This window comes from Cuculus canorus, chromosome 8 (assembly GCF_017976375.1).
Source record: "Cuculus canorus isolate bCucCan1 chromosome 8, bCucCan1.pri, whole genome shotgun sequence".
In the NCBI taxonomy this organism is placed as follows: domain Eukaryota; kingdom Metazoa; phylum Chordata; class Aves; order Cuculiformes; family Cuculidae; genus Cuculus; species Cuculus canorus.
Window position 1 is genome coordinate 18,771,470 of NC_071408.1, and position 144,179 is coordinate 18,915,648.

The following is a 144,179-nucleotide window of genomic DNA, read 5'->3' on the forward strand; positions in this document are numbered from 1 at the left end:
CTGAAAATGAAAATGGTTTTTGCTGTACTTGCTAAGAAAAAAAAATATGGAAATCTAAAAGAATCCCCCTAAACCTGCCCATTGGTAAAGTGTGCAAGCCGCACCTGGCCTCCGGCAGAGCTCTCGTTTTGTAACTGACATTTACTTGCCCAGTGTACAATTACAGCAGGGCGACAGCAAGTGCAGGAGTTGCTGGCAGATAAACATAGCTTTTCAAGACTACTTGCTGCCCTTGCAGAAGAGGTCACACATACATTTAACGTCTATTTTAAACTCAGACACTTTTAAGCATCCAGTGGTCAGGGTCATAATTTTTTTCCACACTAAAAGACATTCAGAGCAGCCAGACAAATATAAAAGGCCAAATATTTTTTGTACCTCAAAGCTGGGTTTTGTTCCTATTGCAGCCTTAACTTGATGGACTTCAGTCTTTGTATTTCAGTTCCCTGGAAATAATTACTGGCTGTTAACAGTCAAGAGCCCAAGACAAACCTTCATTTTCCTCAAACAATGTTATTTCCTTATTGCATATTAGAATACAAACTTTATTTGATATAAAAGAATACAAACCCAGTCAGTAATTACTCAGAACAAGTGTAAGATTAACATTGTCATCAAATGACAACAAAAAAAAAATATTAAAAAATGGAAAGAACCAAAGCTTTTATCAGGTGTCAAAATAAAATCATTAACCCCACCCCTTTACACTTCTTACATCAAAATCACAGGAATGTTTAATTAGGAATCCATCAGACCCGTTTAACAAAGCAAGTTTTCCCTCAGTGAAGCAGTTCCAGCATGTGCTGGAACTACATTACATGTTACAGAGAACCAGAGCATATTTTGGGAAACGAGCCTTTATAAAATACAATTATATTACAAGTGTCAGCTGTATTACTGAACACTAATTTTTATCATGTCTCAATGTTCTTATGCCAATGTACTTCATTAGACCATACATGATGAATACTCTACTCTGTCAAAGGATTTTACATACTTGCAGTTATTCCATCCCTAAGCTATCTCTAGACACGTTTCTTAAGAGCCATTGGCAGAAACGTGGTATCAGAAATAAGTAAGTACTTACAGGACTCATTGGCTTTAACACATCAAACTGCAAAGAATGAATGTATGCCAGCTTTCTGAGAAGGACAAGACTATAAATTTTCTAGAAGCTAACATAAAGATTCCTGGTTTAGTCTGAAAGCTGCCAGGGAACAGCTCTCTAATTGGACTGTTTAACGCAAGAGGGAATGCACACATTTATAAAGCCATTCTTCCTGCTCATCCAGTGGCATCACATGCTGAGAAATCTGCGTACAAGAGAGAAAACAGAAGTGAAATAGGTGTTTATTGGAGAACTGCATGTATGTTACCTAAAGTGCTATGTGAGCAAAATAAGCTGTCTCAATACTTATATCACTAACATTAAATGACAAGCATTCATCATCTATAATGAAAGCTAGTATTCAAAACTTACTATTGAACTTTAATTGCATGACAGCAAAATATCCATAAGGAGCGCTGAGCCTACAGTTCATACTGAATGAAGCCAAAATTAAAACTAGTAAAACACCTTACAGGATTAGGCTTTAGATATATAAAGTGTGAGCAGCAATACTAGAACAGGCACCAGTCCTGCCTTTGTCATGGGACTGTATCTGTTTACAAAGGGTTTGAATGCATACACACTGCAAAGCTGTGAAATATAAAATAGTTCAGGTGCCTCTTCTTTTAAAGAAAGAGACCATGCTTCTACAATAATAAAATGTGGATTTTCTTCATAAATTAATGAAGAAAAATATTGTCTGCATTCATAATGCACTTTCAACCTCATTCCATCCTTAGAATCCCTCATTTATAATTTTCACTAAAGCTGCCCAGCTTCGGAGTAGGGATCAGTGAATCAAACTGCCTTGTAGCTAAACATGATCCATAAGTCAATTTTAACAAAAAGTCATCGTCTGCAAATCACACTGTGCATAAGGAGTCGAATACACACATTTTTGTTTCTGACTAGCACATGCTTGGTCTGTTTCTCACAGACGTCCGTATGTCTGATTAAAATTTGCTAAGTGAAAAAAAGAAAAAGATAATACAGCCTTAGAAATAAGAATATTAAAAATATTAGTAAATAGTACGGGCATTGAGTGCACAACTGAAACAGCTGCACATATGAAAACCTGAACAGCTATGGACTACAGCAATCTGCGCAGGAAAATGTGGATACGTCAAGTACATGTTCTGCTCTGAAATATCAAAAACTGTATCTGTACTGGTGATTAAGATGCCGCTATTCACATGCTCCTTATGATAAAAGACTTCCAAAAGGAAACTGTAAAGATGTCACATGATTTTTTCTTTTTGCTTAGATTTTGAAGTGGCTAAACAATAAAAATCTTACCATCATAGATTTTGGTGCCACTTCCACAGCAAAAACAGTAAGTCCCCTGTTGCTTAGACAGTTCTTACTCTGCTCATTGTTGACATGAATAATCACTTTGTTTTCAGACTACAAGTGAAAAAAACATGAACCCATTAGTCCTAATGGTTATGTGGCTGCTCTTTATGTAACAACTACAAATGCTTCTTTTTTCCTCTGACTTTGTTATTTTACAGGATAGAAACCCTTTAAGGATGCTGTTGCGTATTCTCCTGGAAGAGTTAACAGTTTCAAATGTAGCTTAGACTCAGCAGCACCCAGATCCACTGTCAAAAGCCATTTAAGACTCATCAAACACATTTAGTGAGAAAAATATTTGCCACAGAATGTTACAGACTGTAAGAGTTTACATAGTTTTAAAACTGACTGGATAAATCCATACTAGATTTGAAGTACAAAGAAAACGTTATTGTCTCAAGTGGTCCTTGAACTGTAAATCACTAGTAGGTGGGTATAGTGATCTGGAGAAGTGTCAATGGATGCTTGCCCAGATTTGTTCACTATATTCCCTACTGGCCATTTCTGAAGATTTCATTAATAGAGATTTTTAAAAATATTTGACAAAATTAATACAAGTATAATCACTTAAGAAACAGATGCTCTTGCTAATGCTATGCAAGAAAGATCCAATATATAAAACCGAAAGCTTGGGTAACAGAAAATTCTTTTATATTCAGTTTATCCTAGGCAATACTCGGACACAAGACCTAGGGACATGCTACTACACCCCGCTATTCAGTTGCCTCTAGATAAATCTGTTGGCAGACACACTGGGAAATGTTTGATTCCTAGACAATGCTATCCAACAATCTCTCTGTACTGAAAAATGGAATAGAAACACAGCTACTTTGCACAATCAGCCTTACACAGCAGAAAAAGCTATTAGACTGGTAAAGGCAGCTCTAATAAAAAAAGAGCTCTCTCTGGTGCTCGCAGTACAAAAGGTTTGTGGAAAGCAAAGTGTAAATATGGCAATTCTTGAAATGTGGTATCGTTTCAGAAATGTAAACACAATCTGGTGGTAAGCTTCTTATTGCTTTGATCTAACTGCTCTGGCATCACTTTGGTGAAACCCTCATTTCTACAGGGCAGAGAGATAAAGGCAAACAAAAGAATTATCAGTACAGGAAGATAAAACAGGAACAAGGTCACAGATATTCACCTAACACAGAGAGTACCTATTATAGTAAGTTCATGCTTTGGGTGATAGGAAATGCCACATTAACTATTTCTTTTGGCACGCAAATGGACAGACAATAGACTAGGTACTGCTTACTGGGAATTTGAAGCTCGGTATGCAAAGCCTTTTAATCTGCCCAGCTCACACCCTGACTAGGGAGAGTTAGCAGGCAGACAGACACCTTTCTCTACCCACTGATTAAATACATATGAAGACTGAAACGGAATCCCTCAGGAACTAGAATATTTCCTTAATTCACTTACAGAAATAACAAAGAAACAATTATTTCCATTGAAATAATCAGTACAGTAACTGAAGATATCATCAGACTGCTTGCCCTGTGCAAAGCTTAGAAGACAGACACTTAAAATTGCCTTTTTATTACTTCTTTCCAGACATTTACAACACAAAAAAGTATCCAGCCTACAAATTCTAATAAGATTTTCAGGGAAGTGTAACTATTTGCTTCATGCAGAAGAGTGGTATTTACACAAATCAAATGGTATAAATGGCAGTGGTCGGTGATTTTAATCTGGCAGCACCCAGTTGCTTCCATAGAGACCTCATCTGCTTCTCTGACATATCCCCAAACATATAAATAACTCTAGTATATCTACCCTAAAGGGCGAAGTGCAGATCTAAACTCGCAGTTCCAAGGAGCCTGGGCATTCGGTCCTAATATTAGTTCACCAACCCACCCCCCTCTGCATGTCTGTCCATTTAAAAATACACTTCTTGCTGTGATCTCGTAATATTTAAAGCATCTTAAGTTCAGCATCTTACTGCACTGAGTTCATTTACTCACAGTTCCAGATATAAATGAAACTGAGAATGAACAGCACATTCATTACGATCTGCACAAAAAGGTTTAAAATCTGCTTCTCACCAACCACTTTTGCTTACATTCACAATTCTTAGCTTGGATTAGTAATAAAGTAGTCCTGTAAGGCGAGACAATTCACAATTCATCCATAATACACTTCTAAAACCCAATAAAATGCAAATCACTGGTCTTTTACTTTCTTATGCACACTGAAAATATTAAGCAGTGTAAATGCTGTAGTCTTTGCTCTTTCTGTAATTGTATTTCCTGTTCTTGGTATTTGTTTCCTGGTAGTATGAACGTATTATGTCTCCAACAATTATCAAAACATTGAAAAATTGAACATGAACACAAACAAATATTCAGATTTTACATGATATTTAAAACGCTTGTTTCATTATAATAAGCTGTCCCTTCCAAAAACACTGTCCCAGACTCTTTTAAGACTGAGTCATATGTCAAAGAGAGCTCTGCATCAGGCACTTTTAAAATGAACTAGATACAGAAACTTGATATCAGAAATATCAGAAAATGTAATTCTCAAAAATGACTCAAGAAGTACAATAATAAATGACAATAGCACAAAGTACTTCACAGAAGTCTCATGCCATACCTTATTTTCAATAACAGAAGTGATTCTCCTGCCTGCTTTGTAGGTATAGACGATGATGTTTTCACAGCCATCCATTACTTTGGCCTCTCCTTTATTAACAACAGACTTGCAAATAGCCCTGTTGAGCTGCCAGCTCCCTGCCTCTAGATATATAGCTTTAATTCTGGGTTTGCATTTTTCTGCATAGATGTCAATGACAAAGGGGCACGCCTGCAATGGAGAAAATCAGTTTTATCGTCACTTTGTCTGTAGGTTGGTTTTCCTGCCAGATTTCCATCCACAGCTTCCAAGTATTTTCATACATGCTCTGAAGCAGAATTACCCAAATACTAACATTAAATATTCAAAACTTGAAAGCTGTGATGATCTTTTAAACAAAATGAAACCTCAAGACAAAGGAATATTTTTCATGCCAGTCATGGTACACTCAATACGCAGTTTGGTGCATTTGGCTCCAACACAGCAAACCCTTCCCTGGATAGCAAAACATACAGAAATTAAGATGAAGTATGAATGTATTTCAGTGTCTGAAATAAACTTGTATCCTTTAGCTGTCACAGTTCTGCTATTCGTGCCACTTCACACAGATTTAAAATACCTGCAATGTAGCATTAAGAGCACTGTTCGGTATCTCAGCTAAGATTAGTACATGTAACAACCAGCAGTTTGCATTTTCTTGGACTCAGTAACAGCACCTCAGTTTCTTTCAAAGGGCTACTGAAATCCACTAGGGTTTCTAAAGTTCTGTCTTTAATTTGCCAAAGGCTCAATGCTCCTGAAATCTCAATCTCTTAAATCATATGAAATCGAGGAACTAAAGGGTTAAGTTATAGACACAAATTAAGCAGATGTACATCTTTAGATGACTGACTAAAGCGTTCAGAGAGCTACGTTGTCCTTTGAAAAGCAAAGACTATAACTATAAACCACAGCTAGTACAAGGCACGAGATAGCTTTTTCAAATGTCTAATTTGACAAAAAACTCCCCAAAATCCTCTTTCTAGAGGACAGCTCCCTCTTATGTCTGAAGTGCAGAAAGACAGTTCTATAGTTGCTCTTCTAACCACTCTCATAGGAGTGGGAGAAAGTGCTCATCACGAAGAAATCATTCACCACGATCTCAATATTTTCAGAGAGGGACAACTGATGTCTGTCAACCAGACTGGGTATTTTTGCATCTGCATATACTTGTTTCTCACACATATATTTTATATGGTGAGTGCACTGACCTGTTTTAGTTTAACAAAAGTTAAAGAAATAATATAATCAGATTTTTTGAAATCAGCTTTTCTTTGTAATGAAACTTAAACGATTACATTATCTGCATATTTAGTGTTTTCTTTAATTTTTCATAATTTTTTTCCTCTTCATTAAAGAGATCCTCTTTCTTTTGTGAGAGCCATTAACATCAACACTGATACTGTTTCTGTAAAAATAAAATAAATTTTAAAAATTATTTAAGCCCATAGAAACATCAGAGAAATAATCCCTGGCCCTGTAACATAAACAGTGTGCCAACCAAAGCACCTTAATTAAAACTTTATGTTGAACACCTTCAGACACTGCTGTGAAAGGCAACAGCAACAGGAATAGCCGTGTCTGAAAATGATGAATTCTGAATCAAAGTTATAGAAAAAGTGGAAAAGTGGAAAGTGGAAAAAGTTATCCTCATCCAGTTCTGTTCTTCAGCCAGGAAAGTGACTTTTTTAAGCAGAGCAAGTCCTACATTTTGTAGGTTTGCTGACAGGTCAAAGTTCATCATCACTCTCTTCTTATACTTCCCACCAGCATGGTCCATGAATTTTTTCAACAGGCATAACCCAGTTCCTTCCTCTACAACCCTACAAAACACTGACTTTCTCTAAAGCAAAAGACAAATTCCCTCTTTCAACAATGTCAGTGTTATCCTAAGACACATGATATCATAATGACTGACAGTCATAGAGTAAACCCTGTATTAACAGTGTTTGGACTGCATCACTGACACACTGAGATCAGTTTATAGCAGACAGAAATTAGGCAGTACTGCAGTTAGACAATGCAATTAAACAAGTGCAGCAAGTTACATGCGAAGCAGTTATTTCTGTTACATGGCTATCATACCTCTGTCATTTCTAATGCTTTATTGTAGCCTAGAGACAATAAAGTGACCCAAAGGTCACTAGGATCCCCTTCACGGTCATTGGCTTCCATGAGATTCAAATCCAGAAATCCTTGTCTCGTTAGCTCATTCTTCTTCATATCAAAATTCTCTGTTTAAAAGGAAATATAAGGTAGCATTTAAGCATCTGTTATGTCTGCAAATACCCTTTATCCTTCCAAAGCCAAACTCCACTTATGTTAACGAGGTTTAAGAGATGGAGCCATCTTGAAGCCTCAGGATCTCCAACATTATTTGGGGAAGAATGTCCTTGACCAGATATGTGGTCTTTGCAGGGCTTCCCTGTAGATTTTAGATAATGACTAGAAACATCTGGCCTCTTGTATAACCCAAAAGAGGGTGAGATTTCAAAACAGGAAGAGCTCATATTGATGTTTTCTCCTTTTTGCTAGCAGTTTTTGTTGTGGTGGTGATTTGCAGAATGGGGTACGTTAAGAATGGGAAATGAAAGTCTGCTAGGGCCAGCGCCCTTAGTGCTTGAGGTCCTTGATACAGAAATGATTTACTTAGTTCCTAAAAAGCAATAAAATGCCAGTAATCCTAACATCCCTGTCTTGATGGAATACCATAGATCGACCACTCTAATGTCAGCAAACACATAATTGAAATGTCCTTGTGTCAGATATTTTTAAAAATGGTTTTCTCATCTTCATAACAATGCTAAATCTTTACTATATATTATTAAAAAGGCATTACCAATTTAATAAATCTATCTAAGGGTACAGATGCTATAATAAATGGCTTGAACTTTGTTGTCAAGATTTATGACATTCATCTGAACTCTTCAATTGATTAATGACCTGGTAAAACGTTCACCATATTCTCTCCTGTCCTCTCTTATACACTTCACACACACACCCCCCTCCTACTCATGTCAAGACCAGTGCAGAGAGGCAGAACTCTGACCAAGTCATAAAGTGTGGAAAAGCCTGTACAGGGATGAAGCAGATGGGAAACTCATTTATAGAAAAGTATTTTTGTATGAACTTCCCATCATTTAGGGAGAAGTCCAGTATCTTAGAGTTTTGTGGAGGAACGGGTAACAGGACTTGCCAGATTTGAAGTATTTTGGCCCAAATTAAGCAACACGTCATAGCCTGCCAAAGAACTACATTAAACCTGACATGGGCCGATATATAATGACACGCTATATTGGCATTTCAGACATCAATTGGAGAAAATCTACATTTCTTACAGAAACTTCTAATTTTCACACAGTGGCTTCTAAATTTCCAGTTTGTCCACTCACTTCAGCTAAACTGCTAATGCTTTTAAACTAATGCTTTCATGCACTCTATTATTGCAGTAGCCTACAGTCACTGGCGGTTGCATTCTCCTAGTCCTGTTATGAGGTAAATACGTGCATTCTCAAGGCCTTTGCAAGCTTAAAGCAGTGCCACAGAATTACACTGTTCTTCAAAATTGACCTTTGTGGCCTGGCATTGCTCCTGCAAGCTGGCAAGATGTCCAGTAACATTGATGAGATATATCAGCAGACAGAAAACAAAGTACAGCTGGAAAAGTCTTAACTGCCTGTCAGCTTCCTCATCACACTCACGGAAGTCTCAGAATCTCACAGCTGTCATATAACACAATACGTACAAACTGACATGCTATATTTGAACTTGAAAAGACAGATTTTTAGTGAAAAAACTGCTTATATCTGAAGAAAACATGTAGTTGCAATAGGCATTTTCTAACGTCTAATTTTCTAAACAACTTAAGCTCTAGATGCCATTTTTAAAGTATCATATACACACACAAATTAGACGTTCCTCTCAACATTTTGAGACATGAAATCAGTATCGGCTTATCTGCAGAAAGGAGATTGGTTAAACAAATACCTGTTACAACTTAATTCATATGATTCATGATTAGAGAACCTGTAGTTTTTGGCAATAATAAAATCTTTAACCTATGAAACTGCAATTAGCAATTGGAAAAATTTTCTCAGCAGAAGGTCAGTGGCACATAAGCCAGAGTGAAGCAAAACAAAGGATGGAAGACTGGAAAAGGAAAAAAAGAAAAACAAAAAGGGAGGAGACAACAATATCTACATGTGGTTTTGGTGTAGGCTACAAAAATACTCAGGTCTACACTATATACATAGTACGATGCTACAAGCAACAGCTTGCAAGTGCACTGATATCCCTAGTTGTATCAAGCACAGCAACGAACTTACCCCTACATACAGCCCATGCTTCCTCATCACATTTCTCACCACTAGTTCTCAGTTCAAAGAAATTGTATTCCTCCAAACTCAGAAGGCCATTTCCATCCAAGTCAATTGTTTCAAATATATCCAGTAAAGTGTCTCTAAAAGATGAAAAAGGCAGAACTATTTCCAAATTCTTCCGTTTCCTTTACTGTCTCATATTTTTGAAAACTATTCAGTCTATCTGAGAATACTCTATACAAATAGTATTTCAGTAATATACAGCTTTTAAAAAGCAAAATGTTATTTGGAGCACACACCTTTAAATAGTTACCATGCCTGTTTGGGAATGTGACTCACCGGAACTCTCTGGTCAGAGCCAGTTCTCCATCCTCACCTCTATACACCAGCTTTGCTTCTCCAGCAATATGTCGTTTTACCTTCTTCAGCCGACAGCCTGTTGTGAATGGGAGTAGCCAATAAACACCTGATACAAGTTCTCCTTTCCATCCAAACATCTATTCTTAAAGGAAGACAAGTTTGTAAGTTAATTCTCATATGATACTTTTCTTTATTACTAGTGATATTCACATAGAAGTGACTAATTGCTTAAAAAACACTGGCAATGCTAGGTTCTCTCCTCAAAGAAAACGTAACTACAGTGAGATACCACATGATGTCATTTTAAAGACACAAAAACTAGTGAATCTCTAGTTATCATAAAAGTTAGAAAAACGCATATGACCAGAAATGATGGGAGAACAGCTGTTACTAGAAATGTCTAACAACAATCCTATCAATTTTCAGATTTCTAACACTCTTTAATTGTTAAACTTCAAAACAAAAGCAGCCAGAAGCAGCTGACAAAAGCCACCAAGTTTTTAATTTTCTCCCTGATTTACCAGCTTTGTTCAAACTACCAACAAAAACTCCCTAAGTAAAAAGTCACAAGCGATCCTGTGGCCTGGAAGGGGGAAGTAACTTAATGCTGTCACTTCTCCCTTATTTCTCCCATAGGATAAGAATATTCTGTGCACTCTGAAGTTCAAAATCATATATACAGCAAGAAGAAAATTAAATGAAATTTTAGCAAATTTTACCTTTGAACTTCTGCTTTTGAAGGTGCAGGAATAGAAGTGAGTTTCCACAGAGTATCTACACAGATAACCAGAAACTCAGCAATACTTGCCAAGAAACTATGTGATAATATGGTCCTCACAGGAATTGTGTTAAAGTTCCACTCACGTGGCTTGCAATTCCACTCATCCAAAGGGCATAACAGTATTACATCTTACCTTATGTAAGTTCTGCTAGTTTTGAAGGGGAACATGCACAGAACAAAAGTTTCTTCTCTCCTTTAGTTTCAGTTTGAATTCCTTCCAAACACACAGGAAGCCCCACCCACACAGCATTAACACATACACTAAAGGTACAACAATTAAAATAGGAATACAACAAAAATATCTAACCTCTTTGTTTTCTTGTTCAGTAAAGCTCACAACTTGTAGATTTTCTTGGGTTTCATTTTCCTTAAGAATATACAAAGCTGTATCCACTGACAACCAATTATAAGATTTTCCTAAAAGAAAAACATTCCCAACACAAATGCTTAGTAATGGCACAAAATTGTTTTTCTTTGAACCACAAAATAGATATTCCTATGGTATTCATCATATTGATCCTTCACAACAAAACACAACCTCAGTCAGAATCAATTACCAATCTGTAGCACAACAGCCAGTCCAGATCACTCTAAAATATCTTTGGGATTTAATGGCTCCTGTTTCACACGATTAAAGGGGAAATAATCTACTTGGGGGAAAAATAATTCCAATGTAGCAACTAGATAAAGGTCCTTGATAAATCATTGGAGAAAACAAAGCAAAAAGCACTTGGGAAAAGGAGTAGAAAGTCTCAAGTCACCCTAATGCTGGGTTTTACTCTTAAGATGAAAATTAAAATAGGAAAACTAAGGTATAAATTCTTCAGACAAGATTCATAATCAAAGCATCAAGATATCATACTGTCGTAAAAAGCCATAACACTATTTTAAGTATTTACAAAAGTATTTGAGGTAGAGAATACAATATTCATTAAGTTCTCTATTTTTGTTCCCCACAAATCACATCAACACCTTAAAGAGAGATACTGCAAACAGTGCTAATTTTCAATTGTGTAATAAGAAATTTCATAAATCTATGGTCAAAAATTATGTAAGAGGTTTGCTGACTAAAGAGGAAAGGATAATGAACTTGGCTGATTGTCACAGTTCATGCAGTGAGCCTGAAATGACTATGTAGAAAATATGGTGTGACAACTTAAATTGTATTTTTAATAAGACTCTGTCAACAGAGAGAAGTATTGCTATATCAATATATCACAAGGCATCGAAAGTAAGAAGGAAGAGATGTAGCAGCAGGAGAAAATATCTTTTTATGAAGGAAAAATTCTCCACAGAAGTACAGAAATACTTACCTTCTACCTGACGAAGGTTTAAAGGCTTGATGGTAATACATACTGTAGACCTTTGAGGTAAATGCAACTTGTATTTGTGACTAATGATTTCATCATCTTCTAAGTAGAAGCATCCTTTTGATTGCGCGCACAGCCATTCCTGGAAACCATGCAAGTATTAGAAGTTGCCTTGATCTCTGATCAAAATAAAAGCACCTTCTCTGAAATAAATTAATTTGGAAATAAAATAAATCCTGTATAAAATACGCTACAGGATAGAGCACTGATCTTCTATTCCTTTTCTTAAAAAATTAATTTTCTCAAATAGTCCGTTTCATAGTCAATTTTTGCAGAGCAGTTGGTAACACTGCTTCACTTGTGAAAGTACTGGAAAAATATACAGATTATCCCAATGCTCAAATGGTTGAAATTAAATTTCAATTGCCATGAAGAACCAAACTGTATTCATTGAATTCTCTGAACTGTGAGATTTACCAGTGAAACACTGGAATTTTGCTGCATTAGTTTCATCAGGCCAATCAAGCACAAAACATAACTGAATAGCTGAGCAATGCGGAGTTATTTGCTCAGACAAATCACAAACAAAAGCATTGATAAAATTAAGTGATTTTTCTTGACTTCTGTCAAAGCTATTGGAAAGACAAACTGAAAGCTGCTGTGTTTGTTAATAACATGGTTTCTAGAGAAGCAGTGATTTTGCTGAGATGGTAAAACAGCTACGCATTTTATTTTTTAATAAAGCAGATCCCAATTTTGAATTTCAGACATCATTTGAAAGATACTTCTTTAGCAAAAGAAAAATAAAGTCCTTATAGGCATATTGTATTCCTTGAGGAATGGCAGATATTCTCAATTGCTACATTTCATTTCTCCTCTTAAAGAACTAGTTACAATGCATTAACACTCGGTTGATGGTACTTTACAGTAAGCAACCTAAAGGTGTCAGGCAAGAACTGGACTTAACTACTGTACGTGCACTCAAGAATGCCAAATGACACACGTGGTAATACAGGCAGCTCTAGTCCTGAAATTAGATTTCTCTTTTCAGAACTCTACACTTCTTAAGAATATAAATTCCTCAGGGACTCATGGATTTAAGAGCCTTCAGTCCTCTGCTATAGTTTAGCCACCGATTTCTGTGGGAACAGGATCAACTCCTCTATACTAAACATTTCTCATTCAAACATTACCAAATTCATCTCCATTATGCTCCTTTCTGCTTTGAGAACTTTTTATAGATGTACTTTGGGCAAACTCATCACCTGTGTTGGCTCAGAAAGACTGCTGAATTTAATACTATCTCTCACTTTGAATTGCTCTTATATTATCAGTTTTACCCGAATAGAACAAACTCGGCTATGAAAAGAATCTTCACACTAAAGGAATTAAAATATATCAACCTCAGAACATCAATGCGAATAAATTCTGAGAATTCAAAATTTTACATGCCTGGAAACTATCTTAATCTCAAATTACTTATTATTATGGTAAGACTACCCTGTCCTATCCAAGACATTGATCTAAAAGGAAACATCATTTCAGCCTCAGTACCCCAATAGTTGTGGTGGCATAATGCATTGTTCCAACTTTAGATGTCAAATTCTGCTATTTATATTTGCACACAGAAGTATGCAATATGAAGTACTCTGAAGTATAAATACCATGGACTTTGCAACTCACTTTGTGCTCTTCTTTAGAGGTTTGCAATCTTTAAAGAAAATTAAGAGTTTGTTAAGGAACTTCTAAGAGACTTTAAAACCAAACACTCTTCTTCAGAGCAGAGGCTATCAAAAAGACAAAGATCAATTAAGCTATCTACAAGAAACAGGTACATCCAATCCCTGATGGAAACTAATATTTGAGTCCCTCTCCTCCCATAACCTCGCATAATCTTTTCCAGTTAAAATAACATGTCGATTAGGGACCTTCGTGGAAACCTATCTTCTCTGCCATCAGAGATGCAGAGGGAACAGCACACTGTTAGAGGAACAACAATCTCATCTCACCAGCTACACTTACACTGAGAAATAAAAGGCAGCAAGAAGCAAGGTGAAGTATTCAGCACCCTATCATCCATCCTGTTTTAGCTGCTAGCTCCTTCTATGGCTCTGTTTCAGCTGACCACAATTAGCGCTCTTCTAGAAAATGTGTGCACAGTTCAAAGAAATTGTCACTTCAGGTTCCACTTTCAAAAAGAATCTGCTTATAACTGCATTCCATTTGGTGTTATAGAGTCAACATCATCCCATCACGTTTTAGAACCTTGCCCACTCCATGCCATCACCTACACCACAGCTTGTAACAGGTATTCTTGGTTGGGATGCAGACACATAAAATTATGAATGGCACTAAAAATACAATTTCTTATGCCCATACCAGCAAGATGAGTTTCAAGAAAATAAACAAGCTAAACGCCACTTAAAGTGGGCACAATCTGCTTGAGAGGGTGCTAGGCCTAAGCCTTGTGGAAGTGAAGCAGCCTATGCTACTTGGTTCACAGAGTCAGAGATCGGTCCCTGGCTACCTTTCATAGAGCACTATAGACTTCATTAACAAGGCCACTAAAAATTTTATACTGGCCTTTACCTATGAGACTAGATTTCTAGTGACAGGAAAAGCAAAAGAGGTCCAATCACAGAGAATAATTAGCACAGAAATGAACAGACAAAAAGTTACTGGGACTTAATGGTGAGGATTAAACGTTGATAAGGTTCTCTCAAACAAGTGGATAATGGGAGCTAATATTAACATTATAATCAACATAAGTTGGTGCTAGAATGCAAACAGGTAGTCTATTACATCCTTTTTAGTACTGTTCTGTTCGCAGTAAACAGTTTATTCCAATACCTGCATGAATCCAAACTTCATCTGAAGCCCATATGCAGTACACTGAATGTTCTTAAAACTTGACACTACTGAGATAACTGGTTGTTCACTCATTTAGTCTCTAAGCTTAATACCTTGCCAAACTGTTTGAAAAATTAATGACCTTTCAAAAACATCAAAGTCAAAGCGTCTGCTAATGAAGCAACACATCTGCTCTTTGAGACAGAAGAGCATAATGAAAGTTTAAACATCAGTCTAAGTGTGCTACAACTATTAAAAAAGACAGTGACAACTTTCATGTACAAAAATTATTCTAACAACTGTGTCCCATTCCCCCTTTCTCACTATGGTAGTGGTCTTCAAGCCATCATCTCACAGACAGTCCATGGAGAGTAACTTTGTCCTAGTTGTTTACCTTCCAATTTCTCTAGCTGTTATGTCAGATGAAAGACTACATTTTCAGCAGTTTTGCATTCCAATGGACATTACAACTGGGACATCAAACAATCCAAGTAAGCAGAGAAAATATCATAAGGAACAATGTGCAGGTCAAGGCGTAAGCAACAGCAAGCAATAGTCTGACAATGCTTTAGGAATCAAACACTAAATGAAAATACTGTTATTCCTGCAGGGAGCATAAGGTGGCGCTATATTCTGTAAATTATCAATGTCCAATTACAAATAGCTAAGTAAATTTGGGAAGATAAAGGTTTTTTTTCTGTGTAGTATGTCACCTCCAAGTATAACAAAAATTGTCAAATAATAGCTAACACAGTGGGAAATATTTGTATTCAAAATGGTAATCATAAAGAAATGCTACAGATTCCCTGCTGCTGCCAGTGCTGGTCGCTGCCCAAATAATGCATTCCACTGCTACTGCAATTGAAGTTATTAATGAATAGTCCACACGCTCACGCATAATTAAGATAAAAGGCGGTGTTCGTGAGACATATTGTTCCAATGCTTAATGCAAAGAACTTCATTTCAAGGCTTTGTCTTGTAGAAAACCTCTCCCATAAGCACAGGAAAAAGTCTTGCTAGTTCAATTGCATGAGGCTACTTCACAGATATGTGTGGGAGCATACAATCATTTTAGGAGCAAGACTTTTCTCAGGTATTTCTTTTGCTGCCTGCTGTGTTTATAGGTCTTTAACTGACTTCAGTAAAGCAGAATGCAAAGGTACGAATCCTTACCAGGGATAATTTAGCTACCCAATGCAGAAGGATTTGAGAACAGGATACACTGCTTTCTTTCTTGTTAATGTCTTTCAATCTTGACTAAAACTGACACTAAGAACACTTTGCAGAAATTTAGGACCTCTATCTGCCATCTTTTAATGAACTGTGATTCAGCGACAGTTGAAATCCAGCAGGTCAGCATGTTGCTCATACACATCTGTAGCATTTCTTTAACTGTCTTTTTTTTTCCCTCTGATTTTTTTTATATGGCTTTGAATATGTCACAGAACACCACCTACAGAAGGAAAACACTTGGAAGAATGTACTGTGAATACACTCCATGTTTTCTAAGTGTTACTAAATTCAGATGTTCACCACGTTTTGACTTCCACCGTTTCCTTCTGTCAGAAGTGTAACTTTGGCATTGGTCCAATCTCATGATGGCAATATTTTCCTACTGTCCCAAGAAGACAGATGAACTCCAGGAAAAAAATCTCAATGCAAAATAAAAAAGAATTTTTGAGTGCTAGATTCTTATCCACACCACAATTGAATCACTGTGTATTTATTTATTGATTTTTACAGAGTTTGCATTGCACTCTTAACAGTTTAAAAAAATTAGTAGCTTTACTTTCACGTTTTTGTGTTTACTGCTTGATTTCCATTTTTGTAAGATGCTAATCAGCAGTAATTGATATCCGCAGCTACTTTTTTCAGCCAGTTCTTACTAGCTTGTACAAAGAAAGAGGACTCCAATACTGGGAAAAACTGTGCAATGGTTTTATATACTACATACCATGTTTGAACAAGGTGAAATTGCGGCTTAAATTGCATGGAAGTCCAGATACCTAAACAGACTGCAAAGAATTCCCTTGAGATTATGTTTTGAAATTTTAATATAGAACAAATGTCACTGTATAGCAATGTCAAAGATATAAAGGACTTTGGAGTTCAATAACAAACACAGAGTTGTTATTTGAAACAAAAATGTAACTCATGAGAACAATCAGTTCAGTTTTCTAGCAGCAGTTACACTATGTGGTCATAATCATTTTTTCCCTTTTATACAGGAGTCTCAAGGTGCACGTTTTTAATGTTTCCTAGCCGTTTCCAGTTAATGTTTTATATTTCTACAGCTATTATTTTCTGTTGAAAGAAAACTAGTAAAGGTTCAGTCAAGAAAGGGAAAACAAAGGAAAAAGATCAATATTAACACTCTACAAATATTGACTTAGCAAAGTGACTTTGTTGTCTTTCTCCCACAGGAATTTATATTGAATGAGTGATTTATTTAAAAGAAAATACTGATAGAACATATTAGTCTAACTAAAAATCAATATTTCAGGCTACAGCGTGTATTTACAAATTAATGCCCAACAAACTGAATATGCTCAGAGATCTGTTATTTATTTCCAATTACCTTTCATATAAAGGTTTATGATACATAATCTTTCAGACTACTAAAGCATTTAAAGTTCTCACCAACCTAATAAATTATTAAATTTTAAATTTCTCAAAAAGTCATTAAACGTTTTATCCAGTGGTTTCATTTATAAAAAACACACTTTGTACTATTAAACCTTCACACCTGAAAAATTATTTTCAATAACTAGATGTCAGCAAAACCAACAGTATATAAAAATGTTAATAATAATATGTATGAAGAAACCTCTCACTAGTTTATAGCTGCCCTTGACAAACTATTAATAAAACATAAGCTAAAAATCAGAGAAAAATGGTTTCTTATTTAAAATGCAATAACATATGTGCCTAGAGGAAAACAGCATAATTTCAATAGGACTAGCTTACACGATACCTTCATTGTGTCTGGCTCAATTAGTTTTGTGTTTCTGTTGCTACTGGCAGCTGTGCTGATAGTGGTAGAAATAGATGCTTTGCAAGTTTGAGCTGATGAGGGTCTTGAAGGAGTTCTGCTATCACCTACAGATATTTAGATAAAATTACATTATTTCAATCTGCTCCCAGTGCTGTTTATCATAAAGCCTTACATTTATAGGTACACAGAAAAAAACTGGATTACAAGAACTTCAATCAGGTAAATATTATATAATTATAAGGGAAGTCAGGTTAATAATTCATTAGTCAAAAATCTTTACTTCCCTGACTGTACATCCCAGGAGAATGTGCATACGAACTGCAGAACCTTTGGAAACAAATCTGCCTGAAGGACAAGAAATTGTTACCAGATGATTCTATTTATTTTAGAATCAAGGTAAATTTGGCCTTAATAGATAGGTTTAACCTGCTTCCAATTTAAAGTTATTTCTTTTCAGGATGATGTAGTTTCACTGACAGACAGCACATCGCTTATGCACAGCTGCCTAATGCAATTACTTCCAAGCCTTTACTTTCTGGTTCCTTATGTTGGAGCAACTCTGCCGGTGTAATTGTTAATCTAGCTGCACAAACTCAGTCTTCGCTGTTTTGTCGTTTTTGCACCTCTTCAGTATTGCCTAGAATTGAAGCAATTTGAAGTAAACAGCACACGCTACGCGCAATTATTTCATACGTGTCACTACAGTCTGTAAACCTGTGATCTATTCCAGTTTGGGAAGGTTTCTAAGTATCTTTATAACTTTAGGAAGAACAGTAAACTCTTATAGTTTAACAAGCAGCCTTGTGAATTGAAACAAACCAATTGCTTATTGATATATGTTTAAGTTTTCATCTCTGATCTGGGAAAGAAAGAAATAACTTGCTATGTTGCAACACCTGAGCATTCATTTCGTCTCTTCCTCTCTGGACTGTGTCACATGAGAGTCAATGAAATTCACCCTGAAGAATTTGGAAGCGGCAGATCATAGGTGCAGCCAAAGTCCATTTGAACATGGGAGTCAGATATTCTACTGAGACATTTATGCAATCACCACAGCAGAAATGTATATGGGGCAATAACATCCTCACTCATCTGAGAAAAATTAAATAAATACTCAAACGTTTGCTGACCCAGAGCATGAACTCCAACAGAATGAGAACTCCCAATATGAAATACAAATACCTTTTGATGGTGCTAGTTTGTGATCAGTTTTCCTCGAGATCCTTGGTGATGGTTTTGACACCGGCGGTGTGATCCCTTCAGACGAAGTTTCAGCTTGACTTCCAAACTGCTGTTGCCTCAATCGATTATCAAGCTCCAGTTTTTCTCGTGCTGTCTTACAGCACTGTTCACTGGTTGCCATGTATAAGTCACAAAACTTCAAACACAGAAAAGTAATCTGTCAAGTGAAACATTCTTACACACAGTTTTAAGGATTAAAATGTAACATCGGTAGGGAAAGGATAAGTCAACAGATGTAATGCATCTCCTCTTAAAGCACAATATTAATTTGCCATGACTCGGCATAACCACTCAAGTGACACGGTAAAATGGAGCCATGATTAAACAAAGAGGTCAAAATATTGAATGAAATTTAAGTGCGACATTCAATAGGGGGTTGATTTTCCTGCAATGAAACTATATTTATGTAGGGATTTTTAGATTGTTTATTCAGATGTCTGAAAAACATAGATGAGATGGTGCACCTTGAAAATTAGATGTTCAACATATACAACAACGTCCCACACATGTGAAATTATGAAATGTCACACAGATAGCAACTCTCACTGATTAGCTAAGTTTGCTGTCAATCATCTTCTTTGTCCTACCATTCCTTTAGCTTCACACATGCTGTCGGTTTCCATATTTGCAATTAGGTTCTGCCTAATACATTAAGTTCACTTGCAGCAAGTGACCTTTTCAAGGATAATAGCCAGATAAAGAGAGGGAAACAGAAATAGACACCAGGCTACGTCCCAGGGCATAGGCAGCTGGGGGACACTGGGGTAAGGTTATCAATGGACCAACACATGCAGATAGCATGTTTTACATTTGATAATGTTATAATGCTGTCAATAACATCAAGTCAATAACACAGGAACTAATAATATCATTCGGACTGCCATACCTTGTTGTAGTCCAGTTTGCCACTGCAGTTAAAATCAGCTTGTTTAGTAATGGTAATGAATTCATCTCGAGTCATTTTTTCACCCCTCTGCAATAAAAAACACAAAACAATTTGGGTTCCTAATCAAGAATGCTGTTCCCCTACAGCACACATTTAATAAAAACACAAAGAACAATTCTTCTAATATCATCAGGGAATCTTATCTTGCAATAGATTTAAATGGATTTTGATTTGAATCATCAAAGTAGAGGTCAACGTTGTAAAAAAATTATGTCTCTATAATGCTACCGGATACTGGACAGGTGAATTGCATCAGTTTAGGCAACTTTGTGGTGTCTTATGGAAACCTACCATGAATGACACTACTATCAGTTTCAGAAAATCTTCATAAACTGAGGAATCCCAGCTCTAGTCATTCATACTTATACTGTAGCATGCTAACAAGCAAGAGCTATTTTCATGATGATTAGTTTCACCTACTTATTTGAGCTATCGTCTTATACCAGTCTACATCTACAATTTAGTTCACTGGAAGGATTATTCCAGGCATGAATTTGCCTTGCACCCATCTCTGCTTGGAATCATTAGCATGAAGCCAAAGCAATTTCTCTCCTAGAACCAAGTCTGAAGTTGCACGTCAGAATTCCATCTCAAATGCCACGCTTACAATGTGGACACAAGTTACTTCTCTCAGGAAGAAAGCATCTCTTCACAAGGTCCTCCAGCAATTTCATCTACACAGATTCACAGGTCTGTTTGCAACGACAGAGCAATATATGATTGCTGTACAGAAATCTACCTCACATCACTTTTCAGCTACAGATGAATGGTATAAACTTGGGACTGAAAACTAATGTGAATTTCATTGTGGCTAAACAGGTGATGTGATGTGATGCGATGCGATCATATGCTCACAAAGCCACAGTGGCTTGTAACAAAATGAATCCTTATCCTCCCCTCTTCGAACATCACCAGTTGCTACTGCAAGCACATCAAGTAAATTCTTCAGTCTGGGTCTGTTACAAGCGATGCCCTGAGTTTAAGTAACAACACAGAGTTTATAGCTCTTCAAGGCATAACTACAGTAGCACTCAACATCTGTTACTCCTGTCTTTCGCTGTATAAAGAATATTTCCTCGCAGTAGCAACTATATCTTTCTGTTCATGCAGAATAAGGACTGAAGGTTCTGCCAGAAGGTTTGAAGCAAACAATTTTATTTAGTTTTACTGGATCAACCACAACAAATACAGTATGTAAATTGCTTCTTCCTTCTGACCTCATTTGCTCTCCTCTACATTTCCTTACAACAGTTTTATTTTCACTTCTAAGCACTCCACTCAAATTCTACTGGTAGTCTATTTTAATTGTTACTGCTTCCCAGTGCTTGTACTGTGCAAGATGATTGGCTTTTACGACAATGGGGGAGGGGGTTGGCTGTACAGATAAAAGATCTGAGAGAACAGAGAAACAAAATCACTGTAAACATCTGTGAAATACAACTATGTAAAGTCAGAACATCAGCTCTACGCCAGCTTGGAAGACTGTTGTGTTTCAGGGGTTTTGTTTGCTTGCCTTGCAAATCAACATCTTATCAATACTTGTCATTCTAACATATACTTGCTAATGTTTTCTTTAAAGTTCCATCTCCTACAATCTCCTATTTTTAAAAAAAATAACTTCCAGACTATGTGGTGGCAGTTCAGCGGCTAAAGAAGAAATTCCAAATATTTCTAAATACCATTATTTTAAGCCATATTAATGACATGCCTAGACCTTATGACGTTTGCATTCTTTGGCTTGGTAATGCATAGTCTCTAACCAAAGTATTGACTTACCTTAGAGGGACAGGGTTAAGTTCCTAGAGAACAGAGGGATTTGCACTAATTGAACACATGGAGAGACCTGTGCTTCCCCTTCCATTACTCCTCTGCAGTACAGACAGGGTTTCAACAAAATAGTGTTTGGAAGTGTGAAAAATATTTCCTCTGCCAGCTTCCACCTTTGAGGTACAATTGCTGAGCAAGACTGACAGGTTATCAACTGCAAGACTTTAAGAGGAACAAATGGAAGAAAGGCCATAGATTACCACAGAACAGTAGGCATAAAACTGCAAAAAAATTACATGAATCAGTAATTGATTCTTTTGAATAGATATATATTTATACATTCAGAATAGTTTCCAGAATCTCTAATGGCTAAAGATGCATAATTAAGTTTCTACTAGCACTTACCATTGTAAGAATTTTATAAAGTTCATCATGTAAAATATATCCAGTGTTTTTTGTGTCTATTTTTCCAAATGCTGCAAGCAGTTCAGTTTTTGTTGCTGGTTTTTGTTGTTTTAAGATGGCACAAAAATCATCAAAATTCAGTGTAGTAGTTTGCGAAGTCCAAAATTTGTTAACTGTCTTCTGAGATGGATTTCTTCCAGCCTGTTGAAGTACTGAACAATAAAACATAACATTAACTATATTTTCCATGAATAATTAAAACTCCTACAAATAAAATGTCACAGGGCCAATCTCTGAGTATTTTACGGTTTAGAGTATTAGCTGAACATCATGCAGCAAGAGATGCCTAAATACTGGCACCACTTATTCAGTAAATGCCTACATTTATTTGAGATGAAATATAAGTCTATAATAACTCTCAATGCTTATGAATTTTAAAAGAAGTTCTTAAATATCTTTAAAAGACTTAAAGCCTGAGCAACTAACTCCCCTTTCCGAGTTGACCTTGAAACCAAAATGCCCAAACACTTGCTATGTAGTGAAGTGGCATATGGATAGAGATGAAAGCCAAAGCATATGTGAAAGAGATTACATTTGTTCACACCACTCCTATCTTAAAATCCAGATTATCTCAAACTATCATTAGGATGTTATAAAGGCACTTTTGTTACAGCTGAGAAAGCCTGGATAACACAAAGTCACATGCTGATGGAATGGATTTGCTAATGGATAGAATTTAATGAACTGGTATAGAGAAAGACACTAGAAACAATCCATGCAACAGAGAACTGCACCCAGCTTTTACAGTTTCCACTCGGAGATCTCACATATTTCAGGCACGGGCAATGCAGCCTCTATGGAGATCTATTTCCTTATATATGCAAAAAAAAATACACGATCACTAGAATCATGCTATAACTAATTTATTTGACAGCTCAGCATGAGTTTGCCATTAGCTGTTACTTGGATTTTTTATTATAAACAGATGCAATGCCATAATACACATACCTTTTACTGGTGCCATAATCTATGAGGAGGACTTGGGAAAGAAACCTGCTCTACCATCAAACCCAAGTGCTTTCTGAACTGCACCCCGAAACCCACAAAATAAAAATTGTTAGTTTTTTTTAATGGCACATTTCTGTTCTCTTTATCTAACTGAAGGTTTATGTTTTCTTAATTTCTTTGTCCACCATGTGAGCTGGAAACATTTTTTTTTCCAACAAAGTAAACTAAGATTTTCATGTCATGAAATTCCAGGCAGAAAACAAGACCAAAAGACACTTTTCATAAGTTTCCCAGCACAACCCCATGCTACTATACAAACCACGAATAAACTATTTTCATTAAGAAATAGAAACACTCTAAGAAAAAAAAAATCCCAATAGCTTCCAAACACAGTAAAACTTAATACACAGTCCTACAACTCCAAGAGATAGCAAAGCTGATATTCTATTTACTTGAGAGATTTTATCTCAGATAATGAAACCTACTTCATAACTAAAACAGGTTATTACTCAGCCTTATTTTCTTCCTTATCTTATTCAGTCATTAAGATATATTACACAGAAATCAACTTCCAATACACACTCCCTAACTACCATTTTTCAGGTAAACTTTCATAACTCTCCTTAATAATTCCACCCAAGGAACTTTAAAGTTCCATAGGGTTCCTAAACAAACTTTGTTAAGCAACACATCTTTCACTATCTACCAACAAAATTAGTTAGTACTGCTGAAGCACTGAAAGGATTTTTTTTTTTGCTGTTGTACTACTGACAGCAATCCTTACGCACAAACATAATATGGATGAAAAAAACGAACAGTTTTGATTTTAGTCTACGGGAACACTGTAATTCAGTAGAAGTTTAAGGACAATAAGAGTAAGAATTCTTATGATACACCAGTGTCTGAAATAGTCCATTTGATAGTGTAAAGTTAGTAGAGGAAAGGCAGTATTTTCACATATTAGTCAGACAAAGTGGATTAGAACAGATCGTTAGGGGTGAATTACCATATCCACGCCTCCAGTAACAACTTTTCCTATTAATCCTGAAACCTCTGTGCCAATTAATGCCAGTTATCACGAAAATTTGCTGTACCAGGGCAGCTGCTCACTATAATATGAACAGAGATCAACTCTATTTGTAGTAGGAACAAGTTCAATGCAGAAATGTCACAATCTAAAAGCAGTGCCTAAGCCCACCTCAAGTAAGCAACAATGCTGCTATCAAATTTGGTGTTGTTAAACAACTCACTTAGGTCTTGTGTAAGCTGTCAACTGGTATTGACTTTTGCCCATTCATACTAGTGATTTACAGGTGGCAAGCTATATATACTATTCCCACTTCCACAAGTCATTCAACACATAACAACAATGATTAAGGATCTGAGGAAAATGAAAAAAATTGAGGAATGGTAATTTCTACAAACTTTGAAAAATCTCTATGTGACATATTTTACAACAGGTAAACGGTGAAATGTCTTCAAAGACACAGCCACCAACACTTGCTATCTGAACTAAAACTACTATAAATGCCTTTAAAACAGTTACTCAGTTTATGCATTGGGATACTCTCACTTCTGAATTGCCAACTGTATAAACTACCCACTACCCATCACATCCAACAGTTAAGGCAAATAAATATGGAATCATTACCTAAAATGAGTTGTTCTTTTGACTTAATATTTTCTAAACTGCTTTTAAAAACAGTTAGATAAGCTGCTCGGCAGTTCAGGTAAAAGTCTGCTTCTTCTGCATGCTGGGACTTCTTTCCTTGGAAACTTCCTGAGTGTGTGACTTTCTGAACGGAGAAGGATGGGTTATTCTCAGGACTGCTGGCCATTCTGTGAAGAATACAATTACAGTTAGAATTTCTAAATGTCTTGCCTGGTTAATAACGCCTCTGCTTTGCCCTCTGAAACACAGACCAGCACAAATTATCCTAACATCTAGGTCATATGTTTCCATTCTCTAAATCTAGGATGAGAACACTTTTCTGGGCTTGTACGTAAGCACCGTGGGATCCACAAACAGAAAGAGCTTGAACTCTACTTATTATTCACCATTTGTTCTTCATTGGGAGTAAAAAGTTTCATTTAATTGTATTTTATTTTAATTTCAGACATTTGATAACACAACGTAACGCAGTTGTGTTACTTGAAAGCACAGAAACAGATTTTCAAGTTATCTGTGATACAAACCATTGCTATCCATGTTTAGAAATAAACCACAGGGACTTGTCCTTCCTACACATTTCCACTAGAATTTCTACTCTTGCCATGTTAGCTGAACTTTCCTAAGGCCAGAAACAATGGGAGAATTTGCACAGAAATGCACTTGTTGCCTCTGATGACTTTACTCCGTCTATGCCCAGCACATTTGTCACGAAGGTAAATTAATGAACATGCCATACCCACCACTGGTTTGCTGCCAGTGCCGCTCTCATTGTTGCTATAGGTCACCACCACTAGCAAATTTGGAATGTTTTTAAGAAAAAAAAACGGCAATTTAAGCATGGCCAGAGGTGGCTTAGAATTATTTAAAAGACTTTTTCACCAAACAAGAATAACAAAGTTAACATTATGAAGAATGGATGCAGTGCTTGTCTTATTGGAGAGAGCTCTGGGGCTGCATGGTCACAACTGACTGATCACACCATTTGGGACTCCCTATTATATTTCTTGCTGTGTTAACAGCACAGTAAAAGCCTCCTTTGTCCTCCAGTGAAACCTACATGTGAACATGTTTATACTGAACTGCATATTTGCATTTGTGTACTTCCTCCCTCACTCAGAAGTTGACTTTCCTATTTCCAAAACTGATTTACGGGAAAACTGGGTAGCTTTACATAGCTTCAGCAGAGATACTGCGTGTCACAAACACCATATAACGTTCAGTGTTAAAAAAGTGATATAATAACTATCAAATTGATTACATGTTTTTTTTTCTGGTGCCAATTTATACCAGCATAGGCTTTTGGTTTCTCTTTTTATAGTTTTAACTTGATAAAACACATAGCTAATAGCAAAACTGATCAAAATTATAAACCTTACCCTTCAAATATGTGAAGTTAAGCACACACAGTTCTACTTTTAAGAATTATCTAAATATACTTACTAGAAATAAATAAGTCTGAAGCTGAGAATGTGCATAAAACTTCGTGGAACTTAAGCCTTTTAAAGTAGAAGAACATTACCCATATTGTAAATTAATGGAAAAAGATATGAAATGCATTTTTCCTAAATTATAAAAATGATTCCAAGAAGTAACTAACGCTGTTCGCTCACCTACAGCCAGTGAACTTTAACAACAGCTTTCTGCTTTTACTAAGGGTGATTAAGATTTTTAGAAGGCTATCACAGAGGGACACTAAATCGTGCTGTACTGTTGGTCTAACAGCCTCTCTTATTATTTTACCCAATGTTGACTTCAGAAAATATATTCCCATATAATAAATCTAATATCTCCAGTTCAGCAACAAGACAACAACATCATGGGGTCCCCTTCAGGACTCATTGGATTCTTACTCGGGAGGCCTAAATGACTCGCACCTTCTTGAGTTATACATGTCTTTTACACTTGGGAAAGAAAGATAATAATCGCTTATCGTGTCTATTTATAATCCACAGGCTGCCTGCCTGACACTTTAATATTATGGTGGCATTAGAAGGACGCCACAGGGACGCTGTGACACAGGCCGGTTACAGCAAACAGATGTCACTCTAATTAAGCAATGGTGTTACCCACATAGAATGGAAGTGGGTTAAAGTCGAGGAGGAGAAGAAGAATCATAGAATAGTTTAGGTTGGAAGGGACCTTAAAAGATCACCTAGTTCCAAACCCTCTGCCATGGGCCTGGACAGCTACAAATAGATCAGGCTGCCCAAGGCTTCATCCAGCCTGGCCTTGAACACTACGAGGGATGGGTAAGCCACAGCCTCCCCGGTCAACCTGTGCCAGTGTCTCACCACCCTCATGGTGAAGAAATTCCTCCTGCTGTCTAGTCTAAGTCTGCCCCTCTCCAGTTTATACGCATTGCGCCTAGTCCTATCACTACAAGCCTTTGTAAACAACCCCTCATGAGCTTTCCAATAGGCCCCTTCAAGTACTGGAAGGTCACTATAAGATCTCCTCTGAGCCTTCTCTTCTCCAGGCTGAACAACCCCAACTCTCTCAGCCTGTCCTCAAACGGAAGGTGCTCCAGCCCTCTGGAGCCCATTCCAACAGCTCCATATCCTTCTCATGTTGAGGATTCCAGAACTGAACACAATACCCCAGATGAGGTCTCACAAGAGAGGTACAGAGGGGCAGAATCCCCTCCCTCGACCTGCTGGCCACACTTCTTTTGATGCAGCCCAGGATACAGTCGGTCTTCTGGGCTGCGAGTGCACGTTGCTGGCTCATGTCAGCTTCTCACCCAGCAGCACCCCAGCGCCGCTCTCAATCACATCATCCCCCATCCTGAGCTGAAATGGGGAACTGCCCTGACCCAAGCGTAGGACCTTGCACTCGGCCGTCTCGAACCTCACGAGGTTCTCATAGCTGCACCTCTCCCGCCTGTCCAGGTCCCTCTGGATGACACCGAAAAATAAATGTCAGTTTCCCCGTAACGAGTTTATAAAACCCGAACTTCCCTTTATGCTCCTCAGACTCCCCACCCCAGAGGCGTCTCTCCCGTGGGCCGCGGCCCCGCCACAAGCGCTGCGACACTCGGGCACCCACTGAGCACCCATCCTCGGTTCAAAAACGCCGCTTTGGGAGCGCGGCGGCCGAGCGGGAGAGCTGCCATCCCAACAGACCCAAGCACTCTCCCACCCAGGAATGAAGCCATTTCCCCTCTCACTAACACCGACCTTTCCGCCGGCCTCGCTCCCCCGAAGCGAGAAGCTCTTTCCCGCAAGGATCCCGCCGCGCCCCGCCCCGCGGAGCTGTTTCCAGCCGGCGGCGTTTGGGCAGCGCACCGCGCGGCGAGGCGGGAGATCTGCAAAGGCGGTCGGCGGCGGCGAGCGGCGCCATGTCGTAGGTACCGGGTACAGCGGGGGCGCGGCTACAGCCGCCTCCCCGCGCCGGGACCGGGGCGGAGAGAGGGGGAAAGGGGTTGAGAGAGGAGGGATGCGGGGGAGGGGGTTATTGAGGGAGAGGGGGCGCAAGGGAGTGCGGGAAGAGGGACCGGGTGGTGGAGGAGAGGGGTTGAGGGAGGAGAGACCGGGAGGGAGTGCGGGGGAAGAGGGGGCTTTGGGAGGGGTTGAGGGGGAAGGGAGTGCGGGAGGAGGGTGGGGCAGGGGGGTTGACGGAGAGGGACCAAGGAGGGGGTGCGGGAGGAGGACGGACCGGAGGGGATGTGGAGGCCGGGGGGCTGTGGCGTGTGTGAGGAGGTGCTGAGGGAGAGGGACGCGGGGGGTGCGGGACGCAGCGCTTTCCCTGAGGCTAATCGCGTTACCCCGGAGCGGGACGAAGCTCGCGGGAAGAGGCGGGCTCTGTTTCTGTCTCCCAGTCGCTGAGTGGGCCTGGGAGGCTTTAGGAGGGTTGCTTCTCGGGGCAGAGCCTCGTCTGGACGAATTGGAGCGGTGATGCTTTCTGTACGTTCCATGCCTGTTCCAGCTTCCCTGGCCAAGGGAAGTTCATCCAGTTCATCCCAGCCCACCCCTGGATGAAGCCTGCAGGAGGCTGACGGGACCGTGTCTTGGGCAGGTTGTGCCCAGTTTTAACACCTGGGGTCTGCGCTGCAGGACGGCGTCACGCGCCTGCTGTGGCAAGGGGTGATACGTCCTGCCCCCGCCTTCTGTGTCTCTTCCTGTCATCCTCCGGGACAATAAACTGTTCCTATTTCTTCTGTTCTTTGCGGTTTATCAAGCCTTAGCTGGGTAAGCCTGATGCTGTCCACGTGTGTCTTTGCTAATCATAGGCTTCTGTAGAACAATAAAGAAGATGCTGTCTTCAACAGCAGTGCGGTGAGGCTGTGAGACTTGCGCCATCTGTGTACAAGCTTGTCCCCCTTTACAGCTCCTTATGCAGTTTCAAAGATAACTTCTGTTAGAGCTAACATACATTCCAACTTCTGCTAGTCTTTTTCTTGACCACTGGAAGTTGAAGTCATCTTGCCAGGCAGTAGGAATACAAAGGAAACATCAGTACACAGGCTTTGATTTTTTTTTTTTTTTTTGTGTTTTAAGACTTTCACACTTTGCACGCTGAGTTTAACTGCCATGTAAACTGAACAGAGAAGCCGTGTGGCACTATTGACACACTGGAGGGAAGGAATACCATGCAGAGGGACCTGGACAGGCTTGAGAAGTGGGCTGGTGTGAATCTCGTGAAGTTCCAGAAGGCCAAGTTGCAAGATACTGCGCATGAGTCGGGGCAATCTGAAGCATAAATACAGGATGAGTGGATTGAGAGCAGCCCTAAGGAGAAGGACTTGGGGGTACTGATGGATGATAAGCTCCACATGAGCCGTCAGTGTGTGCTTGCAGCCCTGAAAGCCAGACATGTCCTGGGCTGCATCAAAAGAAGCATGGCCAGCAAGGTAAGGGAGGGAATTCTGTCTCCCTACCCTGGTATCATGAGACCTCACTTGAAGCATTCAGTTCTGGAGTCCTCAGCACAAGAAGAACATAGAGCAAATCCAGAGGAGTCCCATAAAGATGATCAGAAGGCTGGAGCACCTTCCATATGAGGACTGGCTGAGAGAGCTGGGCTTGTTCAGAGAGAAGAGAAGCGAAGCGAAGAGAAGCGAAGAGAAGCGAAGCGAAGCGAAGAGAAGCGAAGCGAAGCGAAGAGAAGCGAAGCGAAGCGAAGAGAAGCGAAGCGAAGCGAAGAGAAGCGAAGCGAAGAGAAGCGAAGCGAAGCGGAGCTCAGCTCTGGGGACACCTTATAGCAGCCTTTCAGTACTTAAAGGAGACCTGCAGGAAAGCTGAGGGAGGGGCTCTATCAGGGAGTGCAATGATAGAACAAGAGGTAATGGCCTCAAACTGAAAGAGGGTGGATTTAGATGAGATTTTAGGAAGAATTTTTTTACTGTGAGGGTGGTGAGGCACTGGCACAGGTTGCCCAGAGAATTCTTGAATGCCCCATCCCTGAAGGTGTTCAAGGCCAGGGTGGATGGGGCTTTGAGCAACCTGATGCAGTGGGAGGTGTCCCTACCCATGACAGGGGTGTTGGAGCTGGATGACCTTTAAGGTCTCTTCCAACCCAAACCATTCTATGATTCTGTCTAAAATGATCATGCATTCTTTCTGCTTTTCCAATTAGTAAGACATTTTTATTGACATGTTTTGAAGATGAAGCAATACATAAATAGCACAGAGGTGTTTTCTTTTTTCCCCAGTAAAAGCAGAAACTCAGAAGGATGCTAACTGAAATGGCCTCAAAATACACTACAATACTCTCTAGGGTATTTTTAATTAAATTATATAATCAAGTCCTTGATTCTGTATCATCAGTTTTGTGCATTAAATCTGTACCAGACTGTTACCATTGCATTCATTCATAAATGAATTGTGAAGGAAAGTTAAATGTAAGTGGAATTAAAAACAATATAAAAAATCTATTTATTTATTGAAAGTTAAATTGCATACCTAGACTCTCACTGTTAAGCAGTTCCTGTAAAGCAGATAAGAGGTTTCATCAAAGCACAGTTTAGTGAGTAAAAGTGTCCCAGTATTAGCAAGTAACTGACAATATGACTTAGAATGGCAGGTGAACAACAAGCTATAGAAGTTGGTAGTTCTTTAACCTGATGAAGATTGTGGGCAAAATAATCATTGCAGGTTGTACAGCTAGCCATAAACACGTGCCATCATATTCCCCAAAGTTAAGAAAATAAAATAAGCGCTGTCAGGGAGTTCTGAACCAATTCAAGGGTAGGAAATTCAGGTAAGTAAGTTGTTGTGTACTGCCATCACATATGCCTCATCTTTCTCTCTGCTCTTCTTGTTTACACTCTGACATTTCATTCTACTTTATAGCCACAACAAGGCTTTTCCAGCCATACAGAAAAGATAAAGCAAGCTAGAGTTGGTGTTCTTCCTCCTTGGTGTTTCCTAAAATAATTTAGGAATTTGTTTTGCACCCAAGATGAACGTATTATGTTTTTCCCGTGTTCATCTTTTGAAAGGCCTGGCATAAGACACTTTGACCAACTGGATCTTCATGTTAGATGTCTGGATGTATTTTGTTTCATTGGTCCTAGCCAGGCACTGCTTGTAGACCAAGAGCACAAATTTTAACTGATTTTGAATGAATCACAGTTGTCAGAGATTAGCCTTCTCACGTCATGGCATCAGAAAGACAGTCTCTAAAAATAAGGCCACAAGCAAACCAGGCTGCTGGATAGGGTGGAATGGGAAAAGCAAGGCAAGGTTGACCTGAAGGCAGAATGTGTCTACGCAGCTCCTTCCAACGCTGAAGTGCTTGCCTGGAGTGAGGCTGCTCAGCGGTATTTGCAGGGCTTTTGCAGGCCAGCAGAGAGAAATTTGGGGTGTCTGCAGCTCTGTTGCTGTATATGGTACTTGACAGACTTTAAAGAATGTAGTCTTGTCCAGTCCACAACTTTCTCGCTAAGAAACTTTCTAAATGTCTGTAATTTAGTGGGATTTTCATGTAGTTTCTCATTTATCTTCACCTTGCAGCTATGTTGAGTCCAGATTCTGCTTCGCTTTGGCTTCCAGCTTCTTTTGAAGTCTGTCATAAAAGTTTCCATCATAACATGCCTTAGTATAACATGCAAATGCATTGGCCCCCAGAGCATTCTTTCAGAGTAGATGTATTAATAAATATGTTTCTCTGCTGCCACTGGGGTTGAAGATATAATGGAGTCTGCATTCCTTAAGCAATATGGGATTCTGTTTAAAAGAAATACATTGTAAAGAATTCCATCAAACTGTTACAGCTTTTAACTGCCCTTTGGCAAGAAGTTCAAGGGCTTTCTAAATTTAAATGTTACCTGTTTATCTGGCTTTTTTAAGGTAGAATACTTCTCTTCCCCCTTCTGTGATATAGATAGTTGTAAAACAGTATTCATGTAAGACTGTTGCCCGAGTTATATTTCAAAGATATGTTTTCATTCTATTTTTCTAATATTTTAATTTACGATTTTGGAATAGTAATATAAATTTTAAAAGGATGTGTTTAGGATGAGGTCATCTTAATTCCTTACAAGTCAAACCATCATTTTCCAAGATTAAAAAATGTGAACTAGTAGTTGAAATATGATGTATTTTCTGAATCGTGTTTAATTTGATATTATATATGTGTTCCTTGGGGGCCATTCTTGTAAAGCTTTCTTTTTTTTTGCTCGTTTTATATAATGCTTTAAACTATTGTTAAGATTTAGGAATGTGCTTAAAAAGTTTCAGTTGTCTCTGGGAAAAATACTCTTAATTTATGTTGACCTTTCTTTCCTTTGAGCATTTAGTCTGCATTCAATAAAATTTTGATGACTGCTCTTTAGAAGACAGCTGTACGATATAAAGTATTATAAATATTCAGCTTTCCTCTTCTAGCATTGCCATTAACAGCTGGGCATCCAGTTCAGCAGAGCAGATTTTGCAGAGAGCGTTTGGCATGTTCCTGAATCAGTATAGTGAAGAAGACTAGAAAATAGTTTCTTATGGTTTGGGGACCTGTAAAGACATAGAGCATCTGTTCCCCAGTTAAGTCATAGTCTGGTAGCACTGAATCATGTTAAGAGCTAAAATGACGGCAAGAACTACTTTTTTCACCTTGGCTGTACCTGTGTTTTAAATGCCTAATGCATTATTTCTGCTAATGGCAAAATAATTTCAACCCTTGCTCAGAAGGTATGTAAATGAAAATGCTTTTGCATTTTTTCATTGTTTATAGTCTTTGAGAAAGAGACAAATATACAGTGCGATTTCACACCAGTGTCGTTTTATCTCTAGTATAAAAGGCAGAATTGGATTTTCTTGTGCAAACACTTTATCTGTCTAAACAAGCAACGGATTTGGTTCACAGTATTTTAATCAGTTGATGTGTTTGCTTTGCATGACATTACTTTTCTTGTGTAGAATGAAAAATGTGAAAACCAAGTAAATGTCTTTAGAATTACTGATTATAGACCTTACTACTAGAAATCTCTGTATCTAGATGACCCTAAAACTTGTCCATTTTCTCTCTTGCAGAGTTAAGAGAGCATTAAAGTTGGACACTGTTAAAAAAGATAATGTAAGTATTTTTTGGTGTATGGAATAGTCTGGACTGTATATATATGTTTTTATATATGTCTATATGTACACATATATGTGTATATAAATATGATACTTCATTACAGCTGCACTTATATTGTTACAGAGTGGATGTTGTCTAGAAAAATCTTAACAAGGCACAAAATTACTGCTGAAAATATTAGTATAAAAGTTATTATGTTCTATTTGTCACAGAGCTGCCTGGCTTTAAGTAATGTACATCTGCATGAATCACTTGGAAATAATGGAGAAATATGCACATTTTTATTGCCATTGCTATTTAACCAAGTGCTGAATGAGTTAAGATCCTTGGTGAAATAATTTATTAGAAATTAGCTCCTTTATCGTGGAAGCCAGCACTCTGCCATGTAATTGTACATGTATGGAATTATGATAAGGCTGTAATCTGCGTTATTATAAAGTGCAAAATTGAAATGAAAACATTAAAGGCATTTTCATGTCAAGGATGTAATTACCTCCTTCAGCTAATCTGGCATAATGAAACGATAAAGTACTAACACTGCAATAAATTTCACCACAGTTATCACAATAAAAATAAAATTGTACTGTTGCTATTGTTTTTGTAAATGCAGCTATGGCATCCTCCCAGTACCAGCATGTCATGACATATGTCAGTTTATTATCCGCTTCTTGTGAGCTTGTCAGGGTGGCAGTGTTTAAGGATTGAAAAATTTTGGAAGAGTATAAAAAGAGAAAGATAATAGCTGGTCAGCAAATGTGTTCCCAAAAAGACTCCACATCTGTGTCATTTTGCAGAGTGTTGTTTATATGCAGCACGTGTCTGGAGGTCTCACTGGTATTTAGCAAAACAGCAACTTGCAATTTTAAAAATTTTCTAGGTACTTTTTAAAAAAAATTGAAACAAAGATGGCAAAATACCGCAGTGGCACTAAAAAAAATCATTAGCAATTTAATTAGCAGCTTAGTGTACCATTACCCAACTTGTTCTGCTCAGAATGCAGCTGTGACTGTAATTTTGCATCTGTTTCTTGGGCTGTAGTAATGCTTTTGTAGATGAGTAGTCCATCCAAGATTACACACAGTTGTTTTTCTGTCTTAAAGCTGTTCCTTCCCTGCCCCCTCCCCATAAGATAAAAAGAAAGTTGCTTGATGGTAACCTGCCTTCCTGTTCTTGTGCAGCAAAAAGCTTAACAAAAGCACATCTGAATGATGAAAACTTTTACTGGAATCTCAGTAATGTAGGATTAAGCTATGATTTTTAGTTCATAAGGTGCCTCTAATAGATGCGTGTCAAAGGTTTAAAGTGTTCCATAATTAAATAACGTTTTAGAAGCCAAGAAGCAATGTAGGGTAGTAAACACACATGTTTTGTGCGAAGTGTCTGCTTTAGCCCTGCATCATCCATTGCTATTTCTACAATTTTTTTCCTGTAATTGAGGAGGACCTCATTCCACCTGCTGGTAAGACAACTGAAAGCATGCCTGGACTACTGGTCAGAATTGAGTAATTTTAGATTTGGTAATGTTAGGATGGTATCATTAAGAAGACTCTTCTTCCTGGAAGAGAAATAGAGAAGTTCTTCCTGCCAAAGAAATACCGTTCTTTGAAGTACTGCAGTAACTTTTTTCCTGGTAGCTGCTCAAAGGAGTCTTAGTTCATATCCAGAAATACTGTGGCTGAGGTGGCTGCTGTTCAAGCAGGAAAAATATCCTGGAAATGTAAGCAGATTGGAGATTCTCCCTGTTACAGAAGAGATTTGATGACATTTAAATGCCTAAAATAGGGTCGATATTTTACTGTAATTAATATTTCTTTTAAAGATTATTTGAAATATTTCTTTAACTTGTTTGAATGTGGCAAACAACAGTGACAACAGACTGGAGATTTTCATCAGGTACTGTTTAAATACTAAAAGACTGCAAAAAGCATATTAACAGCTGATGCAAAAATATTTAGGATTTTCAAGCCTAAAACAAGACAGAGTGATTTCCAGGAGCTATAAGAAAGTTAGGTGGGCAGCAAGTAAAATCTTTTGAAATGCAGTAGAACTCATATTACTGATGACCAAGACTAACACTGTTAGGTTCAGAATTAAAGGTAACCACTCAAGGCAGAGTAGGAGAAGAAAACCATCAAGTCTGCAGCTTTGTGTCAAAGTGCAGTAAGATCTGTCACAAATGGAATAGCAAGCTGCACTGGCAGTGTAATGCCATTGCATAAATCAGTTTTTTGTCTTCACCTGAATTAGAATGGAATGTGCTGTCAATTTTTTTTAAAGTATAATTGCAGAAATTGTACTATGAACCTATATCATTCTGTGTAAGAAAATGAGTGTGAATATAGGCTGTGGTACAAGCAGCACAAGAAATACCTTTGAACAAAGGGAATTAAAAGATCAGGAGGTTTTAATAGGAGTTCAGTATCGAAAAGCAGAAAAGCGGTATAAGAATATGTTGTATTATTTTTAGAGGTGTTATTGAATATGCAAGAGGAATTTAATAATATTGCAGTGTGGAAAACTGAGAGCCAGTAATGGAGACTTGTCTTTTATATAACATGTTAACTTCTAGAACTCATTCTGAAATTTTGGTGAAGTCAACAACATCGTAGAAGCTGTAATAAAAACACTCATTCATGCAGCTAATAAGAGTATGTATATCCATATGGGTGTGAAAAATAGGAATATTGTGCTTCAGGACATTTAAATCAACTACTAACTGACTGGAATTGAGAGAAAACCTCCTGAGGGTTATGTAATTGTGCCTTGTGCTTCTAGTTGCTACTTGTGGTCCTAGTTTTATAGGTATTGCTTCTGTAAATGTGTACTTTTTAAAAGCAGTTTCCTTACAACACCTCAACAATTTAAGATTAATTATATAAATGTTAATGTTCTCTATCATTCATTTGCTCGGTAATGAAATGTAGCCTTTTTCCAGGTCCTGGGTTCCTGCTGTATTGTAAGGCCTTTAAGTCCCCTTATAAAAGAGTAACGGTTTTGCCGCCTGTACACCCCTTTTTAAGATCTAAAATTGCTGTAGTTCAGTTTTCCAGGGGATTTTTGTAAGACCTTATATCTATGAGGTTCGGGCCTTCTCAGAGTCGCCTTTCTATTCTGTACCATGCTCTGGACCCAGGTTGCCTTTGCTCTCCGCTATGTCCCCAGTAGATCCATTGCCCAGAGTGTGCAGAAGATTCATGTGCTGAGGAATCCTTACTGGACGTAAAGATTTGTATGCCCTTTGTTTCATCTGGTTTAAAAAAGGAGTAACATGAGCATCTTATTCCAGCAAAATAGGACAACATATGATTAAGTATAGAAAGGGAAAAAGATAGTTATTAATCTGAAATTGCAGGGGAGATGTCAGTTACCAAAATGGAAATATCAGGTTGTCTGGTTATTTCAGTTTATTTTTTTCCCCCAACTTGGCTTAAGTACTGTGTGTGCTTTAATGAGTATAAACTCCAGATCCTCTCATTGTATTTCACTCATGGCATTGAAACAGTGTAATATGGTCGCCTATTACGCTTCTTCTAACATTAAGTTCAATTTATTATTTCATTTATTAAAGATATTACAGAATAATCATGTGTAATAAAGCTTCCAATGAAGAAATACTGTATGACATTGAGTGACTGTGAAGAGTGACATGAAGACAAACGACATATTCTCAGTTTTACAGATGGAATGAGGGTCAAGTTTGTAGAAAAGGCTAGTTGTTTAGGCAGTAAATGAGTCATTCCTTTACTTGCTACAGTTGCAAAACTTGAGATAAGGCAATTTGCTTCTCAAACTTTAAATACCTAGAATTATAACCAATTAAAAAACTAAGAAATCTCTTATTCTGTTTTTCCATAGGATTTGCTTTGATGATAGTTTCCAAGAGGGGAAAAAAAATCCCTGAACTGTAAAAAGAGGTGTCTGCATCACTGCATTTTGACAGCCCCTCTTTAAGCCTTTGAGAAAATTTTGAAAGGGACCAGAAAAAGTGGTTTTGCCCAGAATGGCCCTTTATGCTCTGCATTAATACAATGAAATCACTTGTGCACTGCTTGCATCCTCCTCTTCGAAGGTGGCCAGTCTTGTTTGGAAACAGTTGTTTACATGCCTGCTGACTTTATCTCCTTGAAACAAAAGCTAGGCAAGAATAGGAAAGCTGTCCTTCTGAAACGATGTTTTCCAGCTGGTTACCTGGTGTACATTTCAGTCTCTTGTTTAATTATTGGATCAGCTGGTTATGGAACAGTGAAGGACTGTAGGTCTGTTAATAAGCATATTGCTCAATACTTCAAATTACAGTGCCTGGAAAAATCCTGTAGCCCCTTGATCAGTGGCTTTGAAGCACGTAAGATGACATTCAGATGCAGCTGATGTAAATGGAGCCTCTTTTAAGTGCTACCTGTGTTCTGTTTCTGTGTATATCTTCTTGTCAGCGGTCTTTGATGGTGATGTTTAAAGCTGCTAGGCTTCATATTTGGAATCAAGTTGTTACTAGAGCACAAGCCCTGTATGTGCAAACAAAGTATGATTTTATTTGGTTTTTTTCTTCTGTATGTTAGTAATGCAGTGAAATCCCCGTTTCTCAGAGTTGTAACTCATCACCCAAGCTAGAGAGTAAACTGTGCCCCAGATAATCCCAGTTAATAGTTCAGAATTGCATACTATTTCTTCTGAAAACTCCTCTGCAAAGTTCCTTTAACATCATTAAATAGCTCCTTTTATATCATTAGATAAATGGAAATCCAAAGTCAAAAAGAAAATTTTGTGTTTAAGGGAATCACTTGTGTTTTTTTTAAATTAACACTGTTTAGAAAGTCATTAAAATAACTATTTTTAATAGAATTAAAATCTAAAAATACTTCCTTATAGTTCACATGTTTTAAATTCTCAGTACTGTAAGAAAAGTAAGACCAGGTTTTGTCTGCTTTTAAAACAAATGAGCAAAAAAAGAAAAAAAAACAGGTGGTTATGCCAGAATACCTAAATCTCTGAAAACCACATAATTTTTTTATGTAAAATGTGAGGCTGGTGTTTGAAGGGCTTTTTATTTGAGTAAAACTAATGATAATGAGACTATAGAGAAGCTTGGTGGGCATCCAGGAACCAGCGATGGTCAACACACCACAATGTATAACACAGGCTTTCTATAAATGGGAGTACATAAAGTTAGGAATTACTTAGATAAATCAGTTACCAGATAGTAAATGTTCAGAGAAGCATTGTCCAGTTGATGTGCAGTAGGTGAGTTTGCAGAAAGGAACTTTACAGCTGTTTTTGCTTTAGACAGATGTAGGTGCTTCTTTGTCTTTAGCTAATTTTCATCTAAATTCTTTGTCTTTTGTTACATTTTAGCCATCTGATATGACACCTAGGAAGTCCAGAAAGAAAAATCTAAACTGTTATTCACCAACAACAGGAACATGCCAAATGAGTCCATTTTCATCTCCCACAAGTAATAATCCACAAGATCTCCGAATTCACCCATCACATGGTTAGTTGAACATTCCGTCTTTCTTAATGCGATATCTTTCTGGTTATTGGCCTGATTTAGTAACTTACGTCTTGTGTGGTATGTTTGAGTTCTTTCTGCTCTTAAAGAATTTTCACCTCTTTTGGAAATGCTGGTGTTGATTTTTAAAGTTTGAATCTTTTCATAATAGGTCTGGGGGGTGTTCATGAAACAACCATTGCTTTTTTTTGATCAGGGTGAAAAATGTTTGACTTTGGCTCAGAAAAAAACTTGCACTGGCATTTTCATCAGTAATTCCATTGATTTCACTGATAAGGCATGTTTGTACTAGCAATGTCCTTTGTTTGCTTTCTTTCTCAGTCCCAGCTTCCATTGGCAGAACTGATATGTGCTACGGACAACGACTTTGTTCTCCTTAGAATTACACAGGGGAGATGTTCTGAGGTTACTGTGTGCTACTTCAGATTATTGCAAGGAAGTCCCAGTTTCCTCTCTTGTGAGGCAGTTCAATCCATTGTTTATTTTACACAGCTGAGGTCTGGACCCTGGTGGGTAAATACTTGCTTGTATTTGTGCGTACATACCTATAGCGTTTCTCAGCTCTGAGTCTTTTTCTATGACTATTGAAAATAACATAGATTTTATCAAATCAAAGCTAAAAAGGTAGTTAGCTTAACTGTTCTGCTTTGCATTCTTTTACGTAATATTTTACTCTTGTTTTTTCACAGTAAAGCACTTCAAGGCAATCTTTAATTAATCTAATGTAACACTGAATGTCATTTGCTCTCAGAAAATATGCTTTCTATAATTATATTATTTCCAGTTCACTTTAAGATATATGTCCACTTAGTACATTGTCACAGTTTTTAATGCAGACAAACTATGACTGCTCAGGAAATATGTTTTCAGTATACTAACCTGCTTTTATGGCTATGTAGGTTGTAGTCATTTTAAGTGTTAAGGAACCATTACATCACCTGGTGTGACTTTATGGTATTAAAAAAAATACTTTCTTATCATCTTTCCCTTATAGAGCTCAAAAGCTTTTATTTCCTTGCATTACAATTCCTAGAAAGATGTTTAAGTCTTCATTTGCAGACTTCAAATTATTTGAAAAATAATAATAATAAAAATTCATCACTTCCCTTGTTAGCAAGTTCCTTGTTCAATTACCTTCGCTATTAAAAAAAAAAATCTCTGTCTGATTTTGAATTTGTCTGGCTTTAATTTTCAGCCATCAGTTCTTGTTATGCCTTTTTGTTGGGTTAAAGAGCTTTTTATGCCCCATATATTTTGGAATTTATGTGCAGTAATTGAGGCCTTACTAACATTCATGAATTATGATGAGCAGAAATATTCTGAGCAGGATAGAATAACCACTGTTTGAAATTTATCTAGATGTCTGCAGATTTTTGCACTAGCTATTGCACTGTACGCTGTCATGATGGATCTGCTAAAGTGGATTTTTCCTCTGGGATAAAGGGGAATTTTTTTTTCTTGTTTTAAAGGAATGTGATCATGAAATTTTGGGATTCTGTCAAAACTGGGTGAACTAAAAAATGAAAATTACTGAAATTCTTAGAGCAGAAAATACTACAGTCTGTGTGAGCATTATGTCCTTTTTCCTTATTTAAAAATAGCTGAGTACTTGAGGAAGCATGAAAGCATTGGGTGTTTTGGTGGCAGTTTAGCTATGTGTAGTTACAGGCCTGTGTGCAGGGGCTTGTTTTTGTTTCGTTTTCCTATTTAGTAGTCATGCTAGAAAACTAAATGGAAACACCTATATCCTAATCGTTTATTGTGCTACCAGTCTTCATTACGGCCTGGTTTTGTGTCCTCACTACCTGTTTGTCAAACAGTTTTTTATGACTACTCCCTGCCAGCTGGGATATTCCCAACTTCCTACCAAGTTCTCTGCCAATTCCAGTTCTCCCCAGAGCAGCTGCTCTTCTACACCAGTGCAATGGTTTTGAATTGAGCATTTGTCCCGGGAATTAGTACAAAAATGATTGTTTCAACAACTGACATTCCAAGAAGCTTTTGGAGGAAGAATTAGACTAATTTCTCTGTATTCTTTCAGTGAGTGACAGCATGTCTCAACTAGTTGTGCAAAGCTCTTATCCTGAAAGGGACCTGTACTTTAGAACATCCTTGCCTTCATAAAATTTAAGATATATGGAGCTGATGTGTGTTTAATTTTATGGCCTTCTGAGAACTATGTTGTTATTTGCAATGAAAGGCCTGGTTTATTTATTATACTTCCTAGTTTGGGATGTAGGGAGTAAACCTCTGTCTACCAGACAGTAAGGAACTTTGCCACTGTGCCTGCCCTGCCTTGTGAACATTTCTTTTCTCAAAACTAATGGCTACTTCTTATTCCTAAAAAGATGATTATTTGGCACTATAGGTATCGCCACACCCTCACACTCACATCAACAATTTATCAGCCCTTTAAAGTATTGGCCTCTGCATTCTTAAAAGACTATAAACAGTTTCTCTTTGGGGCTATTTTTTTCTTCAATGAGGTTGCTTAAAGCATTGTTGAAAGTATTCCCACAAATCCTCCTGGCTGTGTTGGACTTTCTCCTTAGAGTTTATACCAAGTCAGACAGCAATCTAACCCCACTGTTTTCCAACTTTCTTAGAGTGAAAAGTAACTCTTTCTGACTTAGTTTGTTAGGGACCGTATGTCTTTGGCATGCGAATTTCTCTACTTCTCTACACAGAGAAAGGTATTTTCAAAGTATTCCCCTGTCAGATTTCTCTGTGAGTCTCTGCTTCCATCAGTAAGAAGGGAATGTTGTGTTTGCATGCATTAACTCCCATACTGGTCTCAGGACTTGATGGTGCTTCCTGGATGAAATTGAGAGCCTGCGTGTCTTTTTTTTTTTTAACCTTCTGCTAAATATGTATCTCTTAATCCTGTACCAAGGAACTTTTCAATGAGAAGAGCTGCCAATCGGTGATCTCCATCAGATCAGAGCTACGGCTGTGGTTAGTGCAATGAATTGGTTTGCCTCTGCTGGCATCTGTCATGTCATGGAAAGGTCAGCTCATCCCAAACCTCAATTAATTGTTTTGTCATGATGTGGCATCCTAAATTCCCACCCAGAGTGGAGAACTAAGTATTCAGGTTCAAGCACAGTGAGGCATGTTGTACCTGGCTGCTGCTGATGGCTGAATTAAAATTGCCTGTATCTTGCGGGGAGAATTGGACAAGAACAGTCTGTGACCCCTTTGACTACAGCCTGAGGCATTTGGGAGCAAGAAGGTTTCTGCTAGTGTTGCCACTTCACAAAAGCAGTTCTGAAAAAAAAACTTGTACTTTTTTATGTGTAAATGCAGATTTCAATTTTGTGGCTGTCTGCAGAATGTGAAACTATACCTCAGCCTGGCTGGATATCCACTGCACTTTAACACTTACCTTTGCAAAAAGCTTTTAAAATTGTGTATCATGGTGGCAGTCAGATACAAAATTAAAAATGTGAAGGCTTTTTACATACGTTCTCCTGAATATCCCTACATGTTTGCAACTCCTTGCTTTAATGACCTCTTTCCTTTAGTAGATGCGTTTTTGGTCATGCAACATGTGACAATACACAAACGTTTAAATTGGCTACCAATTTCAAAATTTATTTCAGGACCTTTACATTTGTATTGCATGCCTTCTCTCTTAGGTGAAACAGAAAGGGGGCCAAAATGTCATATTAAAATGCCTGTCTATTAGGATGTCAATGGGGAAGGTGAACATGTACCATATTTCCATGGTGATATTAAGTATGGACATAGGGGAACATTCTTTTTCCCTATAAAAAGAGTGATCACATGATAATGGCTGACATTTAGATGGATAATTATTCAGTAATGTAGTACAACCCCTCTTTTTTTTTTTTAGCGTGTTCATATAGCTACAAGTTGGTGGTATGTAAGACTTCCTCTTATATCACAGGTTTCAGGTTGTCCTTTTAAACCAGCAAATTCTTTTATTCTTCTGAAAATACTTTTAAGTATTGTAGTGTTTTAATAGATTAAGCATATCACCTCTAAGTAAGGTGTTGGAGTATAATCTACATTCAATTTTTCTGTAACCAATATGGAAGAAAAAAGCAGAATTAAATTCATTACAAAGTTAATGCCACTAGCTATGAAAATTTAGTTTGCATTGTGTCAAGTACACAAAGTTGCACACGTTTATCGCACTGAGAAGACAGATGGAAATTGCTTGTCATATGAACAGTGTGGAGGAGTGCCTCAAAGATGACCAAATACCTGCAGAATGCTAAGATTATTCAAAAGTAACATTTGGTTTAGGAGAAGACATGAACCTACCCAGTTCTAAGATACTGTATCTTTATGATGTTGTCCTATGTATTTCCCATTGTGCTGCCTGATAATTCATATATTGGTTAACAACCCAAAATCTCACAACCTATTCATGACATAAATTTCTAAATCTTCACTGGTTTTTCATCACTGTTGGCTACTGTATTTTTAAGATTTAATTTATTTTTGTTGAAAATAAATTTTCAATTTATTGAAATTTTCAATTTATTTTTGTTCAAATCAGTTCAGGGTTCTACCACTCCATAGGACTGGCCTAAAAGTAGTGACTGTTTGATAATTGATGACTGATTTAAATGCAAGTTCTATTTCTACTTAGATTTAAAATGAAATATTTTGTGGTCTTAACTTTAACATACTTTAGTGAAACAGCCTAAACTTTTACAGCACCTTATCATTCTGAAGTATTTCTAAGTGTTTTACAAAATAGTAAAATTTACTCTATCCTTGAGTACTTATATGTAATAACTTAGATCTAGCAAGAAGAAATCAAAGCGTTAATGCTTAATGTGGCCTCTCTTTTTTGTGTCTTATGTCAGAAAGGAGACATATTACAGCAAAATGTGAAAAGCACCGCATTCCAGAGGGTCTGTTCTAGTATCAAAGCATTTGTTAAGGCCACCTTAAAGACCTGTTGTAGTTTCCTCCAAATCTTTCACTTAAAGGTGTATTTCCCCTTAAAATAGCAACTGTCCTATACAAAGCATTTGTAAGAAGGTCTGTGTATCTATTGGAGGAACAGCAGGTAAGAACTAATTTAAAGCACCTTGTGAACTTCTTTGGCACCAGAAAAAAATCTTGCTCTTGAGTACTGAATAGATGAATATAGTCAGGACGGCTACAAGTACAATGAACTCTAAAACTGAATTACTGATATCCAAGTCTAAGTCACTAATTGTCAAATGCACTAATGATCTCATTGTTTAAGGGAAGACTGTTATCAGAAAAAAAAAAGAATGCATGATGATATCTCCTCCACTTCATGTTTATGCACAGACCTCCACAATTTGGCTTTAATGAGTGTCAGATCCAAGAGGAATCCACTGCACAGAATAGAACTGTGTCCAGAAAGGAAGTTTTCACTGTAGTAGCACATGGGAGACTGAGTGTGTGACTGTTGAGGAGGGAAATTCTTAAGGTGGAAGTTACAAAAAATCCATGTTACATGATGTCTTCAACTTAAGCTACAACTGAACAGAAATTATTTCTGCTCTTCAGATGTGACCTCTCTGTTGCTGGAACCCAGGCAGATATAACACTTGGAAATGTGAAGAGGTGACTATATAGACTGTGTGGAGCACAGTACCCTGAATAGTTATGGCCTCTCAAGTTTCAGTAGATTCACCAAAGTCTTGTACTGTGGGTTCCTATCGAATGTGACAGTATATATTATTTGTTAGATATTAGTTCGGAAGGATGCAGTAGTTTTTCTGCTGGCACATCAGCCTCCCAATAGGTTTGTTGGAAGGCAAGCAGAATTGACAAGCTAATGTACTCACTTTAAAGCAATAGTAGTTGATACACAAGATAACATTTTGATCTATTTTTATTGTAATATGATTTCTGTCTGAATTGTATGGGTTGTGATAAGTTGTGAAAAGAGGTGGAAATTAAGAAAATCTTTTATAATCAGAGTTATGTTGTTATACATAACGATACATATAATGAGGCCTTTGTAAGGGGCTGTTGAACAATCTCAAGTAGAGAGCAACCAGTGAACCAAAGATGTTATTAATGCAGCACTAACTTTCTTCATCTATTCAGCATCACTGCAAACGTCCCCCTGTCCACCTGCTAGAGAAAGCAGTCTGTGTTTGACGCTTATCTTGGAATCCAGTCATTTAAGAATGCCCAATCTACACTGGCAGAAAGGCAGCCCACCAGTTTACCAACACCACCCATGAGCCTCGGTTTTATTAATTAATCCATGGGAATGGACTTCTGTGGTTATATCCTGTTCCTGTTTCCTCACAGAAACATGGATCTGAAAATGCAGCTCACCTTGAGGCACAATGGCAACTGGCATAGGATTTATCATGCCCCATCGCATGATGAGCTAAAATATTTATATTTTCAACATAGCATGTCAGAGTGTTTAGAAGTAATTAGCAGTATCTCTTTGTAGTTGTTTACAAGATGGAGGTGAGGTCAGGCAGTTCCTATGAAAGAAGTACGAAGGTTTCATTGCTCAGCATTTTTATGATGATGCTCTGTGCTAATATGCTGTATTTAGACAGTTAACAGGATAAAAAGTTTCCAAGTAGAATGCAATAACTGTGCGTCAGAATTATACTAACTTCCAGTTATTAATACTGCAATCTCAAGTTTTCCACAAGTTTTCCACAAATAAAAATATAATGTGAAGTTATGAGAGGTCAAATTACAAAGAGTAAATTATAGTGAATTTAAGAGTGTTTCATTACAAGGGCATCTGTCCTGCTTTGTGAGTGTTGAGTTTTATCTCTTCCTAAAAGATCATTCAACAGTTCATACTAACACTTTTTCTGAGGGCTTCAAATAATTTATTTTCATCATTGTTGTTTATTTTCTTTCTTGTGAACCTGCTAGGAGATGGAACTAAGCAGAACAATTCAGGAAGCGGATTATCCAGAAGAGGGCAGCCTCGAACAGAGGAGGATGCGTAAGTGTCATCGTGGGTGCAGTGCCATGATTTTTACTTATGAAAGATTATATTTCATACAGAATTAAATTCATGGCAATTACTTTTTTTGATACTTCTCATTCCACACGATTGGATATTCAGAGGCATTGAGTGGCAGGCTTACAGTTAGAGGTACGGATTCATGCAGGGTTTGCAATACAATGGTCCAGGCAGTTCTGTCTTTCTCAAGGCGTAAGGCACTGCCAGTTACAGGAGTCACACTCATAACACTGCACAGTGAGGTATCATAATCAAAATACTGAAAGGAAGGTACATTTTGCCTTTCCAGACTCTTCTGCAGGTGTACGTTCTTTGCCTTATTTTTTGAAAGATTAACTGGCTAAGACACAGGGCCAGTAATGCAGGACACTTTTTGATTAAAAACTAGCTTTGTGTTTGCTTTGCAAAATCTTTTAAAATTCTTGTCTCTTCTGCCACAATCTTATTTTAAGCTGTAAGCTTCCTGACATTAATGGACTTTGAGTGGTCCTCAGTTAGTAAATGCACTTAAATGTTTCAGATGAAATATGTGATAAACTGCTTTCCTAAATTTGATAGATGTGAGAAAGGAAAAGTGATAAAATATGTTAGAAGTAAGGCTGCTAGTGCCTTATGTTGTTAGTATGGTTGATCTTTTCTATTATGAAAAAAATATTTAATTGTTTATAACATTGCCAGATCTCAGCTGAAAAGTGAATTATATTTTCCATGCCAACAGTGAGGTGTCAGGCTAAATGTGTTACATATTTCAGCCAGAACAAGCACATCCATCCCAAAGAGTTGGACAAAAGAAATATTTGTTTCATCTAGGATAGAAATAGGTGAAAAAGTGGAAAACTGTGAATCATGTATGTTGGATTGTATCAGGAATGCCTTTCATCTTTTAAGGGAAGTTTCCCAATTAGGAAATCATGGAAGTTACAAGTTCTTTTAATATGGAAGCGGTATGTGCTCAGTAAAACTACTTGACTAGACTAGAGCTTAAGCTTTAAAAATCTGAATGTTTCCTTCCTCCAAGAGAATGTTCATACTTCTTGCTACTAATACAGTATTATTCTTGATAGTCCTCCATCTATTTCCATCCTTTTTACTTAACTGAAAGCACATTCACCAGAGACTGGTGATCTATTTATTCTTATTCTTCAGTCTTATTTCTTCAATTCTTTATTCTTATTCTTCAAAACTGTCTACATTTTTTGTTCGTGAAGTCTTACTATCCTATTGTGTTGTTCTGCCTTTTAGACGATACTTCAACTTGTCCTCTTGATGTATATCTAATATCTCTGTGAAAGTCTGATTCAGAGCTCAGCATCAACATGGCTTTGCCACATTTCTTCTCTCCTCTAGAATATTATATATTTTTTATCACTCTGTGTAATACGAGTGTCCTGTATTTTTTTTATCACCCTGTGTAATGCGAGTGTCTTGTATTTCATTCAGGCCCAGTGCCTGTGCATCCAATTCAAACTGTTCTGTCAATTCTCCTGTCTGGCAGACTTTCTCTCCAAAATCTAAGATGCATTTCCTATTACCCCAGTTTGTTACTAAGAGCTCACCTCGCAGTCTAATGCAGGTGAGCTTGCCCACATATTTCTTTGTTGGCCAGCTTCTTTGTACTTTCCTCGTGTTCCTGCTTCTGACAACAGGCCATGCTCTTAAGTCCCGTTGATACTGAAGGCAGCTGCGGTGCTGCAGCTTGTGTTACAGGAAGAAGTATCACCATGTTTGTGCAGTGTTCGTGCAGACTAGTTAGCCGACATTAAATAGTTGGGGGTTTGTACCTAAGTGGGTTTCTTTCATCATATTCTTCAGTATACACTATCCTGTTATTCTGTTTCTGTATTCTGTTGCTTGGATTAAATATTTGTATCACAGTTGTACCTTGTGTCCCAGATGAAAATTCCCTTGAGGCTAGAGATTTTATGCATGCTTTTTGTTTTTACTAACAAATAATATTCGGGATATTTATTCAACTAAATATTATGTTTCTTATGTTTGGAGTGGTAGCTCTTCCTCTTGACTGCACTTGAACTCTCAGTGTGTTGGGTTTTTTTTGCTTGGAAGGGATGTTTTCCCTCACCAGTAGCTTGAAATTTCTTCAGTGTAGGACAGTAAGTATCTTCTGAGCAGAGATGGACAGATAGTAGAATTGTTTGGATGGCACGTTAGGTAGTGAAAAATAAAATCTTACAGTTATACCAGTGGAAAGCTGTAAACTGATTTATTGTGATTCAGTAAATGCCGTGGCCAACACATATGGACTAATTACTTAGGGTTAGTAACTTTGAACTGCAGAATAATTTGAGTAATCATGGTCTCCATTGACATGTAAATGTTTGCATTCGATAATTCAATGTGGTTTTTAAAAATTGCAAGATTTGCAGCAGACTAGCAGTTGGTGACAGGCCAATAGAACACACTTACAAACTGACACCCACATGGTAGTATTTATGTGAACTTGCATACACTTTATTTTTTACAGGTGGAACATACATTGTACAAGACATTGACATTAAGATTTTATTTTCTGTGTAGCCTTCTGTTCCCGTGTTGTAATACAACAGTGATAAGATTTTCTCATACTGTAGTTCTGTATCTAAATTTGAGGTTTCTTATAAGGGTGATTCTCCCTTAAGTGGGAGGAAGCAGTAAATAGATTAATTTCTCTGTTGTCTCCATTTGTTTTGCATTATTAAATGGCTCAAAGAGAAAATACCCTAAACATTCATGGAAGGAATTTTTTCAATACATATTCAGTGCAAATCGTGCATTAAAGTCTGCCATTTAGATCTAATCTGAGTATATATTATTGTAATTTTTATAGCAAAACCCATTAAACTCTGAAGGCTGGACATCTCTACACTGGTAAAACATATTTGTGGCTTAAAAGGGGAGACAGGAACAAAAAACATCCTGCGATGTTATCTCAGTTGGGTTCAGTGTAACTTCTCCTGTTTTCTGTGGCTACAAGTGAACAATCTTAATCGTTTGTGGGGTTGGCGAGCTCATCTGCTTGAATAAATACCTGTTGTTACAGACAAATTAATTAAATTCCTGGTTTTACTATTGTCTTTCTGCACAATAGTAAGAAAATCCTCTAATATTGCTGATGCTGAGTTCCTATTCTTAATTTAGGATATATGTGCTTTTGGCAGTCCGCATACAAACCCTAACCAAAGGCAGGTTATATTTGATGTTATGTGACACAATCAGGTTGCACAGCCCATCTGTTCACAGTTTCTATAGGTCCATCCTGATTACAATGTGAAGAAACTCTGGCAAACATTGTAAATACTGATATTCTGCAAGTCCTGATTTGCCTAATGAAACTTTTATTTTAACTTTTTATGCAGGTTGATGGAATTGCAGTCCAAAGTGAAATGTTCATTGGTTAGAATTCTGAAAATAAGAGAAAACCTGAGAAGCCTAAAGGTCTGGTTTCCACTGTTGTTTTTTTTTTTTTTTAATCTGCTTTAATATAGGATTTGGATTAAAAATTGAAATATTGTATGCAACATTGAAGTTTTAAGGAATAAATAAGGAAATAAAATACTTGAAACCAGGCAGGTTTGACTTGGAAATCCAGAAATGCAAAAAAAACCAAACCCAGAACTAAGTAGATTTTTGTTTTTAAGCTAGAGGAGTTGCATTTCCAAATATACAATTTTTATTTGTTATCACTTCTCATTTTGTACACGAATAAAAGCATGTGAAGTAGTTATCAAATGTTATTTATAACTTGAGGTATGAATTATTACTGCATCGATTTTTATGTCCTTGAAGGTGAAATATCCCTTTGTGTTGAAGTGATTGTACTATTTAATTTACCACTAATGCATCATCATTTAATAGTCTGTTTAATACATCCTAAAATGCAAATCACTTCTCTGCTTTAGTCACATTTTGTTTCCTGGATATATTTAGCACAAGTTTCATTGCTGTATATCAATATCTGACAAATAATTCAGTGTACTCAAAGTATTGTATTGATTTATTTTACTTGTGTACGCAATCCAACAATGTTTTATTTACAAAAAAAGACCGACAGTAATTTAAAATATTTTAATTGAAATGTTTATGTAGACGACCTTATTGAAAAATCCTTTCTATTTCTCCGGAGATTGATAGTGTACGGGTTTAGGTCTACCATGAAATGCCAAGGAGACTGGTCAATGAAATCTTAAACGCTTGCAGATTTCCATTTTACTGACATATTCTGGCAAGCTTGTCCATGTGCCAAGAGTGCTTTCTGGGGATCAAGTGCTAATCTGTTTAAACAGCTGAAGATTTACGAATGAAGCGTAAATAACAGGAGATTTTTAAGTAACACTTTCGAAGGCACCTGGATGCCATTTTCAGAAGTAGCTGTGCTCTTATACTCTTACACTCTTACACTGTTTAATCCCGTTGACTTCCTGTGAGGTGGAGCCTCACGCATCGTTTATAGCTTATGAAAAATTGCTGACAGTTCTTTCCTTCCTATGTTTATAATAATTTGTAGGCGTCTGGGTAGGTCGTTTGGGAATGAGTCTGAACCGCGTCTCCCATTGTCTGTTTTCCAGGCTTTGGAGGGCAGCAGAGAGCTTGGAAATGTTATTGGTATCTCGGACTCGGCTGCCGTCTTGAGTGCTGAGCTGCAGAAAACCCAAGTGCTGAGTACGGAGGATTTTCAATAATCTTTATCCCCTTTATAACAGTTTAACAACGATCACTCCAGACGTTTCCTAGAACCATACCCCACTTGGTGGTATAATGAAGCCTTACACCCCAGGATTCTGACGTGCGAGTTCTTTTGGCCAGCACAAACGCACCTTAAGTGTCCTTGTGCATCCAGCCAGGGACATGAAAGAAAGGCACCCCCAACGGACCGCTCTTCTAACTCAGGCACGGATGCGGGGGGGGAACTTGCAAGAGCAACACCTTTTGTTATGTAAATAGTTAGATACTTAGTGGGTAGTTAGCTAGTGATTAGGCTAAACGCTTCCACTTTGATTGCATTGCCTTTCTTCTCTTTTTGCAAGGAAGTTGTTTTGTTTGTTTGCCTGTTAGGAGGATTAGGTGGAATATAGGTTTCCAGGCTTTAAAAATCGCTATTGTCTTTAAATGATGGACATACCATATGCTTATTGTGTTGGGATAAGGGCACTTTACAGATGGCACATCCGTAATACTTTTTCCAAAGGAACACAGCAAGCCAAAGATTTTCATTTACATATGTCCATTTTTAGGAAACTCTATCCATGCTCCAAGTCAGAGGTTCTTGGGATGCTGAATCCTCAACAGCGAAAAATGCATTTTCATACTTCTCTTCCCAACTGCCTCTGCAACTAGAAGGGGAGTACGTGATGGGGAAATTATCTAATGCAAAAAACTTGCATCATGAGTAATAGCAGAAGAAAAACTCTTTAATTTCAGGGAGAAGAAACAGAGATCTCGCTTTCCAGGTCATTCCTCTCAAAGTTAACGTGGTGAAAGGTAGCTGTAGGCACTCAAGATGCCCCAGTCTTTATGCCTCAGAACAGTTTGTTCATTCATTCTCACAATAGAGTCATAGAATAGCTGGAGTTGGAAGGGACCTTAAAGATCATCTAGTTCCAACCTCCCTGGGCAGGGACATCCCACTAGAGTAGCAACACCTTTTCCTGTGCTCGTGACAGGTTTGTGGTACAGGTGTGTCTAAGATGGCAGTTGCCTATCGCTGCTTCTTCTCAGAGGTTTGCCTGTCTGATGTTGTTCTTTTCATACCAACCTCTGAGAACCTCATTTCCAGCTGACCAGAGAATATGAATAATGTATGCATACACGTAGTCCCTGTGTCCAGTCTCTGGACAAACATGCAAAGATAGTAAAGTAGTTTCTTAACCTGCTGCAAATATGAGTTTGTGGCAGTGTACAATTTTCTACAACCTGTCTGGTCGCTCTATCTTCTGCAGAATGTGAAAACACTGAAATTAGCGACAGGAAAGCAAAACCTAGGGTGACTGGGGCTGCTGCTTTGTTTGCGGGTGGAAACAGGTCAACAGTAAGCCACAGGTGCTAGGGAGTTTTTCTTATCAAGGAGAACTGTGACTCTTCTAATGCATTAGATGCATGCGCTGGCAGTGGAATTTATGCATCACACAATTCCGGCAGCTCCTGTTGTTTAAATTACAATTTCTTTCCTTACTTGTATTCCAATGCTCACTCAGTTTTTATTTTGCATGTGTATACACTGTACTAGTTCCCACTGTAATGCATATAAGCAGATGCTTTGTTACACAATGAAGTTTTCTGAAGACAGTCTGTGTTTACATTACTACCCTACACACTGGATAGGGCAGTAAGAGTGCCCAGAGGAGATGGCAGAACTATTGTTGACATCTTTTATGTCCACTATTTCAGTTAGCTTCTTGTTGCCTTCAAAACGAGAAAGAATCCTTTGCTCCCCATCTTAGAATTAGAAACAAAGCACCATGTCAGCATTAGAAGACAAAAATGGAAACAAAATGTAGTATGAGGCTTGTATGCAAAACTTCTCAGAATTGTTTTAATTTTGAAATTTTTGTTAGTTTTTTGAGCACAATTACATAGGTGAAAATCCTCTGCCTCCTTTTTCACTTCCAAAGCATTTGGTATTATTTTCTTTGAATTCTCTGTGGCAATATTTATTGATTTCTGATCTATTTATTTGACTAGTGAGCCAAGCAGAACAACTGCAGCTGTTGAAAAGAAACCAGGGAAATCTTCCTGCCCGAGGTAAGAAACTTTTTTTAATTCCTGTGTAACAGATATGTGGATGATTCCTTTTAGTTGATTCCTTCTTTCCACTTGAAGTAAGCTGGGTAACCTTTTCTATGTGAAAATGGTGATAATGAAATGTGTTTCTTCTACGCATGCAGACTAGCCTAAACTTTTGCACTGGCTGTGTATGAACTTCCCCTTTTCAACTATTTTCATTGTATTGGCTATTTCTGCATAAAACTGTGTAAGGAGAAGGAATCATTGGTGGTCTTGCACTTGAGGCAGAGTCTGGAAATTAGTGCAGTCAGGTCCTAGCGTGTTTGCATACATTTTATGTACATCAGTTATCCTTGTTCTTCCTCACTTTCCTCCCCCCCCGCATTTTCAGTGTGGAAGCTGAGTAGCATACAGTCTTGGCAGCAAAATGTTTTTCACCTTATATGTATTGCGAGGTATTTAGCACACTCCAGGATTTCACTCCAGGGGACTGTGAAATCTTAACTATTAGGTTTCTTCACAACTAGTGCTGTGAAAATATTTGAAGTTGATGGCATTTAATATAGCATGGCCCACATAGCCACTTTAGTGCCTTGTCTTGCTGGAAAGGTGGTGGGGAGATACGCACAAGTATTATTTATTTTTCTCTCACACCTAGTAAAATCTACAAACTTTCACTCCTGGTATTACCATTATCTTCATGCTTTTAATCTTAAAATAGAGCAAAAGCAGAATCAAAATCAGTGATGGCATCTCTACTGCCCTGTCTGCCCCCTGCCCCAAGTAGCAGGACTGCTTCCTATCACAAGCAGTCCCTTTGATTTTGGTTGTAGATGCTCTTCCACAGGTCTAGGTTCTTTCTACTGTGGGGAATTCTCTTAAAGGAAAGAAAATTGATCAAACTTAAGTCTCCTCGGCTCCAGCAGATTACCACAAAATGAAAAGGAGTGACATCACTTCTTAAGGAATTTGACTCATTTGTGCAATCTGCTATTTCTGATTTACAGCTCCCTGTGTCCTTTTGTTCCAGTGGCCCTGTCTGGCACTGATAATGGTGAATGCTATGGGCCATTGCAGATTTAAACTGTCATTGCTCCCCCTGTGCACTGCGCTTTAATGGTCACCAGGATGTACATTTATAGTTCTGTCTTTGCTCTAGAAACTAGCCCCTAACACTAAACTTATATCCAGTCTTGTTAGATGAGAAATGAGATTTTTTTGTGGAAGTAGGATGGAAAGTAGAATTTTTGGTTTTAAGTTGACCAATTTTGATGAAGTTTCAATGTTGATCTTGCTTTAATGAAGAATAAATTCAATTTTGCAGTCTTGAAAATAACAGTTGTAGGAGAGACTAAGAAGTATGTGATAAAAGAAAATTATTTGGAGATGTTTTCTTTGCCTTTTAGTTTTGGATGTGGTTTTTCCTAATTATTTTTAATTAGTTATGCTCAAGACTTAAAGCTTATGACCGTTCCGTGGCTTGATACCAGTGGAATGTCACATTTTCATCACATGGTGAGGCATGAAATTTATTTACTTTACATAAACAACCTCTACTTAGAACGACCTAATACAAAACATTCCTTTCTCAATGGGCAGCATTATGTGGGATTCAGTATATCGTTTTGTGTGACCAGCACAAAAAATGGCATCATTGTTTGTCCATGACTAGCATTTACAGTAAACAAAATGTTTTTGAATAGAATGTAAGCAAAGTGTAAAAAAGCTGCCAAGAGATGAAATCTAGTCAGTACACTGCAGTCCAAAACATGCTTTGTGTTTATTGGGAATAACTGTGTAGGTTGTGATATGCATATTTTAAAGGAAAATGTAAGAGGTTCACAGTTTTAAGGAGTGCAGATAACATTCTAAATAAGAAAGCTACTTAAGGGGATTGTTACAAATTACTTGGCTTCCCAAAAAGAAAAACATGGACATAAATCATGTCCATCTCTCCATCTGCTGTCCAAGAAAGAAACAAGAGAGTGTTATGTAGAAGATCAAATGTAGCATTAAGAAAACTATTTTCAGACTGTATCTTGTAATGAAACAAAAAATACTTTCTTTTTTGTGTTGTTGTTCATCCCGCCAAGCCCGTGGACAAATATAATTACCTCTATTAAGTTTAGTTCTTACCATTCCGAGCTTTCATATTGTTTTTAATAGAAATGATGAAGTTTGCACTCTTTGCAACAGTAGTGGCGGCTTCCCAAGAGACTAGATCAGGGTTACCTAGATGGATTTTCATTTAGCTCCACTTGACATTACCAGTGAGAGCAAAGCTGGAGAGTTTAGAGACCAAGTAATACTGAGTTCCCACTTACCTATTCAATTTTCTTGAAGACTCCGTTTATAGGGCAAAAGAGAAAATCCCATTTCACTAACACTGCAGAATACAGATACCTCCTTAATAACCAGAGTTCCTTCTCAAAACAGACAAAGTGGTAAGAATACATTATTCCACAGTTTATCCTAATTCATGTCTGTTTGAGTTTGGGCTTTGTATTGGGGCTTTGTGTTCAAGCAACCCAATAGTTTGGGTCTAGGGTCTGAGTGAAGATAAATCAATTTTATAACATATTTCTACCTCTTTCTAAAATAAAGCAGAATAAATTTGTTGACTTTTAGACACACTTGGGTGTCTGTCTCCCATCTGTCCTTCCTCTTATTCGTCCCTTGGGATATTCTAGGGAAAAGGGGAATACATCAGACTTCAGGTGTATATTTTCAGAAACATAGCTGTGGATTTTTCTGCCTATAAATAGACTAATCTAAAAAACATGGGCTTTTTTTCTCATCCTACTTTTGTGTTCACTTGCAGGGAAGAAGCATTATTATTCCTTTTCTGGGAAGAGTCAGTCTCATGACCTGGCTAAGCAGAAATTTATGAAGTGAACTAAAGGAATTCACAAGAAAATATATTCAGAAACTGAGTTTCTTTCTAAAGTTTCCGTTCCTTGAGAGCAAATGGAGCAAGTATTATGCTTGCCCACTGCAAGTACGTACTTTTCAGCAAAGTGATGAGATGGATGCAGGGGTTGGACCTAGGTGTTGGGAAAGGCCTTTCTATCAGATCTAACAGATCCGTAGGCCTCTTCTGTAAGAACCAATTCTTAAGCTGACTGTGAGGATGAACCAGATGCTTGTTTGTGCAAGCTCTGCTTCCAGGCACCTGTGACAGAGGCTTTTCTGAGGTTCAGTTCTTCCATGATTTTAATCTGTTTGGGAAAAGCAGCTAATGCTGACACAAACAGCAGTTCCTTAGTTCTATCATAGCCCTTTTAGTTAAATCCTAGGCTTCCATCTAGCAGCCTTTTTGGGGTGTACATTGTCTTTAAAAGCAGCAATGATGATGCTGAAGGACTTTTTACCAAGTACATTATTACTAGATGGAGACTTAGAGCCTGGTTTTGCAAATTATAAGCTTACTCAAGTTCTTAACGCTAAAGGTAAGGTCCTCAATGCTTACTCAAGTTCTTAACGCTAAAGGTTTCACCACACATCAGAAATGTCTGCTCTGAGTTAATGTCCCTACATGGTGTTCAGGAGAGAGATGACGGTCGTCAGTACTCTTTCACTGACATCTTGTGCGCAGCTAAGATACAAGTTTCCCTCTTGGCCTACTCAGAAGGGCTATGAAACGAAGACGCTGGAGGGAATCTGGCCTTGCCCACCTGCTTTTCTCTGTGAAAAATCTCTCTGCATTCTTGCTAATGAGGACTTTTCTACAAGTGGACATGAGGAAGAGTTAACCTTAGCTGTGGTTTTAAGTTATACCTGTGTGAATGCTTTTAAGTGGAGCTACATTAAGCAAAACTGAATTAAAGCTACTTCAGTGTTGAATGTGTAGGTATGCATATGCACCCACAGACTTGGTGCTGCTCACCTGTTTTGTTTACTCATAAATCATTTTAAACGACCCAGTGCAGAGACACAGAGAAATGGTTCTGACCTCCTGCACTTACAGTCTAAACTAACCGTGAGACTGCTCCAACACGCAACTTTAGAAGAGAGCGTTGTGTTCTAATTTGTATTACGTGGCTTAAAAGCTGTTGTTGCTCGGGCTAAATTTGACCTTTCTCATCCTGCGCAAGCGAGTCTGGTTTAATTTGTAACCATTCAAATCCCTTTCCAGTCTAGAAGAAGGAACAAAACCCACTTGGCCTGGCACAAAAAACCTGTAATGCTGGTGGTTTTCGTAGGACAAGTGAGGAATCTCACCTAGGGAAAGAATGCCACTGAAAGGCAAAGGAGCCGGTGCATGGGTTTCTGGCCCCACGTGCTGTGCAACCTCCCCAGCAGGTTCTGGGTTTGCTGGGTTCCACCTGCACTGTACGAGTGCATGTTTTAAAATACATCCCGAGATCTGAGAAGCCTCTGAGTCTGAGGACACTGACATGATAAGCTTTTTGGATGGGAAGAAGGGGCAAATTACAAACCTCTCCAATGATTTAACATCTTCTGCTATGTAGATGAAATATTAAGCTATTAACTTTTGTGGCAGATACAGAAATGCACATGAGACATACGACTATAGGCCTTGGACCGTATATACATACAGAACTGTCAACCTGCATTTTGTATTTAGGTGTCAGCCACATTTACTCATGAATTTCACACTTGTGTTTATACTCTTATTTTCCTATGTACCTTTTAACAGACACAAGAGACATTAATGTTTAATTGCAGTGGATCTAGACTTCTGAGTATTAAGCTTAATGAAAAATTCAAAAGAATTGTAGTTCTTTCAACAGCTATGCGTAGCAACTCCTGCATGAGAATAAATACTGCTTTCTCCCATGAATATAATTATTTTAAATAAAAAAGAAAAGAAACATTAGTTTGGACTCACTTAGTAGCAATTATATGTTTAAGAGGTGTAAATAACTTGCTATCCAGACGTTACAAATATCCAGGTGCTCTGTATGTGCTGATGACAACAAAATTGAAAAGAAAGACTGTAATAATTCTGACTGGTTTTCTCTGCAGAAGATATTGATTATTTGTGTGTGGTGAGAGATTTGGAAAATTCAATTAAAGGAGTTGTGCAAAGGTTTCATAAATTTTCCTTGTACAGCGTGTACACAGACATTGTTGCGTATTAAATCAATGCAGCACTTCACAATATATTTTCTTTGAAACATAAAAATAAATAACATTTAAACAGTTCTGCTTACTACAGAAACAAATTTTATTTTCTGTGAAGCATTTAGTCATGTGCTATCACTGACTCATACACATTTGCCAGCTGCAACAAATTTTATAGACGTTTTCTCCAGAGACATAGCTCATATACTATGAATTTTTAAATGAGCAAATGGTGAAGAAGGGATGTCAGCAATATAAAAATTGATCAGTTAAAAGATAAAAGCATAAGTAAAGAGATTTGTATGGTAGTCTTAATAGGTTTTATTAAATAAAAATACTGTAAAAAGACAGTAATGAATAGACTGAAGGCTTTAACTGTGGTTGAGGTGGAGAAAAATTATTCTGGCACATTTAGTAGAAGATTGGTTTTATATCACCTGACAGGTGAACATATTTTTTCTCTCTGCTTTTTAGATCTGTAAATGTTTTAGAGCAGTCAAACTTGGCAAAGAATGGCGGGTGAAGTAGGAGGGGAAAAGAAACTTGGGAAGATTCTGCCCTTTTAATGTTTTTGTGGATCAGGGGTGGCGAAGGGCAGCAGGGTTGCTGCCAGCCCCCTGTGGGGTTGAGGTTTCTGACAACTCTCCCATGGCAGCCTTACCCTAAAGCACTGAGCTGAGAAGGAGAGCAAGGGCAGCCTAGTCATGCAGCCCAGCCGTCTTTCTGGTTGCCACACCACATCCCTTCCTTTCCTGGCAGCTGTGCTCACAACAAACTTCTATACAGAAGTTTTGCTGATGCTCTCTTTGTTTTTATGTAGTTCAACTTACTTAGGAGTTCTGCAGATAAAAATATCAAGAGAGAGAAGGATTGTTAGGGCTTTGTTGGGATTTTTGAAGAGCAGCTCGTTATCTTCATTAGTTCACACACAAAAAAACCCACCATAAACCTAAAAACAACCCCAAAAAAGCTTAAAGTACTCCAACAAGCATTCTAAGTTTTTGGAACATACAAGTAGTAAATAATATTTTTTGATTGAATATGTAAATCTTAATGCCATCTGTATAAATATTACTATAAATAGAGTGGTTTTGTCAAAATGGGCTGTCATGGTAAGTATTTAGAAAGAAAGCGGAGTTAGTGATGTTTTATATGAATCTGGGCAGCGTACGTTTTTTAAGACAGCTTCTCAGAGTGAAATGCAGATCTTGGCATGGTTGCTTTGGCTTGTATGGGTTCTCTAAGTACTGTGTAGTCAGAATGCCGCAGTCGGTGACCGAAGGGATCATAAAGAGCAAACTAGGAAGTTGCATTTAGTACAAAGAAACCAGTCTTTTTCTGTTATTGTTGTAGAAGACTGAGGAGCTTCCTTTTTTAAGTAATAGTTGTATTTTTTTGATGATCATTTGTGTAAAGAAAAGGAGTTTAAGAGGTAAAAGGCTGAGAAGTTGTACCTGAGGCAAAGCTGGTTTCCTTTTTTGTGGAGTGATCTTATGAGACCCAGCTTAGGGCAAAATTTCTACTTGGTCTGGGCATCTCCTGTCAGATCCACAGCCAGGTTTTCTCCTCACACCATGGGCAGGAAGCGCGTGACAGGAGAGAGATCGCAGCCTGCCAAAGGGCGAGAACTGAGAAACTGAGAGAACTTCCCCCATCTTGACACTTCTTTCTGTCTAGGTTTATCTGCAGTCCCTTTCCTCGCAGCAGGAGTCCTTCTAGGCATAAACTGCTGTAAATATCACAGAATCACAATGTGTGATTCTCTTTGCTGATAACAGTTTGTTGTTCTCTCTTTAATATCAAGCGTATAATTCTGAATTCTCTCTTCACTGTTTTGTGGTGGTACAATCAAAGCGCAGTGTGAACCGTCAGCCGGCCCTAAGGGTACTGAGGCCAGAGCTGATCGCCTGCTGCAGAAAGCCATTTGGCAATCTCGGCACTCAAATGCACCTGCTTCCAGACCCTTTCCCTGCGTGTTCTCATTCCCGGAGTTCCTTTCTGCCCTTGCACACTTCTCTACTTCTTCCGACCATCTGCTCAGCCCTTTGCCCTGGCCCTGCCCTCCTTGAGCACAGGGCTCAGGTGTGGTTGCCTCTCTCTTTGCCATCCCTTTGGAACACTTGGGATGGTGGCTTCTCTCCTACAGTCCTTGACTGGATTCTGCTGAATCTGCTGATATGGATTTTTATTTATTCTTTTAATAGCAAAAAAAGAAGGACCAGCTTCTAATACTATTAACACATTCTGTTCTGCTTTGTCATCATTGGTAATTATGTATCATCTGTGCATGCACTTTCAAGTAATTAAGACAACCTCCTAAATTAAGAACAGTAGCTCTTTTATCTTGTGTTGTTTTGTTTATCAAAACGGATTCTTCTCCTCCACAGAGCATGTGCAGACTGCCAGTAGCTCCGTGTTCCTGAAGTCACTCCTTGACTGAGGTACGTAGCCCTTGGCCTGCTGTTGGCTCCTCCAGCTGCCGGGTACAGGTGGTACCGTTTGGAGGGCTGAGGTGCGTCCTTTTAAAACATTTCTAGGGCGATCCAGTGGGTGGGCCTGCAGTCAAGGCTGCAGTAGCTCGGTGGGAGGCAGTTGTTACCTCCGTGTGGGCTTTCTTGTTGCTGGTTTGTTAAAAAAATGACATTGAGTTTGTAGATGTTTCTCTGTAAAACACCTGACAGCGTTTCTCCTCCTGGAATTCTCCAAGGGGGCTGCCTGCTGTGGCCCTGCAGTGCTGCTGAGGTCAGGGGTACCGCACTGCCGGGGCTCCGCTCTTGCTTTCCTGCGGAGCTGCTGAGCGCACCCTTCTCCCCTGTGTTATTAACACACAGGTAGACTCCTCAGCTCACTCCTGGTAGGCCATACAGAGCCCGCTGGAGCAGCTCAGCCAGCTGGGGGGCCTCCAAGTGGTGCTTTTTTCCGAGAGGATAGTGGCTGCAGGACATAGTCCAGTTGGAATGGCAGCAGCCTTCTTCCAACTCTCTCTTCCTGAGGAGCACTTGGTGCTCCTGTTGCTTCTCTGCACCTGCCCCTCAGCCTGGCCCTGCCGCTGATCTATCCACCCCATCAACTTTCTTACCATTCCCCCTGCAGAAATCATAAACCAACGCACACAGACACCCCTGCACATGTTTGATGGGGTTTTATTCTTCCTCCTTTGGCCACTCATCTTTGTTCCCGTGTCGTAAGCAAAAGCCCAGTAAGCAACTGACCTTGTCTGTCACCGTGTATTACCCGTGCATGGGAAGAGCAGTTGCTCGTCTCTTTCCTTAAGTCTCCTGAGACAAAGAAGTCCCTAAAGATAAAGAGTGTCTGCAGAGATTGTAATAGTTCCATGGATGGTGTGAGGACATCTCTCCTTTGGGAAGTTAAAAGTAGGGAAAAGTAGATCTACAGGCTGAGCAGGGGGTGAGCTCAGACACTGGCATTTTACTTCTCAATGAAGGTTAACTTTTATTTTGTAATCACAAATAACCTAGTAGCAAAAAAAAAAAAAAAAATGCTTTAAAACCCTGCTTGTCTATGAGCTAATGTTGCCCGAATATTTGTTGGCTGCTTATGCCACAGATTCTTTCTACTCCTTCCAAACCAAAGTCTGGGAACAGAGTAATGAAGGGATGAAATTCACAGCAGGAGAGCAGAGCTCGCTCCTGTTTAGCAGCTCATTCTCCCCATTCAGCATAATGCCAGAGTCCTGCAGGATGCAGTGCACAGGCCAGTGCTTCACCATCCTCTTGTAATGTCTAATCTAAATCTTCCCCTCTCCAATTTAAAGCCATTCCCCCTCATCCTGTCACTACATGCTCTTGTAAAAGGGTCCTCCCAAGCTTTCTTGTAGGCTCCCTTGTAGGTACTGGAAGGTCGCTATAAGGTCTCCCTGGAGCCTTCTCTTCTCCAGCCTGAACAACCCCAACTCTCTCAGCCTGTCCTCATAGCAGAGCTGCTCCAGCCCTCTGATCAGCTTCATGGCTTCCTCTGGACCCGTTCCAATAGCTCCGTATCCTTCTTTTGTTGAGGATTCTAGAACTGGACTCAGTAATCCAGGTAGGGTCTCATGAGAGTGAAGAAAAGGGAGAGAATCCCCTCCCTCACCCTGCTGGCCACGCTTCTTTTGATGCAGCCGAGGATACTGTTGGCCGCCTGGGCTGCAGGCATGCGTTGCCGGCTCGTGTCAAGCTTCTCATCAGTGGGGATTTTTTTAGCAATTACTTTTCAAATTCTTATACAGATGGAAACAACAGCATTTCTCTGAACTGTCTTAAAATGTTACTGCAGTTCAAGGGAAACCATGGCAGGGGGGAGGGGGTGTCTGGTTTTTATCCAGTGAGGCTGGTACTGAGTACAGGACTGGCACAGGGTTCTGCATTGATGACATGAGCAGTGATGCCACTGCCTAATTGCTATTTATTTCAGTCATTCCTTATCTCCATGCAGGCATTATGTGAGAAATGCATTCCACATCAACCCGAAGTTCTACATCTGTTTGACTGTACTTAAAAGGAGAGAAGAAATGAGTGTAAACCTATCTCCCTGGCAAATACCAGTTCGGGATTGCTCGTTGCACTCGGCAGGTGCACATCTAAATAAAATGTCTGGCATGTATTTAAACTGAACAACGTGCACAACCAGATAATCTCAGTGTAAATAATACATCATGGCCAGTTTATGCAAGCGTGTGTACAAAATACTGATGTAGGTTTGCTGCTGCGTGGAAAGTAAACTGCATTCTCTGCGTGACTGTATTTTCTGCATGCTCTTGCTACAAATACATAATAATTATAGTGCCTTATTCTTAAAAAAAAAAAGAAGAAAAAAAAAAGAAAGAAAACCAAAGCAGCCTAACCCTGCCTGCAAGAACTGGGTGAGAAGAAACTCAGTTAAAAGATGAACTTTGGATCTTAGGCCTCCAGTGGAAAAAGGTTGCTTTCGGGGGGGGGGATGTGGGGGGGTGCATGCTCATTTAATGAATCCAACATCCCCCCCAAAAGCCAGTATAACATGAGTTGAATGAATGCATCGCTTTGCGATGCAAATTTATGTTTGCCTACAAATTTATGACTTCTTCTCATGATGATTGGACTCAAAAGCCAGGGGAAGCTCTCCTGCAAGGAGTTATTCCAAGTGCTGAACATGTCTGAGTTGTTTACAAACACCACCCTCCTGGTCTGCGGCTGCCAGAGCCAGAGCATTGCTGCCATCGAGGAAGCAGTTTCCTCTGAAGTCAGCCCAAGCCACGTTATTACAAAGGTATAAGGTTCAAGCCTGGAGTGTTAAAACATGCGGCTCTTAAAATATTTGCCTTTTAGGTCACCACTTCAGTTTAGTGTTGGTGTTTAATGATATCTCAAACAGTCTCTGTTCTTTTTCGCTATCCTCAATCGCACTGCTCCCACCGAGCACACCCGGACCCTCAGAGTGGTGAGTGCAGTGCAGCCCCTCAGGCTGACAGAGCAGCAGTGGGAGTTTTTTCTTTTCCAGAAAGTTCAACCTAAACGCACACGGTGGAGCATCCCTGCTGCCTCTGCAAAGTACTGTTACTCAAACAGCTACATGAATTTTTACAATGAACACTGAGAACTGAAATGATAAATGCTTTCCAATGTGGGGTTAAACATGTGCGCACTACAGCTTTGGGAGTTTTTAATTAATAAAAATGGGTTTTTACTTTAATACTTGTGCGGTCTGATTGGAAAGAGGGTCAGCAATGGTTTGAAGGGACTTGTGAGCTACTCTTCAATTTCCACACCATTCTCACACCTTCTGTGCCGTTGGTTGTTGTATGTGTAAGATTCACCAGCTTCGTACGATAATGGAGGGTGAGCCTGAGCCAGCAATAGTTTCCATAACCTGCCCGTAACCTCTGTTGATGGAAATTAAATAATTATTGATCTGAAGAAAGCCTGTAAACAAACTGCACGCCAGTCTAAATCGAGCTGTTCAGTGTAGTCTTAGAAGACCAGAATAAAACTTTTACAGAAAAGAACAGTAAAGGTGATGATGGACAACAATAAGTTACACCTGTAACTTACACAATGGCAGTTACTAAATACCATGAAATTTGGTATTTGACCTTTTTAGGGAAATACAAAATTATAGACTAAGCTCCCGCAGCAAACACTCCTCATAGATGCCTTGGCTACTTAAGCCTTTAGTGTTTCTTTGACCTCCTGGCATACGAGGCTTTTGCCTTTCAGAAACAGCTGGGGCTGTTAAGAACCATTTCCAGTTCCACATGAGGTGGATCGTGTGACTCGCAGTTTATCGCCGCTGGAGGCCACCTCAAGGACAAAGAAAAGAGATACACGCAAAACTAATGTTTTCATACAGGCAGGAAGGACAGCACCAGAATCTCAGGATGAACACTGGGGAACAGGCTAACTAGAAGCTGAAATTGTTCTGCTTGCTTTATCTTGATTGACGTTTCACACATTATTTCATTGGCAGTCTCACTCAGCCCTGCTGGAAGGGAACGCTGCATTTTTTAGCTTTCGCAGCCTCTGGGAACAAAGATTCCTATGTAGTGCCTTGCCATACATCAGTGCCCCCCGGCCCACACTTCCAAAAAGAAAGGCCATGCTGTGGGCAGAGCTCTCGCATGCCGTGGTTAGTGTCACACCCTCAGAAAAATTCTAAATCCGTGTGAAAATATTTCAGTTTTGTTCTTTGTAGAGAGCCTTTACAGTGCAGGCAAAGCGCTGAACTATAGTCACCATGATCGCGTTACTGTTACTATTCAAGCACAGGTTTTGTATTTTGTGTGAGCTGCCACTGCTGTAAACTTGGCCATGGTTACTTTTTCCACAACACATAAAGCTGGAGAAACTGAATAAATATACTCTGTGTGCAGACACATAACGTGCAGTATTCCTAACTCGCCCAGTTGGAAGTTCCCGGAACAGCTGATTCACACACTCGCAGCCGATGCTGCTGAGACCGCCCAGAACACACTGCTGGCAGTGACGGTTTGGTATGCGGCACAGCGCAGTGAGGTCAGGGGAGAAGCCTTTACAACAGGGATGGGGTTGCTGCTTTATATCTATATATACACATATGTAGCATCAGAGCAGAATTAATGGAAGGGATAGACTGACTCCTAATTAAACCATACTGCCATGACTTGCTTTATGATTTATTTTCTGACTACATGCTTTGTTATGTATGTAATTATTCAATTGATTTGTACTCTCTGAACTATGGGTACTAGAGGCCATACTGCACAGGGGGAGAAACTGCAGTTCAGTTCAGTTCACATCTGCAGATTATGATACAGTATGGGGTACTTCCATTGGGGGGTTCAGCCCTCCTTTTTTTTCTCCTGAAGAGCCAAAGATCTGCTCTCAGACTGCACTGCAGTACCTTGGCTACCATCTCGGTAGAAGCAAGGCTTTTTGGCTTTGCAGTGCTGTTAGAAACAGTTGTTGAGAGTCATAATACTGCAATGGTGTTAAAACCAAATCACAGCTGCCCATCGACCTGCACCTGGGTCGGGGCAATCCCTGTTTTCAGTACAGGATGGGGGATGACATGATTGAGAGCAGCCCTGCAGAGAAGGACTTGGGGATGCTGGTCAATGAGAGGCTCAACATGAGCCGTCAATGTGTGCTCGCAGTCCGGGCGGCCAACCCTATCAAAAGAAGTGTGTCCAGCAGGTCAAGAGAAGTGATTTTGCCCCTCTATTCCCCTCTTGTGAGACCTCATCTGGAATAATGTGTCCAGTTCTGGAATCCTCAACATAAGAAGGATACGGAGCTGTTGGAACGGGTACAGAGGAGGGCACAAATATGATCGGAGGGCTGAAGCACCTTCCCTACGAGGACAGGCTGAGAGAGTTGGGCTCGTTCAGCCTGGAGAAGGGGAGGTTCAGAGGAAATCTTATAGCGACCTTCCAGTACCTGAGGGGGGGATGCTACAGGAAAGCTGGAGAGGTGCTATTCATAAAGGCTTGTGGGGACAGGACCAGGGGGAATGGGTATAAACTGGAGAGGGGCAGATTTAGACTGAACATTAGGAAGAATTTCTTCACTATGAGGGTGGTGAGGCACTGGCACAGGTTGCCCAGGGAAGCTGTGGCTGCCCCATCCCTGGAGGTGTTCAAGGCCAGGTTGGATGGGACCTTGGGCAGCCTGATTTGGTGGGATGTCCCTGCCCATGGCAGGGTGGTTGGAACTGGATGATCCTTTAAGGTCCTTTCCAAACCTTACTATACTATGATACTATGACAGCAAAGGAAAAAACTTATTCTAACCCAACGCATACCCAAGACCCCTCCCCTTTCCCAATGTCACAGCCTCTGCACCCAGCACTGACTGTGGCACATCTCTCTGGCTCGTGCTACTCTTCAGCACTGTGGAAGTATTGCTGTTGTGAAAAACACCACACAACAAGAACACCAAAAGCTTGTGGGTGAACTGAATGAACCTGCTACAGAACTCAGGTCCATCTTGTGGTTGAGCCTATGTATCTCCAGCCAGCAACACTGCTGGGAGGTTGAGTTTTCTTCCCTCTGGTATCAGTTGAAAGAACCAAGTGATCTGTTTAGATGACAGCATCTGGAGAGTTCCTCAGACTTACACACAGCCCCGTGCAGTAGCCTGGATGAACTGCAGTGTGCAAAAAAACAGTGATGGAGGGCAGAGACTGACTAACCAAGACAGTTTGTCATAAAACCATTCACTGAGACAACTGAGGAGCTACCTGTCAAAAGAGTTTCCACTTCACTTACTTACACTTTTTATTCTGGGAATTGTATAAATCTAACGCTAACAAAATGGTTTGCAGGTTTGCTAAGGCAGCTGGGGTATTTTAGCATTAATACAAAATCTGGTCCTTTATTAGGTGTTTTAAGTTTACAAACGGTAACAAAAGTATTACACTTCTGAAGAGAACACACCAAATCACATTTCCAAGTGCCCTTCAACATACTACTTACTTCTTTGAAATAGTCTTTTATTATTTTGTGTTTAAATATGCATACTGCGTTTCCTGGTTTTCCCTAGGTTACAGGAATTGTATTACAACACAAACAGGTTTACCTGCAATGCCAGACAGCGTTCACTGAACATACTCTCCTTTCACAGTTTAGTCCTTATCTTCACAGATTGATTAACTGATTTTCTTCTGACTTCTACTGTTCTTTGAGTCCCAGAGTATAACAACATTGAAATACACCAAAAATAATAAAAAGTGTAAACAAGAAATAACAGAGACAGTTACAGGGAATAAATCCGGTAACCTCTGCGGAGGATGCACTACAGCACTCATTAGAGACAGGATGCCCATCAGAGTTATGGAAAGAAGGAACTGTAAGATAAGGAATGATATATTAGCTAATGGCCATTTAACACCCCAAACGAGTAGTAAGCTGTGACTTCCACTACTTGGGTGCTCTGTTCTTCAATCTATACATAAATGACATTGCAGAAAAACAATGACAGGACACCCCTAGACTGAAATAGTATGGAGTTCCCCGTCTGGGGCTTTACACGCATGCACTTGCGGACATAAAAATGGGTCATGCAAGTACTTCAGTACCATGAAAAGCTGCAACTAAGAGTTACAGGAATTCAAACTGCTTACCAGACTCCTGACAATCTTGGGAAATGATTTAAACCAAGAAACATATCCCTTCAAGGAAAGGGAGAATTGCTTCAGCTGCAGGTCCTCTGCTGAAGTCTTCTCAAATATGGAAAAGGAAGCCACGCAGACAGACAGGAATGCCAGCATTGTCACAGTGTAGGCCAGCAGGAGGCCATCTTTTAGGAGAAGAGGCAACATACTGTTGAAACAGAATTACCCATAGAAGTGAGTGCATATTCTGAGATGTAGTCAAAGAATGCAAAGAGAAGAGAACACTTTTACTACAGCTGGCGAAGAACACTTTTAAAATAATGTTAATATTGTCCAACTCACCTAAAAGTTGATACAAGTAAAAACCATGTAGCCATAAAAGGGATTTCATTTATGATTAAGCAGACTGGTCTAGAACGAAAAGAGAAAAACTAGATATGCAGACATTGAAGTGACACCACTTTGTCTTCTCAACATTTCACACAGATGCTGCATTCCCACTAATCTGGGAGGTAGGGCAGAGCTCTCCCTGTTCCCCAGTGCCATGGGCTCAGAAAATCCAGCTCTGCTGGGGTACTTTGTTCGTCCCTACACCCCACTGAAACCCAACATGAAGGAGAGTAACTCAGCAGAACCCTTAGCAGCACATACCACTGGCAGAGCCACGTTAGTGCCTGCTCTGTGCAAGACTTCTTGTTGACTTCAAGAAGCATATGGCACCTTTTAACAGCTGCCTACAGAGATTTAAGAGGAGTTCTCTGACCACCAGTTGAACCTTCCTGTCAGGCATGAACAAGAAGTGTTAAGAGGATTGCCTCTCCAAAGCTTCCTTTATCAAACATTACTTTTGGGTACATGCCGATCAATAATGCAAAAGAGCAAAGCTGCTAAGCTGCTGACTGCCTCACTTCTTTAGGGACAGGGGATGGGAAAACATACCTTAATGACAAAGGGAGAGGAGGCCCCTTTACAGATGCTGTTAGTCAGGTATCAGTCACCTGGTTCAACTTCCCACCTTGCTCCAGCCTTGCTGGGCAGCTACATACAAGCCTCTGCTCTCTATGGCAGCTCTCCCTGGACACACAGCCATGCTCTAAGCTGTGCCTTCCTCCAGGAAATCTGGTCAGAAAGCTGGCCAAGAGGGATGAGTGAGGCAAGAGAGACCAACATGGCTGCATTTATACTGAGAGTTTGCTTACAAGTTATCCAGGAAAGCGTATGTGTAGAGTTTTTAAAATCAGATATATTCGTAAGTGAGAGAGCAGCATGCAATAACAAGATGAAGAAAAGAAGATCAAAATATATCCACAGAGAAATTATTTACTTACAGTGATGCTAGAAGAATAGATTTTTCATGTACTTGATAGGAGAACAGGAAAAATGACAATGCACAACTAACCTTAGAAAAGGAAATCAGAGCTGTATTAGTCTATGTGACTGCAATACAAAGCAGTTTTGGCTTCTTTGCTGGCAGAGACTTTACACGGATATATAAGCTCAACGATCTGACTTTTCCAATTAACTGCAACCTTCACTCCGGCACAGCTTACAAGCTTAGAGCCACTTCTGTAACCACCTACACATACTAAAACACACACTGTTTGAAAGTTTACCCAGAACTATTCAGAAAACACTTCCTTCAAAAAGTTCTAACTCCTTCTTAGCTCAGCAGAGGAACCACAACATTCACATACATAAGCACCAGCAGAGTTCATCTACTTAGAACCTTTTCGACACCAAATTTTGTTCATCATCATCATGAACAGCCAATACACTTTATATAAAAGCAGTTCTTCGAAGGGATAAATGTTAGTTTTTAGGCAATGTTGGGATAAACTCTCAAACATTACTCACATAAAATTAAAAATAGAAACTGTCTTGTAACACTTGGAGTCTTAGGACCAGCTCCATATAATGTCAATTTCAAGGAAAACTGATTTTTGCATGTAAGTCATGTTAATGTGCTTAAATTCAATGATAGGACTAAGAAAAAGCAAACATTTGGGAAAACAGTATCATTTTCTTTTCAAACCGCTAATGAGCTTACAATGCCCATCTGGGGACTTTTTTATTGAATTTTGCAGCCAATGCAATAAGAAAAACTAGCACTTTGGAAGCGAAACAAAAAGAGGAGAATTTCCAGCTCTAAATGAGGCTTTAATGTGTACAGAATCTTCTAAAAGACTCTTCAGAGGAAGATGATAGAAATATAGCATTAAATAAAGAAAATTGAGCCTAAGACAGAAAGTCTGGATGTAAAAAATAGGCCAGACAACCATGAACATGCAATAGCAGAACGCTTTTTAATCAAGCTCTTCAGCAGCAACAGGTTGGCATTTAATGGTACACACGCCTCTGTACACTGCGGCAACTGGAAATAAAACTGTTGGTCGCACAGCAGTGCTTAGCAGCGGATGTACAAGGAGCAATTAAAAACACACTTACCAATGCAAATTTAAATCCTCGGAGTGAAGGCTGGACAGTTAGCTTTATGCAAGTAGGAAGCAGGCTCAGGAATGTTACAGCAAAGCTAAAGAATTTTATAAGGAAAAGTTTTAATACATGAGTAACTACATCCATGACATCATAGAATCATTTTGGAAATCTATATAAGTTGGGGACTCAATTGTAATATTAAGGAGTACAAAGTCACTCTAGGAGACTCAGTCACAAGAGAATGGCACTGAACAGTCTTCACTGACAGAAGTACTTTTGAAAAAGTTATAAAGCTTTTCCAAGACACTGAAGACCTAGACCTAAATTGCTAACTTACTCAAAAAACAGAACTGTGGACTCTGACTTCTAAGAGAGATAATTCTTTGAAGATGAGAGCATGCAAATTTTTACTCAGTTTTAACCAACCAAATAGCTTAAATCACTATATAAACAAACAGGAAAATTTTCAGTCATAAATATTCCTAACAGTATTTGGGGAAACCCTTATTGCTTGGAAGAAGAGTACAGTACAGGAAAGAAAATATTTTTTCAAGATTTAAACACCACTTCTCATAATCCTTCGACAAAAATTACTCTTCTTGCAAAAACAATGCAGATAAACTACCCGCATTAACCTTCAGTAACCTTCAGTTATGTCTTACCTGAGTTTTAGTTGAGTTTGAGATGATACTATATTTTTTATCTTTATAAGGAGACTTAGACTGCACCAGACATTGGCGACTTTATCCTGGAAGAAAAAAAAAAAAAGGTAATTAGTGATATTATGTGTGTAACAACAATGGGGCTTGGGAGGTGGGGGATTACTGGGTTTCTGCCATGATAACGCAAAGAAATACTTGCGTTACACATCATATTTGTAGATGTACTTTATGTATTATTCTGATCTTCAAAAATGCAAAGTTTTGAGACTCAATTAAAACATGTTCTAAAATAACTGAGAAGGAGTTCTTCCGCACAAGAGACTACTTCTCAACTCAAGACTCCGTTTTCAAAACTTAACATTTTAGGAAAATAAGGTTCTGAAACAATCTGACCCTGATTAAACACTGGCGTACACAAATCTTTTTTCAAATGTGAAAACATTCTGTATACTGTCACATTTCATTACATACATGAATGTATTTAGCTGTGCTTACTGCTCGCTAGCAATGACAGAGTTAACCTTTAATAAATCAACAAGTCTAAAGACATTAGCAGTTGTGCTAGGATCACTTTCAAAATTAAATTTGTAACTACAGCTATCATGCTCCTGAAGCTCATCCCTAAACAGCTGCTTGAATCACAGCTGTGTAGACATAACAGCAAGAAAGCTACAAGCACCAACAACTGAGCCATCTTCCTCATATGCTCACCAGCAATACGGAATATGCACTTCAAATCTGCTGAGGATTACAAGTGAACAGAGGGTTTGGCAACACCAGCAAACAAACAGGACACCCACTCAATAGCCAATACGATTCTACAACCATCAGCATTTGTTACTGCTTCTGTAAATGGGAACTCATTCAAAGAACTTGTTACACGCACCCCAGTATAAATTTACTGCACATTGCTTACGTGGACAATTTCTCATTTTATCTAGATTAGCATCCAGCAAGTCACTCCCCTGATCAACTCAGAAAATATTTGAGCTAATATTAGACTAAAGTCCTTGAGCTCTTTCAGACTCACTGGTTATTGTTGTTTACAGATTTCATTTTTAAACTTTGTACTGGATAAAAAGTGTGGTGACCAAAACTATTTATTTATAAATTCCAGATAATTCCCAAGGAAAAAGGTAATTCTTTGGTTGTTGGCTTTTTTGTTTTGGTTTGGGTGTCTTTCTTGGGGTGCCGAGATTTTTTTAAACAAACTAGCAGAGAGCACACCAAAAACAGTTCCATCGTGCTGCCTAAATAAAATGCTGCCTTTCCTACATGAGCTTTAACTTTTGAAGAAAAGTGCCAGTCATGATATTATTTATATAGGAAGAAAATTAAAAGAAAACTTAAGATGAATCAAACTATGTAAGCATTTGCTTAAATGCCTGTGACATCGAACACTGAAAATTCAAAGCTTTATTTTATTTTTTAAACTTGAAGTTGAAAATCTGCTTTTAAAAAAAGCGTAATATTAAGACTCCTGCCCTAACTAAGCAAAAAACCAAAAATGCACTGTTACTTGGGAAATGAGCACCCTTTCTTTCATCCACCAGACTCCAGTGGCATTAGCATTAGGTAAATGAGTAACTGCTTCACTGGATTAGGGCTGCAGTACTCAGCACCAAGTACCATGCAGCACACAAATGTCAGTAGCCTAAGGAAAAGTAAAACCTGAATTGGCCTAAAACTTGTAGAAAATATTGTGGAATCTTGCACTGAAAAATACAAGGTGGGTCAAAAAGAAAGTTCCATGCTGCACCCAAAACATTATTATTTATTTCTTTTTTTTTTTTTAAATAATGAATCCTGTTGAAAAAAGCTGAGCAGAACGAACAACAGAGACTGAAGCTGTTAACTTTTAAGGTTACATCTTCTGACACTGTCAATTACTATGGAATCTATTTCAGTGGAAAAATGTATGGACTGAAGTATGAGTTTGATGATGGGATAAGTGTTGTCTACTCATAATATCCTGGAAGATGCCAGCTGAGCTGGGGTTAAATACTGGATTAAATAACTGGCAAGAAATGACTGCTGAAGAAGCTGTCTCAAATTACGAGTTCTGTGGTGTGTCTCCCACATGAAATCCCTAAAGGTCACGATGAAGGTTTCTCAAGGGATCTAAGAATACAGAACATTTACAGTGGGGTGGGGGAGAAGAAAACATGCATGCCTCAAACAAGCCTCGGTGAATGGGAAAGAGTCTTCTGAGTACTTGCATGATTTGCTCCATGTCGGTACAGAACGGGAGCCAGCAGACAGCAAAGGAAGCCACCACTGTCCCTGCTATTTTCATTAACAATACTAACCTGTAATCAAAAGAAAAGCTTATATAGAAAAGATAACTAGAGCTACTAGTAACAAAAGTAATTAGTAACAAAAAAAAAAAAATCTTAGTTTATAGCATAAACCCTTTTTTAAAGGAGATACAGAACTGAGGGTGAACAATCTAAACAAAAAGAGCTACCAGTACCACAGAAAAAGTTCATCATCCCCAGATTAGCGAGAACAACTCCATGAGACCCACAAAGCCGCTGCTGCCAACCTAATCTGGTTTCCCACTGCATCCCATATTTAATTTAGCTTACACAACGAAGAGTGCTAAGAAAGGACACTTTAATAGACTTTACAATCTATTCAGTTCAGTGGAAATACCTAATGTAGATCTCGACAAGAAATATTTATTTTTCAGGAGAGGAATACATTGCAACAAACAAGTATCACCTGCTAGAAACTAATTTGGAACTGTCAACATGCAAATAAGGAGAATCACATTTTCAATGCCAGGGTGGCTGGGTGTATTCTTGAGAAAGATAACATGGTTTAAAGTCACTTACCCCTTTCCTTTTAGTCCCTTCTTAAAACATTTTCCAAGTAAATAGCAAAAAAAGGGCAGAGAATGGTAGAGTTCCATCTGCTTATAATTTAAGGCCAAGCAAAACGCCACTGACCCCAAAAGGTCCCAGTCATACGACAAACAAAGTACAGCCCACAAGGCAAAGCCAAGGCTCACTGAGTTGTATATGGTTTCTTACGTCAAGGACAAGATACGCATCTTTGTACTAAAAGTCAGTAATGAACGACCTGAGAGACAAGTGTAAAATAGCATGCAAAATAAGTTTTTCCCAGCTAGTTTTAAAAACCTATTGCCAATTGTGACTATGTTGTTCACATACAGAAATCATTTTACTTCTATTTAAAGTGTAAGTTTTATATTTCCAAGGCTTCATTCAAAGCCTGCACAGGCAAATATGAGGACAAATACTGTATGTGGTGGGTGGGAGTGTTTATTATACATGTAATGTATATTCAGTCAACCAGGCTTTTGGTGACTGATGGTACTCTGGCAAGATGCATCAGGGTAAACACTTTTTTCTTGATATTTACATGATTAAGGACAAAGCTTTAAAGAGCCTCTCCTCCCAGCTCTCAAAAGATACGTCCCAAATATTCAAATGCATCAGTATTCAATTTATATATTATTTAGCTTAAGGACTACTAGATTTTTTGTGATTATACTATACTTGTGATGTACCCTCATCCATGACCAATTGCCTTAGTTGCTAATACTGCAAAAACAATGAATAATAGTTACTAAAAGCAACATTACTTCCTATAGCTTTGAGAACAGGTTCACAAGCTCAGCAGAGTTCAAAAAGACTAAGCTACCTTTACTATTAAATTGCAAAAAAAATTAGCTTTGTCTTTTACTGTTATTTTTACACGAGAGAAAACAAATAAGAGATTCTTGTGCTGTCAAAAATTTCACAATGTTTTGTTTTCTCTCTGTCAATATAACTAGCTGTGACCACACATTCAGATTGTGTGTGTTGTTTTCAGACCACTCAAATTTCTCTACAACTCTCCAACTCCTGTAGAGTTGCTCTGTACAACTACCTAAAAGGAGGTTGTGGAGAGGAGGGAGCTGGCCTCTTCTTCCAAATGACAGGGAACAGCACAAGTAGGAATGGCCTCAAGCTCCGCCAGGGGAGGTTCAGGCTGGCCATCAGGAAAAATTTTTTCACTGAAAGAGTCATTGGGCACTGGAACAGGCTGCCTAGGGAGGGGGTTGAGTAACCTTCTCTGGAGGTGTTTAAAGGATGGGTGGATGAGGTGCTGAGGGGCATGGTGTAGGGAGTGTTAGGAATGGTTGGACTCGATGATCAGTACGTCATTTCCAACCTAGTGATTTTATGATTCTATGAAATTTCCCAGTCAAAATCACCACATTTACTTGAGATCTCATCAATTTCACATCAACAAATTGTTATACCAAAGGCAGAGACCTGTAGCAGCAGCTAAGGTTAAATAAATCTATTGACCTCTTGCAAGCTGCTCACACCTAGTGAAGTTGTTCACCTGAGTCACAGGGCTGGAAGAGACCAAGGAGACTGTGCAGTACACGTGTCTGCTCTAACACAGTGCCTGCTATACCTGCGTCACTCCTGACATGAGGTGTGCTGAACCTTTTCATAAAGGTCTTGACACTGCGGATTCCACAACATCCATAATCTCTTCCACCATTCCATTTTAATTAAGGTTCAAAATACTTTTCTACATATTTAAAAAAACAAATATTCCCTATAGTAACTTAGGGCTGTTATTTCCTGCCTTATGCAACATAAGACACACGGAACAAGTATTTGCCTTCTTCGCTCAGCATTTAGGTATCAGAAAACACTAACTCTGTCACCTTCTGAACACTAGTTTCTCTCACCTAAGATGAATTGCATTCATTCCAATCCCCATTCCTGTAAGTGATGTCTCCAGATGATCTACATCTTTAAAGAGTAGATTTCATGTCTTTAAAGATAGAGCTTCAGAATTCCTGAACTGTAACTCGAATATCCAGTAACATTATTTTTTTCTTTCAATATCCACTTTCTAAGATGTATCATCTTCCAAGTGCACCATGCACTACCTTAGAAGAAAATCACAAATTATCAAACTATTTGATTGTTAAAATTTGATTTAGTAGATACCAAGATTAAATATCTCCTTGGAGTATTTAAATATCCACATTAATCACAACTCCAAGAATGCATCCCTCTGGCTTGACGGCTCTGTGCAGAACAGCCTGTGTAGGTCAATGATCAGGATTTGCTTGTTGATGTGCAAAACAAGTATAAAACTAGAAACCTTATTTTAAAAGGCCCTCCTGTGAAGGTGTCACCACCAATACTGACTAGTTGGCTCTGAGGGCCTAACCTGGCTTTGAAATGGTTAGGCATTAAGTGAAGTAAATCCAGTCTCAAGTAATCACCAAGGGCAAGACAGAATGGCACATTTTATAGAACTGGATGGTTCACACAACTACACTTGACACACTCCTCTGCCATCTCCAGATCTAATAGGATTCTCTCTGCAAACACAAATCGCAGGCACACAAGCCTTCATTCTTTTCATTGTCATAGCACCATTGGCATTTACTGCAATTACGTGACTGACAGAAATACAAGCTTGAGGCATGGAAAGAATGCTATTCATTTTTTAATTGGTTTGTCCCAATACCAATTATTTATCTCCAATATACTTCATATTTACAGTTTTCTTTAATATCCCTGGTTCAGGGTAGGCAGAAGCCTCTCAGATCACTTTGCATACAAAAGCAAACTTCTGCCCTGCTAGACAAGTACTAAAGAACAGTGTAACTTCATAAAAAGAAATTCATTTCACTGCTGAACAAGGATACTGGAAGTGTCCATGGTCAATAAGAATGAGGCCTGGATAAAGCAGTATGCAGAGAGCACTGGAAACCTGGAAAGAAAGGTCAAAAAAAGAGAGGGGGGAAATAATTATTTTTAAGATAAACACTAGACAGAGGAACTTGCACTACTTCTCCAGTAAAACAAATTGCCCCTCCATGGTGCATTCTTTAGGTAGGAATCATCTTCACTAGAAGTAATCTTCTGTGAGGAACAGAAAAGGATTAAGATTTTCCACAAATAAGAAAATATTGAATGGAGGTCAGGCTACCCTTTGCCAACCAGCTCAGAGATCAACCACAGCCATCTTAAACCTTGGAACCACTCCAAAAATCAGACAACTTATTATGACAAAATGTATTGATCCTACCATAAGAAGCATGCAAGACAAAGCAGTTCTGAGATTCCCCCGTGTCACAGCACAAACCTAGGTTTTACTACCCCGGTAATAAATCCAGCAAAAAATATAATACAGGAGTTCATGGCTACTAAACTTCAAAGCACCTTGTTATTGTTATTGAAAGCATTAAAATAATTGCTGTAAGATAAGTTACCGGCTTTTTTTTCTTTTTAATTGGAAAGCCTTTAGTATGAGCTATACTGATTGTCATCACTTTTGCATCCGTTGAAACCATCACGGTCTATATTTTAATTAACTCTCATAATGTTACATTTCCACTCTGTTTTGAAGGGATCTTTTCTGTGTTTTTTAATTTACACACATCAGATACTTGCCTTCTTTTTAGTAGATGTTTCTTTCAAGGAAAAACAATATAAAATAACTGCAGGAATATAAACCAGCAAATCAGCAACAAACACTGAAAAATAAAGATTAACTTTATGTTAGAATCCTCCCACATATCTCATCTTAATGCTATTTGTGTTGTATGCCTTCACTTAGATAGCAAATCTTTGACTCTACTTACAATTTTAACCTCTTAATGCTCCGCTTCTTGGTTGTATTTGGTGTAAAAAAAAAATAAAAAATTCCTCAGATAACAACACCAGTGTTGGAGCAAGACTAGCTGCCTACCTTTTGAATGTGGTGTTTGCATTTGTTTCCTTACTGAAAATTTCATTTTAGTCATTCGATTAAACTGATATTCAAAAGTCATGTGTTGTAGTTTCAGCTGAATATGCTTTTTTTATTGTCTTACATTGTGTTACGCTATATTCCATTGTTTCAAAGATAGCTCAGGTTTGGCAGTTAGACCAGAGCTTTTTTTTTTTCCAATTGTTTTGGGGAAGGCAAGTTAAAAATACAGGCAAATAAGCATTGAAATATCAGAAAGTTCTTCATTAGAATAAACACGGTAGTTCAACTTCAAAGCACAAAAAGAAATAGGTCTACAGAATTTGATCTTGTTAATGTTTCTGATGTTCTCATTTCTAATGACCAAAAGCTGCACCATCCATGTGTTCAGCTGTTTTGGCTCCTGGCACAGCCTCAGTCAATAAGGGAGGACACTCTAGTTCCTCACATGCCAAAATGAGAGAAGGCATTCTTAATTCTCAAAAGAAATCAACTACACTTAGTCAGTCAAGCTGTTTGATGGAACAGATAGTCATCTGAAGACACAAATAATTAAGAAGCTCTATATTATAACAATCTTCAGTGTATCTATGTGAATTCCTAGTGATGTGGATGAACAGATTAAAACCAGTGATTTGGCTTTGATCATATGCCTACAGCAAATATACTTAGGAGGGTCAACAAGAAAATAGAATCAGTGGGTTCACCTGCCTAGAATTATGTCAACTCCTACTTGTGGCTTCAACCACCAGGTGAATTCTTCCTAAGTGTCATCTTAAGAGCCCAAGAAAAAGATCTTGGATTATTTCTACAAACCAGTCTCAGAAAATATGCAGTCACTCCAAGAGGGAAATATGCTTTGCCTCTTTTTAGTCAAAGGCTTTGGAAGAAAATGTTTAAAGACGTCAGTCATTCAGTGATGAATCATTTTGCAGGCTTAAGCCAAATATACCCAAGGAGTTAGCAAAACAAATACAGTGACACTTAAAATAAAGGTGTAATACCAACAGCTGACATTGACCATTCTGAATTATTTTAATGCATTCTTCTAATGGCTATTGTTAAAAAGTGTTTATTAGTCCTCCTAGATCCATCAGTGATTTGTCAAGTGAGTTGATTTCAAAATTAATAAAGACCATTTCAAGGGTAATTAAATTCTAGTGATTTTTTTTTTTCAATCAATTACTAGAAATCAGACTGAGAGGCTTATGGAGTACAGAAAAGCTGTTGATGAACAACAAATCCTGGCACTGCAGCCAGAAAGCATTTTGTGGAACTCTACTGTTATGCAAGGAAAAGACAGATATAAAATGAAAGAAAATAGTAATTGGATAATACAGCATCTGCTACTGCTTAGAAAACAAGCACTCACTGGCCACATTGTTTATTGTCCTACTGATACAGCTACTGAGTTAAGTTACCTGCATTTTTTTCTGCATTTGTTTATTTTTTTTGTAGAGGCAGTTCAAAATAATCCAAGGAAAATGAAATCTAGTATAAAAATGGTAAAATATATTTTTACTTTTTGTTAGCAGAAGTTTCTCTAGAAAGCAGTGACCATTTGGAAGGAAAGTGACACCTTTAAAAGTAGCAGATATCTCCCCCTTTCAGATAAAATATAACAGCTCATAATAAAGATATCTGAAACTCCAAAAGGCTGTTAGTAAAGTCAGTGAATGCCAGTCTCCATGCAAAATAATTTTACAATGAAAACCAAGTTAATCTGAAAATGAAAAGCGAATCTATCAGAATGGAAGGGAAAAACACAATACTGTTTTCAAAATTAAAAAATGGGTATATGGTATAAAAAAAAGTAGCTTTGTTTTAGAGTTTTTACTGAATCCATTTGGTTTAAAACTTGTTTTATATATTTTATATTTATCAGCTTCACAAATGATGGCAGAAGAAAAAAGAACACAGGAGTTTGGTTCATAAATGGACCTGCAAAGCCACCCAAGTCAAAGAACTGAGAATAAGCTGGTGAAGATAGAGAAGCTGTGTATTAAACATGCTAAATTAGCAAGCGAGATAAATCTGTATGATCATCCTAAGGAAATATAATTTTCCTACCTGTTGTACGCATAAATAACTTATGCGGTTGGCTCTCATACCCCCGAGATGTGTGCAGAGCAATCCAATCAGGATTTATTAACTTTGCACTGTAAAACAAAGTACAGACACATCAAAATGTAGACAGTTCTCATTTCCCTTTACATTCCTTTCAGCAATAAAGATGACACATACAGGAGCATATTCCAAGAATTTAGACAAATGAGAAAAAGCATCAAAGAGTAACAGTGATCAAAAAGATTTTCCTCACCACTAGATCAGTTCACGCTATAGACTTTAGCCGCTGTTTCACAATTAAAAAAAATATTTTTCAGAACAGTAAACATGGAATACAATATTTATTAGGGCAAGATAACCACCTCCAGTCTAGTTCCACTGACTTTTAAAAAAACAATTGTAAATACCTTTCATACTTAAGTATTAAATATAAACCATTTACAGTTCACATAGATGCCCTGCATGACTGTGCCTGTGCACTTTAACCTACATTCTTATTCCATAAGTCTCATTCCAACAGCAGTAAATCCCTTGTGGAAAAAGTATTCCAATAACAGAATTCTATTTACATGATATCCAGTCATCAAATGTCACTTGTGCTCTCAATACGAGAGAGGTTTCCCATGCGATGGACCCTATTCCTACAGCACTTTGTGCATCACTGATCCAACAGTGGATTATATGAAAAGCTAAAAATCTAAGTCACATCTAAATCTCCTGAAATTTAAGGACCTGGCAAAAAGAAGAATGTAACCCTTCAGTTCCCCTTGCAATAATTACAAGTCAGAAAAATGGCAGTAGTAGTTTTAAGCAGTAGGGATACACGTAAAATCCGTTTCCTGAGCCTTAAAGTAGCAAACAACACTTCCCATTTCATCAGCGGCCCAGACTGGTAGTTTTTTGCTACTAGTTTCACTCCTCAGAAGAGGAATAAAAAAAAGGGGAGGGGGGAGAGGGGGTTGGGAAAGATGAATTTGGTGTTTTGTATTCTCCACAGAAGTACTTAAAATAACAAACTTACATGTAAGCACACAGAAAACTGTGGTAGGCAGTAAGAGGTGGGTAATCAAGACCCCAGTACAGTAGGTTGTTATCACTTGTATTGAAGTACCTAAAAAACAAAATATTAAAGAAGGATCTACATTTCCAGCTTTGTTTCAGACTAAGAAAAAGGCTGAATATTAAACCAAATATTTTTATCAATGTATGCAAAATCCAAAAGGAATTTAGCAACTTCTGTATCTCCTTTACACAAAAAAAAAATCTCAAGCCACAAAACAAAAGCAGATGTGATTCAGAGTGCAAAACAGTAGATTTTAAACAGCAGCTAGAGGTTACTTACTCAGTGAAGGAAAATCCTTGATGTGAACAGAATTTGATAAAAAAAAAAAAAATACTAAGCACAAAACGTTGTACACATCTACCATAGCTCTAGATTCATTTATGCTGTAGGCTATGCAGGTCCTCATCTCCACCTATAAACCCGATCTACGTTTTCCAGGCATGCCATATATTCCAGAGGACATCAGTCAATTTGCCAAGAAAGAAATAAAACTGATGCAGTTAAAAGGAAATTCTCAAATAAATTATTTTCCTTATGCTAATCCTAGATTCCTTTCTTCTGGACTTGGACAAGACATTTAATGTGTGATGACAACTTCTGAATAGGTACTTTGTCTGCTACTTTTTTAGCCAGTACTGTACCAAGTTCTGAATTGCTTCTACTCAACAGGCCTTAATATCAAAGTTCGGAAAAGCCATCAGTTGAAACTACACTGCTGGAAAAGAGCTGAACAGAAGTGGGAACGGGTGGTATAAAGACACTATGCAGACAAACAAAAAGCAGCATAGGTCTGGAAGAAAAAACAGCAGGTGCACACAGGCACTTCTGTCACCATGAATGTAGGAGTCGAGGGACTAAAAAGCTCCTTAGAAGGCAACACCAAGTTATCAGAGTAATGCCTTCTCAATAGCCAAAAGAAGGTCATGAACTTCAACCAGGTGTCAGCCACAACCACTTTACGTACTTCGACCTCCAAATTCAGGCAGACTGCATGAGAGAAAGGAAGAGGATTTTCCCATTTGTATATGGCATTGGTACTTCTATGGAAGGCTGGCACAGTTAAAATTGTCCCCTCTTCCAAATGAGAAACAGAATGTTTTACCCAAGGAAGGCAGAAGTTACAAAAACAAGGCATCAGAACCTTCACATCTCACAGTGAAACAGATGGACCAACTAGCCTAACCGCCAAGTGGCAAGCTCCTGGCTTTTCCAGTTTCTCTCTTCAAATGCAGCCCATTTTTGACATTTATTATAGTAAATGGTATTTCTTGAATTCCTTATGAGCTGCCTGAAGTATGCTATGAACTGATGATAAATCATATTTCTTTGAGTTGCATGTCTGCTTCTTTTCCTACAATTCAAGATCACTCATGCCAAAGCAGCTCAGATTCTTCATGCAGATTGTAATAATCTGCAACTCAGCAGTAAACTTTCCAGGCTCCACTTTTTGAGGTTTGTTTTTTAATTTTACCTTCCACAAACTCATTGTAACAGAAAAACAATCCTATATCCAGCAACATTCAGCAAAAAAAACTTCACATGTTTAACTAGCAGCATAATAAGAAAGGATATTTTTAAAGTAACCTTTAAGAAATAAAATGAAGGCTCTAAAGAAAAACATAAAAAAGAAATACTTAAATTCTGGCCTCTGGCTCAGAGAAATCTCACACAAGTACAAACCATACTATAGTTTACTGCAGCTTTTTTTGAAATAAATCTTTGTTTGGATCTAAGAAAATAAGCATGGAACATCCAGCAGCATTACCTATACATGCCTGTTGAACGGTAAATGTGACAGTGAAGTCTGAAAAGATCAAGAGAACTTATAGGACTATGGCCTCCTGAGACAGCAGTGCTGTATTTACATACACAAATTTACAGCAGAACACGTGCTTAATGCACAGAGAGCTTTTCCAAACATTAAATAAACAACAGCACTGGAAGTGATTAGACTCTCAACTTCATATCTTTTCACACTGCATATAACACAGGAGGGGAAAGACAGTTTAGTATCCCAGAATGTAACCCCTTGCATATCAGCCAAAATGTTCTATTCCAAACACACAAGACCAAATATGACTTTGCTATACTAGTGATTCAATTCTCAAAGCAGACCCAATCCAAAAAACTTCTGTTATAAACAAAATGAAGAGCAAATACAACAACACTGAGATGCCCAGCTGGCAGCACATAGGCTAAACCCAGCGCACAATACAGTTTCATCTGGCCTCTGGGAATGCCTAGAAATAATGACTGCTGTAACTCTTCATTTTAAGTACATATAGTTCCACGTAGCAGAGTGGATCAAAGCTGCCAACTCTATTATTATGTCAGCTCTCCATTATCCCAACTCTGGCATAATGAAGGGGTTGGATATTCCAGAAAACTGCAAAAGAGAAATGATATATAAGATACAGTGGGATGATCCGAAATCACAACGTAAAGTCATATGCAGAGTTCCATAGAGGGCCATACTTTCAGAAATGGCTCCACGTATGTTTATAGAAATACAATTAATTAATATTCTATTCTGCCATATCAGCCTGTTCCCCAATAGATAGTGGAGGAAAAAATTACTCCAGACAAACAGAATGCAACTGTCCCTGTTGGAAGATGACCTGGAGTTTCAATTTATTCCGATTTGTGCTGTAGCAAATATATGGAGAGTAAATTTTTACTGTTCCATATAAGCTCTAAGGAATATTAGAAATATTGTAAAAGTGAATAAAATACTCAGAATAATTTTCCTGCAGTTTTAGATGATCTTATCAAATGAATTTCACTATCCTTCTATCTAGATGCCAGATACACACATTTTAAATTCTATATTAAGAACACCGGTGTGAACAATGAATCTGCAGATGTTAAAAATGGCCTACACCTCCAGTACAAGAATTCAAGTCTCTGCATTTATTGGCACACCCTGGCCTCTTAGCTTAGGGTAGATTCACACGGGTTTCGTCAGCGCTGATCATCAGGAGAGTATCTGTGTGTTAGAGAACTGGAACTCATAAAGCTGAACTGATTTTTTTTTTTTTCTCTAAACCAAGCAAACAAGATTCTCTATGATCTCTCATGTAAGCCTACTAAAAGAATACATTATACAAGCCCACAGCTAGCAAGTCAAAGTTCCAGATTTCAGCTTTTTTACTTTTTTGCAAAGACAATGGTACCTCAGTCTGAGAACAGGGTGATATTATATGACTACAAAAGGGTTTTTTAGTATAGTTCAGACTATAGTAGAAGATACTGCAGAGATCTTAATACAAAAAGAAGTTTCATCACATTCACCCCTATGTAACCTGAGCTACAACAGCACCACGTACCACTGCCTGATGGGTAAATTGTAAGTAACTTCTTGCCAGTGTCTCTGAGCTTCATAGTCTCCATACATAGGTGGTTTTCCTGCACCTAAAAAAAAAAAAATGACAGAGCATTTAGGAAGTTATTCAGTTTATGCAGATTGCTTTTCCTCCAGATATGTATTTGCATATTAATATATTACTAATTTTAATCTCCATTCTTCTACGATATCTGAGAACAAAATAGAGACTTCATCTGCTATGCAGTCTGACAAGGAGGGGAAAAAAAAGTTATGCATTCTTTTGGCTTTCTGGATATTTCTGTGATAAGCATTTATCAAGATATTCCACCGTGAAGAATTGCTTCCTCTTCTGACAAAAAAAAATTATTTCCAAGCGTAGATGAAAAATGTAGCATCTTCTGTGAAACAAGAAACTGTACGTAACAGACATCTTATACTGATTTTGTAAGAACTACTTTGCTTTCTTAGTATATACTAACTGACAACGTTCTCACTTGTGTTTCAGTCACCTTGTGGTACCTTGCTATTAAAAGTAACAACCAGTCTTACTTTTAAATTTACTTAGAACTGTGATGTGGTGCAAGGCCCCCAGCTCCTCTCACTTTCCTCTCTTGCCTGCTTTGTAACACTAGCAAGAAAATTGCATCTGTCCTTCTCCCCATGGTTCTTAATCAAGAGTAAGGGGAGCCATTTCCTCAAGTAGACCATTCAGTACACAGAATAGGTTTAGATATTTTTTTCTCCTAATAATCTACAAAGCTTTCTAAATAATAACTGCTCCATTTTGGTTTTCAGGAATTCTCTCACACACATTTGTCTACTGATTGTTATGTAGCAGTCCTGTGCAGTGAGTTAGATTAAAGGACTCTTCATAGATGCATACATAGGTTTCAGGAAATTTAAGATTATTTTCCCCCCACTAAAACAAAAGCTTTATCAATGCAAATACTTCAGATGTCTATTCATAATCAAGCCCCTCAACACAGGCCTAACTCTGATAACGGCAGTATGCTAAGCATCTTTATCACAGAGTTTATTTATTTCTATTAACTTGAGATTATTGAGAACAGAAACTGGACTGATAGTACTTCCAGGAAAATATTGACACCAGCCAGACAGAGATTGAAGAGTTTCTTTAAAATATAGGAAAGCCATCTATATTCTTTTCACATGATCTACATTTGTGGGAGTCACACAAGCTCAGACATCTACTATTTATTCTTGGGTAGTGGAGAGAACAGATTATCTCTGCTAATCTACTCTACTATCCAGGAATAAATTATCTCCACTATCTGACACATCCAACTAAAAGTTTCCCAAATAAGTGAGGCCACTGAAGAAGTCTTATTAGTGTCCATTCTGTAGCTATAAATCCAGTGGAACAAAGAACCCTCATAGGATTAGTAAAATACAAAAATAGGCCTACCCAATTTTTAGAGTGTGTGTAGATGTGTGTTTCTGTGTACACATATACATATATATATATAAAAACACACATTTTATTTCACCTACTTCCCCTCTCAAAAAAAAAAAAAGAGGAAAATAAATTAATTGGCTTCAGAATGATCAAAAGAGATCTTAATCCAAAGGTTCAATTCCTAAAAGACAAATAGAGACTGATCACACTATTGTCAGTTTGAGAATGCATATCCAGCTTCCGCCTACTGCCAGCATCAAGTACACAGCCAACCAGAATTCAGACTTCAAAAAAACAGAGTTTCAAATACTTTAAATTTAGAGTAGTGTTATTCAGTTTTAGTGTTACCTGGAAATAAACATTGTTAATGGGCTGAAGCTGCCTTTTGACACGGGTATTTAACTTCTACCCATTTAACAGGAGTTTGTCACTGCATTAAAAAAAATTATGCATTAATCTATTAAGCCAAAATTTTCCTCAATAATTCTCCAAGACCAATTAATCTAAGGTCATCATAAATGGTAACCTTTCAAAAATCAGTGTTATCATCATGATCCCAATTCCAAAAGCATGCTAGACTACAAGCAACAATGGAAATGACAGAGCAAATCACTGCTATACAGTAAGGGAGGGCAGAATTCACCCCCTTACTTCTGGCTATCTGTGCCACACATGGTTTCAGAGTATGTTGGATCAGTATTTCTACCAGAGACTGCTCCAGAGAATGACTACTTCTAAACATAACATCATTTGCAGAAAGCAAATTTGAAATAAAACAACTGTGCAAGAAGGTATCCATGCAACTTATCTTCAGGCAAATTCCTTCAAGTAAATGAAACCCAGGAGTTACCAGTTTAAAATCACTAGAATTCTACTGAATAGCTCTGGCTACTCAGAGGGTGAGACTCCTAACTGCCTCAACAGAAAAGTAGAGTTTAATTCAAGCGAACTCGCGACTTTTCAGCTGATAGGGAATGAAAGTAATTAGTTCATTTTTTAAAAAACGTACAGAGAGCAAGCTTATGGTAAGCACAGGAATGGCATTGAGAGGTCTGGAAAAAAAAAAACTTGCTTGTTCTTTGCAAGCATTATGAGATACGGAAGAGAAAAACTCATCTATTAAAAGCATATAGCTCTAGTTCATGCTGTAAATGATCTTAAGGAAGTACAACTACAAGGCAGAATGTAATCGCTCACTCCACATCACCTTTAAACCATCTTCATCATCACCAGAACAGTTTTATCTAAATATAAATTAAGGCTATGTCTGTTACAGATCTTAAAGGAGAAGACTAGACAAATGTACAACTGGGTCGTAATATTCTGCAGCTACTAAAACAACAAAGGCATGGGGGTGAACAGCCAGCTGTTCTGTGGCTCCTCCTAAAACATTACTGACCATCACCAACCCCACTGGCAAAAAAAAAAAAAAAAATAAAAAGAAGACTTGTGGTGGTTTTTATTCCAAGAGGTTGTGATGTTAACCACCACACACTTCAGAACAGTAAGACCAAGGTATTACACAAGCCTCAGGGAAACAGAAAGGCACTAAAACACAACAACACTTGAAATAACACATTGTGTTCTATTTACAATATTATATGCAAGTTTATTTTAATTTATCACAAGCTCTATAATTCATCTTTGTGTGGCTGTTTTATAGACTGTGAACATGTATTACCTGAATAAGAACCAAGTGACACAGTCCAACGTACAGTAAGTGCTAGTAAAACAGTAATTGTCATTAAGCTCCACTTCTCCATAGCTGCTCTTTGTAACAAGCCAAAAGATACCTGAAACAAACCACCACAAACATTGCTATGATACTATCCACATTTTTGTTCCTTAGGCATCCCGCAGTATCACTGACATCCCCACTTTTCTCCCCACCCAGAAGCATTCTGTTACTGCCTTATGTCTAGAAGCACACTACGGTTGGGACGCGTTTTCACTACTGGAGAATTTCTAACCATCAAGCCAAATGCTGCCCAAAAGCAATTTCTCCCACTTCTGAGCTGGAAGTTGGAAAGGCATCTGACAAAATGCACAATAACACCAGCAAGAAAGGTAAAAGATTTCAAACCACTTAAGAGAATTCATATACCAGATCAACACTACACAGTACATACATGTACAGACTACAGCATCATTTTGGTGAGCTCTACACACTTCACCTGTAAGTGACACAAGAAGATTCTACAAGAGACCAGTAGAAAAGATTGTAGTGGTAGTCAAAATACTCAGGCCAACCATATATGTCAAGTAGCTTGCAAACTAATACTTGCCACTGAAAAAAGAAAAAAACCTTCATGGGAGACTATAAACATTCCTAGATTAATAACAATAGGGTTATTTTTCTAATGAATTACCAAGCACGCAGTTTTAAAAAGTAACACCTTAGGTTAAGTTAATGCCACTTATTTTCTCAATTAAGAACACCACAGCCAAACTATGCAAACACAGATCAATATAGCCTTCTCTGTTGGTTTAAACATATTAAAAAAATTATTGAGAAGTTAATTATGTACTGGTAGGTCTTATGCTGGAGCAGGTATTGTCTGTTGTCCTGAAGCCATTACAAAAGCACAGAGCCCACTATAAACTCCATATCATGTGTTCCAACCAATTCCACAGGAATACAGTCTTAAGCCGGTACATAATAAAAAAATTAAGTGCATAATACCAACCTAGGAATGCCGGCATGGGGCATTAATGATGACAATCACTGATATGATTCTTACTTCAGTCTCCCTAATATTCAAAAAGGAGCTTGAAATTGTACCTCTCCCTTGCAAAGCATAAGCACACTATCCATCAGCTGCCTCTCCCTAGAGGATACACCAGATGAACCTTAGCAGACTCAAGAGAGCTCCTTCACCCTTCTACCCAAAAAGGCAGGAGGACTGATCTCCCACCAAGCTCACTTGACCATAGTAAGGATCCAGTAATAATAAGAAACTTTGGCAGATCTGTTAAATTAAAGGCCACATTCATCAAACTGAGAAACCAAGAAAGAGGAAAATAACAATGTTGCCCTATGCCAAAACCACAAACTATGGAAAATGAAAACTTTGACTGGAGGATCAAAATTATTGTAGCCTGAGTTAGGGAAAAAAAGTGACGAAGAAACTACTCCAATCTTGACAGTGAGAGAGAGCAGTCAAAGGCTGCACCTCTGCCAGATCAGCAGCAGCACCATTCCCTCCACAGGCAGCACTGGATGCATTAACAGAAGAGTGGATGAGCCCTACAACTGCTAGACTTCCCTTGCACAATAGGCACCATCCAGTTTAAGAGACTTTAGCATAATTGCCACTGCCAAAATACCCACAAAAATCCCACACAGCAGCAATACTGAACTTCTGTTTTAGCAATAAGCAAGCAACATCTAACACACACTTAGATTATTCTGCTCAAACTAAATCCATATTTATTTACTATTCACAGAAAAGTAGGACCCAACACCACTACCAAAGTTACTTCAACAATGTAAATCTATGACAGCTGTAGGCCACCATCTATAGGTAGATATGCAAACACTGATATTTGCATGCTCTCAGTGCTACACCTGTGTCTACCGCACAGGAAAGGCACAATAAAATATATTGAGGTTGACCCCGTAGATCACTGTACCCTAAGTGAACTCTCATGCTTTCTAAACTTGTGTCCAGTAAGACCAGAGTCCTTTATGACTTTCAAAACTAAGTGTCATAAGCCTGGTGTTTCCATTCTATAAAAAACTCAGTTATTAATTTTACCTTCTTAATTCTTACGTAAAACCAGTCACCTGCAGACAACCCCCCCCCCATCTCTGTTCCTTTTATTTCTTTTTGCCATTCCTTATGTTTGAAGTAACTGTTGTGTTCTAGGGTATTAACTTTCTCCTTCCTCTCCTCACAAAATAGTTAATAAAAATACTCTTCCCTACTTCTTTTTCATCTTTAACACCTCATTCCATACCTCTTCAAACAGCCACGCTGTTATAACATTCTAATCCACAGATGTCCAATATTTGGTAGTGTATAAATACCAATGTTGAACAAGTAAGGCTTTTTAGAAGATGACAAAGCTGGTTTGGTTAGCCTCAACTTAAACACTGCACCGCCTGTCTCCGAAAGAGCAGCACCAGAGGGTCCCTCATGCAAGAAACCACCTGTACGCGCAAGGTGTGAATCACAGCTCTACACCACCACTCTCATTCCACGCTGCCTACTACGAAGAGCTGGGTAAACGGCACGGATACAAACCATGCACTCCTTAGCAGAGGAAAACCTACTGAGCCCTGTGTGTAGCTCCTGGCCCCGAAACGACGCCGGGCAGCGACCGTTCCCCGCTCAGAGAGGTCATCCTCGCAGCCAGGGCTCTGCCTGCTGCAGCCTCGCCCGCTCAGCCCTCGATCCCCCACCTTTCAGCCCTCGACCCCCCCCCCTTCCAGCTCTCGACATCCCCCTTTCAGCCCTCGACACCTCCCCCTTCAGCCCTCGACCCCCCTTCAGCCCTCGACGCCCCTCTCAGCTCTCGATCCCCGCCCCTTTCAGCCCTCGACCCTCGCCCGGCCCGGCCGCTCCCAAGCGCGCGGGCGAGCAGAAGGGCTTTCACCTGGGCCTCCACCCCCAGCCCCACCGCCCGCACCCAAGGAGCCGCGGAACGCCGGGGCAAAGGCACCGGCCCCAGAGGGAGCGGAGCGGGTCCCGTCCGTTCCCGCCACCGAGCGCGCGGCTCCTCACGGGACGTGGCCGGCGCAAGCTTCCGCCCTCCCAGCCCGTCGGGCTCAGCGCGCGTGCGCGGGAGGGTCCTGCGCGTGCGCGGCTCCGCCCGCCGCCGGGGGGAGGCAGGAGGAGCGCGGAGGGCGACACTGTCCCAGCCCGCGGGGAGGCGGCGGGAGGGGCTCCGGGGGTTTAGGTTTGCCTCCCCTTCCCCGGTGCTGCTGGAAGTAGACGGTTGTTCGCTTTTCCGACCTGCTCCATGGCTCCGGTGTCGGTTACGTCCCGGTCGCGGCCGCTCGGCGCAGCGGAGCGATGTCGCAGCGGGGCGTTCCTGGTGGCAAGCGTGGTCTGGGCACACGGGGGACGGGATTGGTGTTCAGGCCGTGAATCTAAGTGTGTCTGTGTCTTGTGTGTCTGTCTTACGTGTCTGTGAGTCTTGTGTCTGTGTTTTTGCAGAAGGAAGGTCACAGCTCCAAGACTTGTTCTTCAGTCGCCCCAGAGAGCTCGGAGGCAGCTCCGCGTGGCCGAGGATGGTGGCCGGGAACCAGCAGAAAGAAGGAAAAGCTTGGGCACCACGGGCAGCTCTGTAGCCTCTGAGTTTCACCCTCTGCGATCCTCCTTAAGCCCTTGACAAAGTGCATGGTGTAACATAAATGATCCGAGATGCCCTTTAGACAACCCTGGCAGACATTTAAAAGTACGGTCTCTGTTTATCTTTAGATTGCTGTGGTTTTCCTCTAGTTGTGTGTGTAACTGAGGTTGGTATATGGAATTTAGTAGAGAACTAATTATTTTTAAAACCAACACCACCTGCTGAGGTTTTCACAGCCAGTCCTTCCAACTGAGCTGCGAGCAGTACTCTCCTTGGACCGGAATCCCACGACTGAAAGTCATAAAGGATTTAAATCCCAAATGGAAGTAGAAGTATCTATAATCTCTTACAAAAGAAACGTTAAAGTAACCAAGAGATGACAGGAAAACAAAATTCTCCTTAAGATTTTTTTTTTCCATCTACATGTTCTTTTCAAAATACATAAACATTGGGCAACATACAGCATTCCATACCACCAGAGATGGCTCTTCTTCCAGTGCAATATCATACAGAATACTGATATCCACTGTCTCAACAATTTGTCAACTGAGTGCCAATCACCTAGGCACCCTTCCCAGCATAATCCCTCTTGCCTGCCTTAATTCAGCAAACTCAGCAGTCGTTGCTTGCGAGTGTTCCCTCAGGTGAAACAGGAGGAAGAGACTGGAAGTTTGTGGTCTTACACTGGAAAAAAAACTCACACTGCTCTGCAGTACTGAAAAGGCATTGGGAGACGTGATCTTGTGGAAAATGGTGGATTATGATCGTCAAATTTTACATATTTTACCTACATCTATTATACTCAATCACTCATTGCTGCTGAATTAAATGCTTCCATTTTTAGGATGTTAATACAATCTGATCTTAAGGAATGTCTGGGGATGGCAGATCTGTAGAATAAGTGTCGTTCTAAAAACCTGTCAACCACAAAGTAGATTAGAACATAGGAAGGGTTACCTCTCCTGGACCTTACTGCGGCTTTGGCATGGTGTATCGCATGGAAAATGTGCTGTACACAGTGAATTCCCAGCCTAAGCCTGGGACCGAATCCTCATGGCAAGTCCCTGCTCTATTTTCTCCTCTCCCAGCCCCTCTCTCCTTTCCTTTACTCTCCCCTCCAGGATTTTCCATACCCAGAATTCCCTAAAGCCGCAACGGCGAGGCAGGGGAACACAGCACAGCAGCACTGAGCTACCCCCGAGGCTGCGAGCATTTGGGCTCCTACAGCCTAAAAAGGAGGAGGTTTTAGTTTTTACCTTGCGGGTTGTCGATAATTTGGTGCTGGAGCAGGTACAGTCGAGCGGGAGCGCCCGGCTGCAGTCAAGTGCGTTATTTCAATTAGCTGAGCTCTCTTTGTTGCAAGGTGGAATCATTCACTGCCCGGGAAAGCTGTTTTATTGAATGCTTTCTAAACACTGGCATTGGTCACCTCGGCTGGAATTGAGTCCCTGTCACCAGTATTCCTTGCGGTGACTTTGACCGGATCAATGGCTGAAAAAGGCAATGGGGACACACAGATACGGCAGGGCAGAGATGAGCGGGGCTCGGTTGGGTTCTCCGTAGTGAAGAGAAACCGATAATGAGCAGATAAACGGCTTTTCTTAACCCTTGGAGTCTCGGGAGGCTTCAGCAGCTCTGCTGGCATCCCGGCTCCTAGAGTTGGTGTAAGGGAAATATCTCCCGGGTATTCATAAATTTGGGATGAAATGCAGCCAGAATAACGAGAAAGGCTTCCCTAGGGCAGGCAGGTGCAAGGCAGCCCGGGAAGAGGCTGCGGCTATAAAAAGTTCCTTTCCAGCTCATCTAGGATTTCGTTCCCGAGCCGAGCCATGATGCAGGAGCGAGCCGGGAAACAAACTCTGGAGAGGTTGTCAGCGGTAGATCCGCTACCTGGCCTTCTCACGGGTTCCCGACACGGTGAAATCGCCGTCACTAAGCGTGCAGGTTCGCCAGGCAAGGGGAGGGCGGGCACCAGCCGGTGGGAGCCCTCGCCAACCGGTCCCTTCGCATCTCCTCGTCCTTGGCAAAAGCAAGAGAAAACGTGTTTGAAACCATTTCCATCACCTGCAGCGTGATCGATTTTTTTCGCCTTCTTTCTCCTCTCCCCATCCCAAAATACCAGCATTTAATGAAGGGATTGGAAAGGCTTGAGGTTTTGTTTTGTTTTCTTAAATGCCTGCGATTCTTGGAGCGGGCAGCTCCGGGGGGACCGCGGGGAAGACTCCTGCCCCGCTCCCCTCGGAGGATGCTCCGAGCGAAAGGTTCCATCTCTTAACGGAGAGGAGAGGCTGAGCCTTTCCCGCGTATCCTGGATGTTTCCATTTTACTGAATCTCAAGGAAACAGGGATGTTATTGAACCCCGAGTTCAGGGACGCTTCACCTAACACTTCGCCATCTCAATGAAGTTGCGAAGTGCCTATCTTCTATGCTTGCTTACCAAATCCTGAATTAGTAAAGTTTATTTAGTTATTTAAATAGATTAAATGTCACGTTTTAAATGGAAGGGGAAGGTTCTACCTTACTGACCTATTTTTCATTTCTGATTTAGAAAAAGGCAAGATTAGCATGGATATTGCATTTTCAAGGACCTCGCCACTATTAAATAGACTGTTAAGTGCATTTTATGGCTGAAGAGTCTGTTCCCAGTTCAGTCTGGAAGACGTGCTAAGTTCATCTCTACCTGCTACATTGAACATTCACCGGCTAAAATACTTTCTGAGGATGTAATACCTATGCTCTGCATCTTTTAAGTACATAACGCTTAATGTTTTAGGGCTGGTAAAACGTAATTCAGTAAAAGTCCCTGACAGAGAAGTGTTGGCTCTCAAGAAAACTGGATGGTGTTTGCCCAGTTGCAGGAATTCCCTGCTCGGTGAGAAGGTGAGATGAAGGGAAGGGAGGCTGCGGGGATGACACGGATTCTCACGGCCGAAGTCTCCCGCGGATTCTTAAGCTCCGTGGAGGTTTAAGGGGGCGCGTATCAAACTTGGTCCGACGGATGCGCTGAGCGACGGGACCCCCGGGCACTGTTCCCCTGCCCCGGACCCGCGGGGGCAGGAATCCCCGCCAGACAAGTCTCTGTTGTATTTGTCCCGATGCGGGAGACCCCCGAGGCCCCATGAAGGTCGAGGGATGGCGCTTCCCAAGCAGAAATCCGCGCCCCCCCCTCCTTTGTTTCTGTCCCAGGACACAGAGCCCGGGCAGGCGTGATGGGACCGGGGCGACCCGCAGCGCCAGCGCCGGGGGGAGCGCTCGGAGCCCGCATCGGGCAGGGCTGGGGATCCGGGCAAAATCCCCCCCGGCACCACCGGCGTGGACCCATCCCGAAACCCGCCGGGGAAGCTTCGGTCAAACATCCTCAGGGCGAGGGGCTGCCCGTGTCCCGAAGGTTTCTGCTGGCACCAGGGGATGCTTTCCACTTCTCCGCGGGACAGACCCTGCCGGAGCACGGGGAGGGAAAGGCCTCTGACGGGCATCTGCCCTCTCCACAGACACCACCAAACCCGGTCCCGGCTCTGCCCTCCCGCAGCCCGCGGTGCTGGGGGGAGACGGCCCGGACCAGAGGCTCTCTCCTGAGAAACAACCTCCACGCTCCACAAATATACGTTTAAACAACTGCAAAAAGTCTTTTCCTGCCTTTTCAGGCGCTCGCCGCAGCCTTTCCACACCTATTAGCCCGTAACTTTCCGTACCGGAGGAGAGATCAGTTTTGCTACAAACGGGCGGTGCTGAGAGCGGTTTGCGTGGAGCTGGGGGGAGCGCAACTCCGCGGCCGCGAAGGCGACAGTGTTCCAGGGAAAGGCGCACCAGCCGAGGAACTGTCCCCGAGGAGCCCACCTAGTCCCTTTTGGGAGCAACGCGCTGGTTTAGGGGATTAGAGCCAGATCCCATCTCTTGTACATTCTGGAGTAGGGAAGAGCGGCGGGTCAACAATTGTAATAAATATTGGGGGGAGGGGGTGTCGAAGGGGTGGAAAACTCTCCTGGCTGCGAGGACGGTCATTTTCCCGGTGCTTAGGATCTAGTTACTTCCAATACACCCCGGGGACCGACATGACACGGCTTATACTAATAGGCATCTGTCACCGGCCGTGTCAAGTTTTGCCATATGCGTCAGACAAGTTTGTGGAAGGAAAAGGAAGAGAAAGATCAAGAAAAAGACTTTCTGCGGTCTGTCTGCAGGAACTCCGCCAGCAGATGCTGTCCCCGGCCGGCCCCCCCGGCCCGCCGCCACTCCCGGAGGGCTGAACCCCGCTCCACCAGGCAGCACCATGAGCCGCTCGGCGGCCCGGCTGCAGACCCTCCCCGGTTTGGCCACCAACTGCTCGCACCCCTCGGGGCCTCCGCGCCCCGCCGGGATGCCCCTTCGCAAGAGCCGCTCCCGGCCTCCCGGGGGGTCCGGGCCCCGGGGGGGGCGGAAAGCGCGCCCGTTCCACGCGGGAGCCGCCGCGCCCCCTGCAGGCCCCGGTGCGCCACTACAGCCCCTCCGCCACCGGGAGCCCTCACCTGCCCTCGTGGCCCGGCCCGCGGCCGCGGGGAGGCGACGGGTCCCGCCGGGAGGGCGACTCTCCTCCGCGGCCCTCCCGATGCTGCCCGGTCCCGGGAGCCACCGGCCCTTCCCCTGGAAAATCTGCTCCGGCGCCCACGGCCGCTCTCCTCGGCGATCGAGGGGAAACCGGGGAAGAGAAAGAGAGGACGGAGGTAACAGGGGGAGAAGCGCTTCCCGGGGCCGCGGCGGAGGGAGGCGGCGGGAGGAAAGCTGCCTGTTCCGCCGCGGCCGCCGGCGCGCAGATGCCGAGCCCGAGGTATTGCTGCTATGTGGGGAAATATGAGCGAGTAATTTCATAAGTAACAAAGGCCGGGGAATGGAATGAGCCGCTGTTATCCGGTGTCCTCTGGAAGCCCTGGATCAGCAGCTTCTTGAGCCTGAAAGTGAATTCAAGAAGAGGCTCCTTTCTCTTTTCCCAGGGGTGTCCGCTAAAAATAGAAATAACCTCCGCGCGTCGCAGCAATCACCTACCATTTGCTGTTTGTGTAGAACCGATTGGCCAGACACAACTGTGAAACAGCTCGGGACTTTTCTGGCGGCCGAGCACCGGCCGGTTGGGACCCGTCGGGGCCGCGGAGCCCGGCACCGACCCCTCTCCTCCCCTCCGGTGCCGTTGCCTTCGCCGGGCCGCGATCAGCCAGCCCGTATTGCCAAAGTTCAAACTTGTCTCATCACCACGCTGCTCGTTTCATTTCGGTCTATGTATGCGTGGGTATAAATATTTACTTAGGAAAGAATAATATTTACCGCTTACCGGAAAAGCGAGGGCACTTTTATTTATTATTTTTTTTAAAACCCCGCGGTTCCCAGAGGGTGTCGGAGGGGAAATCAGCGCCTCGTCCAGCTCCTCCCGCAGCGAATCCCGGCTCCCGCGGCATTCTGCCTGCCTTTTCCACCGCCGGTTTTCCTAACAAAGACAACGCAAAAAGCGAAAATCCTCGCAAGTTTCCAAAGGCGAGAAAAATTAAGCGTTTTGGGAGGGAGAAACGAAGGCACCGACGCTGCCGGTGCAGCTCAGAGCCCGAACGCCTCAGCCCTCGCTCCTCGTTCGCCGGACTCAACCCCCGCGGTCAGCTTTGAAATATCGTAACGTGCTGCAGATATTTATCTTTTTCTTCTTGGCACTCTTCTTATTCTAGCCCCCCAAATGCACACAAGTGTACATTTTTTTGCGCAGCAGCCCTTAGAGCCTAGTAATTAGGAATTAGCTGGGAGAGGCCGTTCCTTTTCCGTGGGAACGCAGAGCTGCCTCTTTCACACCGCTTATTTTCCTGATCGAAACGAAAAATCCGCGCCCTCAAACCGAACGTGCATGGCTTCATTTTCTCCCCCCCAAAAAAAAAATTAGTAAACGTTACTTAGGTAGCCCCAACGTGTTTAATTATTTTATAATTAACCACGAAAGCCAACACAAAGCGTACCTAGTCCGGGCGGGAAGGGGCAGGAACGCGCAGCGCAGGGATGCAGAGCCGCAGCCAGGCTGAGAAAAATTCGTGCATTTAGGGAAAAATCACGGCACGGAGGAGGGAGTCAGGGATCCGCGCGGAAAGGTTTAATTTCCAAGGAATAGGTATGATGCCGGCCGGCCTGGCAGGAAGCGGAGCCGGCGGCCGTCGCTGCGAGTCCCGCAGCGGCAAAAGGAGCCGCGGGACACCCCCCTCCCCACATCCCACCGCACCGAGACCGGCCGAATGCGACTCTCGGCGAGAAGGAGAGGCCGGTGCTGCCCCGCCGCTCCGCCACCCTCCCGGTTTGCAGCCTCGTCCTGCGGGCGGGCGCGCATAGAAACGCCTCTCACACCGACACGGGCAGAGCATTTAAAAATTTATTTACAAATTGTGTACAACACGAAGGGATAACATTTAGAATACATATATTCATTCATATATAAACAGACTTCTATAATAGAATGACAGCGTTTTTCTCCTTTGTTCTTTTTTTCCCTCCAAAATTCTCTTTTGTTTGTTCGTTCGTTTAATATTTAAAATTTCCCCCGCTTATTTTTTTATACATTTTTTTTTTCCTCGTTTGTTCGTTTATTTCGGATAAAACCGCTCGGAGCGCCGGAACCTTCAAAAAAAGTGAAAGTTCGCAGCTCCTAAATCGCGACCGTCGTTTCGCCTCTTTAGAAAAATAAAAACCCCGAAAGCAACGTCAGTGATTTTTGATACAAATATGTACAAGCGGCGGGGGCCGCTGCCCGCCGCTCAGAGCCCCGGCGGCCGCGGAGCCCCGAGGGGGCGGCCGGCGGAGGGACTGCAAGGACGGCCCGGGGCTACTGCGCCGGCCACTTGGCCTGCACGGCGGCGGCGGGGGCCGCGGGCTGCAGGAACTGCCCCGCGATGATGTTGGTAGGCACGCTGAGGATGGGGGCGATGGCGGCCGTGGTCCTAGCCAGCGCCAGCGGCTGGTGGGCCATCAGGGCCGACTGCACGGTGACGGGCGGCCGCAGGAAAGTCTGCGCGCTGGCGGCCGAGCTGGCGGCGGGGACGCCGATGATGTTCTCGATGCTGAAGGAGGGGCGGCTGCTGGGCTCCGACTTGACGATGGAGCCGGCGGCTCCCAGGCTGTTGAGCTGCAGCTGGAGGCTGGGGCTGAGCTGGGAGTTGAAGGCTTTGCGGCTGAGCTCGCTGGACGGCAGGAGCGGCACGGCCGGCGGCAGCATGGGACCCACGGGGGGGATGTAGGGGTACTGCAGCGCGGCCGCGGCGGCCGCGGGGTGCGTATAGGCGCCGGGGTGCAGCCCGTAGGGGCGGCCGTAGGGGCCGGCGAGGCCGTAGGCGCCGAACCCCTGCATCATCAGCGCCGTCTGGTCCCGCAGGTGCTCCTGCTGGTGCCGCTTGAAGCGCTTCCTGCGGCGGAGGAAGCTCCCGTTGTCGAACATGTCCTCGGACTGCGGGTCCAGCGTCCAGTAGTTGCCCTTGCCCGGGTTGCCGGGCTCCCGGGGGATCTTGACGAAGCAGTCGTTGAGGGAGAGGTTGTGGCGGATGCTGTTCTGCCAGGCGGGGAACTTCTCCCGGTAGTAGGGGAAGCGGTTGCTGATGAATTCGCAGATGCCGCTGAGCGTCAGCTTCTTCTGCGGGCTCTGCAGGATGGCCATGGTGATCAGGGCGATGTACGAGTAGGGCGGCTTCACCAGGCTGCTCTTCGGCTTGCTCTGCCCCGCCGCCGCCGCCGCCCCGCCGCTCGCCCCCTCCTCGCCGCCCCCTTTGCCGCCCTCGGCCGCTCCGCCGGGGGCCGCCTCGGCCGGGCTGCCGCCGCCGCCGCTCTCCGCGCCCGGCTCCGCGGGCAGCGCCGGCTCCGCCGCCTCGTCCAGCGGCAGGCGCGGCAGGGCGGCGGGGCTGCCGGCCTCGCCGTCGCTGTCCTTGCCCAGCCCGTCGTCGCCCTCGCCCACCACGTCGATATCCACATCCTCGGCCGCCGGGACGGCGGGGCCGGACATGTCGCCGGCGCTGCCGCCGCCCGACAGGGTCATCCCCGCTCGGCGGCCGGGGCGCGGCGGCGGGGCCTCCCGCCGGGCTCCCCCCGCGCCCCCCTCCCGCCGCGGCTCCGACCTGGGGCTACACGCGAGCGGCGCTGCCCGCCGCGGCGCCGGCCCCGCGGGGCATGGGGCTGCCGCTCCTCTCCCGTGCGCGGCGTCCCGCGGCGCGGGGCTGCCCGGTCACCTCCGGCTGCGCGCCCCGCTCCCGCCGCCGGGCATCGGGGATCGGGCGGCGTCGCTGGCTCCCGCCCGCCGCGATGGGCGCCCGCGGGCGCCGGGCACGGGGCGGCCGCAGCTCCGCGGGCACCCGCAGCTCCACCGCTCCGCTCCGCGGCCCCGCCGCGCGCCGCTCCGCCGCCCTCCGCCCGGCTGCCTTTTTTTTTTTTTTGGTCGCTTTTTTTGTTTTTTTTTCCTTTTTTTTCCTCCTCTTTCCTGTCTTTTCTCGCCCCCCCTTGGCGGAGGGAGGGGACGGAGCTCCCGGCGGCCGGGCGGGGCGGGGGCAGGAGGCCGGGGCGTCGCGGGGCCTCGCTCGCCACTTTGGAAGCGCGGCGGTCCGGACTGCCTGATAGATTACTTTCCCGTTAAAGATATACTCGGAGGCGGCGCCACGTGACCGCGTGACGTCAGGCGCCCCGCTGTGAAGTCATGCAAAACTCGAGTTGTTTCATGGACTTGTCAACAAAGAGCGGCGGCGGCTCCGCTCGGGCCGCCCGCCCCGTCGAGCCGCCCGTCCCGTCCCCTCCCGGGAGCCCCGGCCGCCCCGAAGCTGCGGCTCCCGGTGCGGCGGGCCCGGAGGCCGCCCCGGAGGCCGCCCCGGCCGAGCGCAGACTCAGCGGATGCGTTGCCGTAAGAGCGTTTAAACCCGCCAAGCTTGGGCTTTGAAATCACTTTGCCGTGATTTTCGATTTTGGTTTTTTAATTTTTTTTCCGACAGCAGCACCAGCTGGGAACGGGAGAGCAGAGAATGGCTATTGATTAATCTATTATGTTAGTTATGGGGAGAAATAAAAAAGACGTAAAATAACAAAGGGAAACTATAAATAAAGAAGATTTTAGCTGGTTTCTTCCCCCCCCCTTTTCCTATCTTTTTTTTTCCCTTTTTTTCCTTTCTTTTTCTTTCTTTTTTTTTTTTTTTCCTTTTCTCCAGAGGTGTTAACGACTTAATCATTGCGGGCGTTAGCATATGAAAAAGTAGGAAATGAGGGAGTGTGTGTGAATGTGAGGACCGTATTGACGCGGCCCCAGGTAAGCCCCGGCCCGGGGAGAGGCGCCTGGCGGAGCCCCCGCCCGGGACCGCGGCCGCGGGCGGCTCCGGGGGCTTCGCTGTTTCACTCGTACGGCCGGTGTCTTTGCTGGAGTAGTTCTCGCACGCGTTGTTGGATTTCGGTAAATACAGTTAAATTAGGAAAATGCCCCAGGAGCGAAGTATTTCCCACGAGCGAGTCTGGTTTAGAAAAAGCAAATAGCGCATTCTGCCCCCCGGCAAAGTCATCGGAGCCTCCGAAGTGTCGGCGTTCCGGCCTCCCCGGGAGCCTCTGCCCGGCCCCGACGGGTCGCCCGGGAGGAACGGGCTACGGGCAGGATGCGAAACCTTCCCGCAGGACAGCGGGGCGGGCTCCCTCCCCGCGGGGTTCCCTCCTCAGGCTTCGTTTTTGCGCGTTTTCCGGTGGATCTGCGCGGCCTGTGACCCTGGCTTACCCCGCACCGCCCGCACACGCACACGTCTCCCCACACTCATCCTTACAAGCACACTCACCCTGTCCCCCTCCTCTTCTCCCCCTCGCATCCCTCTCAGGGAAAATGAAAGGAAAAAAGACCGACTCCGCATCCCCCTGTTTCATTTGTTGCTCTTTTCTTCGATACAATAAAAGTCAAATAAATTGATTCATACTATTAATTACGGTGCTTAGCGTGAAAAGAAACGTTTCCTCTCGATTAGGGCTCTATTGTGCTAATCCCCTGTTCACCCGCTGCTGCCGGCTGAGCGGGCGGCCCCTCCGCGCCCCTCCGCGCCCCTCCGCGCCCCGGCAGCTCCTAAGGCTTCAAGTTCCCAAGTTTCGGAAGGTATTTAGTCGCCCACCGGATTGGAAAGTATTTAGGAGCCCCATTTTTTTCGCTTTTCTAAAAATTCAGGAAACTTCCCCCGAAATATCCCGGGAGCCTCCGAAGTTCAAGGGCTGATCGGGAGCAGCGGGACCTGCAAAACAATCAAATAATTAGAGCAGCCTGTGCGGAGGTGGAAACCCACGATAACCGCACCGCCAGAAATAGAAAGTGGGCGCCCATATAGACAGATGGATTTAGCAACAGGAGAAAAAACAAACGGTATCGCCGGATCGATACGGAGTCAAATAGAGACACGGCAAGCACTGGAGAAAGGGAGGATGGAGTAAGTTATGATAGAGAGGGAGAAATTAATTACAACTCAATTTGGTTCTAATATGGTAAAGCGAGATCCTGGCTGCGAAGCGAGTTAAAAATAAATCCGGAGGCTGAGCCTGGGAGGTGGGGGGGATTGAGGAGGAAAGGCAGGACTGGGGCAATTTCTGCTTCTGTAATCGTTTTTAAAGGAAGGAGAAACCAAAGGTGTCCCCTTTCATCTCCTTAAACCCGTTACTTTCACTAATGAGTTATATAAATCGTTGACCTGACCTGGATTAAACCAGCGTTGTGGTGCGTTATAAACGTACGGGGGTAAAGGGGGCTCGCAGGAGAGGGGCTGCAGGTGAGAAATCCCTGCAAAATAAACACATGGCAGGGGGGTGAGGGAAACATCCCCCGGAGCCGGGCCAGAGCGGGGCAGGCGGCGGGGCCGGGGCTGCGGGACCGGAGATACCGGGGCCTGGACCCCCCAAGGCTGGGATTTTCCCTAAAGATGCAGATTTTCAAATATATTTGTTTTCAAAGACCTATATTTACACTCTTTCTTTCTTTCTTTCTTTCTTTCTTTCTTTCTTTCTTTCTTTCTTTCTTTCTTTCTTTCTCTTTCTTTCTTTCTCTCTGTCTTTCTCTCTTTCTCTCTCTCTTTCTTTCTTCTCTTCTTTCTCTCTTTCTCTCTTTCTTTCTCTCTTTCTCTCTCTCTTTCTTTCTTCCTTTCTCTCTTCCTTTCTCTCTTCCTTTCTCTCTTTCTCTCTTTCTCTCTTTCTCTCTTTCTCTCTTTCTCTTTCTCTCTTTCCCTCTCTCTTTTTCTATCTCTCTTTCTCTCGCTTTCTCTCTCTTTCTCTTTCTCTTTCTCTTTCTCTCTCTTTCTCTATTGCTCTCTTTCTCTTTCTTCTGCTTTCGCTCTCTTTCTCTTTCTTTCTCTTTCTCCCTTTCTCTCTCTCTCTCTTCCTCTCTTTCTTTCTGTCTTTATTGTAATAAATCGCCTGTAAAACCGGCAGACCTCGGTATAAAACGAAATTGGTCATGTTTCCAAAACGGTTTCAGATTTATTTGTATTGGAAATGTATAAACATCCATTCTGTAAAAGGCAACACGTTTAATTAACGATGAGAGAGCAGTTAGGGGCAGAAAGCTAGTAAAATTGTGTGATAAATTTATGGCATTGTTAGCGTGCTTTTAATTATGGCTATTATGTTAATTATTTCACATTAGCATGGAGTTATCAGCAGCATGTCAGATTTAATCAAAACGAGCCTTTCTCTCGAAAATTGTGCTTTTCATTCGCCGCGATGAGAACGGGGGGTCCCGAGCCGAAGCCGTTCCCCCCTCCCCTTCTGTATTTATTTTAAAAATAAATAAATGAAGCCTTTTAAAAAGAGGACTTCCCATTGAAAAGGGTGGCTGGACGTGATCCGGGCTGGTGCAGGCGGCAGATCCCTTTGGGCTACTGCGAGCAGTGCAGGGAGGCAGAGGAGAGAAGCGACGCTCTTGTTTTTTAGGAATTCACCATTTTCACCCCCTCCGGAGAAGGCACTTTATCATTTTGGATCATTCTGTCAAACAATATGATGTTGCTCATTTTTATCTGTCCGGTTTTACAAAGCCCCCGCGCACGCTGCTGGCCAGGACAACACGCCTGAGTACAAAAGAATAAAAGAGACAAGCCGGGAGAATATAGGATCGCTGCGTGGATCAAAAAAGGAGGAAAGAGAAGGCGGTGTGTGTGAGTGTGGGGCAGGGGGGGCGGCGGGGGCTCGCAGCGGCCCGGGGCCGGTTCCCTGCGCGCAGCTCCGCGGCTTCCGCACACGCTCCTCACTCCGCGCTCCCGGCGATGCCGCCCCGCCGCCTCCCGAAACGCTTTCCGTGCAAAATAAAACAAAGTAAAAAAAAAAAAAAAAAAGAAAAAAAATATATATAAATGAATCAAACCCGCCGGTGTGGGAGCAGATGGCCAAGTTTTGTGGGGCTCCATCCGCAGCTCATCTCCCCGGCAAAAGCCCCCCCCCCTCCCCCGCCTCCGCGCAACCCTCGCAGATCACGGCTGTGCCCCGGCCGCTCCGCGCAGCCCCGCGCAGCCCCTCCGGCGGGCGTCCCCGCTCCCCCTTCCCCACGGGAGCGGGGGGCTGCGACCACGGCAGCTGCTGGCTTATTTTTAGAGCATTTCCATTCCTCCGGTTAATTTTAGATCGATTCATTATTTAGCCCCAGTTCGCCTTTAGGGAAACCCAAGCTGGGGGGCTGCCGGTGCTCCGCGGCCGCGGGGCTTTCCCCCCGTGCTGGAGCCGGGGAGGCGACTCCGTGCCCCCCGGGGCTGCTGCGAGGCGAGGGTCCCCCGGGGCTGCTGCGGGGCGAGGCTCCGCCGCGGCACCGCACCCCGCGCTGGTTGCGGTGCCTTCCCCCGCTGAGCCGCGCAGGTCCGGGTTTCACCGATTTCCTACGTTTTGCGGCGGTTTCCCGGTGGGGAGACAAGCCCAAAGCTCCCCTCCCGCCCCTCTGAAGCGGGCGGAGGCACTGGGGCTGCCCCTGCCCTCTCGGCCCCGGGAGAACCGGGGGTGTCAGGCACCGCTCAGGCTCACGCACACAGGGATGTGGCTTGGATATGTGTGTGTGTACATATATCTATATATATCTCTCTATATATGCATGCATATGGTGCCCCGGGCAGCCCCCAGCCCTCGGGACCGGGGGAACCGCACAGCCCCGCGCCGTTCAACCTCCCTGGCAGGATCTAAACAACAGGGACTGCGGGGTTTATGTAAAAACACGAATCGCCTTGATTTCGGTGTTCACGACCCTTTGGGCTCCCATTAGCGGTGGCCGTTGGCCTCCTCTCTGCCTTCCCGTCCCCTGGAGCTAAACTGTGCGGTGGGGAGATGCTGGAGGAGGGGGACCCAGCAATGCTGCCTCTCGGGGGGACATCCCTGGACTGGACACAGGCAGGAACATCCCAGGGATTTGGCCAAAGCAGGCAGCAGCGCTCGTGTGTCCCCGTTAATGCAGCCTCTTGGGACTCAAAATAAAACCAAAGTCTTCAGAAGAGTGGAGCCCAGTACATCTTAGAGATTCAGGTGCTTTACAAAGCAGCGAGAGAGCAAAATCAAGCAAGTAAGTTAAAATACAGAATTATAACTAGGGAAATTGGGCTGTGTGAGCAGAGGAACCCCGCTGCCTTTTGTGCAAAGTTAGCTGAGATCTGATTCAAAAGAACTCAAACCAACTGGCTGTTGTTTGGTCCAAGTCTGGTTATTTTTTTGTTTTTTTTTTTATTTTGCAAATCCCCACTCTAAACAGATAGGCGTCCCTGGTTTGTGTCTACAAGCACCCTGTGCCCACCGGGCACTCCCGCACAGCCCCGGGCACTCAGCAGCCTCAGTTCCTGGAAGGGTCCTGTTCATGTCCCATCCGCCTCCAGTAAAACGGCTAAAACACATCCTCTAAACATCTTGTCAAATCCCTGTCCCTGGAGGAGGCTCCTATGATGCATAATAAATACATAGGGGGAAAAAAAGCAGGGACAAGTCTCAAATAATCCTTTAAATCTGCTTTATTTGATGTTATTGAGGGAAAGGATGTGTGGGAAGGGATGATCGTGGCCCAGCTCCTGGGGTGGTGTTGGGGGAGACACGTGGCAGCCCCCGGCCCAGCTCTGTGCACAGCAGTGATGATGGGGTGCAACTGTGCTCACCCTCTGGCTCGTGCTCCAGGGAATGGTCAGTCAGGGAAGGGATGTACTCAGGCTATCCTTCCTCCTTCAAAACCTGGGGATTTCTCCATGCATGGAGGAGAGGGGAGGCTTGATGGGCTACGGAGGGAAAATACATTTTATATGAAGATATCTTTATTTGTCTGAGAAAGGGGAATAAATCAACGTGACAACATTTTTTCCTTCATCTATGCATGGCCTAAAGCGATGGTGCAAGTAGCACCAATTTGATAGCAAGCATGGGGACATGCCACAAAAAGAGGGAACACAACCTAAAAAGAAGGGACACAACTCAAAATGAGGGTTAGGAGAGAGGCAGTGGTGGAAGCTCATTTCAGACTGCTGCCTGTGTGTGTTTTTATACTGACTTTGCAGGTAGGTAGAAGGTGTGAAGAAGGCACAGCAGGATTTTTCTCAGTTGTTTCCCTTGCCTGTGAGATGTAAATGTCTGAGAAGAAGCTAAGAGGATTTCCAGGGATGTGAGGAAATCCCTTTGCTGAAAGCAGCATCGCTGGGAGCCCTCGGCGGGTTGCCCAAGTCCTCTTCCCAGCATGAAGCTAACCCGTACTTAACTCCCAGACACTCCTGTGAGATTTCGCATCTTGTGAGAGAGCCTGAGGAGCACCACGAGGCGATTCAGGATTTATTTGTATTAATCAGCACAGCCAGGACGTTGGCAGGAGCCAGCTCCCCCTCCACGTGCTCTCATGCTTCCCAGGGCTTCGTTTGTTTGCTTTTTCCACGATAGTTTTGTAAGCCGTTCCTCTGGCTCCTGTATAACACCCTCGATTCCCTTTATTAAACACAGAAAGACAAGCAGTGAATTATTGCTGTTGTTAATAAAATTACTCTGCTAATATTTTTCCCCAACACACTGAATATTATTGATACAGAATGGATGAAACCTCTCTTGACGCAGGCGGACGGCGCAGGGCCCATGCATCACTGCAGCTCCACGTACACCATCCAAATGGTGCCTTGGTGGGGCGTAAGTGGTGCACAGGCCTTTTATGGGCCTTCTGCAGAATGGTGAATTTTACCCAAAATGCAGGTTAAAACCCATGCTAGGTATTAATGTAATCAGGTCCATAATCTCTCTATCAAAACCTCCCCAAGCACCTCTTCACCTGTTAAACCAGGTATCTCCTTATCTGGAGAGTGCTGTAACGCATTTTAGGGGACTCTGCTTTTTCTTCTGTAAAGAAAATATGAGCCGCTAAACCCCTCCAAGTCCTGGCTTAGTGAGAGAGCGAGGAGAGTCACCGAAGGGCTGTCTTGACTTCCCACATGTCTCTGCCAGTCCAACATTTTCCTCCTCCACCACCTAAACACAGAATTGAGTTATCACAATTTTTCTATAAAAAGTAGGTGACCTCCACAAACATTTTTGAAACAGAACTGGAGGCGTCAGAAAGAAAAAAGGTCTGTTCTTTTCCAAAATCAATTTTTTGGCTAAAATTTTTTTTTCCCCCTATTTTTTTTTTTGAGGGGTGGGGGCAACATGGGCCATTTCCAGCAGAGCTGCTTCCTGCCACCCCCTACAAATCTTCTTTGTCAGTTTGACCATTAGGGTACTTCTGTGAATTCAATTTAGGTCCTTCACCTTATTAAAAGAATCTTTATTAAACATTTTATTAAAGGATTTTAATGGCTTCAAAGGCATGTTGTAAAACCCTACTGGTTTCAGAAGCTTCTTTTAGGGATCACAAGCAGCGCAGAAGCCAGATGAGCTTTCCAACACTTGTGTGATGAGACCACATGCTGTCAACTTAGCTCATGTCTAGGAAAGGATGGATAAACCCAGGGACGGTTTCATTTTTGACAAAAATCATTAACAGGTGATATTTCCAATTGAAAGGGGAGGATGAGAAGAATCAGTGTTCTTTCCTTAAATGACATCAATGTTATGTTTTTTGTTGGATTTCATGCTTCTGCCAAGGTAGAAAAGGTTTCCAAGAGGAATTCCAGCTAAGGATTGAGCGCGCCAGGCAGAATTTACAGTCTGTAAACAAAGCTTATTTAGGAGCTCTTGTTAAAATATTACATGATGGAGGAGTTCAACAGGCATGTTTAAATGGATTCTAAGCAACTGGGCAGAGAGAAAATATGTCTGTGGGACCATGAAACATTTATCTGTCCAGAAGGAGAGGGAAAAAACAGCCAGGAATGATCTATCATAAGGGAGGAAATCTGCACCTCAGCATTTGCCAAAATGTCTTAATTGCTTTGTAAACTCATCTAAATAAATAAAACGTGGAGGGCTGTCGCAGCTCTCTGCTATGGACGAGCGCGGTCTGTGCAGCAGGGAGGATGCTTGGGGATGAAAGACTTAATCCTGCGCAAGGCTAGGTTTGCTCCTGCCACGGGGTTGCTGCAGGCTGCGTTGCCGCGGTGGCCACCCACCGCCTGTGCGGGAGGGTAGGAAGGTTCCATAGCTCTGGGCTTGGAGGGAGTCATGGGGCTGTGCAGGGGTGGCCGTCTTGCCGGTTGGGTGGCTGATGTGGGGAGCGATCCCTGGCACCAGCTCTTGGTTATGGACAAGAGCTGCTTGGGTGGCTTTTGGCACTGCAGGAAGTTCTCACAGCCATCGTGGCTCTTCTTCATTCAGTTTTTTTCCTGCTGCTTGTAAGTTTTACTGGTAAAAGTTGCTCAGTGCAATACTTGCAGATCATTTGCTTTGAGGACTCACATGGCATTCCTTCAGTTTCCTTGGGTTTATTTAAAACTCCAATTTGTGGAAGGTTTCCCTACTTCCCTTGGGAAAATATTCCACTGCCTATGAGGCACTTCTCCTCATAGTTGGTCTACATAGGCCATTTATTAATTTTACCTCATTACTGCTTGTTACACCTCTTAGCACCAATGCAGAGTTAACGTTCATTCATAATAAGAAGACATCTATGCTGACATAAAGCTTTCAATCCAGTGATCTCAAAACACTGAACAGAAATGAATGAATTTAACTTGTGCAACTCATTTAACTGTGGGACAGCATTATCGTTCCCCAGTGCTGCAAGGGGAGATACTGGCGTTCACAGAGAGCAACCTCAGTTAGTGCCCAACACTCAGGTCTGTCCTTATGCGATTGCACGGTCACCCTTCTGCAGGCTCTGCCCAGTCCTCTTTACGCCCTGCTTTTACTCTGCTCTGCCACAGATAAGTAGAGAGATGGCTTTCCTCCTCAAAATCCAAGAGATCATTTCTCAGGACATGAGGACATGCCACATTTCACCCTAAGAGCATCGGGCCCCCAGGGCGTGGGTAACTGTGCTACCACAATGAAAAAGGGGTTTTGAATCCATTCCTAATAAGTTCTTATTTGATCCTTCATGGCTCTGGGTTTAGAGGTTACCGGCGATGCCTGAGTGCAGGGTTTGCATTGTCCAGCCTTTCCCTGACTTGCCCAGGAAAAGGAGATGGCAGTGATTTTCCAAAGGTGAATAAGTATAGTCACGCTGTCCCTATACCTACTAAGACCTGCCTCTGTGTTTGCGCATCTGTGGCCTGGGAATGCATATTTAGCCTAATTGCACTTTTCTTGGAATGGGGTTAGGGCTCACAGGACATCATGTTAGATCCTGGTGCTGTTGCAGGATGCGGTAAAGCTTAAGTGGAGTTGACAAGTAAGGAGGTGGCTCCTCACATTTCTTAAGTGTTTGGTTTGTTTCTGGATTGTGACTGACTTCTATGGACCTTTGCAGCTGACATTCACAGGTCCTGCTTTGTCAGACCTCTCATGGTCTTCTTCTAAGCAAAGCGATGAACTTCCCAAATATTCTTCCTGCCCTATAGTCCGTGTTTCTAGAATTACTCAACATAGAAATTAAACCATGCAAATTAATTTGACTTAAATACATGCTTCAAGTTAACTATATTCTAAAGCGGAACTAGAGTTTCATTTTCCAGTTAAGCCCTTTTAAAATTTGTAAGGTAAATTTTAATCTTCATATATATGAAATATGATAGTTCTTCCTTCCTTGCTTTCTCCTGATAGAATTTACCATTTTAGTTTCATTTCTTAGTGAACCTCAACCTGGAGCAATGGTCATTCCTGTTCTAAAGCCGCAGCGACTGCAGCTCCTGAGTAACTTCAGTGGTGGTTGGAAGGGTCCTGCAGGGCTGGTTTGCATTAACGGGTGCTGTTCAGGGAGAGATGATGACCAGAAGAGGCTCACAGCTGAGACTTTGTTGCAGTATCTTGCTGGTCTGGCTTCTATTAACTACTAACTAATGGCCTGGTCCTGCATCCCTTATGTGGTCAAAAAGGACATTTTCCCGGAAAGCTCATACGATTTCTTCTGTTACAGTATTATTTGCATGAATAGAGGTCCTCAAGTTGGTAAGGATTTTTCAGGCTGTAGTTCTGGGAAGGACATTTGTCTGGCATAACTTTAGATAACATGTCCTGCATGGTTTACGTGTTTCTTACGGGTGTGAAATGTAATATACTTATATGTTTTGGAGTCATGTATTTAGATATGATCTCATATAAGTTTGGCAGATAAATAAGTTCATATCATATAGCACTGACATATTCATTTTCAATTAGGACTGCTTGTATTCAAGGACTTCTTTCTGTGCTTGGAAGAGTCAGTAGGAGCCTTGTTGCTGGGTTAGCTGGATCATAAGTAGTAGGTCTAAATTTCCCCTTCAAATTGCAGCCATCCATCTGAACAAAAAACATGCCATGCAACGTAACCATTATATTTAAGTCAAACATTAATGTTAGATGTGGATCCATCCTGTCAATGGCAAAAAGATTTATACCTGTCTGTACCAGACTACATAATCCCTTGAAACAGGAGCGATGTTTTATTTTCTCTCCGTCCATGACACTCCAGCGACCTCTCTCTGGGGTTTGACTCCTTTGAAGAGTGAAACAGGCTGACCTGCATCTCCAGCCCAGGTGAGTGGCACCTGCCTTTGCAAACAACTTTGTCCATTTTGCTGGCAGAATTACCTGGACAGAAATTTGTCTTTAATTTTACCTTTCTCCCACATCTCTCGTCTGAATTCTTGAGGCTGAGGAGGAGGAAGAAGTGTGAAGAAGAATATTTTGAGAAGGAAGAAACTGCAAATAGGGTGAAGTTCTGAAAATGAAGAGGTTGAAAAAACTTCAAGAGAAGAAATTAAATAAAGAAGTGCCAGGGATAGAAGTCAAACACACACTGCCCGACCGGAGAGCAGTGCTTTAATGGCATAATTAGTGAACAATCTTGCTGAAAGGTCTCAGTGCTTGCTGCCCCTTGGTACCTTACTGTCTGCTTCTGTGGTGCAATATTTGCTCCTGGTTTCTTCTGGTAAAGTTTATGGAAGCAACTTTAAAAAAAGGAGCAGTATTTTTTGTAATCATTCATTAACTAATCTACTGCAGTAAATTACGCCCCAGCCCTGTGCCTTTCTGTTCAACATGAATCAGATGAGAGCTTCACGTTTAGTTTAATAAACCTCAATTTCTGACAAAGGTAACTGTCACCTTTTGTTTCATTCTGCGCGTTTATTTTTCAAGCACCAGAGCTGACCTCTGAACTCAATCTGCACTTGCCTATTGATGCATAAATATCTGTAATATCACAGTAAATTAAATTCAGTTTTAAAGGGTTTCTATTTAACAATCTGTCAGAACTTTCACAGCATTTGATTTCTAGTTTCCTCTGTCCACTGACAGGTTTATCTCAATATGGCTTGATTAATGAAACCTTTTATTTGGTGTAAGCAGACCTATTATTACCATAATCTCTTAATGCTTGCTTAGGCAACATTGTACTCTGACAGCAGGGCTCCAAAAACTTCCAGCCCCTTCACTACTTGGCAATGAGATCTTGGGGCTGGGAAGGGGCAGTGTTGTTCTGCCCTGCACTTTCAAGGTGGGTGTTTCCAAAACCGAGCCGCTTCCCAGTTTAGTGGGTTTGGCAATGTGATTTTTATAGCAGTTGGTGTTAAACATGCCTTATTACAAAGCACTTTTACTTAAGATTAGCAAATGTACATTTCAATTGTGATTCGTCTTATTCTAGGGATGCAGTAAATGTTCTAAGGATATGCTCTTACTTATTTGTTGAATTTAGAGAAAAAATGCTATATCGCAGCCCAGAGAGATTTATATAGATTTGAATATCAGGGTGATTGGCTTCCAATCCTTGGTTTTCCTATCATTTGCCCCTGGGTAAACCACTTCATCTCTTTGTGCTGTAATCACATGTCACTGATGGTAGCGTGTAACAGAGTAAACAGTTACCCATGTAATGCAGAGTAAAATGGCTTCAGATGAGTTAAGAGTTGAGGCAGAACTTTTCCATTTTCCTCTGTTGAGTGGGAATAATAATATTTATTGCATAGGATGGTTTGGAAGTTCAATTGTTAGTTCCACCATGCCTTCAGCATGCAGTGTTGCTCTTGTTACTACTGACTGATTTGCCACAGTGGCTTGGATGAAAGATGAGGTGCTTCAATATCCTGAAGAAGAGAAGCAAGAAAGTAACCAACAAGTTGCATACCTGGATAAGGAGAATATGATGACTGTGCTTTTTATCCCTGTGCTTTTTATCCCTTAGATAAGCTAAGGAGAATTGCACCTTTCTCTAGGGTCCCTGAGAATTATGCTGCTTCCCAGCTCATACAGGTTGTGGGCGAACTTGTGGCGCCATGGAGAGAAACGTGAGCTCCAACACTGACGTTAGCAGAGCCAGGGATCACCTGAAGTTTGATCCATTCAGCTGAGGTTTTACTTTTTTTTTTCCAAACTGCTCCTCCCTGGGACGTCTTTGCTTGCGAGCCAGTTGTCAGATTCTGTCAGATGCTGCCGAGTCCAGTGCTTCAGAAAATGAGGACCCTACCTTCCAATTTGACCACATAAAAAGAAATTGAATAATGCAGATGGGCTCTGACAGTGGGGCCGTCTCCAGCTTTCCAGAGAAACGCTTTGCTTTTAGCTCTTCAACATACTCTAATGAAGTCCACACCCTGTCAGTCAGGGACAAAGTTCCTCACAGTGTCAGTAAAGATCTGACTGCGGTGCACGCCAACATGAGGATCCTGTGTGGAAAATGTCGCATATGATGTGTCCCTCCAAATAGTCACAAATCCCTTTTGCGCAGGAATATAAAGAACTACCATGTCAGTATTATGTAGCTATTAAAGATGAGAATAATTTTTAAGGTGATTTGTGTACTTGTGTTTACAGAATGAAAATATTTCAAGAGATTTATTTCATTAAGACAATAATCAGCATCAGGAAATATATTCTCAGTTCTGCATTAAGACCCAGAGAGGCACTGTCATTCCTGTATAAATAACTGACATATGAGGATGATATTTATCTATCAGTGTACACATACAAAGACCACACACAGAAGCATCTACAGTACTTTGCACATGTCTACTCAATCACAGAATATTTTCACAGTATAAAAACTTGGAGAAACTCATTAGGAGCAAATTGTATATTTTCAATCAATAAATGCAATATGGTTCAATGGTCCTGCATGCAACGTGTGCTTCGTCAGTGCCAAGAGCCGTACTTCCAATAGACAAAAGCTTTTGATTGTCATAAAAATGTGTATTTGCTAGAAAGTACAGACTTCTGCTCACGCAATCCTCCTTGTAGAATTATTATAATTCTCCAACACGTTTCCGACTTTTTGGGTTGTTTCACACTCTGCTTTTTAACCTTCAACAACAAATATTGTTGTATCATGAAGACAGCAAATCCAAACAATTACATATGTAGTCCAAAGGCATACACAAGAAAATCAATATTTGACATCTTTGCAACTCCCTCTTTGGAGCAACGCTCAATAGCTCTTATTCATTATACACTTATATCTCTTTCAGATTCGCCTTTGTCACCAGAAACCCATTTTTTTTTCTCCTTTGACTTCCACATAACTTCTTTGCCCTGTACTTTTACAGATGCCTTCTGGCTATAAATACTAATGAAATCTCTTTGCTTAATTCAATTTTGCTGGTACACTTACAGTTATGACCTAACTTTCCCACGAGAGAGACTGATTGAACATTCCAATACCTTATGGATGGGAGCAAACACTCCACAGAACTGGACTGACAATTTCCATAATTATAGAATTCACAGCCTAATGACCTTAAAAAACAATAAAAAGATCTCTTGTTAATTCCGTTTCTGTTACTGACATTCAAGATATTTCATTTTTCACAGGACAACAAATTTACTTTTTATTTTCAAAAGAGCAGTCTATCCTTTTACCCTAGATTAAATTTTCTGAATATTGAAGGATTTCATTGAATATTTAGCATTTCTTTGTCTTTTAAAAGTTAGAATATTTATGATCCTTAGAATGCTTCTGACTGATTTATAGCAATCAATTATAAGAGTGCGTTTTCAAATAGCCCTTTTAAAAATGAAGAATAGAATAATTAAAAAGATCAGAAGTCCTCCCTTGCATATAATTATTTCATTATTTCATTACAGTGCAAAAATTGTTTTTGCTGACTGTGAACAATTTTAATTGAGCAAAATCTGTATTAATATACGGTAGCAAGCAATTCTTCCTAAGAAATAAGATCACTAATTGCCTAAATTTTTATTCAGCACAGTGAGCCTTAAAAGCCACATTGTAATATAAAACTAATCACTAGGTACAGCGGATACTGTTGCCATAGTGGAGACATTCTCAAAGCATAACCTTGCTGTACGGCTAATTTATTCTTTCAACAGGTTTATTGCTGCATGAAACGTTTGTTTGGGTGCTGCTTTGTCACAGGCTGAGGGCAGAGAGCTTTGCTGCCAGCCTGCCCATCCCTGCTCAGGCAAGACTGTCCATGCCACATTGCCTGGAAGGTGGCTCGCACAATGCGTAGCCACCTTGTCTCCATGTTTTGGTGAGGACACTGCCATGGGTGCCTTGCTTACATTGTTCTTGTTCCTCACTTACCATTATCTGGCTCCCCTCTCCAACTGCCCTAGGGTTTCAATCTCCTCAATGAAGAGAAAGAGAAACACCACCAGAGAGAAATTAAAAGTGGGAATCTGGCTTTGGTGTCTTGAATCACCACGTGGATGAGGTCTCTTCTCACTGTAAGGATCTGGGGAGCTTCTGTTGCTGAAAGGTCTGAATTGTACACAGCCCACCCTAGAGCACCCACTGGGAAGGCAGTGATGTTTGCCGCAGTCTGAGTTTTGAGTGGGTTTACTTTGACTGTGAGACCAGTTCTCAATCTGCTCATGCTGCTGTTCATCTCTACACTGGGTGTTGTGGTTGGGTGGACACCCCCAGAGTGGTGTCTATCTAACAAACCCCAGTCAACTCTGGGCACTGGGAGGAAGCTCCAGAGGAACAGAAGGGAGTGTTGTGCACTTAAATTGGATTGCTAATACTTATTTCACTGTCACTGGTGTCTCTGCATGGAGGGATTGAACTTGCCTCAGGGACTTTCTCGGCTGCCTGTTGACAACCGCCCTTTTGCTGGCTGGACTGAAGTTTCTTTGGCCCCATATAAACACGCCAAATCGTCATCTGCTTTGAAAACACACACTGGGTCACCTGGCAACGGTGGTCCTTCCTGGTACTTGCCAGAAGGGAAGATGAGACTTGCAGGAAGGGTGAGCTTGGGCTGCCCCTGATAGTGTGGGCACCGACAGGGACTGCACAGGAGGCTTTAGGGGCAAGATTATAGCAGCAGGGCTATAACGGCAAGGGCACTCACCAGCTGTTGCTCGCCCCCAGGACCTCCCCAGCTGCTGGGGTGTAATATTCCTGTGTGCAAGGCATAGGCAATGTGCTGTTCTGTTCAGCTCCCAAGTTGAGCTCAACATCCCAGTTATTTAATGAAGTAGGCCAAGAAATACTCACAAGGTTGGCTCAGACTTCATCTGATGCACTTTGATGGAATGAAGCAAAGGCTTTTTAATAAATAATAACACCTTTGCTGGCGCAGTGCTGGCTGACAGCTTGAGATAGCTTCTGCCTAAGCTTGAGAAAAGGAGTATGCATGTTCACATAGGAGGCAGCACAGTGCCTAGAAGTGCACATGTGGCCTTATCAGGAAATAATTGCTGCAGGGGAAATCTGGAGTCTGTCTGATGTACAAGTTTCTCCTGTCACAGAATAGTTGCTTCCGGGGTGCTGGGGGAAGTTGCAAATGGGGCTGCTGCTGGTTTGTGAATAAGACCCTTTGTCAAGGCTCAGCTATGCCCCCCTCCTCTCAAAGACTGGCTGAAGCCCATGCAAAGAAGAAAAGTGGAAATTAAAGATAAAATTCTAGGCTAATGCAGCAGTCTTAATATAGTGCCTGAACGGGAGAGAAAAGATTTAGAATGACCTCAAAGTGAGGCTGGAATTTTCCTCCTGAGCTTATTGCTTTCCACTCCCACCGTGAACTCTTAAATGCAGTTTTGGTGCCAAATTAACAGTGTAGCATTAAAGTAAGAGCAGGAGAAGTACTAGGACCACTAATATCCAGCAGCTATCAAACACAGCCATATTAAGGATTGCTTGGCAGCGGATGTGATGTATCCCTTTGCTATTCTCTAGTGGCAGCCCTCAGGTACATAGTTATAATTCCTGAGAGAGGCAGGCTCTGGAGAGGACAGACTGAATAGTTACGATCTATCATGAAAAGATTTCAAGGATGAGTTAATGATTTTATCCAATTTCCAGACCAGTTAGCAGAATACTGGAAGCTGGTGTTTCCCCGGGCTGTGGCTCTCCGGGAACAAGTAACTGTTTTTCCCTTGTGCCTGAGTTTCCACACCAATAAAACAGACAAAGATCCTGCTTTTTCTGTGAAATGATTTAAATGTATTTCAAAAAGTGCTGTACAGGAAATAACCCAGAGCAGGAAAGCGGTGTTGTAATCTACCCGACTTTTCTTGCAGTAGAATCAGTGCTAAAACTAGTCCAAGATTAACTCTTTTGTTACTGCCGAACAGCTACATCCCATGCTGGCCTGAAGAAGGTAGACAGTATAAGACAGGGAGTGTGTCTTTCCTTCTTAGCGACTCTGGTGTCTGATACCTGTGCCCAAGTGGATACATGAACATTTACATTTCAAGCATCCAATGACAGGTCCTTGTAACTCAGCCTTGCTCCCTGCAGTGCAAGCTGCAGCTAAAATCCATTTTTGGCTTCCAAATGAGATAAGCATGATAATCCAAGCTATAGAAGCTGTAAAACAGGCCACCTCGTGTCCACTGACCTGGTTTGTGCAGAGGACATGGTCGCACACACCGTCCCAGTGGGGAAATTACTGTTGGAGGATTGACCTGGGGCAAGTTTACTACACTCTTCTGCAGGTGGAAGTGGGAAATATTGGAAACTTCTTTCGCATGTACTTGTTCCTAGCTGAGGTCTGCCATTGCACGTGTGTTTTTCATGCATGTGAACAAGCATTGCACCTTCCCAGGTGAGCTCTGCTCTGCTGTGGTCTTTCCAGGTGATGATCATTACAAATGAGAATAACTTCACAAACCTGACACCAGTCTCCATCATGTTGGTTTGCAGGGGTCTGAAGCTTAGTTTCCCAGTCTGTAACAAACTGCTAACAGTCTGCTCTGCAGATGTTGGCTGAAGATCTAAAAAGTTAGGAAAGATCCTCAGTGACTCCACAGCCCATTCCTCCTGGGTATTCACCAGCACCCTAGTGCCTGGACACCAGCACTAGAAGGCTGGTCCTCACAGTACTCCAGGACTCTGGCAAGGAGAGGAGGCTCCAGGTGCACACAGACACATTTCCTTTGCACTGACCCTCAGTTCTCAGCTCTGTCCTTTGAAAACTTTGTCACTTTTACTCCGGTGAGCCCTCTTGATGCTTCCTTAGTGTAATCTGTTACAGGTCCGTTCCCTTGCAGTCCCAGGACAGCTGTGATGGCAGTGTGTGTTACAAAGGATTTGAACTGCCATCTGTGTTCTTTGTGCCTGTTCATGGCTTCATCCCTTGTGCCCAGGAAGATGGAGAAGGTTATTTGTCTTAAGAACAGTTTCTCCTTCTCCCTCTTTGTTGTGCAGCAGTGTCAACAAGCAATTTGCTCTCTCTAGCATAATTCATTTCTGTTTAAGGCCTAATTGTCCCTCCCTGTACATGGCTGGCTGCTTGCCTAGCTATTCCCAGGCTTTCCCTTGGGTGTTTCACAGAGCTCCATTCAGGCAGGGTCAGCCCTCGGCTGCCAAGTGATGGCTGCTGTGCAGCTCGTGTCCCGCACACAGAGCAAGGGCTACTTCAAGGGGCTCCTCTGGTGCTCGATGTGAGTGGGTACGGGGAGAGCTCCAAGCAAACACTTCAGGCAGTTTAAGATGTTGCTATCTCCAAGACAGCTATTGTGCTGGGAGTATGCTACTGCCCAGTTCCTAGACCTCCTGTGGAGCCATGTTCGGAAGTGGGCAGCTCTGACAAGACACGTGGGGTTAGTGCTATCTGCTCATCTGGAGAAGAAACTAAACGCTTTCTCAGCTTCCTGTGTGCAATATCTCACTTGCCCCCTTGAGAAAAGTTTATTTGATGTTTATGTAGCCTTGAGAAGACATGCCGGGGCTGAATTATTGGCATATGTGACCTGGATCTGTTTTGTGTAGCCCAAGTGGTGCTGTCAGGCAGGGCAGACTGTGGTTCTTGGGATGCTAAAATGGACCTGCCTGTAGGCAGTTTCTCCCTTCTCCCACTTTATCCTGACACCAGACGTGCCTGTGCATGGTGGGTGGTGCACGTCTGCTGGAGCAGAGTGGGAAAGCGGGATCAGAAACATGGACCTTTGATCTTCTTGCACCACTGCTGCTCAGTACCCTTCTGGGTCCTGGCAGAAGCCTGGATCTGGCAGAAGGATCTTAGTGTGGGCTGAACTAAGAAGCAGAGAAGGGGAAAAGGTGTCCATCCTTTATGCTGCTGCAGCTAGGCTGTCATCAATACCCTAACCAGCTCTTTTAAGACTAGACTTCTATAGCTATGCACTGCACAGCACTGTGAAATCACTAAAAAAAAAGAAACATTCCTTTTTTCACCAGAATGGCATGAGGCTTAATTAATTACCACTTTAAGGTGTTTAGATAGTCTGTCGATGGAAAATTATATCTTATTCATTCATTTTCCCCTCCAGGTGATCAGAAAAGGGTTGGCATTTCACTCATGGAGGCAAGGGAGGCATCTCAATTACAGTCAAAATTTTGCAAGGGAGAGAAGACGTTGCAAAGGGCTCTTGCTTCCTGAAAATTATTCTGATGGTAGGAATTGTTTAAAGGGATGGAAAGTCATGCCCTAGGGTAAAAGACTCCACTTGGCTCAACTCAGAGCAGGTTAAGGAAGACTTGATGATAACCCAGCAGTTTCTACAAGGACAACAGAATGTTTGTGATGGTCTTTTCTGCTTGTATGAAGCAGGCAAGACAACAGTGAAGTGCAAGAAGCAGCTAGGCAAACCCAGAATAAAAAATGCTGCATATTTTTTAAGTGTGGGAAACAATTCAACAGGAGGCCCAATGCCCTGGGGTTTTGCTGGCCATTTTAAAATTACGATTGTTCATTTCTCTGCAAGTGATAATGGAGTTTAAGCAAGCATGAAGCCAGGATTGTCTGTGCCTGTGATGTGAGAAGAGACTGAGGAATCTTTGAAATACTCCCTGACTTTGTATTCTATAGAGACCAAATTCCTCATTTCCATCCCTGCAATAGAGCCGTTAGGAAGGGCCTGTGTCTCTCATCCCTGCCAAGTAAGCAGAGCTGCCTGGCTTGGGTGCTCCTGTATATTGCAGACTGGCAGGGCTGGTCGCCCCTCCTGTGAGCTGGAGTGCATGGATACGTCATGCCCTGCTCTGTCACCTTCCTCCTTCTGATGCCCAAGAAATCACAGGAAGGTTTAAACCTCAGGATTTCCCCAGAAGGATTTGGTGATTCATCCTGAACTCCCTGTACAGTCGGTGTGTGCTGCAAAGTCATTTCTGCACTGACCTCTTGGCCAACAACATACACACAGACACTCACTGCACCTCCAATGGCAAAAGCCAGAGTGAATCTCCTAGAAAGGCTCCAAAAAACAATTCACTTTTCTTTTACAATAATATTTCCACAGGCCAAACAACCGCCGGGGAAAACATACATCTTTGCTTCCAAGTAATATGGTGCAGATTTGCAAGTCTAAACCCTTTTAAAAACCCAGGATCACATCCATTCAGTCCATAAAAGAAAAGGAAGATAATTTGATAACATTATGCATAAAGCTTTTTCTTGACTTACTTAGATATATTCTAGGTGTGTTGGTTATATAATAGGGAACAAGCAGGGGTAAAGGACTTGATCACATTCAGATGATACTAAATTATCTTATGACACAGGCTGTATCTTTTTTACAACAGAAAATGGAAACAACTGTGTCCTTGACCTTCAAAAAGGAATTGACTTCCCTAGCTTAACTATTCAAACAAACAACTGTGTACTCTCTTCAATTCCTGTGATAATTTTGATTTACTGTAAATGACTGAATTTAATGAACTAAATTATGCTATTTAAATGCATTTTGTGAATGGTATTGTAGTTTGTTACTAAGCATTATGTCTATGCTAAAGTGTGCTGTAAATGATATGATATGGAACATATGTGCTGTATTCATAATTTAACTGTTGCTATGGAGTGCCTTCTTCAATAGGCTTCTTTGAAAAACGAGTTCTTTATTTACCTGGTGAAATGAAGGTGATTTTTCAGCAAATCTCTAGGTCTCACTGACCTTGACAGAATTACAGTGCTAATATTTTCACATGGATGAACTGTTCTTCAATAATTTTTCCAAAATACATGGCACAAATAGGTTTTCCATTAATGCTGGGACATATTGCATGTTTTCTAATCTCACTTTTCTTTTTTGTTTGAACAAATGTTTATTACAGCTATTGCAAAATGACTCTCGTCCTTATTAGTGATAACAGGTTTCTGAGTTCAGAGCTGGATCTCAGGATCTTGGACATGATTTCCACAAATGCCTTGAGCCTGATGCCGCAGAGACAGCCAGAGCCCTGCGCCTGTATCTGGCCACGCGTACAGCATGTGTTAACACTCCTCGTAGAAGCTGTTGCCAAAGAACTTCTTACATTTGAATTTCTGTGTTTATGTTGATTTTGATATTGAAATGAAGAATAAAATGTGAAGTTTTTTTTTTTTTTAAAGTACCACCGCTGGCCCTACAGTTTTTGTTTGTTACGGCACTGGTTGTGCTGTGGGGAACAGAGGGCTGCAGGACTGCCTGTTCCTTGTCTTCTGTGACCTTCTTCTCGCAGTGTCCTCAGGAGCAATAACCACTCAGCCTTGCAGGAGCAACAAGACCATACTCAGGTCTGCACAGAGACAACCTGTAACTTTTCTGGAGATCCAGCCTCATGTTCTACAGATGCTCTGAAATGTGTGCTCCTACACAGACACTTTTCACTAGCGAGCCCTCCTTATTCTACTGCCCCTTTTGCCCCTTACTCATGAGATAGTAAAAACATCCCCCTCTTTTCATAAAGCACACTATCAACCACTAATAAGACACAAAAGCCCAGGTGGTTGCTCTTGATAACTTTTTACAGTCCTAATGCTGTAGCTGAGCCTTGCTTTCAGATGTATCAGCCATCAGTGTCATAGCATCATAGAATGGTTTGGGTTTGAAGGGACCTCAAAAAATCATCCAGCTCCACCCCTTCTCACACATCATAGACAGGGACACCTTTCACCAGGACCAGGTTGCTCAAAGCCTCATCCAGCCTAGCTCTGAACACTTTCAGGGGTGCAGCATCCATGACTTCTCTGGGCGACCTTTTCCAGTGTCTCACCACCCAAGCATGGTCTAGAGCTTGGTTTAATATGTCATATTAATTAGGCAGGATACCACTAATGAAAGACCGAATCCTGACTCCAGTAAAATCAAGAAAATTAAACAGTAATTGGAAGGGGCAGGAACACGTTTCTTTAGCTAAGTCACTTACTGAACAATACATGAAGTTTGGTTCAAAATTTAAATGAACTGTACAACTGTACAAATCCAGCAGCACATTGGCAGGGCGCATTTTCTTCTGTAAGGAATGGATTCAGGGTTTAGGTCCAGAAATCCGATATGTGGATTTGGCAAGTTACATATCACAATATGCCATGTTTAAAGGGAGAAGGCTACCTAAACACGTATTTTGGATACTGAAGGCCACAAATATGACTCTGTTTTGCTGGTATTGTTGGTTTTTCCATTTAAATCCAGGTTCCACAGAGCTAAATCCAACAATTGTAGTGGGTCCTGCAACTGTTTGCCAGTTCCCTTTAGTTATATACATATTTTCCTTTAATCCTTCCGTGCTAGTCAGGGCTGGTGGTTACAAATTAAGGATGTTATATGTAAAATTATATACAAAAGTAATCCTAAAGCTTTGAGAAAATTATGGGAAGTTGAGTAAAGCCTCTAGAATTTCAATGGCTACTTTTAAATTTGGAGCCTCAATTCATATTTTTCTTATTCTCTTCTTCTTTCCAAAGTGAACATGTTAATACTTTCTGAGAGCAAATAACAATGCAAAAAAATTCTGGCAACAGCAGGGAAGGATTTTTACAATACCTTGGAACATATCAGTCTTCGTACAATGTGCATTTAATGGGTAAAATAAGGACACTCTTTAAAGTACTGATGAAGCATTGAGTCATATATAATACCACCTTTTAACTAATTTGAACATTCACAATAAATTATGGCTGGATTTCATAACTGTTCATCAACCATCAGCTCCCAAGGAGAACAGCTGAATTTTCTGAATATTGATTCTTTTGGAAATCATGTCTGGTTTTAACTATATTTTGTGTTCTACCATTGCAAACAAATGTAGCAAATATCATAAGGTTTTTTTTAATAGCCATATTTCCAACGGTGTATATCACTGTTGACATTTTTATATGTACAAAGGCTCCTCCTGGAGGTCAGTTGTGTTGTTAGATGCCCTGCTCCACAGCCTAGCATACTCCAGTGAATTTTTGCAGACCAGTTTAGGTTCCTGTGTATGTCAGAAAATGTACTTGAAAAGGAAAATGTCAAAAGTATAAAAGCATGTGGTGTGCTTAAGAAACTCTTGCTGAAAAGTCTGTTCCTAAATATTTGCTAACCAAGTGGAAGCAGGTTTGCCAGTTTGGAATTGTCTATAGAGGAAGGAAAAGCTGAAGATGACTTCATATTTTCACTTTCCCTTGAAAAAATAAACTGAAAGGTCTGAAGAAACTGTGCTCACCCTTGCACAGAGCACAAACATGAAAGCCTCCTCTGAAAGGGGGTGAAGCTTGTCTGAAATGGGTGCCCTCTGCATCTTCAGCTGTGGGGAGCTTGAGCACATGCCAACGTGTCTGTGAGGATGAACAGAGTTTAGGCCACTATTGAAGCACAGGTCATTGCCTTCCTGAAAGGATGCGAGGCCATGGCTGAGGCTGCTGCTTCAGCAAGGACAGTGCTGGGAGCAGGATGGGACCCCTGTCCACCTCCCCTGCCGGCACAGCTCACACAGAGGGGATTGTTCCCTAGCACTTTGTCGGCTCTCTTTTTATTTTGGGTTAATCAACTGCAAACCAAAATGATGTGCAGAAAGTGGATAAGGTCTCTTGAGGCGGGAATTACTGTGGCATGAGCAGTCTCCCCTGGGTACCTGCTCTGCATTGTGTACCATAATTGTGCGAGAGAGAAGGAGTTATTTTTCAGCAAGTAGCTATTGGATACTTCCTGTGCTGCATATCAACAACCAGATCTTGACCCAGAAATGTCAGTCCCTGCTCAGAGCAGACAAGGAAGCATAATTAGAGATGCTCTGGCAATGTATTTTAGCACTGACGGTGACAATGTTTAAATTTTTAATCAGGCATGTAACATAAAAAGCACATAACATGAAATGTGAAAAGAAAATTGGCAAATACCGATGTGCTGTTTGACACTTTACTTCACCGAAGGAAGTGAACATCAATAAACATTATTTATCATAAATGACAGAGAGGAAGGCGTGTTTCTAATAAAAACCTTCACATTGCAAGGGGCGAATCTCATAAAAGCACCCTTATAGTACTGTAAAAGCCATGCCGGTCCAGATCACAAAAGGAAACACAGAGACTTTTCTTGTGAAGCTGTAATGGATTCCCAGATGTGCTCCCTCATGACAGCTGGCTTTGGGGGGCAGAGAGGTCCCCCCAAGGTGCAAGGTCCCTCCTCTTTCACCTGCTGTGTCCAGATGTGGCACAGCTGTGAACCCTATGGTGGCTGACACAAATGTACCTAAATGCCTGATACAGCAAATGTCCTCCCAGGTTTGAGACTCAGCCCTTCAGGAACTAAAAGTCCTGTGACAAGTTTTGCTCAGTGCTGGCAAACACCGTGCTCACTAATCAGCTATTTCTAGCTGGACTATTAGAGACAAAACTAAGAGATGGGTTGGGGTGCAGCTGAGCCCGAGGTACTGGGGAGCTGTTGTGTGACCCCCTCACACCAAAACTCTTATAGTATCTTCCCGGTTTTACGAAGTCTTTCAACATCAAGGTATCTGCAAACCATTTGGCACTTTCTCCTGCCTTAATCCTGTTCTGCCCACCATGCTTATTTGATGTGGGCTCTGCTAAGTGAGGCCCCATGGTGTTCTGAGCCTTGAGAGGCACTGAATTTGCTTTACAGGACTAGATGAATGCCTCCAAAAATTATTTGAGGGAAGTGCTAAGGTGCCAACTCAAGTATGCCAAAGTTAGAAAAGGCCTGATTTAGGGCTATTCTTGTCACTTTAATTTGTCTCTGTCACATGCCTGAATAGAGACTCCAACTACATGATTCCAACTTCTGCAACAAAAGAAGTACACTCTTAGAGACAATAATACATCCGTGCAATGCACACCATGGCAAACCATGTCTGATTGCTTTTAAAGTCCATGTGAATATGCATGCACACTCTGCTCACTTCTGAGTGTCTGGAGCTGATCTCTGCCTTCTCCAACTCCATTTCTTCCCACTTGAAAATCCTCTTCTCTTCTGGTCCTAGTCCCGGACATCTGCATCTCTGTTCCAGGTTCCTGCGTTTGCCTCCTTACTGCCAGGTCTGACTCTTGTCTCCTCTGCACTAGGGTTATGTTTTCCTGGTCTGTGCAGTTGGGATGTTGTAAGGGAAGAGCTGAGAGTGCAGGTGGGAGAGTGGCCTGAAGCAGGAGGAAGTCCTGCTGAAGCGCCAAAGCTGTGGGCTGCTCTTCTCTTGCGTGCTCTGATAGGATCATGGTTGCCTGGTTGATAGGAGCTGTGGGTAGAAGCGATTCAGAAGATGTAGTTGAAAACCCCTAATACCCTAATTAAATATTTTTTTTTAACTTGACCAAATCCAGACAGTTTTTGTTGGAAGAGTGAAGAGTTAATTTCCAAAAGCAGTGGAAGCCTTGCAGCCAGATTTTAAGGGCACACCATACTGAAGTGAGATCTCCTCAAGGAGAGGGGCATGAGATTCCTTTTAATGTGGGCGATCTTCTTCTTCCTTCTAAAATGTAGCAAGATAATCCAGCCTGAGGCAAACGGTTTGGCACATTTCATCCCTAATGGGTAAAGGCTGGCAAAGATATAGGCAACTGAAAGCAGGTTTATACAATGGGAAGTGTCAGACAAACTTAACTGTAGGCACTGATCTGCCCTGCTTTTCATGGTATTCAAAATAACGCTTTTCAGGGGGAACCTGCCTGGTTTAACTCCTGGACAATCACAGTCCTGCATGCTGCTAATAATAGCATCATTGGCTAAAATATCTCCATATTTACTGAGTTTCATATTCCAATTTTGTATCTCTGTTTTGTTGTGCTTTTTTTCCTTTTGTTTTCCATTCCTGTCGTGCTGTTACACTAATATTTTCCATCTTGGTTCCAAAGGCTGCCATCATTAGCTCCTGCACCACGTGAACATTTGTGTGTCTCCATCAGATTTGTGAGGAGGCTGCTATGGAATGGCCAGCTCTCATGGCAGTGTTTCCAGATAGCAGATGGTGACAGTTCAGTGTGTCACTCGAGGCAGCCGGGGTGAGTTCCCTCTCTTGGAAGAATGCACCGTGGCTGTAGCATGCATTCAGACCATGGCATGTCTGGAACTAATCAGAAAGTCCAGGGAATTTAGGCAAAGAAAGAGGACAGAATTTTTTTTTTTTCCCTAAGAAGAAGTAGCTTTGTATTTATTTCAAATTGAGGCAGCTGATAAAATGCTGTGTTGTCAGCCTTTAGTACCCAACAGGAGTAGCTGTTTTTATTAAGTAGAGACATTACTCCAAATTAAGTTCCACCACACAGTGCTCTGTAGTTACGATGAAGGGTAAATTTGTGTCACAGGATGAAATAAGAGTTTGCGACTGGACTCCGTCCTCCTTCAGGATTCATGGACTTGGTCAAGCACAAGACAGTTCATGCTGGATCGAAAGCCAGGAATTAAAGTTTGTCTCAGCTCCCTACCAACATTTGGGGACAAAAATTTTCAGATCAGATCCTTACATTTGATTTCACTGGGATTTAGATACTGAGGGATTTGGGTCTTTATCTCTGCTCTAGTTTCCCAGCTGAAAGGCAGTAGTACTATTTCTCTGCCCTACAGCAGACTTGCAGTGAGTAATTATTTCATATTTGTAGACTTCTTTGGAAAGAATGTGCTTCATGTTGCTGACATTATTAACTTTTGGAACCTAAGATGGAGCTGTAGAACTGCTCATGTGCTGTGTAGTCCTTGCTGCTCTTGAAATACAAGGAAAATTTAGAGGTTTCAATGGGCAACAAAAAAGAATCCTTCCACACAGCAAGAATCTGGGGAAATAAGGGAGAACCACCAGTACACAGCCTGTTTCCTTGTTGCAAAGTGACCGTGTTTCCAGCCCACATAAAAGCCCTATTTACTTATCTCATCAGCTGATTTTGTGGGTGTGTTGCAGAGGGTTGGAGCATGCCAGGATAACTGAGTCAACTTGCAGAGAGAACTTAGGCAGCAGATGCATACACAGAGGTCAGGGTTAGCATAGACAGGGCACAGGGTCTGGTGAGTGGATGAGATATGCAGAACAACAAATATGGGTAATGTGGGACAAATCTTAGTCATGTGGTCATAGAGCTCACACCTCCCTCACCCCCAGTCACGTGTGTCGATGCACGTTTAGTCAGTACTTACATATTTTCCTCAACAGGAATGAACTTTTGAATAGACTCCATCAAGTCCCGGTTTACTATTTTAGAAATGAGAGGTATGTCCTGGCCTGATCACTCAATCCTCTGAACGTGCAGTGACAACATTTCTTACTAAATAAGACATCCCTCTCTCTGTATATTTGTCTGTACATATATGTGTGCATGTGTACACGCATGTGTGTATGTATGGACATTCAAAATTCTACTACTTTGATGTCTACTGTGCAGGAATGTGAAGAAACAAACCCATAACTTTTCATATAATGCAAAGGAATCTTAGGCAACCCATACAGAACTGTCTTTTAAAAACATTATCCACTTCAGCATGCATCCCTGGTGGCCATGCCGTCTAAAATTTCAGCTGGTGATTGTTCTTTTTTCCTATTCCTGTTGGGAAACTGTTAGGTATTGAGGCACTGAATTCAAAATTTTGATTTCCGTTGTTTGCAATGGAAATCGGGACATGGCTCACTTTGAGGCATTCAAAATGAAGACTGTTGTTCTTTTACTTTTCTTGTTCTTATATGATTTTTGATAATTTCCTCTTGCCTTTTGCTATTTTAGGAGGTTTAACTAAGTAGCTCCAGAAGAACCATACACAAATAGTGCTGATATGTGTTTTGAAAGTTTAACATACACTATCCAATGCACATTTGCATACACCACCAAAATCCGGCATTTGGGAAATTAAAACAACAAAACTTGATTGCATATCATGATTTCATATTTTGCAGATGTTAATATTTAATCATACGCAGAGCCATTTAGCTTAAGTGCATTAATGTAACTCATTTAAAAGAGGCCAGTAATTGTCCTATTAACTCCCAGCCTGGATGTTATCCATGCTGCCCTGCTGGTAAGGCCAGAGGGAGAGTCTCCTATTGGCACCCACAGAGATTGCTCTGATCTGTTGAAAATCCTGTTAAAATCTAATTACTTAGGAGAATAGGCCAGGGAATATCTAATGAGCTTCAGGAAACCCACTGAAAGAAATTCTCTTTTAATACAGAGTGAAACATCTTCTGTGTTTCAATTACAGTGATACCACATGAACATAATTACACTTGTGTAGAATGGGACCCTTCTTTGTTATTTTAATTATACATCACTGGATTTTTCTTAGTCATGGAAAAAAAAAAGATTGATTCTCCATAAAAGTTAAATGTTGGTGAAAAGCTTAGTGTTAACATAAATATATAATTTGTTTATGATAATTCCTTCTTTGTTTTGTGAGAAAATGTTAGTAAAACCAGGTCACCAAGGGAAGCTGACCAACTGAACACATGCTGGGGAGCTTGCAGAAGGCAGAAATGTTGTACCTATGCAAAGGAACTGGGAGAATGTCACTCATTTCTTCACCTGTATGAAATTTAGCCTTACTTTTGTTATGATAATCTAAACTGTTGACAATAAGCGAAGGATAAAATTTCAAAGCAGCAGCAGCAGCAAAACAGAGTCCTCCTTCCAACAGAGGGGACTATTTGCAATTTCTTCCCCATACAGTCTCTTAATCTTGTTTGCTTTAAAATTCTCCTGCTAACATGACCAGAACTATCAGGAACAGCTCTCTACAGTGACATGAATGTAGCTGCTTCTGCCGAAGTTATTGGACCTGTGCTACTTTGCTCCATCAGGAAACACAGCATGGGGCTGTGCCGGTTGTGGCTTTGGCCCATTTGTTGTGGCTGCCGGAACCCCCAGAGCCAGATGGCCTGGAGCATTATTGCAGCTGCAGTGACTGAGCTCTCCGTGAGGGAGTAGCGCAGTCCCACTGAATTTAATGGGATTAAGCCTTGAGGAGAAAGCGCGTGTCCAGATGAGGTGGGATACCATATCTCATTGCCTGAAGGAACAAGCTGGGCAGTGGTGGTCCCATCCAAGGAATGTTATCCCAAATTATTTCTGCCTCAGCACATGATCAGACTGGTCCCAGGACAGGGATGGCAAAGAAGCCAGTGACAGAGGAGGTGTTGGATGAGTCCATCCCTGTCCCCCATCCCTGACCCTCAGCTCTCTGCGCCAGGTCCCTCACGCTCCTGGTCTGCCCCTGGCCGAGCCCATGTGAGGACGGGCGTTCCTGCCAATCGGGTGCTTCCAGGCAGCCTGGCTGCCCCTGGGGGGCGCTGAGGTAGAGCTGGCACCAGACTGGGTGCCGAAAGGGCTCGTGTGGGAAAAGCCTGCCGCGGACTGCTCTTTCCAGGTTGGTTTGTCCACCCAGTTTCAGCCCGTGCTGAAGGAGGTGTGTGTGGAGCCTGGCTGTCCAGCCAGGTTCCTGCAGGGACTGGCAGAGGTGTCTGACTGCCCTGGGCTGGGGCAGGCTGTGAGCTGCCCTGAGATCAAAAATCAGAGGGTGGGTGACTGTTTGGTGGTCATACAGAGAGAAGCACCGGGGGGCGAGGGGAGATTCCGCCTCCTCAGAAGTGATACAACCTTGTTTAAGACTAAGGTCTACTGTCCACCACTTCAGACCCTTGCCCAAGGCTTTATGCCGTGACGAAGCTGTTGCAGATGGTCTGATGGAGAGTCAGGACAGCTTTTAAAAGCTTTAGAAGATGCTGTTTTGAGCAGGAGTTGTGTTTTGGGCTACTTTGACTTCACAAGAAGTTTGTCTGATGTTTGCACAACGAGGGACCCAGATAACAAGGTCTTAACGCTGTCCTCCTTGGTTTAGGTGATGAAAAACCTCGAGTTTGTGCTGATGTTTTTGCTTCAGTGCTGGCCCTCATGTCTTCATTTCAAGGCATTTTGATAGCAGAACTGCTTGAATGGCAGGCCAAGGAAAGCAGACAATACAGGTAGTGTACACAATGTATTTTTACCTGATATATAGCTCTATATTTTAATTTTTGTAGTTTTCTTTTTTTTTCATCACTTAATGCATTTTCAAGCGTGATTCTGTAGCCCTGAAAATAATCTAATACTGTAATGCAACTACAGAAATGTGATCCAGTGGAAAACATTAGCAAACTCCATTCTAGATGAATCCAGAAGAAGACTTAATGAAGACACTGTAGCTGTATTTTTTTGAGTTGTTGAGGGCTGAATATGAAGGGTCAGAGAATAAGTTGTAGAGCTACAGGTTGGTAAGGTGGCCTTTTTAAAAGGATTTTCTTAGAAGTTTAGGTGATGAGTCTTTGGCCAACACTTTGTAAACTTATTTACTGCGTTCATTCCAGCTATCAAATTCAGCTGAGCAGGATTGTATTTGGTATTACTGGAAGTGAGGGAAATCCCACTCATCTGCCTAGAATTTGAAGGCCATCTGCCTTAGAAGTCCCATATAAAATCTATCTATAATATGCCTCAGTATAATGTTCAAGTTCTCTTTGTACTATTAAGATGCACATTTGGCAGGGGGAAGGAAACAAACTTGTGGAAAATGCTAAGATTTGGCTGAACTGTAAACTCTGTATCAGGAATTGATCCAAACTTTGATTTTGTCCTTTATAAATCACAAAACTGCATTCAGAGCATTTATTCTCAAATTCTGAGGCTCAGTCTGGTGTGGAATTACTGAGTTCTCAAAAATCTAACCCAGGCCCTCAGGTGGGAAAGCCCTTGGAGGCGATACTGGCACAGCTTGAGCTAAAGAACCAGAGGGAACTCCTAGCACTGCAATCTCATTCACTGAGTGATTACTGTTAAAACTTCTGCAGTCTCTTTTCCGAATCTCATCCTTAGAAGATGTCACGTAAAAATGGGGTATTCTACATACAGAAAGAGCAAAGGAGCCTGGAGTCTATAGAGACTTATGGGAAGATGAAACCAGGTGACAGGAGGGAAAAAAAGAAGGGTCAAAAGTGGAAAGAAGGGATGAAAATGGCTCCTGTGAAAGACAGTCAAAACCGCTTGAGATGTTCCCACCCCCACCCAGCATCCTGGCTCCAGCTCGGTGTCAAATCGTTTCTTCAGAAAAAGAGCCAGTCAGAGTACATTCCTCCTCAAGCCTGAGTGGGTGCATTATAAAAATGGAGAGTAGCATGTAAATCATTCATGGAGACAGGGAAATAAATAACCCTTTATGCCCATATAAATACTGATCAGATGTTCATAAGGGGAATTTACATGGAGTTTTATTCAGTACTGTCAGCCATTCCTCTCTCTTCCATCATTCCTGCCGTGAAGACAATTCAAAATATGGTGGTGGAGAGCAGCCTCTCCACCAATTGATCCACAGCACATCATGTAGAAAGCTCTGAACTTGCCCTCAGTACTGCTGTTATTTTTATTATGGCTCTTAGCCAAGTGAGATCATTCTTCCTGATTTGCCTCCCAAGAAATAATGGGAAGCAGTATGTTTAGTCAGTGGATTGATTCAGTGATCTATTAGTCTAATCCTGACTCTGCCAATCATCTAATAGGTGACTGCAGGCAAATCACGTCACTTCTTTGTGCCTTTGTTTCCTCTCTGACCTTCTGTCTGTCTTGTTTATTTGGACTGTAAGTTATTGAGGGCAAGGGCTACCTCTTGCAGTTTGTATGTATGTACCATGTCTAGCACACTGGGACCTCTGCGATGGCTGAATCTCCAAGTGGTGCTGCATGTAAATAATAACATTCAGCTCCTCCTCTAGGAAGTCACAGGAAGAGAATAAGTTAGCAGAGAGTTGCTTAAGCTGGTGGCAAGCTAGAAAGAAATGAGGAAGGACCTCTACCATGAGCTATTTTGTTAGGTATTAAACAAGCACAGAGCAAGAGCATATTCCCTGCCCCACAGATGACAATGCAAGGCCGGTTTGACCATCACTAGTTGCCTGGAGCTCTCAGCACCTGGATTTACAATTTATGGAAACTTGCAGAGCATCATGGACTGAGCTGTGTGCAATCACGAGGCAGATCTATGTCACGTGGTAAATAAAATCTAAGGTGACTTCGTAGGCTAAATTATGTGAGGTTATATTGCATCTACTGTGAATAAGGAACACAGCTGAGTTGCTCCTGCTGGCCAAGTGGAAAGCTGTGGTAGCCCAGCCTTGAGATGAGCCTTCAGATTATGGCTGTTCTTTCTGGAAGGATTAGCTTGAAATTTCTTTTGGTTTTGGGGAACTCCATGAAATGGCAAGATTCATAGCCATCAGCAGGGCTATACCAGAAATATTGTTCACTGGTGGTGATGCTATCTCTTCCCAAAGGTCCTTTTAGCTATCATTTTGGTTTCAAAGCCCCTCTTTTAGGTGCAGGGGTTACACTAGTGTTAGATATGTTTTGATTGTATTTGACATTCCCTCAGTAGACTATTCCTCATAGATATGTTGAAAATTTTTTAATTATGTTACTTATTGCTTTTTTGATAGGTTTGATGCTTTTTCAGAGACATTTCAGGTATTGGATTCTGGAAATATTTTAAAGTGTCTCTCTTCTGTTCTGGTGGAAATCAGGCATGGAGATAGGGCAGTGAGTTCCACAGTGGAGCCTAAGACTTTTTTTACTACCATGCTCATATCTGGCTGCTTCCTCTTCTAATCCCTGGAAAAGGCAGTCTGAAATAGGAAAAGAAAGAGGATGATGCTGCATCGTGCACCATAGATTTTAATATAAAATTCAGCACGTTGCTTCGTTTATGTACTCAGCACAGTCTTTCAGAAACTCCTTTTAATTTCTAAGTATAACCTAACAGTTAAGATGATTTTTATAGAACCATCCAATTGCATCACCAGTTACTGGTGATTCTGAAAACAAAATTTGACCCATTAAGTGCAGATAAATAACAACTTATGTCCCTTTGTTAAAAATGAAATAAGAAAATTGAAATAATGGTTGTTGCATGATATTTTCCTACATTAAAAGTTGTGCTAGGAATGTCCAGAGGTAAAGGAAGCAGCTACTTGGTTCTGGGCTGATAGACTCATTTCTCTGTGGGGCGGTGAAGATGTTTTATGACATACAGAGAACAGTGAGCTATATTTACCTCACCTCAAATAGCATTACTGTCAAAATAAAGTGTAGAAGTTTAAATAAAAATTGATGTTTTAGGCAGATCCTGTGTATCTGTGTTAATGGCCATTTGAAGAGGACTAAAAAAAATTCAACTTGGTGTGTATCCAGTTTCCCTATCCAAAAATACCACCTCAGAAATGCTTCCTAGTGGTGTAAGCAGCAATGACTTTTGTAGTTATTTATAAAGATAACAATAAGCACAGTTCTGCGTTCTGCCATAGCTCTTTATAACAGATTCCTTCACCACTGTGAGGGAGAGCTTCTCAAATCATTAAGCTAAAAGTATATTACAGAACAATATTATGGGTAATTTTATAATCCTGATGAATAGTTATTTATGAAAGCAGATCCTACTACTTTTGATGAGAGTAACATGCATGAGCTCCTATACTTCAAGAAGATTGAACCAGTCTCTCCAGTTCTGATTATTGATTACATCTCTGTTTTGTCATACGTTGGACTTGGTACTTGGTAAGGGAGCCTTGGTAGAGCTGCTGGCCAACTCTTGAGGCAGGCCAGTGGGTAAGGGTTTGTGAGAGCAGCAGACGCTTCTCCTAGAGACAAGTAAAGTGTCTGTGTGCATTTTGACAGCCACCTCCAAATCATGAGTGTTCATTTCAGTATCTGTCCTTGATTTGTAATATTAATAAATACTGCAAAATTAGAATGTGTGCTGTGCTAAAGCCTTAGTGAGCTAACCTTTCAACACAAAGTATGTTGTTGCCTTCTGCCACAACATCTGCAGTTGTTCAAAAGGTACTGCCAGCTCCCTAAGTATTGCCTAGACTGGACAGATAGAATGGAATGACCCACACTGTAAATACAGGCTACTTCTGTTTTCTGTGTTAGCAAATTATACGGGAACTGTCCTCAGATTGCATAAATCAGAAATATTCCATTGAAAAACTTCAGTTCAGCTTATTAATAGTCTTGAATTTTATGTGCTGCACTTATTTATGCTCTTTGACAGCCTGCCCCGTCACTCTTTAGATTGCTGAAGATTCGACAGTCGTTAAAGACTAACACATATATACTACATGTACTGTAAAGCAGACATACAGTGAAACACTTTAAGCAAATCTAAGCCTGAAATCCAAACTCTGAAATTAATTGTATGTGTGTATTTCTATGTGTGTATTGTATTTCTTGATATGTTTTCTTACAATATACTTGCCTAATAGATGAAATGATTATTACCTTTTTTCTGAAATCTGTATAATTTCAGTTTTAGCTTAGGTCTTGCAGAAAAAAAACAAACCAGACAGAAACATAAACATAAAATACAGTACTTAAATGTAAAAATTTAAGTACCTTGAATCAAAAATAATAAGATCATTGCTATGAAATTAGAAGAGACTCATCAAAGTAAAAGTAACTGTGACTAAGGACTATGAAAATATAAAGGGATTAACATATGTGGTAATAGAGCAATTAAATCCTTAGCTTTTTCACTGTGATGATTTTATAGCATCTTCTTACTGTTGCCAGTTTGGAAGCTGCCAACAAATATTTTCTTAATTGCAAAAGGAGACAATATGTGTCCCACTGTTTCATTCATAACATTTGATTAAGTTAAAGAGGCTGCACTTCTATTTGAGAGAACAAAGAGTTTGAGATGGAAATAGCAAAGACACATTGTGCATTTGAAAAAAGATCCCAGGAACAAATGATTAACCAGAAATTTTACAGGAAAAAAAAAGTCTACTTGTCTTGACAGAATAGCCTGATCCTGTAATAAACCCTCCCAAAGTCAACAGTTCATAAAGTCTTTTGTTCTAGTAAAAGGGTCTTTAATTTTTAACACAAACTCACACTTTGGTATGCATGAGCTTAAGTAAAATTAGAAGACATGTATATAATAGGATTTAATGGATTATCATCTGCATTTTCCAAAGATGTCAGCTTCTCTCGGCTCTGATGGAGTAGCACTTAATGTAAATTTAATTTGAAGTGATGTATGGAGGGCTTGAGGTGGTACTCTGTGATTCCCCAACTGCCTGGAGAGGCTCTGTGGGTAGCATCTGGATTTGGCTGCTCCACATGCCCAGCAGCATCTACTAACTAGGATTAATGAGGTGGCCTGTTCACCAGTGATCCAAAGGAGGTATGCTACATTTACTCCCAACAATATGACTAGGAGGGCCAGTTTCCTTTGGGGGCACACTGTTTGATGAAACTTAATGATGGTCTCGATATTAGGTGCAATAAATATACTGTATAGAAAGCACTTTTGCTTTGTCAGATTTAAATGTTATTTAATCATAAAATGGTGTTTGGCTTAGCAGGGCTGAGTTAAAGATCATAATGGCCTCAGATGACATCTTTTAAGCTAATATTTTGCCTAAGTTGGGAAATAAAGCACCAACTTAAAAGAACCAGTATTTACCTTTGAGTCAATTTTTTTTTCGGTTTGGGGAAGAAAGGGAGAAAAATCTCTGCTTGCTTGTAAAGTTATGAGACGGTCTTGAAAAATATCTTTGCACTTACCTTAATGTGTTTATGTGGAAATCAACAGCTATTAACTTAGGCAAAACTTGTCCGTGTGGTCTCAGCCTCATTTATGCGTCAGAATTGTATTTTGCCTTTGTGTCTAACTGAGCATTGAATGAAATCTCAGCTAATTTCAAATTCCCTTTGTCATCATGGTTTTCAGCCAAAAGTCTATAATAAATGGTCAGAAGATGAGCTGAGACTGAATGAATAGTGAGTGGTATTCATCAGCCAAACATAGAGTCCAGATCCAATTATATGTATTCATTAAGTGATAATGATATCATGGTCTTTAACTAGGAAGAAAAGAGTGTAATTGAATAATAACAGTTGTACAATCCCAGCGGAACACACTTTCCATCCCAGCACAGCGACCCTCGGGGATGATGCAGAATTGATGGAATTCTATTACTCTTTGATAGATTTATTATGAAGGGCTGAGTGGACTTGCTACTCCACTTTGTCACTCACACTAATCAGTATCGTAAGGCCCCGAGCGTGCAGGCTTTTGTATCCCTTTGACAAAGACAAGGTTAGGGGAGGATGACAGACACCCAGACCTTTACAAACCCATACCGCAAGATGAAATGGGCCAGCTGAGCTCTGAGCTGGGACAGAATTTTAATTTGTTTATCAATGGCTCACATGTGCAACACCATAAGGATATTTGTCAGAGGAGTAACACTGAAGCTAAACTCTTTTGTTTGGCAAGTGGAGCTTGGAAAAATATTTATTGAACTGTAAAAAACAGGGTAAATGAAAGGAAGGTGAAAAGTCTAAATGGAGTGGAAAATAACTTGCATTACTGTGCATAAAGTATAAGGAGAATGGTTATCTTTGTCTATTTTTGTTTGTTTCAGTTGAAAGAAATTACTCTCAAACTACAGTCTGATCTGTTGTTGATTTAGATTTTGGGGAGGACTCAGACAAAGCAAAGTGGCAAAATAAATTTTTTTATTGTTGTTTATTTATAAGACTTCCATTACAGACATATGGATTGCTCTTATCCATATGTCTGTATGGATAAGACATACAGCAAAGTAAATAAAATACCCTGGCCTTAAAAGCTGGAACTTGTAAATACAGTCTTGGATTTATAAAAACAATCTTGTATGTGTTGGAGTTTGGCTGTTTCTACTATTCATCGTTCCCATTCAAATGCAGGCAATAGGCTCAGTCAGCATGGTCACTAGCTATCAGAGCCTGCTGGATTCAGAGAAACAGACAATTTGTTGTGCTTCTGATCTGAACAGGAGCTGCAACCAAAATTGGCATAAACAAGGCATTGCATAGGAGGCTGCTGCCAGGGTTTGTTTTTTGTCAGTGTTGTTGAATGATAGATATTTCCATCCTTTTCTTCTCTCTGAATTGCTTTTCTTTTTCTTTTTTTAGCGTAGCAATCTGCATTCTAAGAGGGACTTGACAATTCAGAGTCTGAGTTCAGTGTCCCTGTCCATAAAAACAAATAACTTGAGCAGTGCTGCTGGCCGGTGTGGATTTGCCATGCCAGCTCCTCTTTCTCTGGTTGGGATTTATGTCAGAGGCAGCACAGTCAGCTGTGACTGCAGCAGCAATTGGCTTTGCTGGCTCCGGGGGTGACTGCACTGTGGGCAACAGTAAAGCAGATGCAGGGATACCAGTGAACAGAATGGAAAGCATTTATGAGAAGATTTTTTTCCCCACATTTTATGCTGTGGATTCTCTAGGCCTTTTCTCCCACAAAGTTTTTCCCCTCGTTTTTCTCTTCAGCCAAAGGCACAGTTGTGTGGATGTGTCTGTGAAGCTTGGTGGCCCTGCTAGGTACTTCTAAATGACAAACTGAAGGTGCATATAGAGGGCAGGAAGACATGCCCACAGCAATTGTTATCTTGCCAACAAAATCAGTGAAGGCAAGATGACCCAGGTTTTGCCATACGGAGCAGCCACAGCACAGAGTTGCTGGCTGGTTGGTACTTGGGGCTGGAGCCAGGCAGAAGCCTGATACCACATCAGCACAACTGCTGTATGTTTTTTTGTTTTGTCCCTCGTGTTCCCCCTGCACAAGTAGTTTTGAGGTCTGACAGTGGACTCTTGCTCTCTTCCAGGACCAGCCACATCCACAGACTCTGTGCTTACTGGGGTTCAGTGAAATACATTTGTTTGGCTAGGGTGCCAGGGAGTGTCTGAGTATTTCAGAACTGAAAATACTTGTCTATACTACAAATAAGACCTGCCATGAGAACAGCCCTTCTGCATAACTTCCTTCATATGGTTCAACCATGTGTCTCCCTATGGGCTGGATGGAGACTGCTTGCCTATGTGGGCTTTTTTTTTACTTCTTTGCATCTTGCACAGTTGTGGGAACAATGAGCAGATGGCAGCATTTTGCATCTGTTTTGCAAGAGGATGCCTAGAAAATTGGCTTCTGTAAACAGAGTAGAAGGGTACTCCTTTTCAGTGCCTTGCATTGTGGCAACAGCATGGGATTTCACAATCCTCTCTTGCTTTCTACTCCTTCCCAGGGGCTGGCACAAGTGCCTGTGAACATCCACTTCCTGTCCAGCTCTGTATTCCTTCTCTGCTTTGGCACATGGATCAACAGGTGTAATCAAGTGGAAGGGGATGGGTAACATCATCTTTCCCACAAAGGATGACTTCCTGCAGAACAGATGTAATTTGCAGTGTTACGCTGCCTGCCCATGTAAGCCCCTTGGTGTCTGGCCAAAGACCTGAGCGGCTTGCAGGCAGGCACAGTGCCTCCCAAACAGATGGGCATGAGCACAGGCAGGCCAAGGACCACACGTGAACGTGAAATATGTTGGAGGTGGGCAGTATGAGCAGCCAGCAATGTCACAGTATCTTTCACTCCTAACACCTTCAAAACACTGGCAAGTTCAGATCCAGCGTAGAGGTGAGTTAACTCAGAGAAGCAGAGGGGGAAGCAAGGAAGAGAGAGCATAGAGCCAGGCAGAGGGGTTACCTGGAAGAAGTGCTTTAAGGATGTCATCACTCCTGCTTCAGCTAACGCAGAGGTGTATGTATGGAAGAGGCCAGGATAAACATTTGTAGCTTAGCAGTACAAATCCTGTTTCTGTGACTGCCCGAGCAAAGTTATTGTAATGAGAAGGGGTGTATACATACCTAAGCAGACTTCAACAGAGGACAAGAGGAGAATAATCTGAATAGAAAAGGCAGCATTAAAGCCATTGTCAGTTCACAGCTGTCGTGATGAATCCATTCACTGCAATATCTTGTGCAGTTCCAAAGAGTGAAGTATTTTGCAATTTTAAAAAATGCATGTATTAAAAAAAAAAATCTGGAATAAGAAAGCACAATAATAAAAAAGGCCAATAGCTCCATAAAAATGCTTTAAATGAAATCTGCAGCATATCATCTAGGAAAGGAAGGTGTTCCCAGAAGGAAGTCTTAGGGTCTGTTTTCTCAACAGGTTTCACTTTCAAATGGAATATTTTCCACGAACAAATACTGTGTGTTTACTTGTCATATTTTAATTAACTGTGTTGGCAGAGTACAGATTATTGCTTGAAACTCATTATATGAGTAGGATCTTTATATTGCAGGGTGGGAATCACAAGTCAGAATGCTAATTCACACTTCCTGCTACTAAGAGGCAATGGATTGAGTCTCTTGGCACTTATATCCCCTGTGGTCTGTGGAGCTGCCCTGATGTTCAGCACTGCACCTGAAAGCGGAATCAGGCCACCAGGATTTTCACAGGTTTAAATCAAGGCAGGATTCACCTCCAGGTATATATGTGGTTAATAAGCATACCAATAGGAGCATAATCTATAATCTATAATTATAGATTATATCAAGCTCCTTGTAAAACAAGGGTTCACATTCTTAGGAGAGTACAGCTGTGAGTAACAATATGTTCCTTTGGGAACTCTGCAGCAGTGTAACCGAGGAGCCCCAGCACTGCTGACATGACTGGTCCAGAGCACACGTGCTGCAGCTGAGTGAGGTGGATGTCTGCAGTTCTGCCAGCAAAATGGTGTGGAACCTGTTCCTCTGTGTGTCCTGGGATTTACTTCCCACAAGACAGTACAGTGTACACTAGCTGACTTATCTGTGAACCATGGAAACATTTTGAAAAGGTAAAGCAGACAGTACACTGAAGAATCATTTGTCACAAGTAATTGCAGGCAGTCAGAAAGAGCGGAGAGAGTATATGAATCATGACGTAAAAACAGTGAAGGGCAGGCATTTAGTCTGGTCTGTGGCTATAAGTGCAGTGACACTGGTTAGTCCTGGCATGATATACAAATGTTATGTGCAGAGGGACAAGTACAATGAATAAAGAATTCCCGTTTTCTCATTATCTCATGCAGCAGAGAGGTTTTTTACTTCACACATAACTCATAACTTTTAGTAGGCAGAAGATGGCTACATTGAATTAGTGGGAACATTTTGTTTCCTGAATTTAAATATTCTCCCTGTGACAATTTATTTCCAGTGTAAAATCCTGGTAGGATGCAAAGAGGCAGTGAAATTAGCCCAGCCAGCCATTTCAGTTGGCCAGATTTGGGACTGGGTACAGCAGATCCACCACTGCCAAAGCACCAGACACAGACAGTGTGGCAACTAGACTGTTGATAATGCTGACAGACTGTCAGGCACCAGCAAGCAGTATAGATCAAGTTTGGCAACTTCATGCGCTAAAAGCAAACAAGAGCTCTAAACAATGATTGTTAGAAAAATAAAAAGTGCAAAAAAAAAAATAGTAGCAAACAAACCAAAATATTTTTTTAAACTTTGCCTTCACAAATCAGTGTTTCCATTCTGAAATATTAAAAGTAATAAAATCCATATAACCAAGATAATGAGAGAGGTAAACTTGGACCTAGAACAATACCTGTCATTCAAAAAGGAACAGCTGAGAAATCATGTTCAATTGCTATTGCTTATGAATTTGCTATAAAGGTAGACAATAGTAGGAACTTCAGTTCTTATGTCTGCTTCAGGATATTATTATTTATGGGCAAACTCATGCGTGGTCCATAATAACTTCTAATTGTTCCGTAATTCTCTTCACTCAGGCATCTCAAAGTGACCTGTAAATGTGTGTAGACTTACTAGATTCGCTATAGAGAAAGAGGAATTGAGGCCATGCTGTTGGCTGGCAGTTGTCCTTGAAGCATGGCTGGATTGAGGTGCAAATGTTGCACCTCGGAGCTCTGGTGCAGAACTGGACAAAAAGTCTTTGAGTATGAGATAAATTGATTTCATTCACTACAATCTTGCATCAAGGTAACTCTGTGGATTGCGCCTTCTAATTCACAGTCTCATTTGGCTTTACACAAAGCAGCTGAAAAAGTTATCACCACAATTTCTCCTCCATGAACAGCTGGCTATCAGTTTTCTTCTTAAAATACCTAAATAATCATGTGAATAACACAAATGTCTTTAAGGTATCTTTGAACTGTTCCAGCTGAACTCACAACTTTTCTCCTTCAGTTACTGGAACCTAAAATGTGAAGAGCTCTTGTAAAATGTACTGTAAAGTATGCAAGCCATGGTTAACGTGTGGTTATAACGTGTGCCCACTTCAGACTGGCTTAGTGTAAGCAGGCTATAAAAAATGTAGATTGCTAGCACCATACAGCAGATCTTCCTTGCAGCTATGGCGTTCTCAGGACATGGAACACTGGAGGCAGCACCAAACAGCTGATTATTATCTTTGATGAAAGTACTGAAGGCGTTGAAATTTCTGCTTATTTCCTTGTCCAAGTATTTTCTTGTTCCACTCCATAGACTCAGCCACAGATTAGGGTGTAGATTGACTATTTCTCTGTAAGAAAGTGACAAAGTAGTTACCTAAGAAATGAGACCCCGCCAAGCCTTCTCTTCTTCCACAACCAGAAATAAACTGTATTGGGTAGTGGGAATGAATGGCTGGGCTTGATATCGCAGGTCATAGTGTAGTTCATCAGATTTTCCTTTTCTGTTGACAGCCAGCTGTCCCAATGAGTTACCGGAATGAACAGCACAAGCTGAAAGTTCTCATTTTTAAGTGAAAATGGGAGGGAAAAAAGTTCCCAGAAAGTTGAAATATCCCATTTTGACATTTTCAGAGCAAAAAGTAGAAATTTCAAATGTTGAAATTACTTTTCATTTCAAATATTCAAATTCAGTATTATATTTAAATGTTGTTAAGAGATAAAAAGGTCAAATTCTAAAAGGCCATGTTAGAATTATTGTTTCAATTTTGCACTGAAACTATATCCCACGTTGTACAAATTTTCCCTCATTGAAAATTTCAGGTTTCATTTCAGGTCATAACAAAGACAAATGTTCAAACTTCGGAGTCCTTTGCTCAGCTCCACGAAGAGTCTCTTCTCTTCCTTTCCTCAGAATGGCTCTCACCTGGAGTTGTGAGAAGCCCAGTGGAAGCACTCAGGAATTTTTAGGAACTTAGCAGCATTCTTTAACTAAGCCTTTTTGGAATTCACAAAGTTGATGAATCAAAACTTTTTGTTCATGGATAAAATAATAAATCCTAAGCTTCTTGACAACAGACAGGAAGAAACCCTCCACATTTTTTCTCTGATCTGCTTTTCTCTATACCTCTATATATACCCATAAGAAATTAGGAGTTAAGGATCTTTGTAGACATGTTTATGTGTGTTTATATTCTAAAGCTTGTACTGATAAAACTGAATGTCTACTTTACTCTAATCACCAGGATTCCATTTCCAGTCTTGAGATTATAGACATCAGTCTCACAGGTTCACCTCCTTTCCATTTTGTCTGGAATTGGCTGTCATCTCATCTGTCCTCTTTTCTGAAATGTGTATTTTCTGGGCTATGATCTCTGCTATAATTGGGTTATTCTCTAGCTATTTCTGTATTGGCTCACTGAAGTGGGGTAAATCTCTGTGCCTGCAAAAGACCAAAACTCTGAACTTCAATGGAACAGAAATCCTGCCCTCATCTGGGTCTGCGGTCTGTGTAGCGTTTTTTAACCCATTTGATTTTTTTTTTCTTATCTGTCTCGTGTTTCTCATTTGTTAAGCAGTTGCAGTAGCTACCTTAGAAGTGAAGGATCAAGCTCCAAATCTTAGTGTTTTACAAGTGAAAAGAGAATTTGGAAGGTAATGTCTTTTTCAGCCTTAACAATAACATCACTGCCAGCAACTCCTTATACAAGGACTGTTACACTCGTACTCCCACTTAGCGGCAGAAATTGGTCTGTTTTATGTTCCTACTCAGACGTTTCCATTCATCTCTGCCTTGCTTTTAATGGCCCAATCTGTACAACTCTCGTTAGTCAGTGTTTACATTCATGGTCCATTTGGGTGGAACGATTTCTCACCTGAGAATTGCACAGCCATTGTTCTGCTTAGGTTTTGTGCACAGATTTTATTTAATGCTAAATCTGGCTATGGGTGGCCTTGTGTTTTAAGATATCTGTGTGTCTAAGAGTTGAGCGCTGTTGTGACAAACAGCAGCTTGGCTGGCACGTGACAAATGGTATAGGCAGATCCTGTAGCACATCACTGTGTTATTGTACCCTGCTTATGAAAGAGTCCCTCCTGCCTGTCTAGTGCCATACACAGAGTGTAGACTGGTGCGCCTTTCCTGACAGGACTGCTTTTGAAAGAATTCTGTGGGTAATCTAGACGTATGAGCCATATAAATACATGGAGATCATTCTGGGTATCAGAACATCCTGTTTTTGCAGGATTTAGGAGAAGATTGGGAAGGTAAGTGGAAGAAAAAAGAGGATGTTGTGGAGTTTTCCAGCCTCATATGAAGCTGAAGAAATGATTTGATACTTCTATTGCTAACAAATAGCCTATCAGAGATAACTTTTGAAGACAATCATAACACAGTGATTCACATACTCTACAAAGGGTGGCTGAATCAGGCACCTGCAACCTACAAGAACTACAGAACAGTAACAACTGAGCAACTGAAACCATTTTATTTCGGTCAAAATCTTAGTGAACTGCCACTAATTTTAAGTGATTTAGTTTTGGATTTTGTTTGAGGTTTGGATTTTTTTGTTTGGTTTTCTTTTGTAATTGGGCTGTTTTTTCATTGCAGTTGGTTTAAATTATGCATCTCAGCTGCTGATTTGATTTAAATTTAATAAGAGTTATTATAAGGTAATTAGATACCAAAGGACTATTAAGAATGTTTTTAAATTTAACAGTGATACTTGCTACACATCGATAAATGCTCTTAATAATCAATTGGTCTTTAATCATACAATTTTCTTGTGAAACTTATGTTAGATCTTATTCAGAAATAATTTAAACTGAACCAAACAGCACTCAAATACGTATTACTGCAAAACAGCAATTTGTCTTGCCTAACCACTGCATACATGAATAGTACATAGCATTTTGGTCGGAAGAATGCAATGGCCTGGCAGGATCTTGAACAAGCACCCCTGATGTGATAGAGTTGAAGGTTGGAAAAAGTGGTTGGAAAGATGGAAATTGCTGCTGAAGCTACCTTTGCATTCACATTTCTGACATTTATGTAGTCATGGCTGCGGATGGGTATTGGATAGCATTAGCATATTGATGGTGAATAATGCAGACTGAAGAATGTTGTGCTGTGTGTTCTATTTAGTAGATTACTTGCAATTTGAGAGGAAAGGAGAGGACAAATAAGACCTAACTTTACTTGCTAAGGACGTGAGCTTCAGAGGTTATAACTCCTGTTGAACATCTGTGAGGAAATAACAAGAGCATCTGCTTGACTCACTGTTTGGCGTATGCAAGGGCAGGTAAAGGAAACTACCTGAAGATGTGAATTGAATGAGATGGTAAGAAACGCATCTGAAGAAAAAGAGGGAAGAAGAGGATTGGGAAGAGGGAACTGCAAAAAAGTAACTGGTTGCTTGAATGAAAATAAAGGCCCACTTCAATGTTCATGTAGTTTATCTGCCATTGGATGCTCCGCTTGGTGAATAGTCATGACCTAGCAGCCATGCAGCCAGCCAAGTAAGATCAAGCTTCATCAGGCTTACGACTTTCAGTCTGAGTGCTGCCCCCTTGCAGTATGCTACCAAGGAAATCTCCAGTAACTGGAGTCATTCAAGTCATCACTGCTCCAACTCATTTACTCTTATTTCTCATTCAGAAGACTCTTGTCATTTAATAAAAGTTGGAAAACAATAATGGAGCAAGCAGTACCAAATTCCAGCTCTGCTGTGGAAGAGCAGCCTCCCAAAGCCAGGTAATATATCATATGCAGAGGTGTTTGGATACATAGGTCTACTTGGCCTAGAAGGATATGATGACTGTGTGTGCCAGAGACTAGACGTAGAAGTGCACCTGCTGTAGTGCCTGTATGTCAGGTGATCTCTTCAAGGCAATGCATTGGATGCAAGTGTCTGGTTGGCCCTGATTTTGGTCTGCTTCACCTTGCACACACTTTTTAAATAAAATTGTTCTGTTTTATTTAATGTGCTGCTTATCTCTTTAATTCCTGACAGTAGAAGACTTGCTAGGTGGGAACGTTTCCTAAGCCTTTTCTGAAGTACAGCACTGTATGACCTTCCTACAGTTACCAAATTCCCAGTCTGAATGGAATTTCAGTACAGTAATGAGGAAGTTGGCTGCCATTTAATTATTTGGTCCAAAAAGAAAAGAGAATTCATTGGCCTGTGAGTGACAGAAGAATTCATCAGCAGGAGTGATGAAGCTATTGGGTTTTTTTGAGCATGTTGTGTTCCACCTTTCCCTTTCACAAACGTCTCCTGGACACCTGACCCTCATGAGCACAAGGCAGCCTACGTCCTTGCTAGAAAAACATCCTCCAGCTGAACTAAGGCTCTGCCTTCAGAACTTTCGTGCAAGCTCTGCACCTTCACTTGTCCTCTGTTAGCTCCAGGCATGATATTGAAAAAAACAGGTATTTCAGTTGCCTACTTTGATTGTGGGCTCTAGGGAACAGACAGGCTGTTGCTACAGGTATGTTCAGCACTGTCCATGCTTAGTTCTCTGCTTCGTCATGTCCTCTAAGTGGCTTTATAATGCCAATAAATAATACTAGCAAGAGACTAAGGGCCAAACCCATTTCTGGCTTTATTCTCATGTTGTCAGTCTGGAGTCAGCTGTGCCATTATCTTTTTCACATTGTGATTCTTTTCTACTAAAATTGTATGGTGAAACTGCAGTGGATTTATTGATTTTATTTGATTTCTGTAAGTGATCTAGCATTGACTGAAGTGAAAGACAAGGTCCCATGAAGAGGGGCAAAACCAAGCTCAGAGTTGTTGATCTACCTCTCTGGTATTATTTTTTCCATCAAGGATCTGGATACCAAATGTCAGCTTGTAAACTTTCGGTAGCTCCAAATGTGGAGTCCATGAATAAATTCAGTTAAGAACTCAAGGTAATGTTTTCTTTCATGGTAATGCAGCATAAACCTCACCAAGCCAGAATAGGTGTGAGTGACT

General features: G+C 41.3%; 4 protein-coding genes across 11 annotated transcripts; 1 reads left to right on the plus strand and 3 right to left on the minus strand.

The window, feature by feature from the left end:
* Positions 1–499: 499 nt before the first annotated feature.
* EFCAB7 (EF-hand calcium binding domain 7) lies at positions 500–28,033 on the minus strand. Of its 6 annotated transcripts, none has more exons than XM_054073739.1 (15): positions 27,909–27,971; positions 27,558–27,626; positions 24,712–24,899; positions 22,053–22,264; positions 19,821–19,907; positions 18,875–19,070; positions 17,672–17,796; positions 11,851–11,989; positions 10,845–10,954; positions 9,736–9,893; positions 9,403–9,536; positions 7,163–7,311; positions 5,060–5,269; positions 2,405–2,512; positions 505–1,313 (listed from the first exon to the last, which is right to left on the minus strand). In XM_054073739.1, the coding sequence occupies exons 3-15, from the start codon at positions 24,896–24,898 to the stop codon at positions 1,239–1,241; spliced, it is 1,890 nt and encodes a 629-aa protein (XP_053929714.1). In that variant the 5' UTR covers position 24,899; positions 27,558–27,626; positions 27,909–27,971; the 3' UTR covers positions 505–1,238. The 6 variants fall into 6 exon arrangements, with proteins under 6 accessions (XP_053929716.1, XP_053929714.1, XP_053929715.1 ...); XM_054073740.1 differs by having other exon boundaries at positions 26,173–27,626; positions 27,909–27,957; XM_054073738.1 differs by lacking the exon at positions 27,558–27,626 and having other exon boundaries at positions 27,909–28,033.
* ITGB3BP (integrin subunit beta 3 binding protein) lies at positions 27,971–65,383 on the plus strand. 3 transcript variants are annotated; one of them, XM_054073744.1, is made up of 9 exons: positions 27,971–28,074; positions 33,198–33,240; positions 38,593–38,731; positions 45,620–45,692; positions 49,067–49,145; positions 50,276–50,369; positions 52,389–52,448; positions 59,906–59,959; positions 61,953–65,383. In XM_054073744.1, exons 1-8 carry the CDS (start codon positions 28,070–28,072, stop codon positions 59,956–59,958), a joined length of 546 nt encoding a protein of 181 aa, XP_053929719.1. In that variant the 5' UTR covers positions 27,971–28,069; the 3' UTR covers position 59,959; positions 61,953–65,383. The 3 variants fall into 3 exon arrangements, with proteins under 3 accessions (XP_053929719.1, XP_053929721.1, XP_053929720.1); XM_054073746.1 differs by lacking the exon at positions 27,971–28,074 and adding an exon at positions 29,955–30,012; XM_054073745.1 differs by lacking the exon at positions 27,971–28,074 and adding an exon at positions 30,055–30,930.
* Positions 65,384–66,344: 961 nt separating this feature from the next.
* On the minus strand, positions 66,345–89,567 carry ALG6 (ALG6 alpha-1,3-glucosyltransferase). Its single transcript, XM_054073747.1, is given in 15 exon segments — positions 66,345–66,818; positions 67,095–67,293; positions 67,428–67,496; positions 68,414–68,484; positions 69,531–69,615; positions 70,184–70,269; positions 72,357–72,492; positions 73,021–73,213; positions 75,868–75,940; positions 76,624–76,706; positions 78,992–79,080; positions 80,010–80,099; positions 83,378–83,462; positions 86,475–86,586; positions 89,426–89,567. Coding segments are annotated over 14 exon segments (1,539 nt in total). The 5' UTR covers positions 86,557–86,586; positions 89,426–89,567; the 3' UTR covers positions 66,345–66,620.
* Positions 89,568–89,630: 63 nt separating this feature from the next.
* FOXD3 (forkhead box D3) lies at positions 89,631–98,236 on the minus strand. Its single transcript, XM_054073082.1, has 3 exons — positions 96,062–98,236; positions 95,395–95,547; positions 89,631–92,110 (listed from the first exon to the last, which is right to left on the minus strand). The coding sequence occupies exon 1, from the start codon at positions 98,113–98,115 to the stop codon at positions 96,916–96,918; it is 1,200 nt and encodes a 399-aa protein (XP_053929057.1). The 5' UTR covers positions 98,116–98,236; the 3' UTR covers positions 89,631–92,110; positions 95,395–95,547; positions 96,062–96,915.
* Positions 98,237–144,179: the final 45,943 nt, after the last annotated feature.

Coding starts and splice junctions, on each gene's coding strand:
- FOXD3 (XM_054073082.1), bottom strand. CDS start 98,115: ATGACCCTGTCGGGCGGCGGCAGCGCCGGCGACATGTCCGGCCCCGCC.
- ITGB3BP (XM_054073744.1), top strand. Junction 38,732..45,619: donor CCGAATTCACCCATCACATG/GTTAGTTGAACA, acceptor TGAACCTGCTAG/GAGATGGAACTAAGCAGAAC. Junction 50,370..52,388: donor GCAGAAAACCCAAGTGCTGA/GTACGGAGGATT, acceptor TTATTTGACTAG/TGAGCCAAGCAGAACAACTG.
- EFCAB7 (XM_054073738.1), bottom strand. CDS start 24,898: ATGGCCAGCAGTCCTGAGAATAACCCATCCTTCTCCGTTCAGAAAGTC. Junction 9,894..10,844: donor CTGAACAAGAAAACAAAGAG/GTTAGATATTTT, acceptor CTTTAAGAATAG/ATGTTTGGATGGAAAGGAGA. Junction 2,513..5,059: donor CTTCTGTTATTGAAAATAAG/GTATGGCATGAG, acceptor TTTCACTTGTAG/TCTGAAAACAAAGTGATTAT.